Raw genomic sequence first — 140,586 nt, 5'->3', positions numbered from 1 at the left:
AATGGTGATGTTAAGTTGATTTACTGCAGGTCTGAAGATCAATTAGCAGATTTGTTTATTAAACCACTTCTAATAAGTAAATTTGAGTTTCTAAGATAAATGATAGGAGTCTATAGCTCTTAAAGCAAAGAGGAGTGTTGAAGTTTGCTTCAAGATTGCTTTTAAAAACTCTGTTTATTTCTGTTATAATTTTTTCTACAATAATAAAAGATTATAGTCTTTAGAAATTTGTTTATCTGTTAGTTTGTTAATAAATCATAGCATGATATATTATTATAAGTTAGCATTTCAGTTTGAATTTATTTCTATAAATATGTACAGAATGTTGTGAACGTGTAGCAATCCATTCCTTTCATTCTTAAAAAAAACATTTATACTCTCTTTCTTTACTTAAATACTCAAATACTTAAAACACTTTTAGTCAGACCCGGCCTCATGATGTCTAACTCGATTTATCCACGGTAGCTATAAAAGATAACCTTATTACTGAAACCAAAAGAAAAATATCTGTAAAAAATCAAATATATAGTACTTTTTTCAAAAAAGATATAATTATAAATGAAAAAGAATTGGTCGAAATGTAGGATATGTCTCAGGACAAAAGAAAATGAAACAACCAAATGATTGCAGGCCATGCAGTAGCTTTGCTTATGACCACTGCTTTTTGAAGATACAACAAAACAACGGGGGTCAAAAGTCTTCATATTTCATCCACTTTGTGGTCACAGATTACAATACTATTTGCACTAATATATGAGTTTTTTCAAAAATAACACCGTGGCTAAAAAAATTATATACAAAATAGCACAGCTAGAAACTTATTTTTTAAAATATTATAGTTTGTAGGGACAGGCATGAGTCACATGTGTTCAAACATGCATGAATGATTGTTAATCTATATGTTGGTATAATTCACTATATATAACAGGGAAGTACATAGAGACTCATTTAAGACCAGAAGTAGTCCTACTGTGTTCTCCAAGATAGATAGGAAGAGATGGGTTGTGGACCTTCTGGCGCATCAATGAAGATAGTTTCAGCTTTGATAAACTTGTTGTTAATGGTGGTTTTTCTGGGGTACATGATGATTTGGTTCATGAAGCCTACTAACACCTTTTACTTGAATTGGTTTCCTGATGTTGAGAAAAAAACCAGTTCCACTTATCTTGGAAAACAAGGTATGTTTTGTAAGGTTTTAGTTGTCAAATTGAAGAAAAGAAGAGAGTGTGTGTTTATGTTATGTTGTTGCTTTGATTTGTAGGTTCAACCATTCTGATTTGTGCATTTCCTATCCTCTTCATTGCTACCATTGCCTCCTTGTATCTTCATCTCGAAAAGAAGTATGATCATGATCACAACACCAGGTAAATAACTATATACAAGGTTAAGTATTGTTTGATTATGGAAAGGTTTTATTGAGGAAAGTTATTAACTAATGAACCAAATTTTTCTTGAAATAGCAAGTCGTTTTCTCGGATGATATTGTCGAAACGGCTGGCGATAACAAGAGGTCCACTTGGGATTGTTACCTGGACAGAGCTAACATTTATGGCCATGTTTGTTTCTTTATTGGTTTGGTCCTTGTATTCTTACATGCATGATATGTTTGCATTTGCTGCAGTAGAAGCTGCTCAAGAAAAATTTCAAGTGTAAGGCTTGTTTCTTTCTCAACTTGCAGAGCGATGTTTTTAAAGTCTTACAAAAAATTTGATTAATATTTGAAGGGTGGTTGATTTATTGAGATTTTTGGCAGGTGGGATGTTAAGTTGGAAACTGCAGGTTTGAGTCTAGGGCTTGTAGGAAACACCTGCCTGGCCTTTCTCTTCTTTCCAGTGGCTAGAGGATCTTCAGTTTTGCAGTATGTTGGCCTCACTTCAGAGGCAAGCATCAAGTACCATATATGGCTAGGCCATATTACCATGGCCATCTTCACTGCACATGGTTTATGTTACGTTACTTATTGGTCCCTTACACATCAGATATTGCAGGTAATATTCTATGGATTCTTCTAACTCTAAGTCACTGTGTATTGGTTAAGTGCTAGCTACTGAAACTATGGACCATGTTTATGCTGAATGTGGCAGATGCTCGAATGGGGCAAGTTCATGGTTTCCAATGTGGCTGGAGAAATAGCTTTGCTTGCTGGATTGGTCATGTGGGCAACGAGTTTCGGACGGATAAGGCGAAAGATCTTCGAGCTCTTCTACTATAGTCATCATCTCTACGTTGTGTTCGTTATCTTCTATGTGTTCCATGTTGGTTTTGCTGAATTTTGCCTCATCCTTCCTGGTTTCTACCTCTTCTTGATCGATCGATATTTGAGATTGTTACAATCTCAGCAAAAAATCCGTTCTGTCACAGCACGCATTTTACCATCTGAAACAGTAGAGTTGAATTTCTCCAAGAGTTCGGGTGAAGTCAAGATTTTGTAACTAGATGTTACTGAAAGCTTTTGCAATCAAATTTTTCACTTACTCGATATATTATTTGACATTCTTTATGTTCATCGTTGTGCCAGGATTGAGCTATGCACCAACAAGCATTGCATTCATAAACGTGCCTAGCATTTCCCGGATACAATGGCATCCCTTTACTGTTACCTCCAACAGCAATATGGATTCTGATAAGCTAAGCGTTGTCATCAAATGCGATGGAAGTTGGTCTCACAAGTTGTATCAGATTCTGTCCTCCGCTTCTCCTACTAACAGACTTGAGGTCTCTATTGAAGGACCATATGGCCCTCCTTCAACCAATTTTATGAGGTAATCAAATGTTAGCAGAATCTATATATCAAGATTGAAATTTTTGGGGCAGCTAAATTAACATAGAAAAAATTGTCCCAGGTATGAGAAGCTAGTGTTGGTGAGTGGTGGAAGTGGCGTAACTCCTTTCATCTCCATCATCCGCGAGATCATCTTTAAATCTAACACAACAGGCAGCAAGACTCCAGCGATTCACCTTATATGTGCATTCAAGAAATATGCCAATCTCGCCATGCTTGAACTTCTTCTCCCAGTTTCAGGGACCACTCTTGACCTCTCTCGATTGCAGCTGCAAATTGAAGCCTACATAACCCAAGAGACAGAGCCAAAAACAGTGGACCAGAGTTCTATTAGAACAATATTGTTCAAGCCTAATCCATCTGATGCACCAGTTTCTGCAGTATTAGGCCCTAACAGCTGGCTGTGGCTCAGCGTGATAATCTCCTCCTCTTTTATCATTTTCCTTCTGTTGACTGGCCTTCTCACACGATTCTACATATTCCCAATCGACCACAATACCAACATGAAGTATCCAATGCCAGCAAGTTCAGCTTTCGGCATGTTATTTGTGTGTGTAGCCATAACAATTGCTGCCTCTGCAGCTTTTCTATGGAACAAAAGAGAAAATGCTAAGGAACTAAATCAAATTCGGACCACAGATATGTCAACACCAGCTTCGTTGTTGTATGAAACAGAACTAGAAAGCCTTCCTCACCAATCTCTTCGTCAAGCCACCACAGTGCAGCTCGGGCGAAGGCCAAATCTGAAAAGTAAGCAGTTCTTGCCTCCCATGAGTGAATTTACAAACTTCTAACAAACAGATTTGTTTACATGTAAATCATGTTTCCTTTGGATATAAATTTTTGGATTCTTGCAGAAATATTATCAGAATTGAAGGAGGAAAATGTAGGAGTTTATGTTAGCGGACCGGGGACGATGAGGCAAGAAGTGGCGGCAGTCTGTTCATCTTTTTCAGCAGATAATCTTCATTTTGAGTCCATCAGCTTTAGCTGGTGATTTAGAACAGTTCTATTCGAGAAATTTGTAGATTATAAATCCTTGTCTCTTTTCGTCGCTAAACTATAAAAGTGAGTTTATCACACCGCACAATAGCTCTACGACTTTCAAAAGTTGTCTCAGTGTTTTGGTTAAATATCATCAACTCAAGAATTGACCTAAAGTTCCAGTCACGGGTCAAGAGGAATGATTCCTAGATCAGCAGGTCAACCCAACCTATATTTTTTTTAATCATGAAACTATCATTTTGTATTTTTAAGAAAAAAGTAAACATAAATTTACGATTTTAGATTTTTGAAAAAACCCAACCGATATCATTTTATTTTAAAAAATATCCAAGTTTTTCACTATCTCGGCCTGGTCCACGACTCACCTGCCAAGCTTATTCTTATAACACTAGGATCAAACTCTAATTATGGTTTGTAATTGAGTGGTAGCAAATTGAAGGATATTGAAAGAAAAAAAAAAAGGAAGGAAAGTTCATACCATTTTGAAGTCTGAGTGAACCCAATTTGCCCATTGGCCATGACTCATGTCTGAAGATAAACAGAAGCTCGAAAGCTTTGCTGCAACAGAAACATATGCAGTCTCTATAGCAAATCGACTCTTCTTCTTCTGGGATATTAATACAAGTTTGAAAGAGGAAGCACATGAGCATCAACTTAGCCATCAAGACACCAGATTAAATGGATTCCTTAGAATTGAAGGAAAAGGAAATATTTAAAGCATGAGAATTTCGAGGTGCCAAGTTGTCTTTCTCTGACTTTGAATTGAAGTTCTTTCTCTGACAAAACAAGCCACTGAAATCAAACATTGCGGCCTGTGCCTGTCCTTTTCCTAAACAGACGAGCCTCAAATCCAATTGTATCCCACTATTACTCGAGCAAAAGCAAGAACCATATGACTTCGAATTCAAGTTCTTTGAAACTGATCGAGACAGAACAAGTGCAGAAGATCAAACACTACTGCATGTGCATGTCCTTTTCCAAGATAGGAGCCTCAAATCCAACTGTATCCCACAATTCCTCTAGCAAAAGCAAGAAACAGTGGACTTCAGTCAACATCAAGCACTGCCTTCCCTCTCTCCCCAGTAAACGAAAGAGAACGAAAAGGGTTATTTTACTCTTAGCCTTGTACGTACTAAATAATCAGAAACAAAAGTTGGGCAGTGACTGCATGCTACGAGAGAGGCGAAAGATTCATGGTTACTGATCAGCAAAAGAAAACCAAAAACCATTTCTGAGTTCCATTGATCACTATATACCTTAATGACCTCAAAGCTGAGGTTACAACAGCCAGAGTTGGCTTGTGGACAAAAATTAGGTAAAGGATGAGAAAAAAAACATGGAAAGAGGAAAAAAAAATAACAAATGCATAGTCTAACCCCTAAGAAAAGGAAGAAGCAGAGTCTTGCCAGGGAAAATACAACTCGTGAGAGTGCTCCCTCACATGCACCACCAGTAGGGAAAAAAAGATGGAATTGAGATACTTCCTACCAAAACTTGAAATGTTTATACAATAAACGAAAGAAAAGGAAGGAAAAAACCCCCATCTTTTATCAGATAAACCCAAAGCAAAGTTTTCGCTCTTCTGGGTGATATCTCAAATAAACTACTCTTCACCATCCCTTCTAAGGACCTCTCCAGGCCTTCTGTCAGTAATTCTGTTGCCATCATCACAGTTAGGAGTAACATTATTAGCCACCAAGGAATCTTCTGCATTAACCCGGAATCGCCGCAGACCATCATCTGTATCATTTCGTCTCACTCGCTGAACAATCTCAAATTTGTTATTATGCTTTCTCCTACCATCATCACTGCTGTCAAATTCACCTCCCCTGCTAGCGCTCCCCATATCATTGAATTTTCTGGATCGTATAATATCTCTGAACTGATCCTCTGAATCCAATCTCTGGATGGTCCGCACTGAATCAAATCTTTGATCTGAACGGAACATATTCACAGGTGATTTTCTTCCCCTGAAACTATCTAAACCACCATTTCGATCATCTAACCATCTGGGATTATGCTGTGTAAAGTGATTTCTTCTTATGGGGATAAACCCCTCTTCAAAATCAGCTGGAATACGCTTCTGAAATGGCAACCTCACTCTATCCATCCTAGCATCAGTCCTAAAATCTGGAGACCTGCTACGAAGCCTTGAAGCCTCATTTCTGTCCCTAGTTAAATATGAAGGAGAGCGACTTCTGGATCTTGACCGAGATTTCTTGTGTGAGAAGGGGTAGCTTGGTTGTCCTCTGCATAGGGGTGAGATGCTTCTTTCTCTCCTAAGCATCCGCGGTGCATAACGATTAGAATATTCAATCTTGTCCTCGGGCGTTGGCCTGTGGTATTCCCCTCTCAAGCCTCCTGTAGCAGCCCCTCTTGGAAATCTTCTAAACCCACTCCTGACTGGGCTACCATCTCTCACAGGCTGCGTTCCTGTATGCATACGGTATAAATCATCTCTGCTGGCAGGTGATCTCCTCCTCGTGATCCGTTCATATGAACTGTTTGAAGAAGGATTAACAAATCGCCTGCGGGCACGACTGTCAGATCCTGCAAACCCTGCTCCTTCAGAGACTGCACGGTCTGAGGTTATTACATATCTGCGGCTATCAAAACCACCTCTAGTTCTAGAAGGGCCAGAAGTGTAATTGCCACGATAAGTACAAAAATGGCGCCTTTCTGAGTCACAGTAGCCTGGTGCATCATTGACAAAGCGATGGCCTCCAGGACTTCTGCCACGTGTTTGAGGAACAGCCCTGTCCCTTCCCATAAATTTATGGGATCCTGCATCCCTTTCATCTCGATGATATAAATTATAAAAACTGTTGGCTCTGAAATATCAGGATAAGCACAAATCAGCAGCTAGAACAAAGTAATTTATGATGAAAAAATCAGGCATGTAAAACTGATAAAGAATCAATAATTCACCTGCTCCTAAGTGTACGATGCTTCCTAAATATGGCATTGGACTCCTCAATGCTCGACAGGAAATCTCTATTGGGTGCCTTTGATCCAACCACCCCGGACAGGGAATCCTTGTCAATAGTGACATACGAAGTTCTTCTCTTTGGGCTAAGCAAGTCATCTCTCAGAGAATCTCCCAACCCACATTGTCCAATTTTTCTATTAACATAATCAGATCCCGAACTGGAACCTCTCTCAACCTTCATTTCCTTCTCATTATCCAAGACACAGAGTCTTTCTTCATCACATTCAGACCCATAGTCCACCTGCTCGACTTCACCATCCTCCCCATTTTCATCCCAGCAATACTGTGCATCAGATTCCCTCAACTCCCCATCCTCGAACGGAGAATCATAACCAGCCTGAAGTTCTAAACCGTTTATACCAACTATGTGAACCTTATCAGCTTGATAAACATCTGATTCAAAGCTGTCATCTTCCAGTTCTTCCATATTGACCTTAGCTGAGCCACTTGTAAAACCATTACCATGTGTTCCGCATGCATCTCCAGGAGTGACAGTAGAGTCTGCAGAAGACTTCTGCATCAATTCCTCAGACCCAGCTTGCACTGGAGAATGAGCTTCTGGTTTATTGGCAGCAGAAGCCTCATTGGTTCCATTGGCATCCACTTCCATCACAGGTTGGCCTTTCTCAGAAGACAAACAGGGCGCATACATATCACTTCTATTAGGCGAATACTGCCGGTCACCTGATTCCTCTTCTCGACCTCCAGATTCAACTCCAGGCCAGGCAGGTCCTATTGGTGGACAGTTTTCCAAGCTACTTGTATTTAACTTCCCATCTTCATGTGGGCAGGTTGCTATCTGAGAATTCTCTCCGTTATCATTTGAGATTGAAAGATCAATCTCACTAGGAACTCTCTCTAAGTTAGGTTGATGGTGAGGAGAAACATTACATGACTCAACCTGCACACTTTCATTAGACAAAACTTTTATAACTTGTTCATCTGATGAACACATTTCTGAACACTGCTTGAGAGTAAGGCTAGGAAGTGTATCGCACGATGGATGATCTAGGGATTCATCCCCATAAACAGCCTGACTTGAAGCTTCTGCATTGGCAACATCACAAATGGAGGGTTCCAGGGCATTACCAGATGGAGACAGAAAACATTCTTCGTGTTTTTCATCATGGAGGGAGCAAGCTTCAGATTCAGGTTCCTCTCTAATCGGTTCACATATCCCAAGAGAAAAGCCTATCAAATCAACGGATGTATTATCCCCAAGTAAATCTGACAAAACCACTCTGTCAGGAGGGTTTTGCTGTTCCAAGGCTTCAGGCTTAACCTCACAACTTTGTAAATCATTTTCACTGGAATCAAAGATCGAAGTATCACAAGGTTGCTCCCAGGTAACATTCAAGTCCAAATTCAACATTTCATCCCGTGACAATAGAGATCCTTCTCCTGTTCCGCTATCCTTGGTACCAGCAGAAGTATGCAAAACTGTAACTTCACTATTTTGAAAGGCATCTGGTCTATCTTCATCAGCCATATCTTTTGGGGATGCAACAGTTTCTTCGAACGGAACTGCAGAAGAAGATGAGCCCACTCCTTCTCGTGTTGATTCTTCCATTATTGAACTTTCTTCATCCCGAGCAGCGTCATAAATCATACCATTGTTGCAAGCAACAGCTGCGAGTATCTCAATGCCCGAGAAATCATCACTGTAATCAAACTTATCATGGACCTCTGATGTCTTCAAATTGAGCTTACTTGGCACAGCAGCATCAGTTACTCTACGTCGTCGTTTCCCACTTGAATTAAGTTCAACCACTTCAAAGCATGGAGATGTGGTACAAGAAGGTTGTGGAGGGCCCTGGGCTGTATGTCTTCGTTTTTTAATGGGTACATGCTCTTTTTTCTCATTTTTTCCACTGAAGCGGCGGCCAAGAACAGCCACACCATGCTGCCATGTAGAGAACCAATGTTAAAAACCCTCACACAGGATGGAGGCACATCAATCAAGAACAATTAGATACAAGTGCAAACAAAGTAGTGTAATATTTACCTTCTCATTATCTGAAACCGTCATGTCATCCATATTTCTGGTACTCTCATCTGATAGCTTTGGCTTCCCATTAAAGCTTCTAACAACTGGCTTACGCCTTGACGTACTCCTGTGGCCTTTTGTAAATGTCTTCCAAGTCAAATCAGGATCTATAAAATTCGTAAGTTCTAGACCTACTGCACTCATCATGCTAGCAGATCCTATGATTTCTAGGCCATCAACTGATGATCCACCACCCAAATTCTTGCAGGACGCCGTGGCTCCTTGCTTCCTACTGGTCACAGGAGTGGAAGAGGATTTAGCCTGTAAAAAAATACAAATCATCAGCCATATACATACTGGTATGATACGAATATCACACACACCCTACCAATTCCAAAAAGCAAGCCACATTAAACACCAATTTATAATGACAAGTCCCTGCTTATCATTACTGGTGTTCTTGCATTACCACCATCTAACATTCAACACATTAGTTTTAAATATGGATGTGGAAACATTGGAAAATCCCAGAACTTACCCTGATTCCCCCAATCTTGACAGAAAGAATTTCCTTCTGATAATCACTGAAAGATCCAAACCTCTAAAATGTTTCTGCCCTTCTTGCCTGCAAAACAAGGAAAACAACATCAGCAACTCAAATCAATACGGATTTCAGCAAGAACAGAACAGCTATTTCAACACACTGCCATGTAGTTCAAAGCTGATAACGAGACCTTCAGGCAGATCGTGTTAAACAGTTTTGAAGGATTGCAAAGACTCCCTCAGCTCAGATTCTATATAGCTTTGCTGCAGCTCTTCTTTGTATGTAATAAGATAATCAAGTAGAAGAAGTCACACAAACAGGACATGAGACAGTAGTATTTCATCCTTAATGTATCTAAAACATGTGACAACAAAACAAGACAATAAATCTACTTGCTAGAAACACTAATCAACTTGTGCCTGGTCCAAATAGCATCGAAAAAATGAAGAACCCATCTTCTAATCTCAACCAAAAACAACAGGGCTCACTTCTTCAGATCCTGTTGTTTGTCAGATTTAGACAAATAACTACCCTACAAGAACAAACCCGTATATCCTTTGCTCCTTCCAAAGCAGGATAACACTGGGATTGATTGATTTGCGAAAAACAAGGAGATTGGACAGATCCAATACCATAAAAAACAAGAGATAAGAAATCAACACGGACAGAAGAGCCCATCATCAGTAACTCTAGGAAACACACATCACAACAAAAAAAAAATCTCACTTTCTCCGGCAGATTCCAAAATCCAGCAAAAAAATCAGCCTTCGCCGGCAGATTCCAAAAATCCAGCGAGTTTACGCAATCATTCCAGGAAATACAAAACATCAATTCTTACTCATATCACTCCATAAATCACTGCAACAACAAAACAAACCCTAATTCGAGAACCCTTCTTTCCCGCAATCTTGCACTCTATACAGTAGATCTGCCTTCCCCACCTCCTGATCTAATCTCCTCTTTACTCAAATCCGTCTCGATCAAGACCAAAACCAGAGAAATTAATCTCCAGTAATAAAACAAGCAAATCGTAGAAATTAATCAAAATAATACCTTTTTTTCGTTTTATAAATAATCCTTTTGTTTTCCTTTAATAGTCATCAAAATATCCGCCGCCGCCTCCTACAACTCCTCAATTTTCTCGAAGCAAATGATAAATATAGTAATAGTAATATCCTGGTCGTCTCCTCCGATCAGCAAAATCTTCAAAGAGATTCTATTCTTCTTCTTCTTCTTCTTCTTGAAGTGTCTTCCGTAAAGATGGAATATAAGCCAATGCCGGAATCCGATCGACGACGGGGATTCAATCTCCGGCCAGTGAAGAAAATTCGGGTATTTTCTGAGAAGGAAGCCAAATTTTCTTGGCTTTAAGAAAAACTTTAGATGAACGCCACGGAAGCCCTATCTGTCTACCTCGACCCCATTTTATTCTCAACTTTATACTCAAACTGCCCTTGATTATTTTCGTGAAATGACTGTAATGCCCTCCTTCATTGGTAGCCATGGAATGCAGAGGAGGCTGGAGGCTTTTGGCCTTTTTGTGTTTGTATGGTTGGGATTTTGAGAATATTTTGTTGTTTATTAAGTGAGAAATCTTTGGATTTGTTGTAGGTTTTGTTTTTTATTTTAAATAGGATTTACTTCATAAATTTTTGTGTCAAGAATTAAATCTATTTATGAATTTAAGCATTAAGATCTAAATTCATGTTCAAAAGTAATTTTCTAAAATAAAAATTTTTATTTTAAATTAATTAATTTTTATTAATGTCATAAAAAATATATATTATTTTAATATATTTATTAAAAAAAAAAAACAATCATTATAACGTTACCAAACCATCTATCAATACTTTTAAAATTAAAAATATTTTTAAAAAAAAAATATCTAAAACTAGGAACAGAGAAGGTTGTGTCAAACTGTCTTTCATGCTTGATGACGATGTACAGGCAGAGTAATTAATGCAAAAAGTCAAGAGTCAAAATAGTGAGGGAGGGGACAAGGAGCAATTTTGACTTTTGGTGAGGGTGACGGGCACGGCATCTTCCAGTTTCTTTATTTGCGAAATTTCCTACTTCGCCTGATTCTTATCGAATATTCGTCTTAGATTTTTGTTTAAACAAATCAACGGTGATCGATGGGACATCAAGCCCAGTCACGGCCCATCATCTAAAGTTCAATTTGAAAGATCAAGGCCCAAACAAAAATATTAACAATTACGATTGTTGTTAAATACAGCTAGATGGATTAGTTGAAAATTTTAAGATTTAGAATATGATTTGGGTTAATTCTTTTAACTAATTAGATAAGATATTAACTTAGTCAAATTTATTCGACTCAACCGAGATTTTAATTATTCAATATCCTATAAAAAAATACAATAATTTTAATAAAAATAATTTATTTGAACTAATCTAATGTTTTATGATTTCATCAAAAGAGCTAAAGTTAACTTCTTTTAGTCTTAACGAGCTGGTTATCTTTGGCCAAATTTAATTTATTTAATATAAGTATTTTGTTAGGTGGATTTTAAACAAGTCTTATTACTATTTAGAATGATTCATTAACAAGAACTGTAGGCTGATTCAAGTTTTTCAAAACCTACAAATGACATAAAACACACACGACAAGTCGTGCACTTGCTTTGTTGGGAAGGAAAATGTTAATTAAAACATCAATTTAAAGTACCAACTACATGTCGTCAATCTTAATAATCTCTTCATCCAGGGAATTTCCTCACAATAAAGGACAAAGAGAAAATTAAAATTATTATTATTTCTGTTGTTGTTGGGCCAATAATAAGACGCATTATCAATCATCCCATCAACATCAAATTCAAACAAGGCTCCATTGTTTGAGCATTTTCTCTCCTTTTTTAAAAAACAAATTGCTAATATTTTATCGATAATACATGCTCTATAAGGAAAAAATACAAATAATATAAATAAATAAAAACATCATTATAATATATAAATGAACTTGGTAAATCAATTTAAAATCTAATTTAGATTGGTTTCATAAAAAAATAATCCAATGAGATATTTTAAAAAGATCGTGTTGACTTGCAATCTTGTTAATTTGGTAAAAACTCATTAGTTTTTTTTTTTAATAATTAAAACAACATTACTATAACTTTTTTTTATTTTTTATTTTTTTATTCGGTTGATACGTGATGTAATAAGAAAGGAAAAGTAGAAGGAGGGAAGAGGGTAGGAAGAAGAAAGAAAAGGAAAGTTCTTTGCGTCACCAAACTGCAATTTGCCGCCTTCATTAATTCGATACCTTCCTTTCTTCGTTTTTTTTCTTTTTAATTTTCCAATATATTTTCTTTCCAAATGGGACCCGCACGTTAAGACTTTTATTCCACGCCAAGAACCCCACCATAATTGAAAAGGTCAAGGTTCCTCTCCCTTCTTCTCCAACAAATTCAATCGCACCTGATCCTTCCACGTCATCAGATGGACTGCCTTGATTGCTATATTACCATCATGGACGGCCAAGATGGACCCATTTTTTTTCTATGGCACTCCAATCCTACCTACTCCTCTCCACATCGTATCTCCCCCTTTCAGCATTATGTCCAGACAAAACCCTTCTGCTTCGTCAACATAGATCAAGGATCATGTCCTTGATGTGTCTTGGCCCTTCCTCTGTCTCCTGTACTTTAGGTCTTGGCAAGTGGTTGAAAGGATTTATTTTTATTTTTTATATTTTGGGTTCAAACTTTATCATGCATGTCTGTCACCCTCATAATATCTTACATGCTTACTGGGTTTACAAGATGTTCAATGAGCCATGACATTAATCGTAATACATGCAAACTGGTCCGGACACCCATGTAAATCAAAAAAGAATCATGTCCTTCTTGAGTAACATCTTCACCATCGCTGCCAATCTGGCTGACTTATTTTGATCTTTGATACAACAGTACTTTCTGTTTTTTTTTTTTGTTAAATTAAAAAAAATTATCTAGTTAGTAAAATAATTATATAATTACATTTTAAATATTGATTTTATAGAAATAAAAATAAGATGTTTTTTCATTTATAAAAATCTAATTTTTTATTTATTTTACATGTAAGAATCTATCTCATAATAATTTTAACCAAATATTTATTTTTAAAAATCTATTTTAAAAAAAACAAGGAATAAATTTTTTTTCTTAAACTTAATTTTTAAAATCATAACCAAATAAACCACCACAATATCAAACACATACTACATATTTAAAGACAATAATTTCATTTGATCTAACCCAACAAATATTTTTCTCAGGTCTCAAATAATAGAAAAAAATAAAGAAAGAACTTTATCTTTACTTAATGTAAACATGGTTATTCAATTTTTAGATTTAAGAAATCTAACCCAAATTTTAAATTTAATTGAAAAACACATTAACATAATAAAATTCAAATGATTTTACTGAGTTTTGAGTAATTTGAATAATCTTACCAAAATCAATTGGACTAAATTAAAAATAATATAATATATTTTTTATTAAAATAAATAACCCAATTTAATTTAATTTGACTGTACGATATAATGATTCTTTATTTACCCGGTAAATTTTAGGAACAACTGCAGATTCAAGAAGGAAGTTGAGGTGGGCTTTATTTGCTCACTTACACCTTTAAATTAAAAGCAATGCTACACATCCAGACGGATACTGTAATATTTGGTTTTCTTTTTTATTAGCATATTAATTAAAAAAAAGTTGTAGAATAACATTTTTAAAATAAAAAAATTGGGTTAAATAACATATTTTTATATTATTGTGTTTGGAAAGCATGATTTTTACTAACTATTGCTATAGTTAAGTACGACAAATCAAACGTAATTTTTTAAAAAAAGATAGACTCACATACTCTCCTTTTTATTTATTAAAGGGCATGTTTGAGAGTGGTAAAATTTATGTTTCAAACTATTTTTTATTTGAAAAAAATATTAAAATAATATATTTTTTTATTTTTTTAAAATTAATTTTTTATATCAGTATATCAAAACGATATAAAAACATTAAAAAATTCATTTTAAGTAATGTCTCCTTTCAAATTTAGGCAAATTCAGTTTTGACTGCAATAACAAACACCCTTTAATTATGTTTAAGAAAACCACAATAAATTTTCTAAAATATCATGTCATGAAATGTTAGCTATTAAAATAATTTTTTTTAATCAATGGTTCTATTTGTTATAATTTTTTTTAATGTTCTAGATTTCTCATGTTGTGTGATAGCATTAAAACAACTTGACTTCAGATCCATCTTACAACAGGTGGCTGGATTAAAATAGCTTTCACAACAAGTTTAGATAAATTTATTTGAGTACAAATTGGATAAAAGCCAACAACTTCTACCAAACTCCATCTAAATAATCTAAACAACAATTAATTGATATCAATTAGTTATAGCACTATTTAATACATGTCATGATTCTAAATCATGACAAGTAAAAATATATTATTTTCTCAACAAAAAAAAAATTTCCGTGTTAATTCATTTATTTTTAAAATTTATATGCTAATTGCCCAAAATTATCGGTAATATTTTCATGTTGACTGCTGTGGTGAATGCTCTTTGGGCTAGTCCAATGGTGAGAAAGATGCCACCCTTCCCAAAATCTAGTGGTGGCGATGTTAAGACACCATGAGTGTTGTAGCACGCTTTTTAAGAGAGGATGGTGGGGGGGTGTTATCGTGTCCCACCTACTCCTTAGCACATAGGGTTTGACCAGACAAAGTCGTTATGCTTGTTGAAGATGATGATGATGATGATGATGATGGCCTTTGGTGACATCTTCTCAAGCTTATCCCTTCGTTCTGCCCATCTTGTTAGCCATCCAGACTGTTTCATCCATGTTTTTTTTTCTTTCTTTCCTTTTCGAAGTAGGTGCTTGGGATTTTTACAACTAACTTGAAAATATTTCACCAAATTCATAAATGTTCTCGACATTTTAGATCAGATATCACAATATACTCGGATATTATAATGTCCAATCCAAAACATTGAAAAAATCAACGTCCTTTTCAGGATTGGATGCATGGTTTCCAAATTAGCTGTAAAAATAGTAAGCACTCATTTGCAAGAGACCAGTTCAATTAGGATTCGACCACAAGAACAAGATTAGAAACCCTTGGTGGGGATATTAACACTCCTATGAGTGTTAATGGTGCTGGAGATGGGTTAGGGAGATATGCGGCCCGCTAGGAAAATAACGAGAACAATCGGCCGACACGATTGCCCGGATCTAAACCATTGTTGTCCATCACATGCCTTTGAACCAGACAGCATGTGATGAACTTCAGCTGTCCTGATCCGGGCAGAAATGCAGACGTGAATGCCCTAGGATTCCTCCAGCACAGTATTCTAACTGTTGACCCTCTCCACAAGAATGCTGCTATTAACAATTGATAAGAGTGCTAAGAACTCTAGCAAAAGTGATGAAACAATAATCCATCCAGTTGACATATCTACACCTCATGTGCATTACAGATCCAAGTTGCACACATGTAGTATATACACCAGGTCCATATGTGGCAGTCGCAACCTAAACCAGCACTTCACCATGTTATAAGTCAAAGCAAGTTGACATTTCCAAATAAATTTAATCAGATAGCTAATCTACTTGCAGAGGATACAGAAATGATATTTGAAGTCCAATTCTTCAACTTCTTCTGCTCTCTGATTGAGATGGAAACAGTTCACACAGGAAACCAAATCTTAAGGTTATCTGGGAGATCTGTCTATACCACCGAAAGCAAAATTTTTCCCCTTTCTCAAATCTCTTTCATATATGGTAAGAACATATGACAAGAAGACCTAGCTTTAACAGCTCAATATAATTGACATGACACATTGCTTTAGTCAATTTAATAATAAAAATCACTGAAACAAGGAAGAACAGTATGCCATGACAAAATTTACCATGGGTAAATGCTCTCCCAAGTGAGGCCATTTGAACGGGGACAATACTTAATAAGATTTTGCAAAAATTGCAACTTCTTCTGCTGGGCTGCCAGTCATCAAGCATGTTTTGGTCCCTTGAGGCTGTTCAAAGGGGAAACACCGAATTGTTGCCCCTGTTTCTTCTTTTACTCTTTGTTCATCCGCATCACTACAGTCAACAATTACAACATAATATTAGACATGCATGCAAGTCTGCCAGTATGCTACTTATGCACAGTGCTTCTTTATCCACTACTAGCAAAAGGATAACAAAATAATACCTAGCTGACCACGGACCCCTTGCCCATTTACCAAGGGTTATTGCTGCTTTGAGTTCATCATATGAGCTCACGTCCACAATGTTACTGCAAAAGAATGTCGGAATAATATCAGATGGTTTTGCGAGTACAGGAATCTGATGGACTTCAAAAATAGATGGCTTTCAATATTGGAATCAGTACACAACAACACAAGAAAAAAAAAAAAGCCCAATTGACTTGAACTCATGCGAGAGACACTATCAAAATTGCAAAATGATAAAATGCAATTCATCACTTCCTATTAACCATGCTGGCATTCTTTTTCTCTATGACAGGATGGTCTGTGTTGACGATTATGCATCACATGTTTGAAAATGTCAACTTATTTTCACATTATTTGACAACCTGTTTTCTCATCAGAAGTCCTATGGGTGCCATCACTGCCTTGATATCAAAGCAAAGTCCATAAAGAAAAGGACTTGAACAGCGAGCAAGGCATTAATATTTTTTTATTGTGGTGGGGGGTGCCAGGTTCATTGTTTATAAGCAAATTCTGTCACCAAAAGATAACTTGCATGTAAGTAATTGTGCAATAATGTCATAAGATTATGCTATAATTCTGAAAAGTAATAATAGATGACTACGTTGAAAAGCAGAGCTCACACATAATTAATAACTAAGCCTCCACTACACATAAATGTTAGAGCAAGAGATTGCACCTATCCCGAAATGATGTTGCCCTTCCCAGAAGAGATGACTGGATCTCATCCAACTTGTCCTTGACATAAGCTTCTAAAATTGAAGGCTCCATGGATATTCCAAACACTTTTCCTTGCTTTCCAGGAACGTCTCTCCTAGATATGACCACACTTGCACTTGAAACATCTCGAGGACCAATTTCAATCCTCATAGGGACTCCCTATTAAAACCAAGGTATTATATAGAATTACATGAAAAGATAAGGGTGCTGTTCCACACATTTCAAAGGGTCTCTTTTTATGATCAAAGATGTTTGAAACTATTTTTCTTATAAAACAAATGAGGATCAGGTCCAACATATTGCACAAGTCATACAATGGCATGCGCCTGTCATAAGGCACAAGAAGACATGGCCAATTCAGATTCTTTTTGACAGATTACCGTAAGCTTTAATGATTGAAACTCATTTGGTTACCTTTCATGCAAGTCATAATTAATTATGGATATAAATCATTAATTACTGATCACTTTTCTTCTTTTGTTCATATACTTAAAACAAAAATAAGGACAGACCTTCATCTCCCAGAAATTGAACTTCCATCCCGGGGTTCTCTGATCTGTGTCATCGAGCTTAACTTTGATACCAGCAGATTGCAAGACTTTTTTTACAGAAGATGCTGCATTGAGTACTCCAGTTTTTTCATCCTCTTTTTTCCAGATTGGCACAATCACCACCTGGAAGGATGCAGCGGAGATATGAAGAATAAATTGAAATGATAGTATAAATCAAAAAACAAGTTGTATGTTATCTATTAATGAGAAAATGGCAACTCGGAAACTCAAACTTTACTTTCATACAGGCACTCATCAGAAGACCAAAACCAAATAATTATGCATAGATTGTCTAGATGAAAGATTTTTCTCCAATAGACAAAAGATTGTTTGTCTAAGTACCTGAACACAGCAACCACACCCCTGGGTTGTGCTGATTTATTACAACCACAAAAGAGAGCAACAATAAACTTAACAGAATGAGACATCTCTACCTCTTAGATCAAGTGCATAAAATTGAAAGATTCCTGACAAGTACCAGAGTACCTTTGATTTGAATGCATATAAATTGACAACAACAATAACAAAAACATATACACTAACTCAAGAATCAATAATAGTAATACACAATTACCTGTATTGGTGCAATTTTCGGGGGTAGCATTAGACCAGAATCATCTCCATGGGTCATAATAATACCACCAATAAAGCGGGTGCTGACAGCCCATGATGTCTGCCACACATGTTGCCTCTCTCCATTTTCATCCATAAACTGTAAAGGAACATAATTTCAGTTAAGATAGTGGAGATAATTACCTGGAGGCTTAAAAAGAAAACATGAAAAAATATTGAAGAAAAAAATGAAATAGCCAATAACAAAGAACTGAAAATCAACAAAGTCCAGTATTCAATAATATCTAAGATAGAACAGCAGGGCAAAGCTGTCTAGACAGTCACCCAAAAAAAAATGAACTACACTTTAGTTGGTTAAACAAAGGAAAATTCCCAACCACTCAACCATGCATACAAAAGCAGATAGTCAAAGAATAAGCAGGAGTGCAGGGCATTAGATTTATTGGTAGCAAGGTGAGCATAAAAGAGTGACCAACCTTTAGTGATGTTTATGTATACTTCTTGAAGAATTTTGAGAGAAGTCTTTCTCTTTTCTTAATCTTAACAGCCGTATGTTTGTACAATAAATAGGAAAGAGAAGCTAACCTACTGACCCTCAAAACAAGAAATAAATCCTAGATAGGAAAGTATTCTACACTAAACTAGAAAGCAATAATCTAGAGAATCTGAATAGTTAATATCAGATTCTGTTTCCTAAACCATATATACTAAGATTTCTCTAAGATCCTAACTGATTTTGAGACTGATTTCCACACTCCCCCTCAAGCTGGGTTGTATATGTTATACATGCCCAGCTTGTGACTTAATTCTTCAAAATTAGTTCTTGGTAGAGCTTTGGTGAGGATGTCTGCAATCTGAGATTTTGTTGGAGTGTAAATAAGGTGAACAATGTTCTTCTCAATCTTTTCTGTGATGAAGTGTCGATCTATTTCAATGTGCTTTGTCCTGTCATGATGAACTGGATTCTTTGCTATGCTTATGGCTGCTTGATTATCACAATGCAGCTGTATAGGTGTCAATGATTCCATGCCAAGTTCCTTAAGTAATCTAAGTATCCACATCCCTTCACAAATACCAAAAGCTAGAGCTCTCAGTTCAGATTCTGCACTGCTTCTAGATACCACATGTTGTTTCTTGCTTCTCCAAGTTACTAGATTTCCCCAAACATAGGAGCAATATCCAGAAGTAGATCTCCTATCTATAATGTTTCCTGCCCAGTCTGCATCTGTGTAGATTTCAATATTTTTGTTGTCACATTTCTTGTATAGAAGGCCTCTACCAGGAGTCATTTTCAGGTACCTCAAGATTCTATTAACTGCTGCCATATGATCTTCTGTCGGGTTGTTCATGAATTGGCTTACAAAACTGACAGAAAAGCCAATATCAGGTCTGGTATGTGAGAGATAGATGAGTCGACCCACAAGTCTTTGATATCTCCCCCTATCCACTGGTATACTATCATTTTCTGCTCCTATCTTCTTTGTTGAATCCATTGGAGTGTCTGCAGGTTTGCATCCAAGCATTCCTGTTTCTTGTAGTAGATCCAAGACATATTTTCGTTGAGAAACATATATACCTTTCCTTGATCGTGCCACTTCCATGCCAAGGAAGTATTTGAGATACCCAAGGTCTTTCATCTCAAATTCCTTGGCTAACAGTTTCTTCAATCTCACCAGTTCTTCCTCATAATCCCCAGTTAAGATGATGTCATCCACATATACTATTAGGATTGCTATTTTCTTTTCTGGAGAGGTTTTTACAAACAGTGTGTGGTCTGCTTGGCATTGGGAATATCCATACTGTGCTACTGTCTTTGTAAACCTGTCAAACCATGCCCGAGGTGATTGCTTGAGTCCATATAGTGATTTTTTCAGTCTGCATACTCTGTTGAGGTTGGAGGATGTTTCTAGTCCTGGAGGAATATCCATGTATACTTCTTCTTCCAAGTCTCCATTAAGGAAAGCATTTTTGATGTCTAGTTGATGTAGTGGCCAGTCTTGGTTAGCTGCTAGGGACAGAAGTACTCTGATTGTATTAAGTTTGGCCACCGGAGCAAATGTTTCTTGATAGTCTATTCCATAGGACTGAGTATACCCTTTTGCAACCAGACGAGCTTTTAACCTTTCAATACTCCCATCAGCCTTATGTTTGATAGTAAATAACCATTTACACCCAACTGGTTTCTTTCCAGGTGGAAGTTCAGAAATTTCCCAAGTTCTATTCTTGTTTAAGGCACTGATTTCATCACTCACTGCCTTTTTCCACCCTGAATCTTTGAGAGCTTCTTCAATAGACTTAGGAATCTGTACACTGTCAATGGCTGAAACAAATGCATGATAGGTTGGTGATAACCCTTCATATGAAACAAATTTGCTGATGGGATGACTTGTGCATGATCTAACACCCTTTCTCAAAGCAATTGGAATATTTGAATCATCAATAACAGAGGCAGTATTCTCACAGTCAGAAGTTTCCATACCTGAGTATATTGGGGCAGAATCTGGACTTGGTTCTGAATCTTGGTCATGTGCAAGAGGTATTGTGTGCTCTATCTCCTTTCTAAGTTTTTTCCTTCTAGAGTAGGTAAGAAGCTCATGATTTGTTATCTGTTTTGGTGTAGGATGAATCTGGTCAGGAGATTGGACTGAGGCTGGTGGTGCTGGGACTGATTGGATTGAGACTGGAGGTGTAGTGTGAGGACTCAAAGTAGGAGAGCTCATTGTGGAATGACTTTGGACAAGACTCTGTTGGTTGTCTCCTAGGTTAATTACATGATCAGATTGTATATCCCAATTCTGATATTCTCTCATGGTTGCCCCCTGAAGATCAGACTTGGGATAGTATGCTTGGTGTTCAAAAAATGTGACATCCATAGAGGTATAGACCTTTTTGTAGGTAGGAGAATAACATTTATAACCCTTTTGGTGTGGAGAGTATCCTATAAAAATACATTTGAGAGATGTAGGGTCTAATTTTCCTCTATGGTGTATATGGACAAACACTGAGCAGCCAAATACTTTCGGGTCTAAGGAAGAGAGTAGTTTGGTATGTGGAAAGGCTTGTAGAAGGACTTGGCTAGGAGTTTTGAAGTTTAGAACTCTGGAAGGCATTCTGTTGATGAGATAGGTTGCTGTGAGTACAGCTTCTCCCCAGAATTGTTTTGGCACATGAGTAGAGAGCATAAGGGATCTAGCAACTTCCAACAGATGTCTATTCTTCCTTTCAGCTACTCCATTTTGTTGTGGGGTGTTAACACAAGAGCTTATATGGATAATGCCTTGATTTAGACAAAAGGTATTAAGGCTAGAATTGAAATATTCTTTGGCATTATCAGTTTTTAGGATTTGGATTTTAGTCTGGAATTGGGTTTGTATCATGGAATGGAAGTTTTTGGAAAATCTGACTGACTTCAGATTTTTCTTTCATAAGGAATAGCCAAGTCAATCTAGTGTGATCATCAACAAAGGAGACAAACCACCGAGTTCCAGTTATATTGTGCACTTTTGAGGGTCCCCATACATCACTATGAATCATTGCAAATGGATGTGATGGTTTATATGAAATGGTGGGATAACTACTGCGAACATGTTTAGAGAGTTGACATATTTCACATTTGAAGGATTGTGAGCTTTTATTGGAAAAGAAAGAGGGAAACAGCCTTTCAAGGTACATGAAGTTTGGATGACCAAGGCGATAGTGCCATAACAGAACATCACTATCTTTATTGACATGAAAATTTAAAGTTGACTGACCCTTGAATGATATATAGCTTCTGTTTTGAGTTTGCCTTCTTAGAGGAATCTCACTTTTGAGGAGATAGAGCCCAGAACACATCTTAGCACTGCCAATCTTCTTCCCCGTATCCAGATCCTGAAATATACACAAATGAGGAAAGAATTTAGCAACACAATTTAGATCACGAGTCAATTTGCTGATTGAGAGTAGGTTGCAGTCTAGGTTAGGGACATGGAGGATAGAGTTTAGGATCATGTCCCTTGAGAGTCTGCTCAGGCCTATTCCCTTAACTTGGGAGGAAGACCCATCAGCTATACGGACTGTAGAGTTATTAGTGCACTGATTGTATTCATTAAGAAGAGTGGCATCTCCTGTCATATGGTCTGACGCTCCAGAGTCGATGATCCAAGGGCTTGAGTGTTTCTTACTAACAGTAAGGGCTGTTGAAAAGTTATCTTTTTGTGCTAACAGTCCAGATCCAGAACCAGAGGCTGACATACTTGGTTGAGACAGTGAATTCTGACTGAAGAGTTGCTGTAAGATCTCAAGTTGTTCCTTGCTGAAAGGACTTGTTTCTGTTGGCAGAATGGTGTTCTTATCTCGGTTGTTGTCTGAATATACATTGTTGGCACGTCTGTCTTTGTCATTTATTGATTTTGATGGTTTCCAATCAGCAGGTTTGCCATGAATCTTCCAGCAGTTTTCCTTGACATGTCCTGGTTTGTTGCAGTGATCACACCAGGGTCTTCCTTTCCTCTGTCGATTATCATAGTTGCTGTTTGAATAGCCTCGAGCAGCAAGTGCAGATCCTTCCATTATATGAGCTGAGTTGTGAGGTCCCATCATTACTTTCTTTCTACTTTCTTCACGTCTAACCTCAGAGAATGCTTCTCTGAGATTTGGAAGAGGTTTGGTTCCCATTATTCTTCCTCTGACTTCATCAAGATTCTTGTTGAGCCCGAGAAGAAATTTGAAAGTTCTTTTCTGCTCTACAATTCTTCTATATAAGACTGTGTCTTCAGGGCAATTCCAGCTGTGAGTTTCAAACATATCTAGGTGCTGCCAATGACGGCAGAGAGTGTTGAAGAATTGAGTGATAGAAAGTTCTCCTTGGCGTAGATCATGTAACACTGCCTCAATCTCAAATAGTTCTGATGTATTTTCAGAACTTGAGTAGGTTTCTCTTGCTGCTTCCCAGATTTCCTTTGCTGTTCCATATAGCAGAAAGTTTTCGCCAATTTCATTGGTCATTGAATTGATCAGCCATGACATTACCATATGATTTTCAGTCTTCCATGTTCGAAACATGGGATCATTCCTTTCTGGTATGATGATATCCCCTGTGAGGTAGTCATCTCTGCCCTTTCCACAAATAAACATCATGACTGATGATGACCACTGAAGATAATTGTATCCATTGAGTTTGTGTCCTGTGATTTGGTGTGATGTGCCTTCAGTGCCTCCTGAAAGGCTAACAAATGAGGTTGTTCCTGGCTGTGAGGTCACCTCAGAGAGAGAGCTTTGTCCTGCTGCTGCCATGTCTTAGAGAAGCAGATTAGGGTTCAAGAGTAGGCTCTGATACCATGAAGAATTTTGAGAGAAGTCTTTCTCTTTTCTTAATCTTAACAGCCGTATGTTTGTACAATAAATAGGAAAGAGAAGCTAACCTACTGACCCTCAAAACAAGAAATAAATCCTAGATAGGAAAGTATTCTACACTAAACTAGAAAGCAATAATCTAGAGAATCTGAATAGTTAATATCAGATTCTGTTTCCTAAACCATATATACTAAGATTTCTCTAAGATCCTAACTGATTTTGAGACTGATTTCCACACTTCTTGAAGACAAATAGCATAGCAGGTAAACAACCTAAACAATCACACCTATGTTAAGAGTGCAAAATGCTGGTCCATATGAGGTGATCATTGTTGTGCTGCCCCTGAGTTTAGCTAAGACACTTGCCAGAGATGCTCATAAAGTCTAAAACTCAGAAAGCACCAAATGCCCACTTCACATAGGAGCATGCAATGGATGGTATATTTTAACATGTGACAGAATAAGCATGGATGCATGCAAAAGTCTAAATAAAATCTTGAGTTTGCAACATTTGTTTATCCCCTTTCCCATAGTTGTGCTCTGACAAAAAGCATTGCATGTGATGGTCTTGAAGCCACCAGGGGAATCTATTTTCAGTAGATTCATTCACAGAAATTAGCTGATAATTCACTAAAAAGGATTCAATGAAAGATTTCCAATATTAAACTGTTGGGTTTTCTATGTATTCACGTGGTATCTTGTAAGAAATGGAGCAACAAAACACTCAGCTGGTAGCAACTCGCAGAAAGTCTCTGAAATAATCTTATCTATTAACTTCGGAGTAAAATACCTGTGTTCCAAAAGCCCGAGAAAAGTTTTGCCCGAGGTTGTGGCTAGTTCCAGCCTGTAATGCCTTCCGATCACCCATCATAGCCTCTATTGTATATGTCCTATCAGCACCAGCAAAAGTTTCTGCTTTTGATTTTCTACCTGCAATAACAGGTATTGCAGCTTGCTCATAAGCAAATTTTGTATAGACGTCAATCATCTGCAATGCCTGCAATTCAGCAGCGAAAACCCATTTAACACTAATGTCAGTGTGAATAAGATGCGAAGAATCCTACAGTTCTATAAGATGCAAACCTCCTTTTCTGCCTCCTCTGGATCTGCATGAGCTGTGTGACCCTCCTGCCACAGAAATTCAAGAGTCCTCACAAACGGCTTCGTGCGCATCTCCCATCTTGTGACATTTGCCCACTGAAACGGGAAAAAAAATACTAAGAGGAGGAAATGAAAAAAAAAAAGAAACAAAAAAAAGAGGAACAGTTGTACATAACAAACCCTCCATGACTGGAAACTATTTGCAATGGGTAACCAAACTTTTACCTGGTTTACCATGAGAGGAAGATCACGATAACTATGAATCCACTGAGTAAACATGTGATTCACTATGGTTTCACTAGTGGGTCGAACCTGCCACAACCTCAACAAGTGCAACAATCAAAGCCAAAACTCAGGTCATGTTTTTTTCATGAAAATGAAGCAACACAAATTTTTCATCAACCATTAATTTTCCACGACTAAACAAAATCAAATGTTACCACAAGTTTTTCTTCAAGTTCCTTTCCTCCCCCAATAGTTACAAGAGCCAATTCTGGACTGAACCCCTCAACATGACTAGCTTCTTTCTCAATAAAGGAGAATGGTATAAACTGCAGCACACATTACCGTTGTAAGTATTAAGGACAAACTGAAACAAAAAACCCCATCCACAGAAAACACATCCAGTTGCAATTGTAAAAACAAACCATGCTACTACAGCACAGCTTGGATTTGTCACATTAAAACATCGTAAACAAACTCTTTTGTATGCAAAACAAACCGAATTAATCACATAATTCAAATTCAACATCATTCACAAACAAACTCAAATGATACAATACTCGGCTCAAAATGTCCATGACCACAAAATTTATGCTTTTAAGAGTTCATTTTAAAAATTCATATTAAAGCATACTGCTTTGCTGCATTTCTAATGAAACAAAAAAATACAAATGGATCCTGATATTCATTATCATGATATCTTGTTTATATTACCTTGATCATTTTGTGTCATAAAACCTCAACATTAACCTAAACATGTTCAAAAGGTGGACAAATCTACCTACAAAGTGACCTAAACAAACCAAACCCGCATATCATAACACTTCACTCAACTCAATCACAGCCCTACATTTGTAGCATTCAACAGTCCAATAAAGAGAAAAAGCTCCCACAAAACAAACCTGAGGAAAGTACATGTTGCTATGTCCAGTCTCCTTAAACTTCGCATTCAAATAATCCTGTACACTCAAAAGAAACACAAAAAGCTCAGGAATTTCAACATCCAATTGAAAACGAAAGCTCAAAAATTTCCTCCTTCAATCAAAAAGTTTGAATTTTAAAGGACCTGAATAGCTTCCCAGATGGCATAACCGTAGGGACGAATGACCATGGTGCCACGAACTGGACCATAATCAGCAAGTTCAGCATTAGCAATGATGTCAACATACCAAGCATTGAAGTCTTGAGACCGAGGAGTGATTACTTTTTGGTCTTGGTTAGTTTGTTTCTTGGGGTTTTCGGTTGTGGATGCTGATGTGGTTTGGGAGGAGAAGGCTGTGGTTAGTGGTGGAGGGAAGGAGAGTTTGTGGTGGTGGTGGGGACGGCGGAGTAAAGGAGGAGGGCGGCGGAGGTAGGGAGAGGAGAAGAGGGAGGTCAGTGAGGGGAGTCGAAGAGACGATACCATTTGTGTGGGTTCTTTGAGGGGTTTTGGAGTGTGGTTTTGGAGATTTTGTTATTGAAGGAGATGAGGTTTTTTGTTTCTTCATTTTTTGGATGCAGTGTACATTTTGGTCCCTGTAGTTTACAAAAAGACTCTTATAGCTCCTGAAAGTAAAATTCCTCAATCCCAATGAAAAACTTCCTGGTAAATTGACAGGAGGATGGCATCTCAAAATATTGGTGAGATGGTGAGAAGAGATTCATTCAGCCTATTGGCAATATATTTTTTTTCATTGATTTTCGTTGTATGGAAAACTTGCTTTGTTTTACTAGTTATAAAACATCATAAGCTTATGCTTGAAAATAAACATATGTATATAATGAAATCCTTCACTTTTGAGAGGATGGAAAAACATTATTCTTTGTTGGCAACTTGGCTTAGTTATAAAACTTAAAATAGAAGAATGAGGATCGGGTCATGGTCATGAGAGTCGGGTTTTGACTAAACAAGTCTCAAGTCCATCGGGTCACTAGCCATCTCAAATCTTTTATTGAATAAACCAATTTTTTTCTTATATTTTTTTTTAAAACTAGACCGATTCAGGCTTTGGATAAACCTGTCGGCCGAACTAGTTTTTATAACAATATTTGTTGGTTTCTACATTCTTATTCAATTGGGTTTAAAACAAAATTGGCACGTACATATATAATGTTTACGAGGTTGTTGGAAACTTATGCTATAAATGAGAATGTCTTTGAAAGCTAGCGAGGCCGAAAATTTATGAGAGTTGAGCTTACAAAGATTCACCCTGTCTTGGCCTTCATCCAATTCCTCAAACAAGAATGCCAAAATTGGCAGTGGCCATGCTTGAGAACTATGGCAGATGCAGCCATGGCCTCAGGAGTATGAGACTGTCAAGTCCAAATCACACTATTTTACAACATTCCATGATCTATTTTCGTGTTATTCCGTGATCATCCTCCCAGAAAAAGCAATGCAAATCATTGCCCATGGTCTCAGATAGACAGAGCTCGCCTCAAAATATGTCGAAGGAGACACTTTCTGGGCCAAAAGCTATCAGTGTTCGAGGCATTCATTCTACTCAATCAAGCAGCTTCACTCCCTCAACTCTTTACGTGAGTTCGGAGATTTACTTGTCCGTTTTCAACACCCCTCCGATGTAAATATGATCGAGTCCTTCAGGCTGGTTTTCTCGGTTGTCGGCTGTGAGGATGGGCTCCATGGAGGTGCCCCTCTTTTTTCAGCTTTGTTTTCTCTTGCACCGGCCTGGTGGCTAGGGTATCGACCTTGTATTCTGATTTTGGGCTTGGCCCATTTTTCATTCCCCCCCCCCCCCCAAGAAACTTGGGATCCCATCCTGCCTAAACTAGAAGTTGATAAAAAAAAAAAAAAAAAAAAAAGAGGAGGAATACTCAACATTTTGTATTGAATGTGAGGATTGGTTTCAACGGTTCGGTTTGGATAAAAAAATAATTATTAATTTTGGATTGGTTCTTACGAATAATTCGTTCATTTTCTATGTTTCATGGTTTGTCTTTCAATTAATTGAGAGAGTAAAATTGAGATTTGAGTTCATGTTCTTTCTCCTATAAATAGATTTCAATTGATTTACTTTCACTATTATGTCAAAACCATCAATGCCAACAAGAGCCGGATGACTCTCCTCCATGTTATGTCATTAAATGAAAAGGGATGTAGAGAAGATATGAAGTCCTCTCTCCTTTATGAAGTTCAAATAAAATTTAAATGTTAGGAGAAATAAAAAGACTTTTAAATTTAAATGTTTAAATAGATTAATCTCATATTTAAATAACATTGATTTTTAAAAAAAATTAAGATGGATCTACTCGAGACCCAATCAAAACCAAATTTCATTTTTAAAAAAATATTAAAATAACTTTATTTTAATTTTTTTTTAAAATTCATATTATTTTGATTTGTTTAGTTTACCAAACTCGTAATTCATAGCTTTAACCGTGTTTAACAACTCTATCACTAATCTATACTCTAATTTACTTCGCATTCCACACAATTGGTTGAGGTAATTAAATTAGATATCAATCACTTCTTCCTAACGATGAGTGTCATTATGTTCTTGCTTTTCCTCCCCAACTATTTTCAAAGCTTTGTTACAAAAAGCATTTGTTTCCTTTCCCAATTTTAGGTCACACATGGTAACTGTTTCGCCATTGCCATGGATGTGAAACCTTCCATGACATGATAACTTGAATTATTGTGCATTTATTAGGGTTTTTCTCTAGAGAGGTTTCCAACTTGTGCATCACGCGTTTTGCTAGCCTCAAGCAACATGGAGAGATTGACCTTTGAAGGGAAGTTAAAGTGTTCTAAAGAGACAATATTTAGTTCAAAATTAAATAAATTAAGCCTTAGCGTTCGTTCTTTTCTCTAATTATAGGAAACACGTGTCTACTCGAGACCCTTTTTTGGGCATGTCCTTGTAACGTTCACATGTAATTATTGACATATTTGTATGGAATAGTGTGCTTATTTTAGAAACCTACCTAATTCACTCGACCCACATGAATGTATTGGTTTATTGTTTCTTATAATTCTAATCTTGTTTTTTTTTTTTTTTCAAATAGTTTTTGCATATAGAAACTAAGCATGTTCATAATTTATGATAAATCATCATATTTATTAGACATTTTTTTATATAATATTATTTTGAATTCAAACTCAAAATGATTATGTGAAAATTAAATTTGCTTATCATTTTTAAAAAAATTATTATGAAAGATTAAAAATAAAAAAAACAAGGAATGGTGAAATTTACAGTTAACACGGTTTGATGATTCAGATCATGGATTTAAAAAGTTAATACGGGTTGATTTTTTTATTATTGTTGTTTTTTTTTTAATTTTATTGTTCGAGATTAGTTTTTTTTTAATTAGTTTTATGGTTTTTTTATTTTTTTTTTATTGAGTTATCTAGATCTCATGACATGAGGCTCGGGTTTGTAAGGTTAATCAGAGTTAGCTCATCTCTTATTACCTAGATTACATATTTATCATACTAACTTGGATTAACTTAGACTAGTTTTTTTTTTTTACTCAATTTTGTCCTTCCAAAGGTTTTTTTTTCATATTATTATTATGATTTTTTAATTAATCTTGGTTCATTTACTATAGCAAACTATTTTGTTTATCATCTAATTAAAACAAAACCAATAAATTTTTACATAATTGAGGCTATAACTCGAATAATAAATTATTTTAAACCCTAATGTGGAATCTAAATATTATTTTTTATTAAAAAATATACAACCCCACAACATAGCGCAGACCCACATTTATTTCAAACTAAAAAGAGTTGATACATGGAGGATAATAATATCTATTAAGCTGTAACTCCTTGGATTATTTTTTAAGAAAACAAAAAATTGGAATTGATTATTGATTGGCCTTCTTGTTTGCACATATGCATGAATTGAATCTAGTAACTCGAAAACATGAATTGTGACTTTAGAAACACTAAATTCCGGCTTGTGGTTGCAAAGCTCGGAAGCTACCCTCTCACTTGATTATGTCTTTTCATGTTAAAGTATGGATAGATGTTTCTGATCTTAGGTGCCAAAACAATGTAAAAAGAAAATTCCCTTGTCCTCCATCACCCTATTCACACACAATCTTGGTGAATTCTAAATAAAAACAACACAACCCATCAATCCCTCCTAAGTCCTAAATAAAAATCTCAAATCTTGTAAAAATTAGTATATACTATTGTTTTTAAACCTAAATCGGCTTTGTGAGTCCATCTAAAACCGGATTAAAATTTAAAATTTTTCTGCTATCTAATCAAAACCCAATAGAAAACACATTAATTTTTTTTTCCTGAAATTATTTTTAAAAAAAACAATTAGACTACTCATAGCTCGGAAATCCTCAAATTTGATTTAAAAATCTATGATATATACATGGATATGGATCATTATATAATATTCTTGATCCACTCCAAGAAGATTTGCTTTGGGAAGAAGAAATACACTTCCATTTCCAAGATTCACTAATGGATATTTGGTCGTGGTTAATCATAAATAATTCACATCTTACAATATATGAAAGCCCTATTTTCGTGAAATCTATCTCAGGTAAATTCCCTTAACAACACTCGGAAATTCTATCACTTGTATGATCTAGTCATTTGAGATACTCCAAGATTCTTATATATATATATATATATATATATATATATAGTGGCAATTCTCCTCCATTATAATATCAATGATTTACGATGGCATGCAAATCTAATCCACGAGTTAGCTAACATGACACCAAGCACAAAGATTCCATCACACACACAAAAAAAAACATACAAATCCAATTGAAAAATAATTATAAATGCAATTGGAGAGAATTTTCCTTCAAATCCAAACACTCCCTTTTATATTATTTAATTGGGTTGATTTTCTTTCCATTTTTATAAGCAAAAAAGTTAAAAATAAAAATAGTACTAAAATAAGTATATATATTTTTAAAAAAATAATAAAAATTACACTAAACAATTAATAATAATGATAATAATATCGAAGAAAGTGAAGTTAACGCCAAGCAGAAGCGACAGTGAGAGTTTTTCCCTTCCAACCAAAACATACCCCACCGTTCTCTTCTTTAACAGTAAATCCTGGGTTAACTCGGTTTGTTAAACTCAACCTCGCTTTCATTGACTCAGCAACGATTTGACTCATTGGCTTCAACTCGAACCCTGCCATTCCCATCCGGGCCCGCCATTTCCCAAAGACCTCGCATCTTTCAATCCGGTCCCTGCCTTCGCAAGCAACCGAGTTTACTATCGTCCGACCCAGTCCCTCCTCGACCCTTGCTCGCTCTGAGCTATCCCTTTCCATTGTTGAGTCGATTGAGTCGAATAGCGCTCCGTAATATGAACATGATTCGTTCACGCGCGCCATGAAGGGGGCGGTATTGGTATTCATTTCTTGCTCCACTATTGTCACAACGCGCGGCCCCAACCCCTTCACGCGCCTCAAAAGCTCATCCCTTGGATTCTCTGTGGACACGCTCTCATCGGGCATTCTATACAGCTTGAACGCAAAATTGACAGCCAAGGCCTCTTCCGGCTCGCACCCGAGGGACTCCCGAGACAACTCACTGAGTCTGCAACTCACAACGTTGAAACACAGACTTAGTCCTAATAGCTGGGCGAGTTGACTCAGCGTTTCACCAACTAGCCTCAACCTCTCCTTCGCCTCTCCACCATTGCTATCAGCAGCAACAGCTGTGATCTTGACAATGGCTGGCTTCAAATTTTGAAGCCCAGAAAGCGCGTGTAGAAGGTTCATGTATTGCCCTCCTTGACCGATATCAAAATCAACAACATGGAAGCCATTGCTGCAGCCATTCATCTCTCGGCCTTGCTCTCTTGTGGCCTCAATGATGGCAAGATTGGCAGCCATGAAACCAAGCTTGAAACAAGGTGACAAGTCATATAAGGACTGGGTTGCATCTACATGTTCCTTGTTGTACAACTCCCTTACAGAGGGTGTTTTTTCAGCAGAATTAACCCGATATTTTAAAGCCATCAACATGTATTCCATCAATCTCTGTCCAGAATTCCCTCGTGGGTTCGCAACCTGACAGATACGAGACAAGATCTCAGGGTAAACATCAGTTTTACCTTCGTAAATTGCTGATGCTGCTTCGATTATTGTCTGTTTCGAAACCGGCGTGGTGACTGTCGAAGATGAGGATGAGGATGATGAAGTGGGCGATGGAGAAATCGGATTATTACAAGAACTCATGAGATTCTGTATCGTCTCAGACCATTCACTGTTAGTGTTCGTTATAACACTTACATCGTCACCTTCTTGGTTGTCGTCATCGTCGTCTAAAAGCTGTTTTTCCAGTTCTTGAAGCTGATTCAGCATCTTTTTCTCCCGATCTTGGCCCATAAGTACTCCGTTTCCTCCTCCGTTTTGGTTCTGTAACATATTCACATACGGCATCATGTTGTTGTTATTGTTGTTGATGACACCGTTAGAACTCATAAGATTCATGGGGCGCTGCTGCTGCTGCTGGTTGGAGCGAAGTTGTTGAAGAAGAGGCAGACTATAACGTTGAGGCATTAAGCTAGGGAGTTGAGGAGACAGGTTGTTAACGGAGAAATCAATGGGAGAAAGTGTTGAAATCGGCGAAGTATTTTGTTGGAACAAATTGTTATTAATCCTCGGCTTTACAGACCGAAGGAGAAGATTATTTAGGGCCGCTTGGTTTAGCAAGCTTTGCTGCGGCGGTGATTGAAAATCGGCAAGCGAGCGCTTGCCGATTAACGTTGGCGTTGTGGTGGTGGCTGCGGTGGTTGCGTTCATATTTGTGGGCAAGATTGCTCTATGTTGAGCGATCTGTTGATAATTATGAGAAGACAAATTTTGGTCAAGAAAGATTTGGTTGGTTCTGTAAGGAGGCAATGATGATGGGTTATTTGAGAGGTTCATGGTGGGGAGAGATGATCTATTAGTGTAGAAATCTTGGAAACCACCACCGCCTCCTCCTCCTCCACTACCACCACCGCTTGAAAACCCAGATGCCATTGGGGAGTTAGTGCTGAATTCTTCCAAGAATCCCTTTCTAGGGTTACAAAGAGAAACGCATGGACAGGTTAGTTTATGAGAGAAATTGAAGAGAGTTTCTTCCTTTTTTTATCTTACGAGGTAGAAAGGATTCTTGATGAACAATATAAGGGAGAATGTTTACCGTTTGATTTGATCTATTTTAAGAAAATCAACGGTGATTAATTATGTTATTACATAACTCTTTGATGTTGTTGTTCATGTGAAGTTATAACTCTTTTGTACTTGCTTGATATGACATTCATTATCCACGCGTTGTTATAATGCGTGATCTTCACTTTCACTAGCGACGATTGTCCTATTTTGAATCGATATGGAATAAACATATTTTTTTCTCATTACGTGGATGTAAATGCATTATGCCTCTTCATATGACTAGAATTTTGTTTCACATGATCTTGATGATGGATGCAAAATTTGATAAAAAATTACTCTTTTTTAATTGAAAACAATAAAAGAAATTATATGTATTTTAAATAAACAAAATATAAAGATAATTATTCTCATTTATACTTTATATAATTATAATTATTAAACTTGATATGGTAATGAACTTGATTCAAGAATTAGGTTATATGCTCATCAAAGCAACTTATAAATAGACAAATAAACCTTAATATACCCTAAAACAAGGTTTATTTTAATGAAAGCAAACATGTTATTTTAGACTAGAAATTAAAAACAAATATTTTTAGACTTTGAAATAGTAATATGTTCATATAAATTTGGTTGAGTCGCAAATTGAACTTATCATGTTATTTGTATTTGATTGGATAAATTTTTAAATTGATTAATAAAAAAAATTGATTTTCATTAGATTTCAAACTAATAAATTATCCTAGTTGAGTTATTGAATTGATCTAGCATCACAGTTAAGTTTATAATTGTCTTACTTTAATTTTCTAGATATCAATTGTAAATCCTTTCCTTTTCCTTTTCCTTTTCTTTTAAATTCAAGTACTTGTAGATCTTTTTTTTTTCACATCAATTCCTTTCTAAGATTAACTTCCTCATCATTTGTTTTTCATAATTTTTTTCAATAATTCTAAAAAATAACAAGAGAAAACCACCTCTGACCATATACATGTGTAGGTGATGAACATTGATGTCTACAAAAAGTGATTTTCCAACTCAAAAATATCTAATTACTCTTTTATTTGAACACTTCATCCAGTATTTGACAAGCTTATGGGTTTTTGTAGAATTTGACCATCTAATCCAATAATAATTTGGACACGTGTCATGTCTAAAACTCCAAAGACCTAGAATATAAGGAGCGTGTACTCACGCTTTTAGCTAGGTACGTGAGGATAAACCTGAAACTTGTGTGGATGAGATGATCTTTTTTACACGAGAGGAGGCAGTGATCACCTGACACGACAGTTACGAACTATTCTGAAAAGCCAAAGACAATAACCCCAAGAAATGCAATCCAGAACGGCAAGCGACAAGGACTTATCGGACACGTGTAACAGCAAAGAAGAACTTTGAGCTAAGTTTCGGTACCTGGGCCGTTAGTTTCAAATTTTCTCCCTTTGGGCCCCCCTGATTCGAAATTCCAGTAGCTGTTTCGTCTTAAAACCGGTTGCTTACTTACAGGTGTCGGTTTACTAGTACTGAAAACATAAAAAGGCTGTCTGCAATGGCAAAGCCCTGACCATAAAATTAAAATATTTTAAGGTTACGATATATAAAAATATTGGAAACTTTATTAGTTTATGGTAAAAAGCTGTACATGGTACAAATTAGCAGTCCTTCGATACCTTTTTTTTTCTTCAAATTAAAGTGATTTCTCTTTTGTTCTATGTTCGAAGGAAATTTCAATGTTGCCATCAATTTTGAAATTTCAAGAGTGAATGAGTTTTATACAAATAAAACCCAATTTAAGGATCAAATTTGTCGGATTATGGGATCAATTCATGGTTTGGATCCGATTTATTTAGGTGAATAAAATTATTAAAAATCTATGTATAGATTAAATAGGTCAACACTTTCTCCAATTTAACTAAAAATCAATTCAAGTTAAGCTTTGAATTTTAAATTTTTCTTATTAAACCGTCAGTTTAATATATAGAATTAAATTAAACATTAAAATATATCAGTATATTTAAAATGATTTTAAAATACAAAAAATAAATTTAAAACAAGAATAAAAAATAAATCTTTTTGAATTTTTAATAAGAATACTTCTAAAACATATAAAACAATAATATTTATAAACTTAAAACGATCTCTACATCATGCTAAGATTAATTTTTTTCACTAGATAAAAGCATGCCCTCTCTCTAGGCTCTTGCCACAGTCTTTACTTGCAAGACAGAAACTAGGAGTAATCAACTGCTGTTGGCTTTATTTTTCTCTCTGGAGTAACAATAACGCCCCTAGCAGCTTCATGACAATAAATACAATATTAATTGATTGGCAAACAAGTAATTCAGTAGAGGAGATTAAAAGTTTGTTAAGAAGAGTGACAAAATATTTTTTAGCTCTCATGGCCCACTGCTTGCTTTTCAGGCCATCTTCAATGCCAAAAAAACAAAACCTCTTTAATGCTCAGAAAGTATTTATTTACTTCGATGGAAATGGGTGAAGACAATGAGTAATGTCGGTTTATTTTTGTATTTTAAAATATTAAAAAAAAATTAAATTTTTTTTATCCTTTTATTTTAAATTATGTTTTTATATATATTTTTTCAGACCATTTTAATGCGCTGATATTAAAATTAATTTTTAAAAATAAAAAAACATCATTTTAATGCATTTCTGAATAAAAAATATTTTAAAAAATAACCACAACTATATTCTCAAACATTCTTTAAATCGTTTATAAATGTGACATCTTATGTATTAACACCAATTATTTCCTTTTAAAGAGCCCATATAGAAATTAATTTAATCTATTTTTTTTATTATAGATATTTAAGTTAGTTTACAGTCACTTTGACTAATTCAACAAGTTTATGATCACTTTGACTAATTCAATAAGTTTTAAAGTTAATACTGATAATTATATAAAACTTTAATAACTCATCTTAAAAAAAATTCAAACTCAAGATAAAGATTCAATCAGTTAAAGTTATTTCTCAGAATTATTCAACTAATATTTTATTCCATTGAATCTATAGATTATGTGACGGCTAGGTGTTTTTCACGACAAATCCGTGAGTAAATTAAATTTTGACGGGAATATAAGTTAAAACATATTTCTTCGGTGATTATCAATTTCCCTTTTCAACCCACTATCTAGAACTTATTCGGTCAAATCTTACCGAGTCTTGAGCACTAAGAAATTTTTTTTTAGAACGAAGCAACTTCTTTTTGATAAAAATAAAATAAAAATAACTGGCCATAATTGTTTCGATGACCCACGAGCTAATTTAATTTCCATGCAAAATGTTAAATGGACAGCTTTTAATTGATTAACCAAGTAGTTAAACTAACATTGGGTAAATAACAATTCCATATATATGAAAAATGGTTTATCATTCAATAAAAAGTATATCAAAAAAATATTTAGATAATGTGATTATGGTTGTTTTTAAAAATATTTTTATATTAAAATATATTAAAATAATTTTTTTTTAAAATAAACACATCAAAATATATAAAAAAATTTAAATTTATTAAAAACACGAGTTGAACCCACAACTTCTACTCTAACATGGTAATTAGATGGCTTCTCCCTCTCCTGAGAATGACTAGTTTATTAAATGGAGGAATGAAGACACGCCCATCCTAGCTGTAGGGTGATCGATCACCTCTCGAAGTATTTAAGCTTAATTAAAATGGTGGTCCAAATTAAGGGGATCCCCACCACTTCTCTTTCAATATTTGGCTTCGAGATCAAGCCATTTCCATTTATTTTTTTTAAGAAAAGGACCGATCCATCTCTAAATAGCTTTATCTTTAGAATTAACAAATAAATCTGTTTTGGCATTGGCACGATTAATTTATGAATTCAATGTGTCCAAAGAGCCACTTGGTGTGGCAATTATACAGGGGTTAGGTTCTCCTCTAATTCAATAAACTTTTTTTTAACTTCAATTTCTTTGTCAATTTTAGATTTTTTTAATCGTGAGTGAATCCATGGTTAAGAAACAGTATTTACATAAATTATTATCATGGTTATTAAATTTGATTTAGTAAATTTAAATTCATGACTTGTATATTTTAATTGTCCAATCAAACCAAACCAAGATCCAACTGTATCAACTTAAATGATTTTTAAAAAAATTAAAATAAAACCATTTTGAACAAGAAATTTAACAACCAGCAAGTTAATTGAATAATTCAAATTTTAAATCAAACCCTACAGCCATGACTATTACTATTGATATTAATAATATTTTTCTTTTCTTAAAACTTACAAGTATTTGAAAGAAAGAAAAATCAAAATCTCGACAAAGGTTATATTCTTGTCAACTACTCGTGCATGTTACCATATTTCAACATTTTGCTACACCGAGTCATCTCGAACAAAAAAGTATAGACTCGGTCTTTGAATAACTCAAATTCTGAGTTGAATCTGATAATCACGATTATTGCTACCATTATTAATGAGATTTGAAAAAAAAAATCAAAATCTTGACAAAGGTTATGCTCTTGTCAATTACTCGTGCACGTACCATATTTCAACGTCTTGCTCGGCTGGGTCATTTAGTTGACCCATTTGACCCCGGAACCCTTCATGCTCGGAGGAGGTAAGGGTTAGGTCAACCATGGTCATAAAAAATGTGTATATTCTGAATTTTATTTTTGTTTTTGTCAAATCGTTGACTTTCTCAAGGCCTGCACTAAAACCAATTCAGCAGCCATTAAATCTTGACCTTTCATGACAGGTTGCGTGTGGGCAAACCCTTTTCTAAGAAATTGGTCGGCAAACTAAAGCATCCAAGAAATACGATCGCCTTTTTACCATTTTTTTTTTTCTTGAAAAAGAATCATACGCTTTGCAGCTTGTCCATACACTTTGCCTTGCCTAACTCACCTTCCTAGCACCATATATCTTGATCGCCAACTCATGGCTAGAGTCAAATGCAATGGGAACATGGCTGCATACATTACATTGTGCCATGAAAGTTGAGTATTCTATTGAATAAGAGCATGTAAACTATGGTTGTGATTTATTTCAAAGTATTTTTTTACTGAAATGCATTTAAAATAATATTTTTTTATTTTTTAAAAATTAATTTTGAAATTAACACGTATCAAAAACGATCCAAAACATACAAAATAAAATTAATTATTAACAAAAAAAAATGAAATTTTTGGAACTACGTTTCAAAATGGAGTCTAAATTTAACAAAAAAACCATGAAATAAATGTTTTTTTATTACAAAAAACAAGGCTTATATATATCAATCGAGACTAAATCTTATATTCTTATGATTTTTAGTAGTTTGATTATATTAACTAGATACGGCTCTCAAAATCCAAACCCATATATACATCTTTAATCATCAAACGAAACTTTTAGAAATATTGTGTTTCTTGATATGAATACATTCAGATTTATCACAAACAACAAGACTTATGTTTCGATTGAGATTAAATCTTTTATTGATACGATTTTAGGGATTGCCTCTTATAGCAATCTTGCAAGCCATCATCATGGCCCTTAAATCACGATAAATGGTTTTTCTTTTGTTTCGCCAATCATGGAGCCCTGATTAGACAATTTATATCCGAATCATTGATGTGTTATTATGAGAAAAAAAAAATCCCACAAAATTGTATTAAAAATCCCAATAAATTCACTTACCATGTAAACACGTAAAAGATCACGTAATTCGAAGCCAATGCTCGATCACATGATACCCTGTCGTTTACCAAGCTTTCAGAGGTGTCATGCATGACCACACATCTAGGTTAAAACCCTTTGTTCTTGACCTCCTGGTGGCTCCATAGAAAGATAGCATCCGCAAGATTACTTGACCTAACTACAACTTGCACAGTGCATTAATGCACAATATCGAAAACACTACCTCTCATGATTTGCGCCCCCCACCTCCACCTAATAAACAGCTAATCACATACACACAGAGGCCTATCGAGGCATCTCTACACACTCTACTTTAACTAGACACTGAAAGTTGGTGGAGACTGCCTAACAGAAATCGAATCACCCCTACCTCACGCTATTCGAAGAAAAAATCATCTTTTTATCGGTTTTAATTTCATTTTATCTTATCTTGACTTTTCAATAAAGATTAATTTCTGTTAAAATGACTCGGTGAAAAATATGTTTTCTTGCTAAAACAAAAGTAGAGTTTAAATGGAAATATGGATGGAAGACTTTGAAAACGATTAAAAGTTTTTAATTGATAGTTTTATGAAGCTTACGATGTAAAAAAATATATTTAATGACAAGGTTGAGACTGTGATTATATAATTGGACTGTGTTTTTAAGATTTACCCTGATTTTTGTACTTTCAAGGTTTGATTTCCATGACGAAAAATAAATTTGTTATTCATTTATGTTATTCCCATCTTGAATCAATGAATAAAATATTACAATTTCTTTTTTCATTAAACCTATTAAGGAAATGTTTTTGTGTTTTAAAATTGTTGATGTGAAAAATAAATTTTAAAAAATAAAAAAAAATAATTTTTTAATATATTAAAAAGTAATTTCTACCATATATTTTCAGACAAACCCTTACAAACAGGCAAAATAATATTTTTATTTAAATTTTGATAAGAAGAAATGTACATGTGATGAGTGAAAAATGGTTCGGAAAAAAAAAAAAAACTAACCGGATAAAACCAAGAAAAGGAACTTTTGTGGGGCCATTGATTGGTTACGGGAGGATTTGGGAGTTAACCGGGCATAACCGGTTCACAATTGGAATCCACCAACGCCGACAGGAAGTGATATTTTATTAACAAGGGATTTGAAGAGGAGGCCACGCGCTTCTCAAAATGCGGACGCGCACACGCAATCTATGCCACACGAAATCAACACTCCCATAAAACCTGCTTGCTCGCTTGTTTTTCTAGACTTTTTCGAGCCAGGGCGAGTTTCATGTTTTTTTTTTTTTTTTTTTAAAAAAAAAAAAAGGATTTTAGGGTTATTGACTATTCCTATCAGCATTTATTCTTCTTTGCTTAGTAGAAACAAAGAACAGTTTTTCTTTCTTGCTTGGAATACAAGCACATGATAAATTTCTTCCATATTTTTTTTAAGAGTTTTTTCATAGTTAGAAAGGGTAATGTGAAGAGCAAGATTACTTATTATTGCTAGAGTCAAACTTGTAATGCTAGCTGCAAAAGCAAGCAATTGCTCTTGCGAATATACATATTGATCAATAAACAGGATCTACTATTAATCAAAGAGGTTAGCTGAGAACTGATTTCTGTCTGCTAAGAGAGGAAATGGGGAGGGTTACGTTATTCAGTGTTGAAATCGTGTCTAGATATTTTGTGCAATTAAGAAGGATGCCTAGGGTTTGCATGCATGCATTCCAGAGTGTTGATGGTGACGAGCTAGGGTTGGTCCAAAACGTTTTCCCACTTGGCCAAATTGATCATCAAGGGCTAAGTATCCGTTTATGGCTGACTGAGGGAGAAGTCGTCTCCTTGTTTTCAGGATTAAATTAAGGTTTAGGGACCAAATTAAAATACATTCAATATGCAATATATAACGGAGAAGGTTTCAACTTTCAAGGGAACCCAGCTTGTAATGCAGAGATTCAACGTTTTCATCGTAATTGATTTTAATATTAATTAACATATGATAAGACGCTTAGAATAAATCTACATAGTATTGTATTGGATCTTAGGAATGAAATTATGGACTGGGATTCTTGGTGGTCTTTTTATTTATTTATAATATTTGAGTGTTTTCGTGGAAGCTCTTGTACACTTATTCATCATGATTTAATGATGAAGAAACAGTGTAGATGAAGTGTTAAAATGGAAAGTATTTATAGAATTAAGCTTTCTAGTGGTTGAATTATATATTAGTTAAGTTTCTTTTCAATGTTAAGGTCAATTTTTTTTAATAGTAAAATCAACAACTTTGTAGAGAGAAAGAGTGATAAATACACTTAAAAACTCTTAAATTTTAAGATTTAGATTGTTAATGTGTTAAATCTGTATCTTTTTAATGTAAAAAAAAATAAATGTCATTTACCTGATAATTTAAGAGATATTTTTATAACCCTTGAACTTTATCTTTTTCTTGGATAAATGGGTTGAAGATTAATTCTCAACATGACAACATTTACGAATAACACAATATTCTTCTCATCAACCTGGTATGAACAAAATATATTAATATGCATGATTGTGAATAATCTTTTTAACATCTAATAAAAAATAAATTATTTTTTTGTTTTTGAAGTTTATAGGAAAATAGTGTCTATTGAAAAAAATAAACGAATTGATAATAAATGGGTTAATTTGTTCAATGTCTTCATCGCATGACACCACATTCCCTTTACCTCTTTTATCTCTTTTCCTTGTAAAATAAAATAAATCTTATCATAGAATGTTTGTAATAGTAATTTCAGCAGACATAAATCTAATTCATATAATTTAGTGATTTACTCGATGTTATTGTAATTAAATACATGATATGTGTTCTCTCTTTAACACTATCAAATATAATTTATTTATAATTTTTTCTTGTAAGAAATTATTCACGTCCAAACTATGTAAAAAATATATGATCAAGAGTACATTACTAATAAATAAAATTAAGAAAAATGATATTTATGTATTTAGAGAATTAAAAAAATATATCAATAAAAAATTACGAAGAAATTCAAGATAATTCACATAAAAGATGATTTAAAATATATTGTTTTTAATTGATAATTAAGTATATTTTTTAATCATTATATATCAATTAAAAATTAATTTCTATAAGATTTTTATTTGATATACTCAAAATAATAATTTCTATAAGATTTTAGCAAATATCATTCATGCATGATAGCAACATGGAAAATATGGTATATAAAAATTATAAAAACTATTTTAAAAAATAAAAAATTCCAGGAGAAACACGTGGAGGCTGGAAAGTGAACAATTGGAATTCTGGGCACCATTTAGCTGTCATCTGATCATCAAATTCAGACGGTTTGCTGCCGTTACCCGTTCCATCACCAACCTTCTCTGCTCAAATCCAATCCAACACTCCAATTTTTATTTTATTTTATTTATTTTATTTTAATATAAAAAGCCAACAAAACTTTTCTTTTACTCTTGTCCGTACACGTTAAAAACGATGCCCTCGAAGCGTATAGCATGTGAAGACTGAAGAGAGAGAGTTCTGGCTTGCGTCTAGGCAATTGTTAAAAAACAGGAAAAAAAAAAAAGTAAAAAGAAGAGGTGACTTTTCTCACCAGACATATTTACTTTAATGGTGTTTTTGTCTTCTTTGATTTTTTTTTTTAATTTATAATTTTATTGTTTAATATTTTTTTTATTTTAAAAGATTGAGTTTTATAACTATTTTTAATTTATTTTTTACAATGGGTCATTTTAGTTTCATGATCTAAATTACAAGTTTGACCGGTTAGCTTTGAGTTTTTTTATAATTATTTTTTTTTTCAATTTTATTATTTGATAATGAGTTAATTGAGAATCAGACTTCATGATTTTTTATTTATTTGCATTCTATGAGATTATTCAATCTCATAGCTCGAGTCATAAGTTTAACATGTTAATTCAGGTTGACTCGAGTTGGTTTTGGAGAATAGACTTCATAATTTGTTTTAGTATATTTTTTATTGAGTTATCTTGATCTCATGACTTGAATCACGGATTTAAAAAATTAATCCAGGTGAACTTCATAACATTGAATTTATTGTAAAAATGGCTTCATAATTAATTTTGATTTTCTTTTTAGAGGGTTGTCATGGTCTCATTACCAAACATTTGGATTAATAGGTTAACTTGAGTTGATTTTAGTTGATTCAATATGTTATCTTTTAATATTTATATAAAAAAATCATTTTGAATATTTATTTTGATTCAAATTATGTTTTCCGAGCCATCTAAGTTGTTTTTAAATCCGTTAAGTTGACTACGTCACGTAAGATTAATCCTTACATAGTTAAATTCTTTTTTATACTGAAAGAACATTAACAATGCTCAAATATTTTTTATGTTACAAAAATAACTTGACCTACAGTGCGAGGCAATAACCTAATATTACATAAAAGATTTTAAAAATTAGTTGATTATAAGTTTAGATGAATCAATTTCTAATGTATTTTAAAGTGAACTTTATTTTTTTTTTAAGACAAGAAAGATAAAAGACATCCTTTTTATCTTGATTTTTTTTCAATTTTTTTTTATTTTAAGACAACAACGCAATGTTATCCTAGCTCATGAAACTATTGTGGTTTAAAGTATTTTTTTATTTAAAATTATATTAAAATGTTATTTTTTTATTTTTTGAAAATTAATTTTAAAATTAACATGTTCAAAATAATATATAAAAAAATTAATTTTTAGTAACACGGACACTTCAATTCTGCCCAGAATCCCACTTTAACTATTATGAAGGCTGACATTTCTAAATCTTGCTGTGTTTTGAATCTTAATAAGATGATTTCAAGCAATTCAACATTCTCGTGTTGAGAATATATCAAGAAAAAGATTGAATATATCTATGAATTAAAGCAATAGATATTGCATCAACCAATCAAATTATTCCAATTCTCATGGATAATTTAGTTCCATAAAATAAAACACTATAGAAGATCTTTATAAGAAAAGTGGTTTTACATTTGTTGACCGGTTGTTACTGGTGACAGTAAAACCTGATTTTTATATTTTAAAAGTATTTGTATAAAAAATTAATTTTTATTATTTTATTTTAAATTAATATTTTTAAATATTTTTAAATTATTTTAATATACTAAAATAAAAAAATAATTTTTAAAAAATAAAAAATATTACCTTTATAAATTTTTAAATAAAATACATTTAAAAAAATAAACATAACTACATTTCCAAACACATATCTTCCAGACTGTGGTGCGGTGCCGTGTCTTTTTACAAGAAACCAAAAGGACTTTTGGCCCTTTCTCCAAACTTGACGAGACGGGGGCCGTTAGCGGATCAGAACCGTTAGATTTGCCAAAAAGATTTGGTCAGGCACACGTGTGCACTGGTCACTGGCTGGTTTATTTATTTATAATATATAATAGTCAGGCCCACGTGAATCTTACATTGCTGGCTAAAAGCTGGAAACAATCTTGCTGCAGGTGAATAATGGGGGACTGGCCAAGAGATATGGGCATTTTTTCAACTTCAATAATAATTCCTTGCCAGAGCTTCCTCGACTCAACAACTTATTCAATAATTTCGATTATGTTGAATATTGATATCGTAAAACAGGATTAAATCCAGTGTCGGATGAATATTAAATGATTTTTTAAAAATAAAATAATTAACTCGATAAATTAATCTAATAATTCATTTTTTTAAATTAATTTTTATAAACCCTTTCTCGTTGAAGAATAAATATAAATAATATTTATCATTTTATCATTTAATACACATATAAATACTTTAAATATATTAACTATTTTATTTTTTATTGATTAATAAATGACAATAGATAATAAATACCCATTAAATATTCAAAACCCCATTAATAATTTATATATATTTAGATGTTTTTACCTAATAAAAACAAATCTGAACAGTAGACACCCATCAACATCCGTGGTTGTCATGCATGCCAGCCCTTCACCGAGGAAAGTAGCATTCAATGAAACTTCCTCTCAGCCGACAATGCAGGCTCACTTCTCTCCGGAGGGGATTTCCTTCCGAGGAAGATCTAGTCCAAATTGATTAATTTATTGCCCGTGTAAAGAGTCCAATTTTAAACTCCGGTCTTTAGCTAAGCATCCTTTTATGATCCTTTAACATGACTGCCACCAGCATGACCGGTTGAAGCGCAGCAGCTAGGTCCAAACCACGAGTCACGGTGGGTCACCATCTCAAGCGGCGGTCAATTTATCGCCGCTGCCGGGCGACCATTCTTTGAAGGGAATCAAGGGATCAATTCTTCATAATCTTTGAACATTCATTCGCAGTTTGATATTATTTACAAGAAATCCTGTTTTCGGAACCTTTCTTTAGATTTTAAACCCTAGACAAGAATCTGAAAGAACACATCTACTTACCATTGAGCCGAAGAAGCTTGAAGGGTCTTTACACGTTATGCTCTACACACATGAATGCATGATGAGTAGAAGTGCAAGACAGCTGAAATAAATGAGAAGAGTGATTAATCTTGCCATGCTTTCTGCATCTAAAACTTTTTTGGTCAAGCTCTCTATTTCACATACATGGAGCGTTGGGTTCCAGAATATTTTCCAAAAGATCTTCCATCAAAGCCAAATCATTGTAGGTTTGGCATGAAGAAAAAAATATTATTGAAAAGAGAATGGGATCTAAGCACTTCAAAATACACAAAGAACATCTGATCACGTAATGTAGTATATTTTGGTGTATTTATCAAATTTAACATGGCTGAACACATCGATCTAGAAATCTACCGACCCAGGCCATGGTTTGGGCTAGTTTTGATTTCGAACCGGTTTGAAAGTTGACTCAAGTGTCCGCATTACATGGACAAATCCAAGTAAGATCTGAGTTGATCTATTAACCCATGAGTTAACCCGTCCATCATGTGACTGTGACTCAAGCTTTGGATTATAACTATGCCAGATATTCAATCAAAATAGATTTTTTGAACGTGAACAAGAACATGAATTGAACAAGCCACTTCACAAACTCTAGATAATCTTGTAAAATGTAGAAGATGAAATTAACCAACGTCAGTAATTTACATTGCATATATGTTTGTGTATAACATAGAGGAAGCACAGACACCAAACTAGTTCATGAATTAACGATTTGATGCCAATTCTTTCACAACAAGCATTTTCACAGTACACAAAATATACTGCATTCAACGAATATGCCTGTGGGAGATGCGGATAGCCTCCAAATCCAAGCTTTTGCAGCTAGAGTTGCAGCTATCAAGCATCCATATTAAAACATTTCTAGTACTCCACACAGTTCGGTGTTGGTAAGGGATAAAATTAACTTTCCTTGGCCAGGTCAGCCACAGCTTCTGACTCTATTGAGTCGGAAGGGGAAACAAGTCGCTCAACAGGGATTTTTGCCACGTCGCGACGAACTCCGATATCAGAAACGAGCCGGCTGACACAATACATCCCATATCCCACAGCTGCCAGGCCGCTAAAGCTGGTTGTTAGAAATCGAAGTGGTGAAGAAACAAGAGCACTAGTAGCAGCTATGAAGGAAGCAGCCTGCCCACTTCGACCAACACTGAGGCTTGTCATCACGAGCAAGCCTGTCTTGCAGTAGATTGCAAAATCCTCACAGTTGTTCTTGAAAATGTGATATCCACCAAAACCATTTAGCAAGAGGAAAGAAGCACGGTGAAGGACATCTTCTGGCGGGTCGGGTTTGGCAAGGGTGCAGGTGCCACCTCGTGGTTTAGCAATGAAGAGAGCTGGAGAGACATCATACTCAAAGAGGTAGAGATAGCCACCTGATAGAAAACAATCGATGCAGGATGAGATCACACCATCAAGCCTTGATTGATCACCACATTTTGGGCACGGATTATCTGAAGGACGAGAAGGAGACAAGCTGAAAATAAGACGGTCTAACACAGTTCCTGTGCCAATTTCTTGGCCTGATCCCCGAGTGAAGTGTATCACCTTTTCATCACCAAAGTAAATGCCTAATTTCATTTGAGGATGTGATTAGAAAAGCATGTTGAAAATGCTAACATCATATCCAAAACTCAGAAATGCACATAAACACAAGCTTCATCTTGAGCATATAAACCAGAATTTGATGGCTCAGATTTCAACCAGGATAAATTGTGATACACAATAAGTATAGATGTATTGATGAGTTGAGGAGAGAACAGATGGAAAATGCAAGAAATATGATAGCCATCAATGAAGCAACTCTAGAACTGGAAAGTAATAATCTACATGAGTTCAACTTCAATTTTCACATGATCTCCTATAGAAAAGAGCCACTCCTAATATCTCCCTCCCCCTCTCACTGAACATAAACAATCACAGAGTCCTTTTTCACGTGAATTCATAAATGCAAGACTTAAAATCTAAAATTTAAAATTTAAGTGAAAAGATGAACAGAGAAGAAGATAAATGGAAAATATCCAACACTATAAATGAAAAAAGTGACAAATCTACAACATATTTTTAAAAAAACTACCATGTATGGACAACCCATAAAAGCTTTTGGGAGTTGTACCTTAATGAGAATCTGATGAAAGATAGGGTAGGACCTTTAGCGGTTACAAGATACTTATGGCGAATCAAAGGACCTCCTTGTGAGTTAAAACTCAATTTGACATGTAAGAGTTATTGGAGCAATATGATCAACATAATTCTAGGTCCAGTTATCTATTATATTATATTGGGGTCCTTTATATTACCTACAGAGCAACAACATTCCCCACGGATAGCATGGATCCATAGTACTTAAATTCAGTTCGTACTAAGCCAAATTTTGGATTTTATTTCTTCTAAGGCTTGATATTATAATGATTTTATTCTAGATGGTGTGGATTGGTAATATGATTTAAAGTAATAATAATTCACGAGCACTCAATGATGTGAAAACTGCACAACCTATAGAGTGGAGGAAATGTTACCAAATTTCAGGAATAGCCATATAATATTGTTGGCAATGACAAAAATGTATCCTGTCCTAAAGGAACATTGAATAAGACAGCAATGATATGGATGGTGAACAAGTTATTCTTGTAAAGACAAATTTTACAAGATAAATGCTACCAATGCCAGTAGAATTCCTAACAAAGGAGACAAGCCTATTCAAACTTTTAAAGGTCTTTCCTTGATGTAGTACCAAAAACAACTAAAACAACCTCACAAACAAGAAAACCGTTGGTTTTAGCAGGCAGAATTCATAAAATACACAAGAATCGTGCTATGCCGCACAGAGGTTTTCACACTAATCCAATCACTCCCTGTCCAGGATACAAAAAAAAAGAGACTCCATGGATAAAAGAAAGTTGAGAGAGCATCTCTTTCATGACTGACAAAACAGAGAATATACAAGAGCAAAAAGATTGTGCGGAGAAACAAACAATATTTCAGTGACTGAAAATGCTTCTTCTGCTATTAACCATCTCTCAACCCCCTTGTGCCTATTAACCATCATCTTACCACTCAAACTTAAAAGAATTCAGCCCAAAAGATTCTGAACTTTAAAAACATAGTGACATGCAGTAGATTAGCACCAAATCACCAATGTTTCTGAGAAAATAACTTAATTAAAACCCTACGTTTCCAATTCCATCCCATAATTCTAACCCTATAATTGTGTTTCCAAATTTTAAATCCAAAAGTTCTTATGCTACATCTTAACTACTTCGACAAATTCCCGAATTGTTTTCAATGAAACTCCATAAACAGCCGTCTAACCATGATTGATTAATGAATCTGTTCACCAAAAGATTCTGAACTTAAAACACAATACTCAGTACATTAGCACTTAACCAAAGCTCTGTTTTATTTCAATTCCATTCCATATTTCTATCCCTATAATTGTTTCACAAGTTTTAAATTCGGAAGTTCCTATGCCAGCAGATATTACAATCACTTCCAATGAAACTCCATAAATAGGTATCTAACTATGATTAATTAACAAATATTACAATCACTTCCTCTAACAGCCAGCAGTATAAAACTCCGACACCAAAAGCATCACTTAAAAGGTAAAAAAATAATGTTTGGTCAATTCAAAGATATAATCTCCACCCACCAATTCAGTTGCACCTAAAGGCCTAAATCCCCCCATTTTATGCCCACTACTCAATCAAAAAGTCCCAACCTCGCGTTCACAGGCCACTAATCCTGCTTTAAAAAGGTCAAAAACCAATGGCCATCCTAAAAACACACCAAAGCATCATCTTCGCAAATTTGAATCCATCCAAAACACTGCTCTCCAATATCAAAAAACAATGAGAAAAACCAAATGAAAAAACAAAAAAAAGCCAAGATATCAACTTGCCAAAAAAATTTAATCACACTAGGTACCCAGAACACCAATCACACAACATCAAAAACGAATAAAGAGAAAGAGAGACAGACCGTGATGGGCATATAAGTAAGCGTTTTTCCACGAGTAGATATGATCCCCTGGCCTTAACACATCTCTCTTGATACTATTCGAAAGAAGTCCCATTGCAATTTGCTTGCTTTTGCTCTGCTTCCTTAGCCTCTACGCTACGCAGTTCCCATGGGATATTTTGCTGTCTAACTTTCCAGTTCGAGTCTTGCTATGTTAATGAAAGTTAGTTTGGAATTTACCCTTTTAGTTTTGGGAAGAGTACAGCTTAGTACCCAAATTATATGCTCATAGCAGATCAGTCCCTAAACCTTTAAATATCTCTGGTTACTCCCTATGGAAATCAAATTATTTTTCCAATACATGATCAAAATACATCTGAAAATTATTATAACTACTCTAAGCTTCAAACCCGTCAACAATCACTATTTTTTTCAAGAAAGAATTCATTCTTAAAAATTGGCTTTGCAATTTTTTTAATAAACAATACTGTCTTATATAACAAGGATTCTATTATAATCATGAGAGAGCTCTCTTACATAATATGTACATTATTTAAAGAATTTATACAAAAAAAAAAGGGTTTAAAAACCAAATCAAATACACATAATCATTATTTTCAAGCTTATTGTTACCTATAAAACTAAAACTTGTGGGGGTGGACATTGTATAGCTAGCACTATTCACCTTTTTATAAAACACCATGGATGACATTGTAAATTTTTGTTCATTTTATTTTGGTTCTTAATATTTATTTTGTTCAATTTGATCCTAATTGAAAGCTAATTGGTTCCGAATACTTAGTCAATGGTGAAATTGAAAGAAGGAGGACTGAACTAAAACAAGCACCAAACAGGGGTGGAGTGCCAAAGATTGCATGAAAAATTCACTTAGGTCCTCGATCTTTAAAAATAAAACGGTATATGCAATCCAAGTTCCTTTAATTTTTCAAAAAATCAATTTATTGTGCCTAAGTTCATTTGTTTTATTTTTCAGAACCTGATTAGGGAGAGGAGAGAGAGAAAGGGTTGCTGGATTCCAGCGAAGAAAGAAAAATTCATTGTTAACTCTATTTTTGGCTACCAAAATGAGTTTTCTTGGTGTTTATAGGTTCCATGAGATGAAAGGAATTTCATGGTGGTTATTGTGATCCTTAATGTTGCATGAAAAATCATATCTGAGCTAAAAAGCCAAAACAAAATCAATTAGATTTTGAATTGCTTTTTTTTAGGTATTTGGAGTCGATATAATGGTTTGTGGGTGTTATGAGGGTGTTGGTGAAGTGTTTTGGAGTTGAAATAACTTGAGTTTTTTGTTTTTTAGGCAAAAGACAAGTTGTGTCGATTTTCCAACCAAAATCTGAGCTTGTAGACGACATATTGTCTTACTCGCTTTTTTTCTAGAAAAATAGAAGTGGACGATAAGTCGTCCACCCAATTTAAAAAATAAAAATAAGCCCAAGCTTGCAAACCTGCCAACGCTCCTCGGCTTTTTCTTTTAGTGGCCTAGGCATGCTGGGTTATGGACCTGCAAGTCCAGGTCTTTTGACTCTCTTTCTTTCTTTTCTGAATATAAATTTAAGGGAAAACAAATATTAAACCCAATTCAATTAATAATCTAGGTCACATGTTTAATGAATTAAGCCATAACAACTGAGCTATTATTTTTTTTTTATATAATATTGCTTTGTTTTACTAGTATCTTTTTTAAAAAATAATTTTAAAATTTATGTTTCAATTAATATCCCTTATCAGTGATTTTGTTTTTCTTATTTAATTTTTTTTAGATAGAAATTGTTTTTAGCCTTGCATAATATTTTTTTCATTGTTATTTTATTTAATAAATTTAACATGCCTGTCTGCTTTTAATATCATTTCATTGAATAGAAAATTAATAAACAAATTTAGTAAACACAACCGGGTAAATATTCTGTTTATAACACATTTGATTTTTCATTATATTTTTAGTTATCGTTAATACATTTTTTCATGTTTATTACCACACATTGTTCTCAATTTATTTGATTATATGTATCCATAAACTTTTCAATTTACACTTTAAATATATTTATGTACAAAAATGTATAAAAAAATCCTGAATGTACAAGTTTTTTGTACGAGGAAAAAAAAGTTGGCCTACAGACAAAGTGTTATTTGATTTTTCTTTCAAAAACATTAGAGCGAATGACATGCAACAAAAAAAATATAGCCAAGCGGATTTGCCAAGATAGGCCTGCGTGTGGACCTAAAGATATGGGCTAGGCAGGTTGGCATGACTTGCTAGGTCCACCAATACTTGACTTTTTTTTCTAATTTTTTTTTTATAGATTAATGCTTCTTTTTATATGTCTTTTTTATTTTTATTTTATTTATATGTAGATTAATACCATTCTCTCTTTTATTTTAATCATGTGTAGAAAATTTTTCGTATAGAAAAAAAACCTCACTCACGACTAAGTGGAAGTCAAATATATAGTGAAAATATAGAACACGTAATTATACTAATACTCATAGTTTATTTTATATTAATTATTCATATATACACACAATGAACTAACGACTTCTTTTTATCGAAATATATATTACATAGATATGAATTATTATTTTACTATGAATATGTTTATTCTACTCTATACATTTAAAGTAGCGGGGGTATAACTCACGCCCTTCTCTTTTTATAAGAATAATGGAGGTATTTTTTTTAATTTTTTTTAATATTTAATTTAATTTAATTTAATTTAATTTATTTAATTTTCAATTTTTGATTGCTTTTGAATTAATTTTTATAATTTATTTTGGTTTGTTTTCAATAAGATTATTCATAATTTTCTTATAATTTGGTTTGTGTTTGATTTTGTGAACACTTGTTTTTTTTTTTTTATCATATAATTAAGTAAAATAATAGTTATAAAAAGTTATTAAACTTAATGAAGTCCATAACTCAGGTTGCATATTTGACAGGTTAAGCTACAAAATCCAAGTCAATTTAATATATTATTATTTTAATATTAAAAAAAATATTATCTTGATTTTTTTAAAAAGTTAAACAATATTTTTATTAGTTTTTGAATTGTTTTTAAACTTGTCAAATCAATTAAAAATCTCAATAACTCTAATTTACATTATTATATGTCGAAAATTATTTTAATATTATATGTCCCATGTTTAAATAATCGAATAACTTAATAAATACTTTCTTATTATATAATTCACCGTTCCATTTTGACCATACATATACTGCCATGAAACAAAGGCAAGAAAAAAAGAACTTGTTTGAAAATTATGTACATGGATGAGCTACTGTGACGGTATCTTAAAGCTTTTAAAATGCTCTGGCTCGTGTTGCATGCAAGTCCTGCTGCTTTCCTAAATTTATTAATATAAATTGACAAGGTTGTCAGCCCTTGGGGTCTGTCATTGAATAACGAGTGGAATCAGTAGCTGCACAGGCAATTTTCTTCTCGGTGATTTGGATAGCAACTGGAAAGAAATCCTGTGGGAGCGTCTCAGTCTCTGTGAATAATTTGTCCAAAATTACAGTAAAATTTCTTCAGCTGGTAATTCGAAAGGGCAACCAGCGGCAACAATGCTTGTCTAACAAAAATGGAGATAGTCGTGAGAAACATAGAACTTCCTTGTATTGAACTGTTCTGATGTTGTAAAAGCTTCATGAACAGCTTTAACATCATGATTTGCCATTCAACTTTAACATATCCAGTCGAAGCTTGGGTTAATATCTATGGATTGCCATCGACTTGCAAGAAAGGGTGCATCAGTGACAAATGATGCAGATAATATTGACACAACCAAACTGATATGCATCTCCTAACAACATGGGATATAGACTCTGAATAATTTATAAGAACGACAGAATGTGCTCTCTTGATTTTTTGGAGAAAAAAGAACCCATTAAATCACCAGTATGTATTATGGTTCCCATCTCCATTGACCGACCAATCTCCAAATCTGGCTGTTTCATTCTGTATTCTTTTGCACGGTGAGTTTCCATCATTGTGGCTACATTGGTGACGACAAATTTCTAGTTGAAATCCACATGTTCAGGTAAGCTCAAACACATTGGCATCCAGATGCTAAAAAGATCTTAGGCTGTATACTTTACAGTCTGGGCTTCTCTTCTTGTTGACGAGGAAATAGAGATCAATGAGCACAAGAAGACATGATATCATCCACCAGAAGCAGAAGCAACAGTTGCATGCCATGCATACTGTATAATCTTTGCATAAAAGTCAAAGATCTCCGAGCCTTAGGAGGCATAATCCCATGCAAGGCTCAGTTAAACCTCAGTTATCCTCTGGCATCCTGTTATCCGCTGCTGAAGCCTCTAGTGCATCCTTTCAGAAATTCAGGGTAAAATGGGGAGCTCCACCCTCTTGAAGGAAAAGAAGCTGACACGCCCATGATCTACATGACATAACTTCAAAGGAATCCCACCACATTGTCTCTCAAGAACTTCACTTTTTGCTTTGGCAGGTGGACTTCCCCTGCAAGGTAAGGCAAGTTAAACAGTATCTATACAAATTAAAATGAGAAATAGATTGGCATTAAAATGGAAACAAACTAATGAGATGAGACGCATTAGGGCTTGATATGTTATGATCCTGGAATTCCTCTAATTAGCATCCAGATTGCAACATATATTTGAAGGACTTAGTCAGCCTTTTTCTTTTTAAAAGTCATCACTTATCATCAGTGTGCAACTTTTGCAAATGACAATGGACTTCTTGGATCTCATAAATTACAACAGACTTCAGAGGGAAGCTGTGTTTATTTGCAACCAAACAAATTTCCAACAGCAAAAAAATTTCTAGCATGGCAGTTAACAGCCTGCACAGCAAACCATGGACACAACTCTTATGAAGTTATCCACTAAAGTAAGAAAAGCCTAAATGATTTCCAAGGGTTCTTTTACATGAAAATAAAAGGTGGAAGATATGATGAGCACAAATAGAGTGATAGGATTTTCCTTAAAATGCAGTAATATGAGAGAAGGACAAACAAAAAGTGATCAAAGAACTTCAACAATCAATCACCTCTAAGGAAAAGGTTTTCAAATTATTCAGGTTTACTATCATGCTTACCGAACTAAACATAGCAGAAAGGCTGGATCACCAGGTGAAGACTTTCTAAACTTGCTATTTGGAAGATAAACGTCAAAATTTAGTCTCAGTTCATCAACTTGCAAATTACTGAGCATCTGCACAGCGCAAGTAATGCCGTTCTCTTCAGCACCTTCAACCCTGTTGTTTTGAATAGTCCCTTGAGAAGAACAAGGTTTGCTGTTATTCTTAACACCCTTAATACTCCAAGGAACCCCATGACGCCCAACAACGTAACCAAGAGACTTCAAGTGTTTATATACCTCAAAAAGCTCCCAGCTGCAACCATTCCTTTCTTCAGAAATCTTCTTGTATATGTCTTTCAATGCAAGACACTCATCATTGTCATCCATAACAAGCAATGCCCCTATTTCGGCCAAAAACCTATGACAGAAAAGGTTATTCACCAAAAAGATAATCTAAGAAAACTAAGACAATTTCTCAATTCTTGTGTTTTTGTCCTTATAAACCATACTTATAAACATACAACTTGTTTTGTTTCATTGACTGTTGCAAAAAAGGAACTAAACTTTCAAGCCTTCACTTAGCACATCCATCTATCTATATAATAATCCCTAAGAGAACAATCTTTACCAAAGATTCTTCCTTGGAATCACTTCTAAAAAAAACTCAACCATTGAATTAGTGATTTCAACCGGAAACTCCCACAAATCCTGCGGTTTTAACTTTTCAGGTACTGATTTTCAGTAAAATTAGCCATTTTCATCTTAAAATTAAGCTTAAAGGGTCTGCCTAACCAGGCTTTAAAAGCAGTAATATTTACAGTCAAATGGATTATACCCACTATATGACTATAAGAGGCACAAAAAAAACTTCAAAGATACTTTTTTTCCCATTCTTTAATCACTTACAATGTCTCCTCAATCAAGCAAAAAGTCTTGCCATTACGAACAATCCCAGTAGTAATCCACATTTTCCCTTTCTTTTCAATAACTTCAGCCATTCCCATCTCAACATTCCATTTAGCCTTTGAAACATCACTCCTAGTAACAAAAAAATAATAATCAATCTTTAGAACTTTAAAACAAAAACTCACTTCATTAAACTGCATAAACAATCAAGTTTTTCAATTTTTGTTAACAAAATCAGATTTTTTGTAGGTACTGGTATCTTACCTGAATTGCAGTTTGGATAGACAAGCAGACGTGGAGTAAAAGTCTTCATCGTTGAACTGGTCAGTGTCGGTCACTTCTCCTGAAGATGATTCCCAATCATCCTCCGCATCCATGGCGATGTTCTTGTGTGGCGGCGGCGCTACGCGGTATATTTCTGCTTTGTGGTGGAAGTAAGAAAATGTCAGCGTTTCAATAGGGCCTCGTGTCTCTTATCTGACTATCTGGGCCAGTTATGGCTTCTTCTTTTTTTCAATTAATTATTTTTATTCAAATAATTATTTCCCTTTTTTTTTTTATCAGAAGTTAATTCTCAAAAATGTTTTCCATAGTTTTTTTTTTTTTGGGAAACTTCATATGACCTTTGCTACTAACCCATTCATAAAAAAAAGAGAAAATTATTTCTCTTAAAAGAAGAATGCAATTTTTTTTTTTATTATAAATGATAAAAGGTAATAATTATATTGCATTCATTTACTAATTTAAAATAAAAACCATGATAACAAAGACAATAAAAATATTTTTACCTGTACCTTCTATCTTAAAAATAATAATTTATTTAAAAACCATCTAAAAAAATATGTTTATTTCATGTTTTTATTTTTATCACTTCAATCTAATATATTTTTAATATATATAATAATGTTGCTCATAATTAAAATAATTGAATTATTAATAGATGAGTATGGTAGCATTACAATTTTATTTATTTATTTTTCAAGTTAAAAGAAAGACAAAATATGATCAACTTCCCCCCCCTCCCCTCCCCTCCCCTCCCCTCCCCAACACACACACACACACACACACACACACACACACACACACACACACATATAAGAGATTATATTCTATATTCTTCCTTTTTTTTATTCCATGATAAAATAACAATTTAAAATTAATTCTTATATAATAAGATTAAATCCATCTTTTCTGAAAAAAAAATAATAGATACTAAAATTAAAGTATTTATAAAATATAATCTTTTCCGATCAAAATTTAAATAACTTATGATAGTTTAACTCATTTCACATATCCATCCACCTCCGCCAACTAATATTATTTTTTCTTTAACAATTTTTTTTTACAAGTACAACAATCTATAAGAGCATCTCCAATGAGAGATGCTATTTCAAAGATGTAAATTGATAAAATAGCATTTTCAATAGTATATATATAGTTTTTTTTTACCATGTGTATTCCAATAAAAAAAAGCCATTTGAAAAGCCAATTCTATTAAAATAGAATAAATAAGTGTTTTTTTTTTAATGATTTTGATGTTATTTTTTTTCCATATGGCTAGATTTAATTGGTTTATTCTTTTGTTGGCTCTACTTTGTTAATTTTAGCTCTTTTGAGAGATATGTAAAAATAACATTTGTGGAAAAAAAAACACATTTTAGCATTTCATTTGACTTTCTCTTGGAGTATGAAAAACAAGTAAAGAAAACTTTCTTATTTTTGGTTATTCATTTAGCAACTTCATTGGAAATGCTAAAATACATAAATTTCAAATTATGAACTCATTATCTACTGCCATCAAAACTATTAAATCAATCCCCACCAATAACTTAGTTCAAAGTTTGAAATAGAGTTAAACGAGTTAATTTAAACTGATTTAAATTATTTTAAAATTAAATTATATATTAATTACATTACTGGTTAATTTAAATTATTTTTTGAGTCACTTGAGTTTTATCGATTAATTATCATCTATTTTTTTTTTAAATTTAAATTTAAATTTAAATTATAGATTGATATGTTTAGTTAGATTTAATAACAATTTGTTAGCATTATCTTCTATTAAGAAGAGAATGAAAAAAAAGAAGAAAAGAAAAGGAAAGTTGATTTATTTCAAAACCGTTTTTCTCTCTCATTTATTATTTTTCTCTCCCTTCAAATAAATAACCCCCTTTGCCTGCTCTTTCTATATTTCCTTGTACTTCCCAACAAGAGCATAAAAAATCAACCAACTCTTCTCTCCTAGACTCTCTCTCTCTCTCTCTCTCTCTCTTCTCTTTCCTCCATGGCACCCTCGAGACTCCTTCTTGCCCTCTCAATCCTCCTCTGCTTCCTCTCCTTCTCTTCCTCAGCAAGACCCTGCAAAACCCTTTTCATCTCCTCTTATTCTGTCTCCTACAAACCCCTTAACCCTTACCCTAACGACCCTAACCCTAACAACCCATCTTCTGGGTTCTTGATCGTAACCGAGATCCAAGAGGCCTCACTCTCCGCCTCCTCCCTGGCGCTCATCAAACGCAGATTCATCCCGTTCGTTTCTAGCAATAATTATGAAAATACCAACAAGGAAGCCACTCGCCGCGACGAGGTGGGGTCGGTTTGGGATGGATTTGGGAGCTATGACTTGAGCTCGTTGCGCGATCGTACTAAGGATATTCTTAGCGTGGTTGTTGCTTTGCTTTTTGGTGTCGGTTGTGGTGCGCTTACAGCAGCTACAATGTATCTGGTTTGGTCTTTGTTTTCTCCATCGCAGCCGCGTTATGATGATTATTTTGATGGGGATTTTAGTGATGATGAGGAGGAGGATTTGAAGAAAATTGGGTATGTCAAGATTCCTGAGGCAGAGCAAGTTAAAGGCGGTTCGGTATGAGGGAGGTTGGTGATTTCTTGATTTGGCTCCGCGTATATAGTAATCAAGAAAGTAGTAAATTCGGTGTTTGTCAAGTGTTTAATTTTATCTATGATTATGTTTTTGATGTGGATTATTGTTATTGAAGAACAGATTATGATTGTGATGTCATTAAGGTGTGTGTTGCTGTTATTGCCGAAAGGCTGTGACTTTTATTATTATATAACACCAGTTGACTTTCGGGCGTTAACTCTGTGTTTTCTGTTGATGATTTGATGGAATGTGGCTTGGTTTTTAGGTTTGTAGAGGAGAATTTGATGAATTTTAGGCTCCTGCTGACATTGCTGTTTTGTATGATTTCTTCGGCTAATGTGTTTGCGCTAGTTGTTTAGTATGTAGCTTTCATGTTAATATGGAAATGGAATTGATAGGATTAGTTACTGACAGAATACAAGAAAACTTAATCTAGTAAACTACGTTGAGCATTGCAGGGTGGTGAAGTAGGCAATGTAGCTTTTGATCACCGCAAGGTCCCTGTACTGCTATTCCTGCTGAAGCTTTATGTAGTCAATGACTGAACCTTTAGATTTTTCATGTCCACTATCATATGCTTTCATCATCTGAAAGCTTAAAGATGGGAAATTGTTTTAGGTGTTACTGGTGGAGCTGGTCCCTTCTCGTTAGAGACACTACTGAAAAGTATGTAGCAGAGGAGTCCTGAGAGCTAGAGGCTGCAGCATATTCCTGTGTTAATTCAAAGATGTTTTGTGGGCAATGGTTTTGGTGCTTCATTTTCTTAGTTGACTTGCGTTTGGCTATGCCACTTTTCCATTGCACTCATTCATTTGGTTAAAGGTGCTGGATCATTCTAAGAGAGCCTATAAATTAGAGCTGCTATAGAAGTCTAGTCCTTGAAAAGCATCATAGTTATGACACAAGTTTGAAATCAAAGCTGCATTCTTTGAATGTCACTGAAATCCTGTAGATGTTTGTTGTTTTGAATCGTGGAGTTGAGCAAGTTAGCTAAGGAGTTGGCATGGTCTTATAAAGAGATTAAAGCTTTTGCCTAGTGGAAACATTATTATTTCTGTGGTTAAGAGATGGCCATCTCTTTTTGCTATCATTTGCAGCTATATGATCTGTTTATCTTCACACCATCTCCATAGTACAGTACCAATGCTCAATGGTACAGCCTGGAATTGGAATTTTTAAATAATCTGGATCACCTAAACTTAGCCCCCCATCTAGCAATGCCCTCCTTTACCAGTCAGATATATATTGCAGCTTCCCAAGCTGATGCGTTATATCAAGAGCATTAGTCTCACGGTTCTTTGCACTCAATGAAAAGCTTTTTAACACTTTGATAGTTTAGACTCATGTGGTGGCTTCGAGGCTTGAATGAGTAGAGTTCATATTGTGTCCATCGTCTTTTAAGTTAATTATTTTGTATTGGAACTCAATGAAGATCTTAGGATTTTGCAGTGTCCCCTCGCTTTCTCCCCTTTTAACCATTTGATTCGCTTTGTTTGAATAGATGTTAATAGCAAGATGTTCACTTACTGGGCTCTACCTATTTAGTAAATGGCCTGGATACATAGCGGATTTCAATTACAAGATGTCCACTGCCACGAAATATAGAACGGATAAAAACAAGGGTTCTAAAGCTCTAATATTAGATATCTAAGTGCTAGAGAAATTTAAAGAAAATTTTAGTATTTTATAAAATCTAAATATGAATAAAATAAACTAGATATTTTTATTTATACTATTTATACTTAAAATCCTCTATAAAAATGATTTTTAATTAAAACTAAAATCTTCATAAAAGGATTCTTAATTAAAACTTAACTATCTAATATAATCTATTTAGCATTAGAATTTTTAAATAATAAGATATTATTTAAATTAAAAGTCCAAAGTGAAATAGAAAAAAAGAATATAAATATAATTTTAAATAATAAAATACTATTTAAATTAAAAATCCTTAGCTAAATAGAAAAAAAGTGCCTCTATATTGCCAACTTTAAAATTTATACTACCAAATATATTTTAGTTGTTTAATTTTTCTTTCAAAATGCGAAAAGACCTACTTGTCTCCGAATAATATAATAATGATCATTAGATCTTATGGAAAGACCATACCGCCCCTAATAGACAATTTAATGTTTTTTTTTTTTTTAAGGAAGGGTAAAACCACCATTAAACTTTCCAGTGAACAATGATTCTAAATCTAGGTGAACAATCTTTTTCCAAAAACATTGCTAAATATAAATGCCAGTAGATGCTTATTCAAATGATTTAACATAATATGTGTTTATAATCTAATCTAGTAGTTAACTCAGTTTAAACCCAATTAACAATTTGGATGGATTAATTTATAAGTTGGTGAGTTGATCCAAGTTATAATTTTTTTTATATATAAAAATTTAAATTAATGTTGTTTTAGTAAGAAAAAAAAAATAAATTCAAAGTAAAACCTAGTTCAAGCTAAGCTCTGAATGATAGGTTATTGAATTGAGTTGTTGGGCCGGGCCGAATCGAGTTTTATAAGGTTGTTGTTAACTCATAATGAATTCCTACTTGCCATAACTTAATTTTTGAATAATAATAATAATAATAAAATAATAAAAAATAAATAAATAAATAAATAAATTGAAATTTGGGTCAAAACAATCTAAATTGAAAGTTTAGGGACTTAATTAAACTTTAGATTAGTTTCATTAATGAAATCAAGCGCTTAATTGAAGAATTGATAAATTTGGGGACTTAATTAAACTTAGAATTAGTTCAATTAATGAAATTAGGGGCTGATTTGGGTTACAATTGCAAGAAATTAAAGTCCAAGGGCCAATTTGTAAATGGAGTTAAAATAAAGGGGTCTAATTACAATTTATCCAGGGGCTTAATTACAAAATTGCAAAACTTCATTCAATGACCAAATCGAAAATAGCCATTTGAATTGTGAAAACGACGCTGTTTCAAAGAAGACTATTCATCTTCTTCATTTCACCAAACCAGGGGAAAGAAACGCCCCTGCCAGCTGCCCACGATGCAGCTCCAGCATTAACAACGGTCGGTCGCCTCATCATCTGGAGGCGACCACATGGCATTCTCTGGCTTTATAAAAGCCAGAGAAGGGCCATAAACGAAGGAGGGAGGAAAACAAAAAAAAAAACAGAGAGAACACGGACGGGAAAACCAGTAGAGAGAGAAGAAGACAAAAAAACTACACAGGGACAGGGGACGAACGAACAGAAGAGAGAAACAAAGGGTGAGACCGTTGCACTTCGTCTTCAGCAGCAACTCCAGAGCTCCATCTTCAGCAGTCACTGCACAAGAAACAGGGCATTCAAGGAGGAAGAACACAGAGACACGAGCAAAATACAGAGAGAGCAACGGAGAACACAGGACAAACACCGAACAAAAGAAAAAGAAAAAGAAGCGGAAACAGAGCGAAAGACAGACCTAGAGAGAAACAGAAAGAATAGGAGAGACGAGAGAGGCAGAAGAAAAACAAAAACACAGAAAGCAAAAAACAGGGAGAAGGAAGAACAGAGAAAGAACTGGAGGGGAGTAGCATCGACCCGCCAGCACACCATCGTCAGCTTCTTCCCCAGCAAACCAGGTAAGTTGCTTCTCTTCCCCTGCATGACAATCACACTGTTCACTATGAAATATATAATTACCTTCCTCCTGTAGCTAGAAAATCCAATCCCCTCTATTTTCCAATATAATTACCTTCCTAGGCATGAAAAATGTAAAACATAATTCCATCTTTTGAAATCCGAGTTAGAGTGACATGGAATTAAAAATCTAATTACAAGTAGAAAGGCCTAGAACCCTATATAGATACAAAGAAGAGCCCAATTCAAATAAATCCCTCAAACAGCATATCAATATACAAGAGCTAAGCCAATAGCAGTGACAATAAGCGTGGAGGGGACTCCAAACTTCAAATGGCTCCAAAAGGTGATAGTGTAACTGGGATGGGCACGAAGAGCCTGTTCACACATAATTAGGTTTGCGGCGGAACCTATTAGCGAGAGGTTCCCAGCAACTGTGCTAACCCATGCCAGGATAAGCCAAGCTTTCTTCTCTTCACCAGGAGATATTGCCGTGGCAGAAGCTACTACCTTTGCTCCAAGTAAAAGAACTTGTAAGCCAAAAAGTATAGATTAGGTTGTTTAGTTTATCATATATATATATATATATATGGAAAACATGTTATAAAAAAAGTTACAAAGATACTAACATGAATAGTAATTAAGTAATTTTTGTTTAGAATTATCAAGAAATTTAAAAGAAGATTGGTTGCGTATTGATGACTAATGAATGGACAAATCAAAAGAAAAGAACTTTAATTAATTTCTTAGTATATTGTTCTAAAAGAATTGTTTTTTTTTTTTTTATAAAAAAAATAGTAGATGCATCAGAGACCTCAAAGATGCTGTGTTGTTGTATAAGTTGTTTAGAGAGATTGTTTTATTTGTTGACCTGAAAATATCATGCATATGATGACTGATAATATTTCTAATTATGTTGCTGCTAGAAAGTTGTTGGTGGAAGAATTTCCTTTAATATTTTGATCTTCTTGTGCTGCTCACTACATCTACCTCATACTCCATGATATTGGTGCTCACTACATCTACTTCATACTCCATGATGTTGGTAAGCTACAGTCAGTTTGTTTTATTGTTGATCATGCTTTTAGTATTGCAAAGTATATTTATAATCATTGATATTCATTACATTTGATGTGGAAGTTTACTAGAGAAAAACAAATACTTTGGTCAGCTCCTACTTGTTTCGCTACTAATGTCATTACTTTGCAAACCATTTTAATACACAAAGATAATTTGAGGGCTATAGTAACATCTAGAGAATGGGTCTCCTTGCTTATGCTAAAGATAGGCCCCCATTAAATTGTTTAGTTTATCATCATAAAAACACACACACACACATATAAATATTTACAAAGATTCTAACATGAATAGTAATTAAGTAATTTTTGTTGAGAGTTATCAAGAAACTTGGAAGAAGATTGATTGCAGATTGATAGCTGATGATGGACAAATCAAAAGAACTATATTTAATTTCTTAGTATATTGTTCTAAAAGAATTGTTTTTTTTTTAAATAGTAGATGCATCAAAGACCTCAAAAATTACTGTATTGTTGTATAAGTTGTTTAAAGAGGTTGTTTTATTTGATGGACCTGAAAATATTATGTATATTATGACTGATAACACTTCTAATTATATTGTTGCTAGCAAGTTGTTGGTGGAAAAATTTCTTTTAATATTTTAATTTTTTTTTGCTGCTCATTGCATCAATCTTGTATTTTAAGATGTTGGTAATTTATAGTTAATTTGTTCTGTTGTTGATCATATTTCTAAGTATTACAAAGTATATTTATAATTATTGATATTCATTGCATTTGATGTAAAAGTTTACGGGAAAGAAATAAATACTTTGATCAGCTCCTAGTTGCTTGCTTTGCTATTAATTTTATTACTTTGCAAACCATTTTAGTACACAGAGATAATTCGAGGAAGAGAATCAGGGCATCAACTTACCGGTTGGTACATTCGAAGCAACATTTGAGAGAACAAGTATTACAATGGCCAGCACAGCAATCCCGCTAGCATGATCGATCCGTGCATGAGGCTCCATCAAGTTCCAGAAACTGCTAGGAATTCCTGTTCTATTGAAGCCATAAACCGTGATAAACATTCCACAAAAGAATACCAGAACAGAGTATGAAACCTGATCCAAGCAACTAAGGATAAGTAGATTTTTACTCAATCGAATACTGCATGTAAGTATTACAGTTGATGAAAAGACATTTAGGAGAAATAGAATTTTTGTGAAAGACCTGTTGATTTACCTTCTCTAGGCAAGGCCCTGCATCTTTGAAATCAAGAATCACAAAAATGAGGGCTGTTGTGAGTGCTGTCCAAGACATGTCCACACCCATTAGAAAAGCAACCAGCATTCCAACAGTACCGAGGTAAATACACAACTTCCATGACAATCTCTTCCATCTATTCAGCTGGCCTTTACTTTCTTCAGCGGACTGTTGCGGCCCGGACTCTGAATCTTCCTGAACAATCAATTCATCCAATGCATCTTCTTCTTCCTTAACATCAGATAACAACTTCCAAAACATGCATATAAGAATTAAAGCATTCACAAAGACACCCACAAGCACCGCGGGAAGAAGTCCCAATACGAATTCCCCAAAAGAGATGCCACTCTGAATAGCAATTATCAAGTTTTGAGGGTTGCCGATTGGAGTTGCAGAGGATCCAATATTCGAACTTGAAGCCAACCCAAGCAAGAAAGGTTCGGGTCGAATATTGTTTTCTCTAGCAATCTTTAATATGAACTCAGTGAGAAAGAAACATGCGGTGTCATTAGTGAACAGAGCACTTGAAATGGCAGAAACAATGCAGATCCGGCAGAGCATGTCCTTCGCACCCCAACTCTTCCATGAGAACAAGACTCCCAAGTGCTTGAACATGTCTGCTCTTTCAAGATAGATGCTTACAACCATGGTTCCAAAGAGAAGGCCCAGTACAGGGAGGTTGATGGCATCATATGCTTGCTTAGGGGTGATGACTTCGAAGATAACCATAAGAGTTGCCCCGAGGATGGAACCTGCTGTCCTTCCAATGGGTAAGAAAGGAACTGCTGGGAAAACTGCCAAAATCCAAAAGATTGCGAAGGCAACTGAACCTAAGACAACCTTCTTAAACGAACCCAGAGCCATTTCTGTAACTTACAAGATTATGCTTGTTTGTGAGCGACCACTTGGCACACCTCCACCTTTGCAACTTCAGATAAATTGCTGGCTCTGAAAGAAGAAGATATCACCCTGTAGCTCAACCCGTATTTGCAACCAACTGAGAAAAGAGTAAAACTACAAATTTTTTAAGAGCTAGAGATGGAAGTTATTAAAAAAAATTTTTAAAAAATTCCAAATAGGATTGTGGAACCAGAAAGATAAATGAGTTCATATGAATATTTCCAAGATACGTTTAAAAGACGCATCAGAATAGAGGCTAAGGAAATGTATTGAAGATGCTGGATATTCTCTCTTCTGAAGCAGTCAAAGCAGCCGAAGACGTTTCAAAGCAAGCAAACAATTTCCAACATTCCATGCTGAAAATCTAATAGTTTTTGAGCAAAAGGGAAATGCGTGGTCCTAGAGCACAGATCTTTTTGCTAGTTGATAAGGAGTTACGATCATTCAAAGCCAGCGGGAAGTATCCTACTGAGACATCATATAACAACGTAAGAAGTTTAGGACTTGTGTGTGCAGGTAAACCTACGGGGTAAATTATTTAGAAGTTCTATTTACCAAAAAACTGCCTAAGAGACTCTGCATACCTGATCCTTGTTTTGATCCTCGTAAATCACCAACACGTACATGGCTTTTCTTGGCTTGTAAGCTTCCAAGTTTTATGCTATGATATTTGTGTCACAGTTTTTGACATAGACGGGGCAAATGATAACCAGATTATTACAAGTCAAAACTCTCCATAATTATAGGGGAGCACCTAAAATATTCAATTTTTACTTGTCCAAGTCTTCATTTTTTTAAATGTATTAAATATATTTTATATATTTTTTAAAATTTATTTTTACATCAAATATGAAAAATAAACATAGGAATAAATAATTTTTTTAAAAAATTCAAAAACCTTTGAAAACAAAAATTAAAAAAATCATTACAATAATATCTAAATAATATCTGTTTTTTTAATAGTTGTGACTGCAAACATTCTTCGACCCATTCTTCTACACATATTATCATTTGTCTTTAAAAATTCATTAACTATGTTTTTAATTCTAACACAACTAACATTGAACCAACATGTTTGAAACAATGATCTATGTTATAAAAAATAGTATACTTTACTTTCAAACATTTTCTTTGAAATGTTTTTCTTTTAAATTTGAGTTGCTTAGGGGATAAAAAAACAAATATATCATTTTCACTTTAAAATCTTGTTAATGATAACTGTCTTGAATCAAAAACACTAAATTTTTTTTAACCATGTTTCAATGAATGATATCTCCAGAGTGCATGTTTTAACAAAAATGTTTTGTGGCAGAATGATTCATTAATTATGTTTTTTAATAATTTATGTGTTCGGGTTAGCTTATGTGTACCTTGACTAACCCCACGAGTTTTAACATGTAAGTCTCTAGTAATCATTTGAACTCGTGACAAGGTAAATCTAAGACTTGATTTATGGGTTAAGTGATAGATAAATTTAGTTATAATAATTTATAAATTCTAAATATGAATAAAACTAATACATATTTCTAATACTACTTAGCTATTAAGAAAGGGTTTTCTAATTGGCAAAACTAAAATCCTCAATGAAAGGATTCCTATATTAAAACTTAACTATCTAATATAATCTATTTAACATTAGGATTCTTAAATAATACAAAATTTTAAATAGAGGGAAAGAAGAAAAAAAGGTGAAATAAAAGAAAATCTACTAACAATTTTAAATAATAAAATGCCACTATCCTAAAAGAAAGAGAAAAAAGATTCTAAATACATGGTGAAAAAGGCACAATATTTTTGACTTAAAGCCTTTATGATCTTTGATTGCATGAAATTTTAACCTAATAGAAAATAGGATTTTCAGATTTGTTTCTTAAAATTTGTGCTCGATCCAACAGTTGAATTTTTATACTTGATTTACCAAACTACATCTTGAACTCCTTTTAAATTCTTTATATAAATCTTAATCACTAATGAAATAATGTAATAAACATTATTATATCAAGAATAAGAAAGAAATTTCCACACCAGTTTCTTTTACTTCTGAAAAACTTGTCCTGAGTTATCTATAAAAAACTGAACTCTTCCATTTTAAAGTAACAAAAATATAACATTATAGCCAATATATTCATGAAGTACCATGTCTTTGAACCGTGAACTCCAATATTTAATTTATAATGTGTGCATACTAAAATACAATTCATATTAATATTATACTTTATGTTTCTATGAAATTAACTTATAGCTCCTTCCACATTCTTTTGTTTCAAACTTGAGTTCATCCATGATCTCCAATACTTTAACCATTGTAAGTAAAGAAACTTCAAGATAATCTTATATAATAAGACCATTGACCATATATTTCATTTTTTTATTGAAAGATCTTCAGATACTACAAGATACTCCTATTTCTTCTTTATTATTAATTGACATTGACAAGTAGAGTATTATTAACAACATGTTTGTGTCATTGTTGTGATGTTGAAACTATCTGCTTTTAAGAAAAAACACCATTAAACTTTAGTGAAATAATAACAATCTAATTGCTTATTTACTCATATTTATAATCTATAAACTAAAATTAATGATTATTCTTGCCAAGCCGGAATTAAAGACATACCATACAAGTTCTAAAGTTTAGAAATTCTATTCTCTAGCATAATAAAGCTGTGTGACAACTATTGTCTATGGCTTGGATGACCTTGTTAAAATAAAGTTTGTGCGATAATTCACTTTTTGAGAAACCTTGTTAAAATAAAAGTAAACTTCCAATTCTATTAACCATTTAATAAATGCCTATCATGAAATGTTAATCCATCAAATTCAAGAATATGTATGGGGTTTGGCCTGTCTCAAGGTAAATTTCTAGGCAAGTTAACTTATTTAACGATCCTTGTTTATGAAACCCAATTAGCTGAGTTGGATTTGTTAATGGTTTAAGTAATCAAAACTTCCCAATTTTTTATGGTTTTTTTATATATAAAAATTTAAAATAATAATATATATATTTTTTTAAAAAAAAAAACTAATTCAAAGTAAAACCTAGTTCAAGCTAAGCTCTATATGACGGGTTATTGAGTTGAGTTGTCGGACCAGGCCAAGTTTACTTAGGGTGTTGTTAACTCATAATGAATTCCTACCCCGTTTGAAATTGTACTTTCAATCTTTTTGCCACCCACATTTAAGATGAGGTATGCAACTATCACTATATAGGATATGAAGGTCATACCTGCTTACATATAATGTTTAAAGACTATTAATTACTAATGATTTTTTAGTATGACACTGCTTACATTATAGGATTGTGAGTACTATCAATATCAAATTGTGACAACTTTTTTTGGGCTTTTATTGCTTAGTATACACAATTGTAGTGGAACATAGTATACAAATAGAAAATCATTTCTTTGACACCATCTGTTCTAAAGAGAAGTTCACTTCTTCCTAGGTAGGAAAAAAGGAAAACATAATTCTATTTTTGAAAATCTGAGTTAAAGTGTCATGTGCTTAAAAAACCTAATTACAAATATAAGGGTTTAGAACCCTATAAAGACCCAAAGCCTAAAGAAGAGCCCAATTTAAATAGGCCTCTCAAACATCATAGCAATATATAAGAGTTAAACCAATAACAGTGACAATAAGCGTGGATGGAACACCAAACTTCAAATGGCTCCAAAAGGTGATATTGTAACTAGGTTGGGCACGAAGAGCTTGTTCACACACAATTATGTTTGCGGCAGAACCCAATAGCGAAAGGTTTCCAGCAACTGTGCTAACCCATGCCAGGATGAACCAAGCTTTCTTCTTTTCACCAGGAGATATTGCAGTGACAGAAGCAACTACCTTTGCTCCAAGCAAAAGAACTTATAAGCCAAAAATAAGTAGAGATTAGATTGTTTAGTTTATCATTATAAAAACATATATATACAAAGACTATAACATGTATGCTATTTAGGCAATATACCTATGTTTAAATAAAAATATAATTATTTATTGAAACACTTTAAATAACAAAGCTTTTGTTATCATCAATAATGAATCATTCGTCCTTTAGACTTTATTGCTTTTCTCTTGGTGCAAAATTTATTACAATAAGCCTCTATAATTCAACATCATCTTATTTAGATGCATTTCTAAACGAAATCTTTGAAACAAAGTAGATGGACTCAATAATCTCTTATGAAAATAAACCTAAGCTCTAGATTTGGAAGGAATGTAGAAGTTTAAAAAATAAGGAGAAAAACCACTATGATTTGAGGAAAGGAAGAGTATCTAAAATTAGGAAAAAATGTTGTCTTGAACTCTTTCTTACCCCTATTTTATAATTAATTTTTGAAGCTAAAAATTTAAAGAATTAATTTTGCTTTTCTCCCCTCTAAAAACTTAGGTGCCATTTGAGCTCAATATTAACTCCTAACTACCTATTATATAAACACTATGAAAATTTTGTTTTTTTTGTAATATGAGATAAATGTTTTTTAAAAGATTTTGAGTTTCACCAAAACATGCAAACCAAAGGTTCTTTGAAATAATTTCTCATTCATCCATAATTTGTTTAAATTCATGTTAATATTCTATATTAAAGAGTATATGATGGAGATTAAATTCCAACAAATTTTTAATCCCAAAAGTAAGTGGATTCCATTTTTAATTTGGCCTTAAATGTGCCCATTAGCCATGTTCTTTAAATAAATTTTCAACAATCCCCACATTAATGAAAATTATCTTACTAGTTTTATTATCTTACTAGTTTTAAAATGACTTGAATATTTGCTGAGATATATTGATTCGATAGATCACTAAATTAAAATAAATAACTTTTGACTTTGAACCTTTCTTAATGAAATACTATCAAATTTACTCAGCCAAATAGTGAACATGATGTCTTAGACTATTTAGCCTTTTATGTAAACCAAAAAATATAGTACTCACATAGTTGTCTACCTAATGATTTTGTTTGGTTCTTAGTGTTGTGTTTATTTTGGCCTTGAACAACTCTTACAAACTTCTTTTTTTCTTGTCTACTAACAACAACTCTTTCAGGTTATTTCATGTAAATCTTTTCATCAACGTCATCATTTTAAAAAAATTATTTTAACATCCATTCAATGTATTTCAAGCTTGTTGATAACTGCAATGACTATTAATATTCTTATGGAAGTTATTATTGATACAAGTAAATATGTATTAAAATAATCCACACTTTCTTATTGTCTAAATCCTTTAACAATAAGCCTGGCTTTATATTTATTAATAGTATCATCAATTTTCATCTTCTTTTTGAAGATTCATTTATGGCCTAATAGTTTTACTTCCGGAAGAAAGATCCACTAGTTCTTATATATGATTATTCATAATGAATTCTATTTTACTATTGACCAATTCATTCCAATAAAAAGCTTTTAGATAGAACATTGCTCAAGAGTAGGTCCACAGTTCATTTTCCAACAAATATGTTAGAAAATCAGATCAAAGATTTTGGTCAGTTTTATCATTTTTACTCGAGTTAGATTCGATAATTTTCTTAAGTGAATTATTTTCTTATGTTTCTTTAAAGGGAAACACATATTGTCATGTCTTTAAATAATCCATTAACCATGTTTTTAATTCCAACACAACTAACATTGAACCAACATGTTTGAAGCAATGATCTATGTTATAATATGTGTTAAAAAATAGTATACTTTACTTTCAAACATTTTCTTTGGAATGTTTTCTTCAAAATTTAAGTGCTTAGGGGATAATATATATATATATATATATATATATATATATCTTTCACTCTAAAGTATTATGATGGTAACTAGTTTATTTGTTTTTTCCTAGAAGCTAAAATTCCACACCCAAAATTTTGTAATCACGTTTCAATGAGTGATATCTCTTCAAAAATAAGAAAAGAGTGCATGTTTAGGTTGAATAAAAATTGTTTTAAAATGTGGTTGGTTAGAATTTCAATATAAAAAAGATAAATATAAAAATGATAGACACATCGTCTGGATGAAAAAACAAAAAACAGAAATATAAAATAAATATATCTCTAGAAACAATTTTAGATTAATTTTTATCTTTTTAAAACAGAAAGTACAAGGAGACATGGTCTTTATGTCCTTGTTATCTCTGTCTTTTTTATTTTCGAGACAGTTACCAAACGTATCTTAAACTTGCTCCCTTGATCAAGATTTCTCCCTGGATTGTCTACCATGAAGTGATATGGTAACTGGAAATTACTATTGCCCTTCTATAAGACTCCAAAGCCGTAGTGCTGTAGTAAAATCAAAGGAAGAGAGATCAGGGCATCAACTTACCAGTTGGTACATTCGAAACAACATTTGAGAGAACAAGTATTCCAATGGCCAGCACAGCAATCCCGCTAGCATGATCGATCCCTGCATGAGGCTCCATCAAGTTCCAGACACTGCCAGGAATTCCTGTTCTATTGAAGCCATCAACCGTGATAAACATTCCACAAAAGAATACCAGAAGAGAGTATGAAACCTGATCCAAGCAACCACGGGTAAGTAGATTTTTACTCAATCGAATACTGCATGGAAGTATTACAGTTGATGGAAAGATATTTAGGAGAGGAGATAGAATCTTTGTGAAAGACCTGTTGATTTACCTTCTCTAGGCAAGGCCCTGCATCTTTGAAATCAAGAATCACAAAAATGAGGGCTGTTGCGAGTGCTGTCCAAGACATGTTCAAATCCATTAGAAAAGCAACCAGCATTCCAACAGTACCGAGGTAAATACACAACTTCCATGACAATCTATTCCATCTATTCAGCAGGCCTTTACTTTCTTCAGCGGACTGTTGCGGCCCGGACTCTAAATCAGTCATCATCTTCATGGTCCTCTGTACTCCACCCCTTGAAAATCTTTCCTCCATTTGCTCTACTAATTCGGAAAACATATTATCAGTTGCCTCCTTTTTTGGAAGGATTGGTTTCGTCAGCTCAATTTCACCACAGGAATCACTGCACATATCCAATTCACACAACCTCTGGGAGTTCACATGTTCTGCAATGGGATCATATTCGTGAGATTCCAAAGATTTGGGAGATGACATGGTAGCAAGCGAAATCTGATGGACAGCTGAATCTTCCTTAACAATCAATTCATCCAATTCATCTTCTTCTTCCATAACAATCAATTCAACTGCATCTTCTTCTTCCTTAACATCAGATAACAACCTCCAAAACATGCATATAAGAATTAAAGCATTCACAAAGACACCCACAAGCACCGCGGGAAGAAGTCCCAATACGAATTCCCCAAAAGAGATGCGACTTTGAATAGCAATTATCAAGTTTTGAGGGTTGCCGATTGGAGTTGCAGAGGATCCAATATTCGAACTTGAAGCCAACCCGAGCAAGAAAGGTTCGGGTCGAATATTGTTTTCTCTAGCAATCTTTAATATGAACTCAGTGAGAAAGACACATGCGGTGTCATTAGTGAACAGAGCACTTGAAATGGCAGAAACAATGCAGATCCGGCAGAGCATGTCCTTCGCACCCCAACTCTTCCATGAGAACAAGACTCCCAGGTGCTTGAACATGTCTGCTCTTTCAAGATAGATGCTTACAACCATGGTTCCAAAGAGAAGGCCCAGTACAGGGAGGTTGATGGCATCATATGCTTGCTCAGGGGTGATGACTTCGAAGATAACCATAAGAGTTGCCCCGAGGATGGAACCTGCTGTCCTTCCAATGGGTAAGAAAGGAACTGCTGGGAAAACTGCCAAAATCCAAAAGATTGCGAAGGCAACTGAACCTAAGACAACCTTCTTAGACGGACCCAGAGCCATTTCTGTAACGTACAAGATTAAGCTTGTTTGTGAGCGACCACTTGGCAGACCTCCACCTTTGCAACTTCAGATAAATTGCTGGCTCTGAAAGAAGAAGATATCACCCTGTAGCTCAACCCGTATTTGCAACCAACTGAGAAAAGAGTAAAACTACAAATTTTTAAGAGCTAGAGATGGAAGTTATTAAAAAAAATTTTAAAAAATTCCAAATAGGATTGTGGAACCAGAAAGATAAATGAGTTCATATGAATATTTCCATGATACGTTTAAAAGACGCATCAGAATGAGAGGCTAAGGAAATGTATTGAAGATGCTGGATATTCTCTCTTCTGAAGCAGTCAAAGCAGCCGAAGACGTTTCAAAGCAAGCATACAATTTCCAACATTCCATGCTGAAAATCTAATAGTTTTTGAGCAAAAGGGAAATGCGTGGTCCTAGAGCACAGATCTTTTTGCTAGTTGATAAGGAGTTACGATCATTCAAAGCCAGCGGGAAGTATCCTACTGAGACATCATATAACAACGTAAGAAGTTTAGGACTCGTGTGTGCAGGTGAACCTACGGGGTGGGACCGTTTTCAGATATTTAAACACTGTATCTGGAAATTAATAGCATGCAAGACAGAAGTGAAGTTGACATATTCTCCAGCTAAGAAATACTGCCTTAAGAGACTCTACATACCTGATCCTTGCATGAACGCACACTCTTGATCCTCGTTACATCACCAACACGAATACATGGCTGTAGGAAAATAGAGTCACCATATGAGCTTGGCTTGTTAAGCTTCCAACTTGTCGACAGGGAGTCTTAAAGCTGCTGCAGGTTCCCACTGAACAATCTCTTTGGAGCAATTATGTAAGCTCACAGTTACTCTGTCAACCTAATTGATCACTGGAGTTCTGTCTTGCTCCAAAGAAACTCAAAATGGAACGAAGTGAGATTAGCAAGCAAATTAAATCCTTGGATAAAAGATAGTGAGAGGTTGGGGATTTGCTCTCTACACTTCCAATGCCGGTAAGCCCAGTGCGGATTTATATACAGGGAAAAACAAGAGAGTAAATAAATTTATGTCATAAGAGGAAGACTATAAAACGAGAATACGCCAAGAAGAAACACATACAATACAGTTACTAAGACTAATTAGGTACTGTTTTTAAAATTGTTTTTTTATTTATTTATAAATAAGTAAAAATATTTTTTATATATTTTTCAAAATTTATTTTTGATATTGCGGCATTAAAAAAATTTAAAAAACACATAAAATAAATTAATTTAAAACAAAAAAATTTAAAAATCTTTATAAACAAATTAAATCATAAAAACAATCACTACAATAATATCTTAATAATATTTGTTTATTTTAATGATCGTGACTGGGTTTTATTCTTATACCCGTTCTCTACGCATATTATCATTTGTCTTTAAATGATTCATTAACTATGTTTTTAATTTCAACACAATTAACTAACATTTAACCTACATGTTTGAAGTAATGATCTATATTGTTAAAAAAAAGTATGGTTTACTTAACTAACTATGTTTTCTTTGAAATAATTTTTTTTTTTGGAGATAAAAAAACAAAAATATCTTTTTTACTATAAAAGTCTTGTGATGGTAACCAATTTATTTGTTTTATGTTTTAAAATGTGGTTGGTTAGTATTTTAAGATAAAATAAATTAATATATAGAAATAATAAATATGTACATGTTTGGATGAAGCAACGAAAATAAATATATTTCTAGAACTGTTTTGAAGTGAATTTTTACTTTTTTTTTTAAATAAAATGATAAAAATACATTCTTTTTTTTTTTACTATCCTTTTCTTTTCTATTTTTAAGACAATTACCATACAAATATACAATATTTTAAACTTGCTCCCTTGAACGAGATTTCTCCCCCCACCCCCAACCATACCCTCTCCCCTCCAAAAACAAACAGAGGTACCAGATGGAGACCTCAGTTGTCTACCATGAAGTGATATTAACTGGAAATTAATATTTCCATGAATACGTTTACAAAGACGCATCAGAATGAGAGGCTAAGAAATGGATTGAAGAAGCTGGATATTTTCTCTTCTGAAGCAGGTCAAAGCAGCTGATTTCAAAGCAAGCAAGAAATGAAAAGCTTCTGATGTAAAAGCAAAAAATATACATCTTTACCAGTCAGATGTAATTGCAGCTTCTGATGCATTATATCAAGAGCATTAGTCTCACGGTTCTTTGCATTCAATGAAAAGCTTTTTAACACTTTCATAGCTTAGCAGGCTCATGTGGTGGCTTCGAGGCTTGAATGAGTAGAGTTCATATTTTGTCCATCTTCTTTTAAGTTAATTATTTTGTATTAGAACTCAACGAAGATCTTAGGATTTTGCAGTGTCCCCTCGCGTTCTCCCCTTTTAACCTTTTGATTTGCTTTGTTTGAATAGATGTTAATAGCAAGATGTTCACTTACTGAAATTTTAACCCAGTAGAAAATAGGATTTTCAAATTTTTTTTGTTAAAATTTTAGCTCAATCCAACAATTAGATTAAAAATTATACTTAAATTACCAAACTAAATCTTGAACTCTTCTTAAGCTCTTTAAAATCTATACATCTTAATCACTAATGAAATAATGTAATAAACATTATTATGTCAAGAAAAATGAATACATTAGTTCCTTTTACTTCTGAAAAACTTGTTCTCAAATTATCTATCAAAAACTGAAATCTTCTATTCTAAAGGAACAAAAATATAACATTGTAACTAATATATTCATGAAGTAATACGTCTTTGACTTGTGAACTCCAAAATTTAATTTATAATGTGTGCATGCTAAAACATAATCCATATTAATATTATAATTTATATTTCTATGAAGTTCACTTATAGTTTCTTCCCATATTTTTTGCTTCAAACTTGAGTTCATTCATGATCTTCAACGCTTTAACCTTTGCATGTAAAGAAACTTCAAGATAATCTTTCATAATATATATCTTTAGAAGAATTGTTAGAAATTACCATGTACTCCATGTTTTTTTTTTTTGCAAGTTCTTCACAATCACTAGAAGATACTAATTTAGGAGCCTTCTTGTTTTCTTCTTTACCATTAATTGATGAAACATTAACAAGTAAAATAGTAGTTGTAGTAATATTGTTGTTGTCGTTGTTGTGATGTTTAAATATCTGCTTTGAAAAGAAGACACCTTTTCTATAATTTTCTTACTTGCTATTTTGGAAGGTTGAACAAAAAGCAAATAATAACTATCTAATTGCTTATTTACTCAATATAAAATCTCTTTATAATCATCTTGTATAAACTCCAAAATCAATGATTGTCTCAAATCTTGCCAAGTTAGAATTAAAGACATACCAATGCGAGTTTTAAAGTCTAGAAATTCAAACTACCATTCTCTAGCATCATAATAAAGTTTGTGTGCAACAAGCCCTACCTTTTAATGATATGGAACCTTTTTGAAATAAAAGTAAACTTATAATTCTATTAACCATTTAATAAATATTTTCTTCAAAAATCTCCTATCATAGAATGTATAAAGAACCTAAGCGACAAGTCCTAAATTTTATCATTCTGAGGCCTGGATATCCCTTAGAACGTGTATGATTAATCAACCCAGAATTCATTGGTGATTCCTAAGTGAGTTTTCTACCAACCTCACTTCTCTTTTCTTCTACGCTATTTATTTTCTACATATTCCTACATCTTATAATTCTTTCCATGCTGAAATTATGAGCCATACCCATGTTCAATAATTAAAACTTACCTAACTAATAAAATTCATATAACATTAGGGTTCCTAAATAATAAAATACTATTTAAATTAAAAGTCCTATGATAAATAGAAAAAAGAATCCAAATATAATAAGGTAAATAAAAATAATCCTGCACAATAACTTTCGAGTCTTATTTAAAGGTCTTTTTAGTTTTCAATTGTCATGAATTTTTAACTTAGCAGGAAACATAGGTTAACTTAGGTTGACTCGAGTTGTTGTTGTTGTTTTTTCTTTTTTTTTATCTTTTTTAATAATTATTTTTTTCAATTTCATCCTTCAACATTGAGTTGATTGAGAGTTGGACTACTGACCAGTTATTCAGTTGAGCTGTTGGGCTAAGTCGGTTTTATTAGGGCGTTGTTAACTCATAGTGAATTCCTACCCAGGCATGAAATTGTACTTTCAATCTTTTTGCCACCCACGTTTAAGATGAGGGATGCAACTGCCACCATATAAGATATGAAGGTCATACATGCTTATATTTAAGGTATTAAAGACTATTAATTATTGATGATTTCTTGATATGACATTGCTTACATTATAGGATTGCATAGTACTAACAATATCAAATTGCCTAGGATTCTTGCACACAATTGCAGTGGAATATGGTATACAAATGGAAGATCATTCCTTTGACACCATGTATTCTAAAGAGAAATTTGCTTCTTCCTAGGCAAGAAAAAAGGAAAACATAATTCCATTTTTGGAAATATGAGTTAAAGTGACATGTGCTTAAAAACCTAATTACAAGTAGATAGGCCTAGAACTCTATAAAAATCCAAAGCCTAAAGAAGAACCCAATTTAAATAGGCCCCTCAAACATCATAGCAATATATAATAGCTAAGCCAATAGTAGTAACAATAAGCGTGGATGGAACACCAAACTTCAAATGGCTCCAAAAGGTGATATTGTAACTAGGCTGGGCATGAAGAGCTTGTTCACACACAATTAGGTTTGCGGCAGAACCCAATAACGAAAGGTTTCCAGCAACTGTGCTAACCCATGCCAGGATGAGCCAAGCTTTCTTCTCTTTACTGGAAGATATTGCAACGGCAGAAGCAGCTACCTTTGCTCCAAGCAAAAGAACTTGGAAGCCAAAAATAATTACATATTAGATTGTTTAGTTTATCGTCAAACACAAACACACACATCATGGAAAACATGTTATAAAAAATATATATAGAAAGATTCCAACATGCATAGTAATTAAGTAATATATCTATGTTTAAATTAAAATAAAAAATATACTTACTTGTTAAAATACTTTAAATAATAAAGCTTTTATTATTGTTAATGATTAATTATTTGTCAATGAGACTTTATTGCTTATCCCTTGGTTGCGAAAATTGTTTGTAAAAAGTCTTCCAAGATTCAACACCATCTTAGTTTAGATACGCTTTTAAACGAAATCTATGAAACAAAGTATATGAACTCAATAATCTCTTGTCAAAATAAACACAAGCTCTATATTCAAGAAGAATATAGAAGTTTAAAAAAATAAGGAGAAAAACACTAAGATTTGAGGAAATGAAGAATATATAAAATCAGGAAAAACATTATTTTGAACTCTTTCTTCTACCTCCCCTTTTACAATTTATTTTGGAAGCTAAAAAGTTTTAAAAATTAATTTTAGTATTAACCATAATAAATTTCCGCATTATCAACTTTTTATTAACTACCATAAATCCATAATGAAACCTACACATTATGATCATAAAAAAAATATCTTTTGAGTTGAGAAAAAATTCCTTAGGTTTTGTTGAAAAAATACTCAAAAAATTAATTAGGTTCTTCCTTTCATGGGATGGACAAAACAACGGGCTCGGGCATAATTATTCTACAATGAATCCAAACCCAAGTCCATGCCAGAGGCCTAGGCATGAGCCGGGCCAGGCCGACACACAAGTTTAAGCCTAAAGTTCAATTTGCTTAGGTCTTCTCCTTTCTAATAATTTAGGTGCCTTTTAGGTCAAATCTTAATAGAGATACCATTTTATTTGGAATGTTTTCTTTAAAATTTGAGTGTGTATATATATATATATATATATATATATATTCACTCTAAAAATGGTAAGTAATTATTTGTTTTTCTCTCAAAGCTAAAACCCAAGTCCATGCCAGAGGCTTGGGTATGAGCCGAGCTGGTCCAACATACAAGTTTAAGCCTAAAGTTCAATTTGATGAGCCTGGTTGGGTCGACATACAAGTTTAAGCCTAAAGTTCAATTTGTTTAGGTCTTCTTCCTTTTAAAAATTTAGGTGACCTTTGAGCCCAATCTTAATAGAGGTACCATTATTTTTTTTGGATTTTTTTTTTAAAAAACAAATTTGAGCTACCCAGGGGATAAAAACAAATATATATATACACACACACACACACACTCTAAAGTCTCATAATGGTAACTAGTTTATTTGTTTTTCTCTCAAAGCTAAAACCTACACCTAAAATTTTTTATTCGCGTTTCAATGAATGATATCACCCCAAAAGAGAGTGCATATTTAAGTTGAATAAAAATTATTTTAAAATGTGATTGGTTAGTATTTCAAGATAAAATAGATAAATATAAAAATAACATACATGTGTTTGAATGAAAAAACAAAGACAAAGATATAAAATAAATATATCTTTAGAATAATTTTAAAGTGAAATTCTATCTTTTTAAAAACAGAAAAGACAAGAAAACATGTTCCTTTTGTCCCTGTTATTTTTGTCTTTTTTATTTTCGAGACAGTTACCAAACATTATCTTAAACATGCTCCCTTGAACAAGATCCCCCTCCAACCACAAACAGAGGTACCAGATGGAGACCTCAATTGTCTACCATGAAGTGATATTAACTGGAAATTACTATTGCCCTTCTATAAGACTTTAAAGCCGTAGTGCTGTAGTAAAATCAAAGGAAGAGAGATCAGGGCATCTACTTACCAGTTGGTACATTCGAAGCAACATTTGAGAGAAGAAGTATTACAATGGCCAGCACAGCAATCCCGCTAGCATGATCAATCCGTGCATGAGGCTCCATCAAGCTCCAGAGACTGCTAGGAATTCCTGTTTTATTGAAGCCATCAACCGTGATAAACATTCCACAAAAGAATACCAGAAGAGAGTATGAAACCTGATCCAAGCAACTACGGGTAAGTAGATTTTTACTCAATCGAATACTGCATGTAAGTAATACTTAGGAGAGGAGATAGAATCTTTGTGAAAGACCTGTTGATTTACCTTCTCTAGGCAAGGCCCTGCATCTTTGAAATCAAGAATCACAAAAATGAGGGCTGTTGTGAGTGCTGTCCAAGACATGTCCAAACCCATTAGAAAAGCAACCAGCATTCCAACAGTACCGAGGTAAATACACAACTTCCATGACAATCTCTTCCATCTATTCAGCAGGCCTTTACTTTCTTCAGCGGACTGTTGCGGCCCGGACTCTAAATCAGTCATCATCTCCATGGTCCTCTGTACTCCACCCCTTGAAAATCTTTCCTCCATTTGCTCTCCTATATTATCAGTTGCCTCCTTTGAAAGGACTGATTTCTTCAGCTCAATTTCACCACAAGAATCACTGCACACATCCAATTCACTCAACCTGTTTTTAAGATTCTTGGAATGACCTCCATCCCTGTTTATATCAGGGGAACTCTGGGAGCTCGCAGGTTCTGGAATGGCACATTCGTGAGATTCCAAAGATTTGGAAGACGACAAGTTAGCAAGCGATATCTGATGGACAGTTGAATATTCCTCAACCGAAGCATCTTTTTCTTCCTTAACATCAGATAACAACCTCCAAAACATGCATAAAAGAATTAAAGCATTCACAAAGACACCCACAAGCACCGCGGGAAGAAGTACCAATACGAATTCCCCAAAAGAGATGCCACTTTGAATAGCGATTATCAAGTTTTGAGGGTTGCCGATTGGAGTTGCAGAGGATCCAATATTCGAACTTGAAGCCAACCCAAGCAAGAAAGGTTCGGGTCGAATATTGTTTTCTCTAGCAATCTTTAATATGAACTCAGTGAGAATGACACAGGTGGTGTCATTAGTGAACAGAGCACTTGAAATGGCAGAAACAATGCAGATCCGGCAGAGCATGTCCCTCGCACCCCAACTCTTCCATGAGAGCAAGATTCCCAAGTGCTTGAACATGTCTGCTCTTTCAAGATAGATGCTTACAACCATGGTTCCAAAGAGAAGGCCCAGTACAGGGAGGTTGATGGCATCATATGCTTCCTCAGGGGTGATGACTTTGAAGATAACCATAAGCATTGCCCCGAGGATGGAACCTGCTGTCCTTCCAATGGGTAAGAAAGGAACTGCTGGGAAAACTGCCAAAATCCAAAAGACAGTGAAGGCAACTGAACCTAAGACAACCTTCTTAACCGGACCCAGAGCCATTTCTGTAACTTACAAGATTAAGCTTGTTTGTGAGCTACCACTTCGCAGACCTCCACCTTTGCAACTTCAGATAAATTGCTGGCTCTGAAAGAAGAAGATATCACCCTGTAGCTCAACCATTATATGCAACCAACTGAGAAAACAGTAGAACTAAAAATTTATTAAGAGCTAGTGAGATGGAAGTTATTAAAAGTTAAAAAAAAAAAAAAAATCCAAAAAGGATTGTGGAGCCAGAAAGATAAATGAGTTCATATGAATATTTCCATGTTACGTTTAAAAGACGCATCAGAATGAGAGGCTAAGGAAATGTATTGAAGATGCTTAATTGATATTTTCTCTACTAAAGTAGTAAAAGCAGCCGAAGACATTTCAAAGCTGAAATTCCATGTTGAAAATCTAGTAACTGCGTGGTCCTAGAGCACAGATATTTTTCCTAGTTGATATGGAGTTTTGATCGTTCAAAGCCAGCGGGAAGTGTCCTACTGGGACATCATATAACAACGTTAACAGTTCATGACTTGTGTGTGCAGGTAAACCTTCGGGGTGGGACCGTTTTCAGATATTTAAACATTGTATCTGGAAATTAATAGCATGCTAGACAGTAGTGAAGTTGACATATTCTCCAGCTCAGAAATACTGCCTCCAGAGCCTCTACATACCTGATCCTTGCATGAACGCACGCTCTTGAGCTTTCTCTTTGGAGCAATTATGTAAGCTCACAGTTACTCTGTCAACCTAATTGAACACTGGAGTTCTGTCTTGCTCCAAACAAACTCAAAATGGAACATCCTTGGATAAAAGATAGTGAGAGGTTTGGGATGTGCTCTCTACACTTCCAATGCCGGTAAGCACAGTGTGGATTTATATACAGGGAAAAGCAAGAGAGTAAATAAATTTATGTCATACAAGAATTTCTCGTTGTTTTATTGGTCGTGACTGCGTTTTGTTTCAGCCACATTCTTCTACCCATTAGGGTTCCTGCAATGTGCTGAGATCTTTTGTGGACGTGCAACAAACGACGGTCCAAATGAGAAAACTACTGCTGCAAATGCACTCCTAGTTTGCTAAAATAACATCCTTGGGTTCAGCAAAAACAATGTCCTTCTACGAGCAATCTTTGGCTTTTTAATTGTTTTATTTTCAACATTAATTTTTAACCAAATATTTATATACATGTTTTTATTTAAAAACAATAAGAGGTGTAAGAGAGAGATAGAGACGAGAAGAGAGAATATTCTCCTCGAAGAAAATAGACAAAAAGCTGTGTGGTACTTGTTTATGAAGATAATATATAATCAGGCATTAATGGAGCTGGCAAGAGTAAACGTGATGCACATGATTCTAATTGGATGGCTAAAAGCAGAGAAAGGCCAAAGTATATATTATAAAATAAACCTAGAAAGAAAACGTTATTTCATTGCTGGTTAATGCGCTTCCTCTCACAGTGCACTACGCCCTTTTTTTTTATTTTTACAAGATAATTATTTTTATTTTGAAATTTTATTTTCTTTGCACATTTTTTAGAATTCAAGGTATTTGAAAAGATTTTAAAGTTTAATTAGAAACCAATTTAATTAATGAAATAAGATTTCAATATATAATATAAAAAAAATTGAAAGAAGGGCCAAGATAAAAATAAAAAACGAGTCACTTTTTTTTTTTTTTGCTTAAAAAAATTGTTTCTCTATGTTGTTTATTAGTGATACTATTTTAAAAAATTTAAATGTTTTGTTGAAAATTTAAAATATAGTCATTATATAAAAGTACTAAAAAGTTTATAAGGGCAAAGAGTACATTACAGACATTTTTCCAGGATTTGTGAAGATAAAAAATTGAGAGACAGCTCCTTGTTGGTTAGACGGCCTAATAAAATGAAGTTTTAAAGAGGAAGAATCAAATTGTACTGGAGATGATGAATTGTATATTGTCTTTGAAGAACCGCCCTAAAAGTTTTTAGCACGAGTCAATGTGTAAATTTGTTTATTTGATTAATAGGTTTCTTATAATAAAGGTTGTTTGGGTTAACATGCCATTTAAATCTTATAGTAAAAGAAAGTTAACTATGAATTGGGTGTTCGGAAACATGGTTATATCCGCATTTAAATTTTTATTTTATTTTTTTATATATTTTGGATCATTTTAATGCATTAATTTTAAAAATAATTTTTTTAAAAAATATATTATTTTGATTTATTATAACAAAAAAATACTTTAAAAATAATTATAACCACAATTCCAAACAAATCTATAAAATTTAATAATAATTTTTATGCTCAAATACCAAAAAAGAAGAGATTTGAGCTAATATAAGACGAATAAAAAGAGTATGCTTATTGGCTATAACTCAGTACAAAATTGTAATTTTTCTTGAAATATAATTTTATATTATTGAATGATATAATAAAAGTTTGTAAGCTAGTATTATTTCACAACACATTAAAGTTGTGGTTTTTTTGTAATAATAGTTCAAAAATCCCCAAAAAGTTTCAAGCTCTTTTTTATCTATTCCAACGAGAAAACATAGGTCCTAATTTATGTCATTTGTCAAAAAAAAAAAAAAAACTTTTTGCAGGTAATCTGAGAAGTCAATCTATCTATCTCGTGTTAGAAAATGTTTTATAAACATAGTAGCCAAATTAAAAGTGAGGTTGATTTACGTTTAGGAATTGACAAGCACTTAAGAGTCTCTCAAGTTGGGATCTCATTATATAAATTTACTGGTCCAATTAACTATTCATCCTAAAGACTTGTCAAAGTTTTCATGTAACCGGGAGAGAAGAATAATAGTTTTATTAAAGAAAAGAAACCAAAGAGTTTCTGCATCAAGTTGCAAAGTCGCATTTTATGAATCAACTGGTCAACGTGCAGATAACACAGAGAAAGAAGCAGTGGCATTGGATGAGGAGGAGGCGGTAGAAGTTGACTTGTCTCCATGGAACCTTTCAACAGATTCAACAAAGGGAGGTCTAGTTGGTTGCGTGTGCTCCTGTGAACCCCTACTTTTGAACAAAACAACTAACTCGGACATTGTTGGCCTTAAAGTTGGTGATGATTGGGTACACATCAAGGCAATCTCTATGATTTTCTTTGCATGCTCCGCTTCATACTCACTGGGATCTAAGCTTTCGTCCACCAATTCAATGTGCTTGCCATCCTCATATAGCTTCCATGCCTGTTGAACATGATTCAGACAAAGATACAAGACTGAAATGACAGCATAATAAACGTTGTCTTCGTTCCGCGACTCACCTTTTTTAGGAGGTATTCAGCACCAGGATCAGCTATCATCTCACTGCTCTTATTGCCACTTACGATTTCAAGGACAACGATACCAAAGCTGTACGTGTCAACTTTTTCCGATAGCTGTCCATGGAGAGCATACTCAGGTGCTGTGTATCCCCTGAATTCATGGGCATTGATTCAAATTTTGATGTCAGATATAGAGGCATTTGAGAAGTATTTGTGTTCTTTAACAAGATTTGGTAGTATGAAAAAACAAACTGTTATGACTAAATGTGAAACACCTTAACTGATTCATGTTCCATTAGCATGGATTATAGTTATGTTCACATCCACCATCATGTTTGCTATATAGTTTCACCATACAAGGAAATACAACAGGAATCTAGTAGAAAAATGGTGGAAAGCTGTTATGAGACTTGAAACTCTTCTATATAGTGCTGCAACTGCATTCATCTTTCTGAAGGTAATGTTTCTTGTGCTTACAGATGAAAGTTTTACTTCCCGAGAACCGAAGAGATAGGAATATGTTTGGTTGAAGAGACATAGAAGAAGATATAAAATAAATTTGTATCACAACAATTGCATGGAACCTTCTAATTTCAACAGTTTATTGTAACTTACAATGTTCCGGCAAATTTTGTGCTGAGGTGGCTCTGATTTTCAGGTAGAAGCCTTGCCAGCCCAAAATCTGCTATCTTGGGTTGGAAATCGTCATCCAGGAGAATGTTGCTGGATTTTATATCTCTATGAATGATGCACACATGGAATTGCTCGTGCAGATAGGCCAGCCCTTGAGCCGTGCCGAGGATTATATCAAATCGCTGCTTCCATCTGAGGGATCCTCGTTTTTCACCTGCTCCCAGGTAAAGATTCAGCTGAAATTTCAGAATTAAAAAAAATTGGAACTATTTTGAAGTGGCATCATAGCCTATTTACGTTACCAAATAAGAATCTATCAAGGCTGCTGTTTGCCATGTATTCATATACAAGAAGTAGCTCTGGTCCTTTGTTACAACAGCCGAGTAGACGGATAAGATTCCGGTGATGAACATTGCTTATCAGTGTGACTTCACTTGCAAAATCTGCTTTGACCCTGTTGGACTGGCCTAGAGCTAGTTTCTTTACTGCAACTACTTTCCCATTCTTCAAAGTACCCTGTGAAATTGACAAGGGATTTATTAACAATAGAGCAGTGAGGCAGAGGGTAGAACTGATATGAGCGTTTTCCATAAAGGAAAAAAGCTTCCATGCTAGATGTGATGGCTATATGTTGCAGAATACTTGCAGTCTCTGCTATTTCACCTTGTATACATCACCAAAACCTCCTTCTCCTAGCTTGTTTTCTTCTTTAAAATTTTTTGTTGCCGATTTCAAGTCCTTGTAGTTGTATATGGTGGCGCCTCGCAGCTCGGTTGCATCTAATATATTACCTGCAACAATATTAGGAGTTAGGATTTCACTCTGCAATAGAACATGAAAAGTGAAGATTGTGACCATGCCGTTCACTTTACCTCTAGGGTCTGCCTTCCGCTTCTTAGATAGTTTAAACCAAACAAACAATCCAACAATAAGCAGAACAAGGGCTGCCCCTCCAGCTGAACCCCCGATAATCGTGCCTTTTTTGGAGCTTGATGAACTTTCTGCAAGAAAAACAGAATGTTTGATTAGCATACAGGACTGGACATAGCCAGTCAAAAGCGTCACTTTTTTGTTTCAGTATCATATGCTGGCTTCAGACGTCTATCTGCAACATAATTCCGTACATGGCACAGTTGCTTCAATTTGCAAATGTCCATAGCATTTTTCTAAATCACAGAAAACATAGCTTAATTGGCTCAAAGACCTCATGAAATAGACAAAAAAAACAGATGGAAACTTGGTGTTGGTAGAGAGGAAATCTCACTAGTTTTCAAGAAAGGCAGGAGATTGATAGTCTGGTTATCAGCAAAGAAGGGTTTGACCGAGTATCTCATAAAACATCCTGAATCAAGTGCCCTGCCATCCGCATTTGGAGGACACCTCTGTATGTTTTTATAGGCAACTTCCATACAAGCTTGGCAACCAGCCGAATCAATACTTTGCACACATTGTGCAATGCCATACACCGATACATTTGAACCTGCCACTTCCCTCTTGCTAGCAGCAAAGAAACCATCTATCCTGGGTGTCGCCACTTGAAGATCGCCTAAGAGGCCTGCCACAGTTGTGTTGAAAGTAGTATCTGGTGATGATGTAGTTTTGTTCCCGCAATACTCGCGATTGGCATCCCGAGTAGTCTCCCCATAGAATTCGCTCCTCTCATACCTCAACAGAGCAGAGAACATAAAGTTTAGTAACAGGTTAGCTAGTTGCCAGTTTTCCAGGGTGTCTCAACACCCTTGGTTCCTGAATTATTTGCTGGATTTTGAAGCAATAGAACCATAAACCAGCAGGTTATTGATGAGAAAAACTTTCCAGGAAAAACTGACAGTTCATGGCAAACTATTCGACCATCTAAACAGTTAGATGCTGTCCACTGACAGAAGGGATTGATTGGTAGTTTGATGCCATTTCTGGTCATAATCATGCTAGAATTTTTCACCTTAGGCAACAAGCATATGAACTCACAAGTAGGGTTTTTCTCTGTCAGAAAATGTTTTTCTTCCTTAAAACTGTCCTGAGATCGTTTTCAACATCAAGAACACGGGAAATTCTTAATATATGATTAGATGCTATAACCTGTTAAAACCTAAAAAAAAATTCATTTACCAAGTCTTAACTTAATTTACAGGGTCCAGGAAAATACCTGAGGAAACATCCATCATAGACAACACGAGCACCATTGGCCAGAGAGCAGTTGCGAATCTGCGTCGAAGCAGCAGAAAAACAAGCAATGCAATCAGCTGCAGACATATAATCTCTGCACTGAAACATGGCATAAACTGAGTCTGGACCACTCAAACTCTGCTCGGTTACAAATTTTTTGCTGCTGTTCATCAAGTCAGTCCTGACTAACCCGAAGGTTATGTTCAGGTTGCTGTTGAAATTCGACACGCTGCTAACATTATAACTGCTGCAACCTTGGCTTAGCATATTGATTCCTGGGTCTGATGCTCCAACTTTCAGCATAAAACACCATGTGATTACTACTACTGCATTAAACATGCAATTCCTGGCCTCCATCTTTGTGTTCATTATTTGACTGACAAAATCAATATCAAATAGGATACATAACATTGAATGACTGGAAACAATACCCGCCTAATAAGATATCTTTCAGTAGCTGTCCAATATTAATTAAGACGCGGAAGCCTAACCGACCCCATATGGAAGTGAGACACAGCGAGACCCCTTGTGAGACGTGTCAAACTGTTTGACTGTCAACAACAACCACACGAGTAGACTTGTCAAACTGTTTGACTCAAACAGCGTGTTTTAGAACATTTTTGTAACTACCACTTGTAGTTTTGTAGCCTAGGCTGTCTTAAAATAATTCATTGAGAGATTCTTTATATATATATATATATATATATATATATATATATATATATATAAATAGGGAGACCTTAACACATCACTAATTGACTTAAACACATCACCATCCACTTAACTAATTGTCGTGATATATAAAATTTCTTGTTCCTGTTTCTTTTTTTTTTTCTCTTAAGGTTCATAGTTTTCTCAGACGAACTTTGTGTGGAGACTAAATTCTATTCCAATTTGAAGTAAGACAAGTCATTCAATTCCAGAGAATTCTTATCTTATTACAATGAGTCTTGAGATTTGAATTTAAAAATATAACATGAAGAGTAAACTAATTGATATATGGTGATGAACACGTCAATGATGTCAGTGTGTATGTGCTGCAACCAATCGAGTGGTATCAAACAATATGTTTTAGAATATTTTTGTCACAACCACTAGCAGATGTGTAGCCTAGCCTTAAAATAATTCATTACTTTCTGTGGGCTTTAGAAACTCTCCTTCCTACTGCTCTTTCACAGGATATCTTCTAGAAAAATCAAAATAATTTTTTTTAATTCTTCACATCAGCATATAAATCATTAAAATATACTAAAAAATATTAATTTAAAAAAATTATAAGACAAACATCCTTCAACGCAGTTGAAAACACAATACCTAAGAGTCACTTAAATCCATCATTGTTTACTTAACTAATTGTTGTGACATGCCAATTTATTTTCGTTTTTTTTAAAAAAAAAAAGTTCATGGTTTCTTATCCTGTAATTATAATCCAGAGAGATATCTTTATTAGAATCACTTTTGAGATTTGAAATAAAAAAAATAATAATAATAACTTCTCAATTTGAAGGCCTTCCTATATAGAATTAGCCAAAAAGATTATTCTCACCGAATTTGAGAGTGATACAGCTATCAAATTGAAAGTTATGGGATGAACTCTTCTTGAACTAGCCTTGTTATATTGATCCATAGATGACTTGAATGTTCAAAGACAGGGAAAAGTAACTCAATATTGGTTTTCAGATGTGATCGATGACAGCACAATATCTGACTTGTAGAAATGACAAATTTCCCAAGAAAAGGGAGCTCAGCACAATGTTAACCCAGTAGGGGAGACATGAGGCACATTTTCTTCCTGAAGCATAAATGAGGTTGAAATGGAGGGACATTTTTTTCATGAATCGTAAATGGGAATGGAGGACTGCCTTATCTCCATCATTTTTTTTCTTTTTTCTTTTTTGCTGATGCCAATGCTTGAACTCTAGTCAAATGGTAGGAAACGTAAAACTACTAAGAGATTTGACTACTTATCCTAAGAAATTATAGTAAAATTCAATATTTATTGTGTGTGTCTGTGTGTATATTCGTCGATGGAGAATTTTTAAACTTGCTAAAAAAAAAAAACACTTTTCGCAACCCTTTTTGGCTACTTTGCAGTGGTTCTTAGCTCCCTATCTTTTCCTTCCAGCTGCATAATTTTGAAGATCAACACGACTGAAGAAGGTCGTATTAATTTAAGAAGACGGAGAAATTAATATATACAATGTCCACATGAATGATCTTGCAACAGCGACATATATGAAGAAGATTTCCACAGTCGTATTTTTTTAAGGTCAGAAAGCCGGCAGAAAAATGTTAGGTTACATTCTCTACAGGCAACTAGCTAGTTTAACAAAACAGAAGTGGATGGTGAGATTAGAACATGAAGAACAAAACAAGAAACTTGGCTTCGTTTTTCTTCTTCTTTTTTCATCTTCTATATATATATATATATATTGGGGGTTTTACATGAGGGGTGAAAGCAGGCCGAACACTAGAAATAAAAGTCTATCCATGGAAAGAAACTAAAACACCTCGTGTTTTAACTGTAGCTTTGTTATTGCAGGCGCAGACTTATCCGTATTTTGAATTGGAATAGTTACCGTTATAAACACGGCATAAATGGGGCGGTGGTACTATAATAGTTTTTTCTGTTGATTTTTCCACAATGAAATGACCCTTGGAGGCAAAAATTCTTATTTTTGACTTTTACATTATAAATCAACAATCAACTGTAAAATGAACACAAAGTCCTTGAATTAAAATTGTCTTTGCCTTGTATTAAGGTTTTTTTCTTTTCTTTTCCTCTTGATTTTTTTTTTGTAATTATCAAACCTAATAAACGAAATTTAATATTTAAAACTATAAAAATATTAATTAATTTTAAAAAGTAAGTTGTATGTGTTATTCACACATACGCTTATGAGTGCTCTGATACTTTTCGGACAACACATACGGGTCGTATGATTGGTCTCCTCTTGATGGGCTGTCAGATCTGGATATCTATGCTTTGAATGCGATTATTGGACCTGGGCTCTTCATGTAGGTGAACTTTTTAGTATTTCTTTAATGTGCTGTCTGACTAGTTTTTTCTTCTGTTTTTTTTTAATGGTTGATGTCTATTGCCTAGGCTAGTTTATATTAACTAAACCCTCAAAATCTTGAAATTAATAATTATAAATCTTTAATGAACCTGATATTTGAGAGTGGGGGAATTAATTAACATCATCGTCTTCAAATGATCAACTGGCATACAAGTTTAGAATCCACTTCCAGAACCACTGCTCTAAATCGATTGTCCAAGTGTGGCTGCCTACGTACAGCTCAGCTTTGATGGCATTGCACCACCCTACTCCAGCAACAACAACCAACCAAAAATCGGCCACAGTCATCATCCCAAATGGACGTACAAAGAACAATAAGATTCTGTATAATTAAGTCAATCTTGTGTTTCCATTGACAAAACCAGTTCATGTGTTCTTGAAGAGAAAAGGCAGACCATATGTCAATTGCAGCCTTACAACCTCTGAGCACATGTATAAGTGATTCAGACTGACCTAGGCATGTCACGGTAGTCGTCATCCTCTACAAGATGTCTCCTGTTTCTTACAGCATCAGTTAACAACCTTTCTATAACAGACAGCCACAAAAAATTTAAAAAAAAAAAACACTCTGATCCTCTCTGTTGTCCCTTTCATTTCCAGATTTTGTCCCAAGTAGAATCATGATTGTTCCATGTTTCTTCTGCAACATAATCATCATAAACAGCTGATATTGAGAACCTCCTTTTTCAGGCCCAAGGCCATATTGCTTTTTATCATCTCCATTGGAGGGGCTGGGAGGGCATATGCTAGCAAGGGTTTGCACAACATTATTTGGCAACCGTTCTCAAGCATGTCCCCCTTTCAAGTTCCTTTTTCATCTACCATTTCCACAACCTTTACATCTACATCTACTCTCACCCCGTTCGTAAATTCGACTCTAGACCCATTTTCAGCCAAACTTGAATCATTTCTATTAAAATAGTAGCATTTTGTTGCTTTTTTTACAAGACATTGAACCGACCGGATTTGAACCAGGATTGGTTTGGTTAAACGGATTTGGCCAAGTCAATGTATTGCATGATTCAACTAAAACCTTCTTGAGTTAGACCTCAAATCACAGATTTTTCAGATCAACATATATAGGGTCGGGTTTAAGACTATACCTCCGCTGCTGCTATTTATGACCTTTTGGATTCATGTTGGCATGTGCAGATTGGGAATACTTTTTGTGAGACTAAACACTGCAAATGTTTTGGATAACAAAGGAGCTCCCTTAGGCTCTAACTCTGCTGTTTGCATGAACCTCCTGATTGTATTGTACACTGCTTGTAGACAAATTTCATAGGGCCGAGGTTTGATAGTTTAGATATCACAGGTAGGCTTTTACTTGTTGTTCTGGGCTTGCTTAGGCCCTTCATGTATATATATATATAGTCTAGCAACAATAAGGTTGATCATCCCATCAACCAAAAAAATATATTTTAAAGACGAGAAAATAATAAGAAAAACAAAGCCATCTTCTATAAACAACGTGCAAGTTTCTTGTTTTGTTCTCCTTGTTGTGATCTCACCTTCCTCTTCTATTTTGTTAAACCAGTTGCAAAGAAAGTAACCTAGCATTCTCTGCATGATTTTTTTGGGTGCAAATTGGGGCTTAAATGCCTGAAAAAAATTAAATTAAACGAGGTAAAACAGACTTGATTGGGTTATAATACAAAATAGTATATAAACTCATAGGAAGGTCATTAACAATACATTAATCTTCCTTATTAAATAGGTTGCAAGATAAATCAAAGTTCATTAACCAGTCTGCTGTAAAGTTGATCTCTCAAAAAGTATGTTAAATCTTGACCTCCCAATCTCTAGTAAAAAGTGTACAAGCTCTAACAATAAAAGTATAGTTACTGTCGATTTTCTCACCTATTTTGTAACGAAATTCACTATCAGAAAAGAGTCGGAATCTAAAGTAAATAAGATAAATTTCAAGCTACCATACAAGTTCAAGATCAATGATAGTAGCCCATAACTCTGCTCTAATTAAACTACAAAAGCCCGTGTTTATTGCGAATTAGCCCTCCCTCACCTGCAAAACCTGCTATTTCTGTGTAACCTAGCATTCTCTGCCAGCTTGTTGACCTTGTAAAACATTAGATATTGTGCATTATTGTAAGTTGATTACGGACATGGTATTTCTGTGTCTTCTTAAATTGATTTGACCTTCTTCGAGGCATGTTGATCTTCAAAATCATGAACTTAGGAGGAAGATATAGGAGGGGTAAGAACCATATATCGCAACGTAGCCAAAAAGAAGTTAATTACAAAGGTTGCCGGATTTGACTTGAATTTTTGAATTTCTTTTATTTGTTAGGGTTTTTTCAATCCTGTCGAATTTGACTTGAATCTATTTTAACACTTAAAAAAATTTTCAAACCAGTCAGGTGATGACATATCAGAAAAAATATAATTTTTTGCGTGCATCTCATATTTATCAAGGTTTTTATAGGATTGGAGTAAGTTTAGAGATTCTACATCGATGAATATACACATACACAAAGTAAATTAGTTAAAAATCAATGTTCCGATAAGAAAATATTACATATAAATAATGAATTTTACTACAGTTTTGATGATACATAGTAAAGTCTAATACTGGGGGGGGGGGGTAAAATCTAAGTAATGGAAGCATATTCAACAACAGGTTTATCTTCAAAATTCAATTAATTAGCACCATGCATACAATGGAGTTCAGAGACTGCTTGAGATGGCGGAGGCTTGTCACTAGGGTGAACCAAAAAATTGAATAAACTGAAAAAATTAAAAAAAAAATTACTGAAAAAATCAAACCGTTAAAAAAACTCGATTAAACTGATTAAAATTAAAAAAAAAACCCTACCAATTTGGTATGGTTTTAGTTTTATAAGCTTAAAATTGAACCGAAACCAAACCGGAAAACAACATAGCCCAACTGAGGAAAAACCAAGCCAAAGCGAAAAAAATAAAGCTAAATTGAAAAAATTAAGCCAAACCTGTTTAAACCAATTTTTATCTTAAAAACTGAATTTAACTGAAACCAATCAATTTGAACTAGTTTCGCTTTTAAAAAAAAAATTATTTCAATTTAATTATTATTTTTTATAAAAACCATACCAAGCTAAAAATAATCACCCTACTTTTCACCGTGCAATCCCTTTAGCTGGGGAATTTGTCATTTGCACAGGCCAGAGATATGAGTTATTTTCACATTTCTTTGGAGGAGTACAAGCTGCTTCTAAGGATAGCTGTGCTATTATCTAATTAACATCTCTCAATTATTGTTTCTTTGAAAATATTATTGTGACGCGTGCAATTGTGTCACTGCCTTTATTTCTCAATTATTTCTAAGAATAACTCTAAGTTATTCCCGTTAACATGTTGTTGACCCTTCATTTCAAGAAAGAAAAAGTTTCATTTTATGACGTAAATGATAATAAGATTTGTTATAAGTTGAAATACTTAGACATTAAAAACATTGTAATTATGAGGGAGTCTTAAAATATTTGATTTTATTCATTTATATGTATTACCTGTCAAAAGCCTATTACAACCCTTCAAATAAAAAAAAAAAACTAAAAAAGCATAATAATAGAAATAGAAAAAAAAAAAAAAAAACGTTTTCTCATTAAAAAAAAAAAAAAAACTTTTTTTTAAACAATTACTTTGGTAGATATTGATGTTTTCAAGTCAGCTAATCAAGTTTCCCTAATTTCTATACAAAAAAAAAAAATTCCCTCAAAGAATTATTTTAAGACAGCCTAGGTTACAAATCTACTAGCTGTGGCGACGACAATGTTCTAAACCAGGCTGTTTGATCCACCCACAGGGTTCTCATTCCTGAACACACATATATAGGCTTCCACATGTTAATTAATAGTGGATAGATACTGAAAATTATAACAGAAAATTCTGTGTAGGTGGCTTTTGTTCCCGGTCATTTGATATTTAAGTATCTTATTTGATTTTAATTTTGTCCTGTAGAAAGACAATCAAATAATGAACACAAAGATGGAGGCCAGGAATTGCATGTTTAACGCAGTAGTAGTGATCACATGGTGTTTTATGCTGAAAGTTGGAGCATCAGACCCAGGAATCAATATGCTAAGCCAAGGTTGCAGCACTTATAATGTTAGCAGCGTGTCGAATTTCAACAGCAACCTGAACATAACCTTCGGGTTAGTCAGGACAGACTTGATGAACAGCAGCAAACACTTTGCAACCGAGCAAAGTTTGAGTGGTTCGGACCCGGTTTATGTCATGTTTCAATGCAGAGATTATATGTCTGAAGCTGAATGCATTGCTTGTTTTTCTGCTGCTTCGACGCAGATTCGCAACTGCTCTGTGGCCAATGGTGCTCGTGTTGTCTATGATGGATGTTTCCTCAGGTATTTTCCTGGACCCTGTAAATTAAGTTAAGACTTGGTTAATGAATTTTTGTTGAGGTTTTAACAGGTTATAGCATCTAATCATATATTAAGAATTTCCCGTGTTCTTGATGTTGAAAACGATCTCAGGACAGTTTTAAGGAAGAAAAACATTTTCTGACAGGGAAAAACCCTACTTGTGAGTTCACATGCTTGTTGCCTAAGGTGAAAAATTCTAGCATAATTATGACCAGAAATGGCATCAAACTACCAATCAATCCCTTCTGTCAGTGGACAGCATCTAACTGTTTAGATGGTCGAATAGTTTGCCATGAACTGTCAGTTTTTCCCGGAAAGTTTTTCTCATCAATAACCTGTTGGTTTATGGTTCTATTGCTTCAAAATCCAGCAAATAATTCAGGAACCAAGGCTGTTGAGACACCCTGGAAAACTGGCAACTAGCTAACCTGTTACTAAACTTTATGTTCTCTGCTTTGTTGAGGTATGAGAGGAGCGATTTCTATGGGGAGACCACTCGGGATGCCAATCGCGAGTATTGCGGGAATCAAACTACATCATCACCAGATACTACTTTTAACACAACTGTGGCAGGCCTCTTAAGCGATCTTCGAGTGGCGACACCAAGGATAGATGGTTTCTTTGCTGCTAGCAAGAGGGAAGTGGCAGGTTCAAATGTATCGGTGTATGGCATTGCACAATGTGTGCAAACTATTGATTCGGCTGGTTGCCAAGATTGTATGGAAGTTGCCTATAAAAACATACAGAGGTGTCCTCCAAATGCGGATGGTAGGGCACTTGATTCAGGATGTTTTATGAGATACTCGGACAAACCCTTCTTTGCTGATAACCAGACTATCAATCTCCTGCCTTTCTTGAAAACTAGTGAGATTTCCTCTCTACCAACACCAAGTCTCTATCTGTTTTTTTGTCTATTTCATGAGGTCTTTGAGCCAATTAACTTATGTTTTCTGTGATTTAGAAAAATGCTATGGACATTTGCAAATTGAAGCAACTGTGCCATCTACGGAATTATGTTGCAGATAGACGTCTGAAGCCAGCATATGATACTGAAACAAAAAAGGGATGCTTTTGACTGGCTATGTCCAGTCCTGTATGCTAATCAAACATTCTGTTTTTCTTGCAGAAAGTTCATCAAGCTCCAAAAAAGGCGCGATTATCAGTGGTGCAGCTGGAGGGCCAGCCCTTGTTCTGCCTATTGTTGGATTGTTTGTTTGGTTTAAACTATCTAAGAAGCGGAAGGCAGCTACTAGAGGTAAAGTGAACGGCAGGGTCACAATCTTCACTTTTCATGTTCTATTGCAGAGTGAAATCCTAACTCCTAATATTGTTGCAGGTAATATATTAGATGCAACCGAGCTGCGAGGCGCCACCATATACAACTACAAGGACTTGAAATCGGCAACAAAAAATTTTAAAGAAGAAAACAAGCTAGGAGAAGGAGGTTTTGGTGATGTATACAAGGTGAAATAGCAGAGACTGCAAGTATTCTGCAACATATAGCCATCACATCTAGCATGGAAGCTTTTTTCCTTTACGGATAACGCTCATATCAGTTCTACCCTCTGCCTCACTGTTCTATTGTTAATAAATCCCTTGTCAATTTCACAGGGTACTCTGAAGAATGGGAAAGTAGTTGCAGTAAAGAAACTAGCTCTAGGCCAGTCCAACAGGGTCAAAGCAGATTTTGCAAGTGAAGTCACACTGATAAGCAATGTTCATCACCGGAATCTTATCCGTCTGCTCGGCTGTTGTAACAAAGGACCAGAGCTACTTCTTGTATATGAATACATGGCAAACAGCAGCCTTGATAGATTCTTATTTGGTAACGTAAATAGGCTATGATGCCACTTCAAAATAGTTGCAATTTTTTTGAAGACTGAAATTTCAGCTGAATCTTTACCTGGGAGCAGGTGAAAAACGAGGATCCCTCAGATGGAAGCAACGATTTGATATACTCCTCGGCACGGCTCAAGGGCTGGCCTATCTGCACGAGCAATTCCATGTGTGCATCATTCATAGAGATATAAAATCCAGCAACATTCTCCTGGATGACGATTTCCAACCCAAGATAGCAGATTTTGGGTTGGCAAGGCTTCTACCTGAAAATCAGAGCCACCTGAGCACAAAATTTGCCGGAACATTGTAAGTTACAATAAACTGTTGAAATTAGAAGGGTCCATGCAATTGTTGTGATACAAATTTATTTTGTATCTTCTTCTATGTCTCTTCAACCAAACATATTTCTATCTCTTCGGTTCTCGGGAAGTAAAACTTTCATCTGTAAGCACAAGAAACATTACCTTCAGAAAGATGAATGCAGTTGCAGCACTATATAGAAGAGTTTTAAGTCTCGTAACAGCTTTCCACCATTTTTCTACTAGATTCCTGTTGTATTTCCTTGTATGGTGAAACTATATAGCAAACATGATGGTGGATGTGAACATAACTATAATCCATGCTAATGGAACATGAATCAGTTAGGTGTTTCACATTTAGTCATAACAGATTGGGTTTTCATACTACCAAATCTTGTTAAAGAGCACAAATACTTCTCAAATGCCTCTATATCTGACATCAAAATTTGAATCAATGCCCATGAATTCAGGGGATACACAGCACCTGAGTATGCTCTCCATGGACAGCTATCGGAAAAAGTTGACACGTACAGCTTTGGTATCGTTGTCCTTGAAATCGTAAGTGGCAAGAAGAGCAGTGAGATGATAGCTGATCCTGGTGCTGAATACCTCCTCAAAAAGGTGAGTCGCGGAAGGCTAGAACCTTAACGAAGACAATGTTTATTATGCTGTCATTTCAGTCTTGTATCTTTGTCTGCATCATGTTCAACAGGCATGGAAGCTATATGAGGATGGCAAGCACATTGAATTGGTGGACGAAAGCTTAGATCCCAGTGAGTATGTAGCGGAGCATGCAAAGAAAATCATAGAGATTGCCTTGATGTGTACCCAATCATCACCAACTTTAAGGCCAGCAATGTCCGAGGTAGTTGTTTTGTTCAAAAGTAGGGGTTCACTGGAGCACACGCAACCAACTAGACCTCCCTTTGTTGAATCTGTAGAAAGGGTCCGTGGAGACAGTTCCACTTCTACTGCTTCCTCCTCATCTAATGCCACTGCTTCTTTCTCTGTGGCGTCTGCTCGCTGACCCGTTGATTCATAAAATGTGACGTGCAACGTTGGCAACAAGCCTTGAAGATGAATAGTTAATAGGACCTGTGAATTTACATCATCGTGATCCCTCCATGAGAGATTGGCACATAAATAAGACCATTCAGAGGAAAACGAAATCTATTCCTGAACCTTTCACTTGACATCTGTTGTCAATAACAGGCAACTGATCTTAAGCTTGATTAGTCATTTTTGTGAATAAAAGACAATCATTTTAACAGCCACTAAAACCATGCGCACCCCACTTCAGCTATAGCGCTCTAACCAAAACCATCTAACTACCGAGTTCCAACATTCACAGGTAATTCACGAGGAACACAAAATACAAATTCTTAACTAAAGAAAAGGATAAAACTCCCCAATTTAACTGATATCATCGGACTATATTATGGAATATCTAAATATGGGATGAGCTGATTGTAATATTATCCTATTATGGAATGTGAATATTCTTAGGCATGTATTTAGGCATTAATTGTGGACATTTAGGGATTATAAAACCCTAATACAATACTCGCAGACCTTAAGCTTTTGGCTGCAACATACATTCTCTACTGTTGCATTGTTCCATTGTTTTATCATGGTATCAGAGCAATAAAACAATCGAAACACAATCAAATAGAATACATGGCAGAATCCATGTCCGGCAGCAGGAGTGTATCTGGTGAGAATCGAAAAACGATTTCGCCATACGATATTACATCTCTTGATAATCCTAGGTTTATGATTACTCAGGTCCAACTGAAGGGGAACAACTATGAAGAGTGGGCACGTTCGTTCCGAACGGCCCTGAGAGCCCGAAAGAAATTCGGGTTCATCGACGGGTCTATTGAACGACCCAGTGAAGAATCAGAAGATTGGGAAGACTGGTGGACCATCAACTCATTGTTGGTGTCCTGGATTCGAAACACTATCGAGTCCACACTCCGATCAACCATATCTCATGTAGAGATTGCACGGGATTTGTGGTTGGACATCAAAGACCGATTCAGCATCACCAATGGACCTCGGATTCAACAATTAAGGTCCCAATTGGCCGATTGCAAACAGAAAGGAATGACTATCATGGATTACTATGGAAAATTGAAACAATTATGGGATGAGCTGGGCAATTTTGAGCAATTGTCGGCGTGCAAGTGTGGAAAGTGCACATGCAATCTGGGTTCAGAATTGGAAAAGAGACGAGAGGAAGAGAAGGCGCACCTGTTTCTTATGGGTCTCGATGAGCAGCGGTTCGGGACAACCCGATCTAACATCTTGGCACAAGACCCATTACCGGGGTTGCACAAGGTATATTCCATCCTCACTCAAGAAGAACAGGTGAAGGGGATGACTCGAGGCAGAGAAGAACAAGGAGAATTTGTGGCTTTTGTTGCTCGCACCCGAACCGACGGACGACAGCAGGGCTTCATGACTCGAACCGACGGGCAAGAGAAGGGGATCTGCTCGCACTGCCATAAATCAGGGCATGGAGAAGATAATTGTTTTGCCCTAACGGGATACCCTGAATGGTGGGGTGACAGACCCAGGGGAGACGAAAGAAGAGAGGTTGGCCGTGGCAGAGGGCACTCCGGTGGTAGAGGAAGAGGCCGGGGTCACAGAGGAACCCACCGTGCTAACGCTGCTCTCACCAACATCGGGTCCAGTTCTGCCACTGTTGCAGACGCAGGAGGAAGCTCGTCGTTCCCAGGTTTGAGTGACGAGCAGTGGGCAAAATTAAAGGCTATCTTGGGAGAGCCGAACCAAATAACTGATAAAATGACCGGTAAGCTTAAAAATTTGTATGGGACAGTGACTGGTTCGGTGTGGATATTGGACACAGGGGCTTCTAACCACATGACAGGGTCCATTGAGGAACTTAATGATTTAAGAATAATCGATCAGTGTCCCGTTGGATTACCAGATGGAAGTAGTGCTTTGGCGGTCAAAGAGGGAACAACCGTTCTTGATGGAGATTTGTGCCTTGCAAATGTCCTTTATGTGCCAGGACTTACTTGCAATTTAATTTCTATGTCGCAATTAATTGATCAGTATGATTGTTTTGTACTATTCACTAAAAAAATTATGTGTTATACAGGGCCACACCTCGAGGATGCTGATTGGTGCGGGTGAGAGACGAGATGGACTCTATTATTTCAAAGGGATACCGCGGATTAATACAATGAAGATCAGTAATCAAGCGTCTCTTGATCTCTGGCATCAGCGACTGGGGCATCCTTCTCTACGAATAACAAAGTTAGTTCCCGAAGTTCATCCTAGTAACCAGGAAAACAGTTTGAATAAAAATTGTGATGTTTATCAAAGAGCAAAACAGCGGAGAGATAAATTTTGTGTTGGCGAAAATAAGACCTTGGGTATTTTTGAACTGATTCATTGTGATTTATGGGGACCATATAGAACAGTTTCTTCATGTGGTGCTTCGTATTTTTTAACTATTGTTGATGATTTCTCTCGTGCTGTATGGATTTATTTGCTTGTTGACAAGAAAGAGGTATCTAGTATGCTTAGACAATTTTTTGCCATGGTTGAGAGACAATTTGCTCGGAAAGTCAAAATTGTCCGAAGCGATAACGGGATAGAATTTACATGTCTGAAATCATATTTCTTTGATCAAGGAATTATTTTTCAGACTTCTTGTACAGGCACTCCACAACAAAATGGGCGTGTGGAGAGAAAACATCAACATATTTTGAATGTAGCCCGCGCTCTGCGATTTTAAGGTTCTCTTCCAATTAAATTTTGGGGTGAGTGTGTATTGAGTGCTGGGTACTTAATCAATCGGACTCCTTCCTTGATTTTGGATGGGAAAACACCATATCACGTTTTACATGGGGTGGAACCGTCTTATAATCACTTACGCGTTTTGGGGTCTTTGTGTTATGCACATGAAAAGACGGGGGATAAAATGGCAAGTAGAAGTCGTCGGTGTATTTTTGTTGGTTATCCCTATGGGAAGAAGGGATGGCGCCTGTATGATTTGGAAATACAATATTTTTTTGTCTCTCGGGATGTTGTGTTCTCCGAAGATGTTTTTCCTCTTGCTCAAACTACTGATGGGCCTTCCACTACCGATATGGCTCTCACCACTTCTGACGAGGCCCATGATCTTATACCCAAGGATATGCTGGAGTTCGCTCATTCATCTTCTGAGTCACTTCCAACTATTGCCCCATCGACTTCTCCTCATCTAGAAGAAGAGGTTAATCTATTGGGAAGAGGACATCGCCAGCGGTATCCCTCCATCCGACTCCATGATTATGTCACCAACACCATTCAACTGAGTCCATCTCGCTCGCCACTCGACCCACTGCATTCTTCAGGTACACCCTATCCTTTAGCACATTATGTGAATTGTGACAAATTTTCTATGCGACATAGACACTTTCTTGCAGTCATCACAGCTGAGCGGGAACCCGTGTCCTATTCGGAGGCAGTCTGAAACAAAGGTTGGAGAGATGCCATGCAGCGTGAAATTTCCGCACTCGAAAATAATGAGACCTGGGTTGTTCAAAGTCTACCGGCTGGGAAGAAAGCTTTGGGATGCAAGTGGGTGTACAAGATCAAATATAATTCTGATGGTACTATTGAGCGATTGAATGCTCGCCTAGTCATTTTGGGCAATCATCAGACTGAAGGCCTTGATTACACGGACACCTTTGCGCCTGTCGCAAAAATGGTTACTGTACGGGTATTTCTTGCTGTGGCCGCCGCGAAGAATTGGGTAGTACATCAGATGGATGTTCATAATGCATTTTTGCATGGTGACCTTCAGGAGGAAGTTTACATGAAATTTCCGCCTGGTTTTCGCATCGGGACAACTGGGGCAGTTTGCAAACTTCGAAAGTCGCTTTATGGGTTGAAACAGGCTCCTCGGTGCTGGTTTGCTAAACTCTCAACCGCCTTGACGAGCTATGGTTTCCAGCAATCTTATTCCGACTACTCCTTATTCACATATCTGCAGAGGGGAGTACAACTTAGTGTCCTTATGTATGTTGATGATCTTATCATCGCTGGCAATCGTCCGGGTGATATACAAACATTCAAAGATTATCTCAGTGCTTGCTTTCACATGAAAGATCTTGGCTGCCTAAAATATTTTTTGGGCATTGAAGTGGCGCGCAATCCTGCTGGTTTTGTTCTTTGTCAACGCAAATATGCACTTGACATTATTTCGGAGGCCGGGTTACTAGGGGCTCGACCAGCAGCTGTTCCTTTAGAACAAAATCATCGACTTGCTTTGTCCACTAGTACAACATTAGTCGATCCGGAAAAATATCGTCGCTTGGTAGGACGATTGATTTATCTTTGCTTCACTCGACCCGAACTCTCTTATAGTGTGCATATTCTATCCCAATTCATGCAATACCCACGGGAGGAACACTGGGAAGCTGCTTTGCAGGTGGTCCGGTATCTTAAGGGTAATCCGGGTCAAGGTGTATTTCTTCGTAGTGACAGTGATATGCGGCTACACGGGTGGTGTGATGCCGATTGGGCCGGTTGCCCCCTTACTCGACGATCACTTACTGGCTGGATAGTTTTTCTTGGTAATTCACCGGTATCTTGGAAAACCAAGAAACAACACATTGTCTCCCGCTCCTCCGCCGAAGCAGAATATCGATCTATGGCTATGACGACATGTGAGTTGACTTGGCTTAAAGCTTTACTGGAAAGTCTTGGCGTGTCTCATCCGACTCCTATGTCCCTTCATTGTGATAGTCAATCGGCCCTTCATATGTCACAGAATCCTGTGTTTCACGAACGCACTAAGCATATTGAGGTTGACTGTTACTTTATACGTGATGCCATTATGACTGGGAGTATTACGACTAAATTCGTTACGTCTTCATTACAACTTGCCGACATATTCACAAAAGCCTTGGGAAAGCAACAATATGAATTTTTATTGCGCAAGTTGGGCATCCGAGACCTTCATGCTCCAACTTGAGGGGGGGTATTATGGAATATCTAAATATGGGATGAGCTGATTGTAATATTATCCTATTATGGAATGTGAATATTCTTAGGCATGTATTTAGGCATTAATTGTGGACATTTAGGGATTATAAAACCCTAATACAATACACGTAGACCTTAAGCTTTTGGCTGCAACATATATTCTCTACTGTTGCATTGTTCCATTGTTTTATCAAACTACTGCAACATGGAAAAAAATGAAAGAAATTGGATGAATTGTTTTCAGAAAGCAAAACGATTTTACTTTTGGCAATTAAATAATTAGCAAACAAAAAGAAAATGACAATTTGTTTGAGAAACCTACACCTACAATGGAGCCAAACGTTATTACATCCACGTTTTTATTACAGGGTTTTTACAATGTTTCAACTGTGAAAGTGTTTGCTTTAAATTGCACCAGGCTGAGAAAAAACAATAAGCCAAATTAGTGGTTCATCAATGAGGAAAGAGGCTTTACTTTCTTAATGTATAATTGACATGAAATAATTATCATAGGAGTTTATGTACCAGAATTAAGCATGAAGTTACTTTTTTCCCTGTTTTAATTATTTTTCTAATTAATTTTGGATCTTAATTATTTGTTTCGTATATAATTTAAAATTTTTAATTTAATTAATTTTTTACTATTTAGAAATTATAATGTTAGATGAATTTTATTAATTAGATGAGTTTTAATTAGGAATTATTTCATATAAAGAAGTTTAGTATTTATATATATATATATATATATAGAGAGAGAGAGAGAGAGATGTCTAGTTTATTTTATAGAGATCAATACTAATATTATTTAGATTTAATAAAAATACCATAGAATTTTCTCTAGATTGCTCTACAATTTGTTATGTAACCTTAAAGCTTGAGAACTCTAGTAATTTTATATTTGCTATAAGCTGCATTTAGTGGTATCAGAGTGTGTCAACATTCAAATTAATGGTGAACAAAGAAGAGAATCGTGGAGCAATTGGTAACAACCATATATGTGACAGTGATCAGGGGATATATGTGGGATCAGTTAGATCACTATTCAATAGCGTTAATAGCTTTAGAAGAGTGAGTTAAAACTGGGTTTGATGACATCAACACTAAATTTGATGACCTTACAATCAGGCTTGAGACATTAGGGTTGTGTCAAACATAAACCAGGGAAGAAGAGAGGCACGCGTCGAGGATGACGCATGTGGCCAATCTGTCATTGAATTAGTTCATACAAACTATTATGGTCAATATAACTACAAGTATTCATCTGATAAAAAAGTTCTATTTTGACTAATGGGAGGCACAAACAAGAATCGCAAAGAGAAGAGGAACATGTTTGGAGACTTACCTTGATCTTATTCCTAAAATTTCATCTAGATAACCACTTGCCTATATAAAGGATGTTGGTGAAGATGAACTTGATGGAGGTAATGAGACCTTGTCAGATATAGACAAACAACCACAACTTAAAAAACAGAAATCAATCAATGTGATTGAATGTCAATATAAATAAGAACCTTTTGATGATGAAGATGTTCTATGCAAATTTGATGGAGATGATAAAGAAGATTTATATAATGATGAAGATCATGCAAGCAATGACATGGAGGACCGGTAACTTTTTACAAACCTTCTAAAGATATCACAAAAAGTTATTTTGGTGTTTATTTAGACGAGCTCAAGTTTAAAGTAGATAAATATGGGAAGAAACTTCAAGTGAACTTTATAGGAATAAAAAATATAACATTATATACAAAATTTTTCTTATTATATATACATCATAAATTAAAATTTGAAATTCACATGTTAGAAACATGCTACTTTGTGTATAATATATTTTAAGTATTTTTTTTTTATTTGGTGAAGAAGTTCAATTTCTAACATATAACTTGAGGATGAGTTTTTTTAAAGTGGGAAAGACTGACATAGAAAAATCATCTCAATAGTTTATGGACTAAATTGAAGCATGAAATTATTGTTTTTTATATTTTTAATTATTTTCCTAGCTAATTTTGGATTTTAATTATTTATTTTCCATTTAGTTTAGAATTTTTAATTTAATTATTATTTTTCTATGTAGTAATCATGATGCTTGATAGATTCTATTAATTATGTAGTTTTTTAATTAGAAACTATTTTCTATAAAAGATTTTAATATTAATATAAATAGGAACTTCTAGTTTATTTTATAAAAATAAATATTATTATTCAGATTCAATAAAAATACCAAAAACATTTCTATAAATTTCTAAACAGTTATTCAATCTATAATTAATCTTAAAACTTCAGAGCCCTAGTTTTATCCTCCCTATACACTGTGTGAATAACAATTACAGTACAGTTAAATGTGCACCCGCTAATGGCTATGAGAAAACTTGCTCCAAGGTTACACAATCATGATCATCATCGTCATCAAGAGAAAGAGACTTTAAGTGCTTGTCAATTCCAAACAGCAAGAGCATGATATCTTCTCTAAGCGCATGCACAGGACCTGTCCCAGCGATTGCAATACTGTTGATTGTGCAATGCACTCTTGGCTACGAGGGAACCTGTTCCATGGTTACGTTATAATGCTCGTCATCATCAGGAAAAAGAGACTTTAACTGCTTGTCAATTCCAAACAGCAAGAACATGATATCTTCCTCCAGTGCATAGGACCTATCTCCAGTGACAAATTCACAAACAGTACCATTCACTTCAATTGAACTACAACCTGGCAACTTTCTTATGTTTTTATCTTCCATCTTCTTCCTTACCTTTGAGACATCCTCCCATTTGTCAGCGGAGGCATACATGTTTGAAAGAAGAACATGTACACCACCATGGTCAAGACACCGCTGCGCCAAGCTATCAACCATTTCTTCACCCAACTGGACATCACCATGTACTCTACATGCATCTAGCAATGCACCCAAGGCATATGAATCTGGATGCAGTGGCATCTCTCTCACCACCTTCTTTGCTTCCTCTATCTTCCCAGCTCTCCCCAAAAGATCCACCAAACAGCCATAATGCTGGATTTGTGGCTCAATGGCATATCTATTACTCATGCTCTCGAATATTATCAACCCTTCATCCACCATTCCCATACGGCTACAAGCATTTAGGACACATACGAATGTGACCTCGTTCGGCAAAACTCCCTCATCCTGCATCCTGTTAAACAAATCAATGGCAGCTTCACTCTTATCATGATTAGCTAGACCCGAAATCAAACAAGTAAAAGCATAGACATCCCTATCATCCATCTCATCAAACACGCTACAAGCCATCTCGATACATCCACACTTTGCATACATATCAATTAGCGCAGTGCCAAGCATTCTATCCATTGACATATGATGCCTCTTAACATAAGCATGTATCCACCTTCCTTGATCCAAAGCCCCTAAGAAAGCACACGCCGTAAGAGCACCAACAATGCTAGCACGATTAAGCCTAAACCCAGAAACCTGCATTTCATAGAAAACCTCTAAAGCCTCCTTAAAAAACCCAATTCGCACATACCCTGCGATCACGGCACCCCACGAAACTGGATTCTTCTCAGGCATTCTATCAAACAACTCCCTAGCAATCAAGACTTGACCGGAATTTAAATACCCGCTAATCAAACAAGTCCAAGTAACAACATCCCTCTTTATACTCATATCAAACATGTTCCTAGCCAAGTCCATAAACCCGCAATTTGCATACAAATGAATCAATCCATTTTGCACAAAATCATGACTTTCCCATCCAAATTTAACAACTTGGCCATGAAAACATAAACCCATTTGCAAATTAAAAGCATCAATACAAGCCCTGATAACAAAAGAGAAAGTAAAGTTGTTAGGCAAGTAATTACTCTCTAGCATGTGCTTATATAGAGAAAAGGCTCTAATGGGCTCATTTTTTTCTACAAAAGCTTGCATCATGGTGTTCCAGATGAAGGTGGACTTGTTTTGAAGGCAAAGAAAGAGTCTTTCAGCATAAAAGAGAGAGCTTTTGGCATTGGAATGTGCATGGAGAGAGATAATTTTTGCTGCTGCATATGGATCTTTAAGGGTGGCTGTGACAGTGAGATGGGATTGAATTTGCTTCAACTGTGAGATGGTTAGGCCTTTTTGGTCTAAGAGGGAGATGGTTTTCTTGCTTGCTTTCAAATATTTGGAAGCTGACATATTACATGCAGCTGGGAATTAGGCCTAAATCTTTCATTGCTTCTATATATGTATGTGTTCCATAAGCATCACTTTTAAAGTGAATTTTGTTCTTTTAAAATAGAATATACAGACAACATGTCTCATCTGTCTTTATCGTCTTCATAAAAGTTGATCGTTATTCATCTCACACGGCCTAAACCTTTCATTGCTTCCGTAAACCAAGACACAACGAGACATGAACGACCTCTTATTTTAGTATTCGATGCTTCCTCTAATCTTCTCTTAAAAAATATTTCCTCCAGTTTTAAAATTCCATCAATAAATTTAAATAATCTAGTGATTAACTTCTAAGTGTTGTTTCCTATATATTTCAAGATATATCGAGTACTCAATGTATATAATAAATGAAAAAACATTGCCATAATCTACAACTTCCAACAACAATTACATAAACTGGATAATTAGATTTTATAATCTATGCGCCGATTGAACATTTTGAATGTGAATGGCTCCATCAAATGACTACAAAAAAATGAGAATCTCTTGATGAATTTATTTAGAATGGTTTGGTATTTTGTAGGTGGTTTTTTTTTTCTTTAACCATCATAGAGAAAAAAATTATTTGTTTAGGCAAATATTTTTTACTTTGTGCACGGAAATGCTTGTTTAGAAATTTATTAGAAATTATTTTTTAAAATTTTGTTTTGATTGAAAAATATATTAAAATATTTTTTTATTTTTTAAAATTTATCTTTGATATCTCTAAATTAAATAATTTAAAATATATAAAAAAATTATTTTAAAACTAAAAATATCAAAGATCTCAATACCAAACACTTACTAAACCTTGCACATAATTATGTTTTAAACCTTGATTTTATAGAAGTTAAAATAATATATTTTTTATCTTTTTATTTATTTTACATATAAAAATTATTTAGTTTTAATTAAATATATATTTTTTTAAAATTAAAAATAAAAATATTTTTAAACTATAATCATAAAAATTACAACAATATTAAACATTTATTAAAATAAAAATTAAATCGAAAAAAAAAAAAAAAGGAGAGCACAAGTAGATTTTTTACTTAAAAAAAAAAAAGTTGTGTTTGATCGTCTTAAAAAAAAGAAGAAAAGGGAAGGGTAATACAGGAATTATACCTTGGATTGCGTAAGGAAACCCTTGCCATCATGCTAACCCCAATCTCTCCTTCGGTTCTTTCATCATTTTAGCTCTGCTCGCTGCTGCTGCTGCTAACAGTTGCCTCTCTCTTTTATCTCTTCAAGAAATCTAATCTCACAAGTTACTACTCACTGTTAACTTCTAAGCTCATAGCAACTTTACTTCTGTCTTTCTTTCTGTTCTTTTGATGATAAACTAGGGTTTAATAGCAAATGATTTTAGGTTTTTTTCAAAGAGACTGACTTTGTAGTGAAATATATACAGATGAATAGAGAGAAGCTTATGAAGATGGCCGGTTCTGTTCGGACCGGTGGCAAGGGAACCATGAGAAGGTACTGTATTGCTGTAAAACTTCTAAAGATCCAAACTTTTTGTGCTTTTGAAGAATTGAAGTTTAGGTTTTTTGGTTGATTTGTGGTGGTGCTAGATTTTTGTTTGCATAAAGCTTTAATCTGTGTTTTAAAAATGTGGTGCTTCTTTATTTTTCAAAAAAAAAATCATGGATTTTTCTTCTTTTGCTTGTTTGTGTTAGTATTGGAGCATTATTTGCATAAAGGTGTTATCTTTTGTGGATTTTTTAAAGTCTGTTTTCTTTTTGTCTTGTTTGTGTAGAAAGAAGAAGGCCGTGCACAAGCCATCAACAACTGATGACAAGAAGCTGCAAAGTACTTTGAAGAGAATTGGGGTTAATACAATTCCAGCTATTGAAGAAGTGAACATCTTCAAGGATGATTTGGTTATTCAGTTTGTTAATCCTAAAGTTCAAGCCTCTATTCCTGCTAACACTTGGGTTATTTCTGGCACTCCCCAAACCAGAAGTAAGTTCTTATGCTATCTTTACGTGGAGGTGTATTTTTGTTTTTTGATTATTTCAACTGTATTGGTTTCTGTTTTGCAATAGTCCATGCGTTGCTTTGGTTGAGTAACAATTGTACTAGCTTATTTGTACTGGTGTTCTGATAAGAATTTGACACTGGTTTTAGTCAACCGAAATGTCATTGTTTCTTGTGATATTGTTGATATGAAGTGGGTGTTTAATTGTGACCTGCCTTTGCTACCGTCTTTTTCCAAACTTTAATTAAAAGTTTTTTATACATGTGTAAGCGAGTTAGTGAGACGGACAAGAACTAACACGAATTAAATTTGTTGTTGCTGCAGAACTGCAAGATATTCTTCCAGGAATCATCAACCAACTTGGTATGTAGATTTTACATATAGTCTCCATTTCACATGTCATGCTGTTCTTTTGCTTTTATATTTCAAAAATGGGAATCAAGAAGTTTCCGTTGTATAATACTTGTGTTTAAGTATGAGATTTTAGTTTTTCTTGCACAGTGATTGTGTTTACCTCCTGCACTTGTTCTCTGTGTACATAGCTTTTTCAAGCATCAGGCTCTTTAGCTTCAAACATTGCACACTAGTTCATTCTTGTCCAGTACATTTTTCATGTTTTCATATTTAAATGTGCAAAAATGTTTGGGTTAATAACTCAAATTGCTTTTCATTTTTGCTTGTATTGTTTTAATCTAGTTTTTTTCTATCTGTGTGCTTGCTGGTGTCATGTGTTTGGATTGATTGTGCCGAAAGCTAAAATGTTATCTTATACATGAATTGTTATGAAAACCTTTCAGATTCCCCTCAAGCTTTCTTTAAAATACCTTGAACTTAAATTTCCATGAATATCTCCCTGATGATGAAGTTTTCAACCTGACGCACAATGAAATAATTGTATAGAGTTGTCAAAACCTCGAGTTTAAAAGTAGAGTTTAGACATGCGAGGCATTTGATGTTCAAAATGTGTTATCTGAGCCCAAGTCCTCAGCTTGTTTTCTTAAAGCAGACACTGTTTAACTAATGTTGATTTAGTGCATTTCTTGAAAGCACTTCCTGCTTGCTATTGATAATCCTCTGGGGAGGATATATTCCTTTTGTAAATTTTTAATAATGCTAAACTGTCTCATGCTGTCTTGTCCACTAATTTCAGTTTTCACTCTACTAAATATTCATGGGCATGTAAGATAATAAAATCCTAACATTCTAAACTGCAATCTTCTGGAAATTTGGTCAATGGTAGTTAAAAAATTGTCTATTTGGTGACAAGGGCACATAAGCGCACATGTAGTGGTTTGTGCTAGTTCCTGTATACCATTTTCTTTCACTTGTTATGTGGTGTAGCTTGTTATCTGATTACTCTTCTACAAATCTATTTAATCAAAAGAAGGCATTTTCCCTAGTAATACTCGTAATGTAACTTCAATCAATTTTTCTGAAATGCTCTACCCATGCCTTGTGATCAATTCTGTAGTTTGCAAGATGTGTCATTGATATTTTGCTGCCGCAATTTTCAGGGCCAGATAACTTGGACAACCTTAGGAAGTTAGCAGAACAGTTTCAAAAGGAGATGCCAGCTGGTGAGGCAGGTGCTGCACAAGAAGATGATGATGTCCCAGATCTTGTGGCCGGTGAGACCTTTGAAGCTGTTGCTGAAGAGGGTCAGAAGTAGTCGGGCTCTAAGTGATCTGTTTTGGTTTTTTTTGTACTGGACCAACTTCTACCCAGGCTTCCCTTCTCTTTTATGGTCTTTTTACAGTTTTGTAGTGTTTCATGAACAGCTTGTGACAGGGAAAACAAATATGTTATGAAACCAGATGATGTTGATGTCAAAGATCTTGCCAAGAAGTTTTAAATCTTTGGTCCATGTTGTGCGTGCCCTTGTATTCGATTTTACAGGGATATCTGATATCTCAAGTTTCAAGAATAAATTGACCAAAGTATTGTTTCCTACTGACTATTCTCAGGAACATGATGATGTACGTGCACAAACTGATTCCATAAAACCTATAGCGTAGGTGATGTGGTGTAATTCATTTTCTATTCTAGCAATTCTATAGTCATGCATTTAATTTCGTTAGTGGGGTATACACTGAGAACACGTTACAGGGATCCTCACCCTATTTCATTTCCTCCTGTGAAACTCATTGCGATTGTGTTCAAGTGATGTTCATGATGTAGCATGGACGGTCCTTGTTGATTCCTGCACGTATGACAGCTGACTCTAAATGTCCTTGTAAGTCGGTTCCAAAATCATTTGGAGGCACGAACTTATTTTCTCATTAATGAGAATGATTCATCTTTGGAGTAAAAAGAATAGGCACACTTTTGACGATATTAGCATCTTGGGTTTGGACTTTGGAATGAAGAAGATCGTGAGAAGGATATTATCCATTTCAGAGCCGATTCCAGTATGAGGACATCTTTGATTCTTGAATCTTTTGACTATTAAAAGAGATCATTTTACTTCTACTTGAGATGGTATTGAACGAATTGCCATCTATCCATTGAATGGAATTTGGTAGTCATAGCTTCATAAGCTATACAAGTCGCCAGTAAATTCTTTATATATGAAGGGATCTTGTTCGTTTTGGGGAAGAGGAGTTAGATAGCTACCAGGACAATGAACATTCTATATGAACCAAATTACCATCTTATTGCCTGAGCTAATTGATGGAGAATCTGTTTTCCATGGAAGATGGATATCAGAAATGACCAATCCTAATAACCAAAAATCTAACTTGAAGGGATCTTGTGCAAGGAGATAAACTCGTTGAAGGAATAGGTCATGATTATTAGTCAACTAGATGGGTCAACGTTCCATTTATCAGTTTTTGTATCAGCTGAAACATCAATGATCAGTGAACCGGCGAATCCACCGGGTAACTAGTTTGAAAACATTTCTCAAAGATATTTCCTACAAACATATGCTTTCAGATAATCAGGTCACTAACTGAAAGCATGGTGTACCTTTGCATGTTCACATAAATTAACTAACTTGGACACTGTTTGTTTGTCACACTAGATTGAATAATAACCATTAAACAGCAAAAACAGTAAGATATTTTTAATAACATGAATGGCATGATTGCTCGTACAAGTTTACATACCTAGAATCATTCTGCCAGATTCTAATTCTTTAGGCTCACTAATGAACTTACAAGTATCTAATCCATGATAAAAGTCAATTCTTCAAATGAACTAGCTAGTCTAAGCAAAACATGTAGGAGTACTATATAATATAACTTGAGACATACAAAGAAACAGGGAGAGGTGCACTCGTTGGAGGAGATGGGATCCCGTGTAAGCTCATCTTTAACTCCAGGGTGTGAGGATTTGATGAACTCCGTGGAAGGAAGGAAGCCATATGGTTTACATCACTCAGTTTCGGCGAGCCAGTGGCCATTTCTCAAGCCACGCTGCCACTCATCCTTTGACAGCATTTGGGCCAGACGATTCAAAACCCTGCTCTCCCATTTTTAAAACATCCTCCGGAGAAAGTATCTTTATATACCAAACATTGTTCACAAATAACCTGCAGATGGGGACGACAAAAACTGTATTAGGCTGAAAGCTGGCTGAAATATGAGAGTTCTCAAAGAAGCTGGAAAAGGAGACTTGAGTACTTACTCCCAGGGATCATCTCCAAGGAGAAGTACATCATTCTCCCTGTCAACAAATACAAGCTGCCAGCCTGATCTATGAGGGTTTTCCAATTTCCCCTCAATTCCAAACATCTGAGCCAGTTCTTCTCGCAGCTCATGATAGCTGCTGAACCGGGATATGTCCAATGAGCGCCCAACCGATCCTGATTTGTAGACCTAAAACAAAAATAAGGATAAATTACTCATTCCTTGGAACAACCAGGAGTGGTGACAAGACAGAAGCAAATTACTGGTGGCTTGTACCTTGACAAATGTTCTACTTGGGGTTGGTGGGTCCATTTGTCCTGCATTTGGCAATAACTCAGAAGAGTCTTGCACACAACCATACAGAGAATTCTGGAACCCAGAATCCCCTAAAGGAATTGAGGAGACATCAGTATCAACTGTTGAAGTAGGGTATCTGGGCACCGTGGTAGGTAGCAGGAGTCCAAAGAATGTAGGATTCTGGGCATCAGGATTACAGTTTTCTGCTTCCACTGAAAGATCTTTCTCGGGGTACGTTCGTGGGAGAGACAATGAATTAGAAAAAGCATTGACATCATGATGTGCATACTTTGGGACCCAGGACTGTTGGGGTAACTGTTCAGTTAGTGTAGACTGACCAGCTCTGGTGAAGTCCAAAAGATTACCGCTCCCTTCAGTACACAGAGAACCTAGCATGTTTTGCATTGGGGTGGTAGATACTGTGAACTTTGGGCTTGAGTCCATGTATTCTGTTTTTGAAAATGATGGAGAAGGCAAATTTGCCTGTTGTCTCTGGAGCAGATCAGTTTGAATGTGCAGTCCATCATGATAGGCATGTTGGTGTTGCTGAGCCTGATCATCTGGCTGATTGTTGAGTTGCTGCTGTAGGAGGTGACGGGGCAAGCTGTCTGAGGAAATTTGGTTTTGTGGTTGTAGAATATTATGAGGGTTGGATTGTTGCATTGCTTGATGTTGCTGCTGCAGCTGCAACAGTGGATTAGGGCTGCTAGACTGTTGGGAATATTGAAAAGGCTGCTGAAGCTGCATAAATTGCTGCCTCAAGGGATCTCCACCTCCCAGGTTTTGCATACCAGCTGCCAACATGGCCTGGTACCGCTGATTATGATCATTTCCCAGCATCATTGGATCTAGTCTCTGCTGCATCCAGGGGAGCATATTAGCTTGAAAATTCAGAGATGGAAGACCTTGTTCTCCACTTCCACCCCTTAGCCATATTAAGCCATTACTTGCTTCATCTCTGCTATCTGAAAATGAAGAGGTTACCGCACACATGCGCGCATACGATTGAAAGAAAGAGAGGGAAGACAGAGACAGACAGACACAGACACATAGGTCAACTTTAGACCTACACAAGGGCAGAAAATTACAAGCTATCGATTTTAGACCCACACAAGACCTTGGAGTGAAGACTATGCTACACAAAAATTATCCAATATGAGCAGTTTCAGTTCTACCATTCCAATTACAGCTGTTTATACACATTGGCCGTGCAATCTATAACTTTAGACTAGCTACAGTGTAACATATGGAAAATTCAAGCTCAACAAAAGTGGGATATGCAGAAACGCATTCCTTGTCCTTGAGAATCAGCCTCAAAGTAAATTCATTTTTGACAATCATTGATTTTACCATTCTGAAAAGGATTTCTTGTAAATTTTTTCAAGTAGGCTATTAGAACTCCTAAGCAAAACTAGTACTCTCAAACAAGCATGCACATCACTTTTATAGTAAGAGGAATTGTTTTTCGAGAACTTCTAATGAGAGCATTGAACACATTGACAGAAGAATTGATACATAAGATTGTCATGAAACCTCTCCTCACAGAAGCAAAAGAACAGATTTTCAAATTTGAAAATACAGACAGTACACTTCTGATCTGGGATGGTGAAAGCACCACAGTTACACAGGCATAACCTGGGATCCTTCTTTTATTCCTTTATCTCCTTCAAACCACACCTTCTACCACATGTGGCACGACTGCTACATATTGGCTATCCAGATCATACACTCGTGCATCCCAAAAATCCACCTATTGAGAATAATATTCAATTTATCAACCCTCTCCTGGGTAGTTCCTCCGTGAAGCAGAAGCTGTTCATTTAGCTCTCCTTACTACTTTCAGTTTTATTATTTAGTTTAGCAATCCTTGTGTTATTTGGATTCCCTATTAGTCATGTAACTTTTAAACCTAAATCACTTGTTCCACCTTTCCTTCAAATATTAGCCATTATATTAATATTTTCTTGTTTTGCTGTTTTATTCTTACAGCCCCCCAGTCACTCTAACTGCTCAACTATTGTGCATAAGACAACCACTACAACTCCCAGCTCCAACTATTGCAAGCCACAGTTTGGCCAGCACATGTAGATTCATTATCAGCAATTACTTCAGAAGGCCATTTAATAATAACTTTGATGGAGATGAGGGAAAGTAAGCTATTCATTTTTTTCCCTTGCATCTAAAGCTTTTCCAAATATTCTCTAACCTACGAGAATAGTCAATCTTCTTCCCCTGTTATTCAATTATCAATTCACATCCCTAAAAAGAAGACTTTGTTAAGTTCAGGTCCTTGATATAAACTAAAATCCTACTAGCTTTATTAAGGAAAGGCATCAAACATGTCCTTAAATAAAGAGAATGTACCAAGCAAAGATGAGGGCCCAGGATGCCAAGGCCGTTTCAGTCGGAGGGGAAATAGTGATGGATACATGGGGAAACTGGTTAAAGGTTCAATCTCCCATAAAGACACCCTTGGCTGCCTCTCACCTGCTGTGGACTCATCCCAACCAACCTGCATGAAAAGGTTAAGGACAAAGTTAGAGGAATACAAATAATAAATAAAAAGGTGCTTCAAAAGTTTTAGGTAAAACAGACAGAAGCTATGCCTTAAGCTATCTGGTAGGCAAAGTAGAATCCCTCGGCCATCAAAGAGGCACATTGTATACATGCAGGCGCACGTATACATATACATAAGAAGGAGAGGGAATTCTCACCACAAAACTTTTGACAGGAGGATGTTAGTCTTGCTCAAAGTAAGCAAGCTTTTTTTTCTTTAGATAATGATAGTTGTACATATATAAAAATAGTCTACATCAGGACTTCCAACAGGACTGATCAGTATTAAAAGCTATTTTAAACCATAAAAGACAACCTATTTCATTTGAAAGGTGTCAACATGCACCACCTGCAGAGACCAAGTGAAGTTTTCACCCTAATGTCAGGCACAAGCTAAATACTTAACGGGAAAATAAACAACATTGCAATATGTGTGCAGCGCCAACTACATAAGAACATGAAAGAATTGGTTATTTAAATTCAGTTCAAAAAGAAAATAAAGATGGATAAATGAGCTCTCTCTCTAACAACACTGCACTGTGTGTGTGCGCGCACGCAAAAACACGAGAAATCAAATACCTGTCCAACTGAAAATGAAGCGATGCATTGAGTGACTACATAGCATAGCATGAGATATAATGGTACAAACATGCCTGGTATTATGGATCCAGAGTCTACACATTAAATCAATTACCTTGACAGATCGCCAATGTGAATTAGGCCAGCGAACAGGATCTAGATCACTTGTGCCAGTTATCGTTCCCATGTACCTGGACAAGACAAGCCTTCCACATAAACATAGCTGCACACACGTACATGGCAGTTTGACAAAATAAAATGAGTGATGTAGAGGCAGCAGCTCCTTGGCATCATCATAATGTTGAGGGATACATGGCATGCATTATGACTGCTTTCAGTGGCCTGCTATCAGAACCAATAACTTACTCATCAGCCCAAATCACACACAAGGCCCATAATTTTGTGATGAATTTGCATTTCTTACAACACCAACCTAGCAAACAGTAATTTGTAGATTGATACTCTTATATTTGTGGTTGTAATACCTTAAGATCCAAGTTGAGTCCTCAAAAGGATGATACTCGTGCATGCCATCTAACCCTCAGCATCATGACACGAGAATGCACCTCTACATCAAGAATATTTTTTGCTTCCATGAGGTCTAAGTTCATCTGCAGCTAACTAACAAATTGAAAAGCAATAGAATATGACAGTTATGTAACTTAATGCCATGCATTGCTGAAGAATACATCAATCCTGAGAGACACTTCACAGAATATAAACAATTATGTAAGTTGAAAGACCCAAGCGGTAGAATATAAATGACACTAAATTATCAACTGCTATAATACCTACGGACACTTGATTCTTCAGTCTCAAAAAGCATCCGGAAGCGCATTCCAACTGAAACACGTATGTGAAAAACTGCCTTAACATATTTGGATAGAGGTATAACAAACTCAGATGGACTAGCCCTGCAAAAAATATACATGTCAGATGAAAAACTAAAGAAAAAGCAAAGAACTTACAAACATGTTTACCACCTAGGGTTATAGAACACTGTGAAACAGCTATTAGTCGCAGCAGCATGAGCAGCAGCAGCAAGGAGTCCAATGTGCATGCTATCACTAGATAACACAGATGATGGCATTACAGTTTGCGGTCGAGTGGCACGGCGAATTCCCAAAAGAAGCTGGTTTTTCTCATTCCTAATAGAAGGAAGCAACAAGCTTAGCTGTATTAATTGAAGATTTTTGGCAAGGAAGTAAGATGATTACGTACCAGATAAAAAGAACAGAATCTCCAGCAATAAGTCTTTTGGCACTTACAAACACACTCCAACCTGTCGTAAGTAGATGCCGTTTGGGCTGTCCTGCAAGATGAGGAAGGAAAAAAAAAGGTAAGCCAGCACAAAAATCAGCAATGACATGATAGAAGAACATCCCATTATGCACTACAACATTAACTCATTGGCAGTTATTATACGAAGACAAAGCAAGTGCAAATGCTAACAACAGGGAAATGTGGCCTTCTTAGCATTATTATAACTACCTTGGGGTGCCTTGGCACACCTACAAAAAAGAAAAATACCACCAATTGGGGAAAAGTATCACTCAGATGAATGCTTTGCTCCAATTAGAGGTACCTTACACCATAGCAGTAGTGGCTTATAAGCCACTGCACAACCAAGCACATACTTGGTCCCATTAACACTGGTAGGTTTCATAATACTTACTTCCCTTGTGCTGGGTTTATAATCCACACAAACAGTCTGCGGGTCATGAAGAATAAAGTCCAGTCTCCCATATTATACAATGGAAATTAACCAAGTATTTTTTCCAGCATAGTCAATCACTTTTTTTCTGCTGTGACTCATTTAGTAGGTATTCAGATAAAACTTTAGATTTTCCATGTTTCTTTTATTAGCATGATACATGATGTACAAGGAGAACAGTTTTCAATGTCCCATATAGTTGAGTTGCCCAAAATTGTCTGGTGGCAAGCATCTTTTGATAAGCCAAATGGTGATTAATAGAGTCAATGAGTCGTGAAAACAAATGATGCATTTGACTTGTCCTGCATAAACAGATGTGTATTTAAGTAATTTGTCTTGTTTTGCATCAAGGCAGGTGGTAAACACAGCTAGTGTTAGGAGAAGCAATTCCAAATAAGTTCAGCATCCAGGCACTGGGTTCATTGAAGCTTAGGGTGTGAGTTACACCAATAAAAAGTAGAGCCCAAGATACACAGAGACACACGCAGGTGTGCGCAAAAGTAACTTCATTGATGCATAAGAAATGATAGGAGAGCCATATTATAGGCAGGATAAACCGACTCATGTAGTTGATAAGTAGCTGGTACATGGCTGTAATTATGACAGCTCATTTTGTACATATTTACTTAATTAAAAAGAGTTACACTTAATGTATACTGCAAACACAACTGGAATTGGATTTGCTTCATTACCATGTAAGCTTTTAAGAAATGCTACTTCGTATTCACTTGTTTTTACTAGTTTCAAAACATGGTAATGATTATTAACCACCACGTACTTGGTGCCTAATTGCGGAGTAACTTTTCAATAAAAGTAATCTGCACTGCAAATGACTATCAAGTTCCCTATTAATGAAGGAATTTGACTTCTACATGCACAAATTTCTTCTTGGTTAAGTTACTTCATAACCCATAATATATGTATAAAGCCTGTTTGCGTGGTAAAATTACAATACAAATGGAGGATAAATTATTACTAAAGAATTAGAAATATGAACTATGAGCAAGAATTATAGCTAAAATTGATCTTTTCGAGTCATGGCATCAAAATGCAGTGTAAGACACTGTCATTCAACAAAGCTATTATAATTAAGACACTAGCTGCCATTACACAAAGTTATTGTAATGGAAGAACGCAGGCGGCCGTTTTCCTCCAGTAGGGTTACAGGTTAAAGCAATGGCATCGTTTTTGAGAATCCTAGGAGGCACCAAGTAATAACCATGGAGCATCATTATCCTGATATTCAACCTTAAATACATCCTCATTCAATAAGAAACCTGTCCAATTAATGGACAATAATTCCATTACTTACCTCGGAAAATATGCCGAAACTTCCATTCAACGTCATGGAGATCCCTAGCAATAAGTTCCTGAGCTGGAGGCTGCTGGGTGAAATCCTACATGACAAAGAAATAGACACAACCAAAGAAAAATCATTAGCGATGCCTAAATATTTGAGGCAATACAAGCCACTTAAAGAGATTACCAGCGGAGGAAAGACTTTCTCAGCAGCACGACGAGGAACAGAAAATCCTCCATGTGTGCTAGTATCACTTGCAGTCAATGTCTTGCAAAAATAATTTGTGGGCTGCTTGCTTGGAATTCCCAAGTCCAAGGGAAGAAAGGTTTCCTTTTGCTCTTGCTACATGTTCATTGATAACAAAAGGTGATTAGACAACATCTAAATATATACAACCAACAAATATTCTTTTGCTAAAGAGCAATTTAATAAACAATTGAACTCGAGATTTGAATTTTAATCAGTTATTACCGGTGTCAAAGGCTGTAATGTCATCTGGGCATAAACTTCGTCTGTTTCAACATCTGCCTGAAATTTCAAACACACTTATTGCTTAGCATTTCCAGATGGCCTTAGCATAATCATAAGTGAATATTTAGAAGAACAAAACAAGCGCTCTTGGGGGTAGGGAAAATGAAGGAACTTTTATTGATTAAATTAAGCAAACAGAACCCACATGCATAGTGACATTGTGGAGCTGGCATATCAACTGAGGCGGCAAGCTGGGATAATTTGGTATGTGTGCATCAACTTCTTTGTTAGTAGTTGCAGCTACCTACAAAAAGTTATTTCTTTTTCAATCTCCCCCACATTGTGCACATATAACAAGCAACAAATAGAAAAGCATTACTTTTGGAACTAGAATTCAGAATCATGATAAAGATAGATAATGAGAATAAGAAGAACACCTGTTCACTATGACCCTGAGGGAAGTAGACCACTCTGCTCCCCACAGTTGGTAAGGACACCAGTGGTCCAGCACAAGCATGCCACAACTCTGAATTCAAACATTTCTTCTCCCCTATCATCACAATCATCATAACGATTACACACACAATTTAGTAAGCAAATCGATCCCTTTAAAATTCAATCATAAGTTTTCAAGGATAAATGTGAAGACATTTAAAACTCAAAGAAACCAAACAAGAACCTGAAATGACACAAATACTAATAATATGAAGTAGAATGAAGGTTAATAAGATAAATACCTTCTTGACCCGCTTGCTGACCACCCAACCCTGATGTTGAAAGCTTCATATCACACCTTTTTTTTATTATTATTAAAATAAATACACTTGTTTATAACAAAATATAGTAATTAATACTGCTAAATACAGATAGTCCGACTAATTAATTACTATATAAAACCCTCACTAACAGCTGCCATACTAATAATAATAATCATCTTCTAATCCTCCAAAAACACACCACTGCCTCTCTTCTCACTCTCACTAACCCCGCCTTTCATCCTCTCATTTCCTCCCCTCCAAAACCCTAACCACAAATACTTCAAAAAAAGATTACAAAGTTGAGAACCAAACCAACCCCAAATCCATTTAGATCTTCTCCTTCACTTTCTTGAAGAAAAGATCAAAACTTTCGTAGTGTTTCAGCAACTTCATGACACAAATCAAGAACCCAGAAAAGAATGAAACTTTCCCTTTCACCTAAGTTCCAGGAAATTGAAAATGACCTTACCAGAGTGGATTTTGGCTTTAAAGCTCAAATCTTTCACTCGAGCTATTTAACTTACAGTACTGTTTACAGGGAGAAAAGTAGAGAAAATGCAGGGAGTGAGGTCAGTGTCATTTGCCTTATAAGAGGACCCGACAAAGCTGGACTTGAGGACAGTAGAGAGAGAAGGATAGAGATACTTGTAAGCATAGTTATTAAACCCGGCCCGGCCCGGCGGGTCAACCCGGGACCCGGTCGACCCGGTGGCTGGACCGGTTCGGGTTTAATAAAAGACCGGCTGTGGCAAACCGGGCGACCTGGTGGTCGACCCGGGACCCGGGTGACCCGGACAAGACCCGGACAAGACCGGGTTTTTTTTTTTTTTTTAAATATGGGATAAAAAAAATTGGTTTAAATATTTCAACTTAAAATGATAACATAGTATCTTTTCAAAGTGGGGTTTAAAGCCTTTTCATATATATACTCTATGTTTACATGAAAAAATCATGTTTTTTCAATGTGGGATTTGAAACCCATTAGTATATATACTCTATGTTCCCAAGGAAAAAATCATGTTTTTTCAATGTGGGATAAAAAACCTTTTGGTTTAAATACTTCAACTTAAAGGGATAACATAGTATCTTTTCAATGTGGGATTTGAAGCCCTTTCATATATATACTCTATGTTCCTATGAAAAAAGTTATGTTTTTTCAATGTGGGATTTGAAACCCATTAGTATATATACTCTATGTTCCCAAAGAAAAAATCATGTTTTTTCAATGTGGGATAAAAAACCTTTTGGTTTAAATACTTCCACTTCAAGGGATAACATAGTATCTTTTCAAAGTGGGGTTTAAAGCCCTTTCATATATATACTCTATGTTTACATGAAAAAAATCATGTTTTTTCAATGTGGGATTTGAAACTCATTGGTATATATCTTCTATGTTCCCATGAAAAAAGTTATGTTTTTTCAATGTGGGATAAAAAACATAGAGTATATATATGAAAGGGCTTCAAATCCCACATTGAAAAGATAATATGTTATCCTTTTAAGTTGAAGTATTTAAACCAAAAGGTTTTTTATCCCACATTGAAAAAACATGATTTTTTCCTTGGGAACATAGAGTATATATACCAATGGGTTTCAAATCCCACATTGAAAAAACATGATTTTTTTCATGTAAACATAGAGTATATATATGAAAGGGCTTTAAACCCCACTTTGAAAAGATACTATGTTATCTCTTTAAGTTGGAGTATTTAAACCAAAAGGTTTTTTATCCCACATTGAAAAAACATGATTTTTTCCTTGGGAACATAGAGTATATATACTAATGGGTTTGAAATCCCACATTGAAAAAACATGATTTTTTCATGTAAACATAGAGTATATATATGAAAGGGCTTTAAACCCCACTTTGAAAAGATATTATGTTATCATTTTAAGTTGAAATATTTAAACCAATTTTTTTATCCCATATTTTACATGGATTTTTTCATATAAAATATTAATTTTTTTTAATCAACCCGGATAATTCGGGTTGACCCGGGTTAACCCGGGTTGACCCATGAAACCCGAGACCCGGCCCCTTGGCCGGGTCAACCTCCGGGCCGGGTTTAATAACTATGCTTGTAAGAGAAAGAGAGAGTGAGTTAGATCTTGACCGTAAATGTTTCCGTACAAGGAAGATCTAGGCCATTGATATATTGTGAATGATATGTCAGCAGGCATGTGCCCCCATCCTTCAATGGTCGGTAGTATTAAGTTTTACTTATTAATATATTTTTAATTTTTACTAACACGTCTAGCAGGTGGCCAAATATACTCTGGTACAGATTATGTTTAAAAGGAGAAAGTTTTCTTTAAAAAAATTTTTCAAAAGAAATTGGATATTAAATAATACATCATCATATTTAAATCTAGTTTATTTTTATGTTTTAAAAATATTTTTGAAAAAAATATATTTTTTATTTTATTTTAAATAAATTTTTAATATTTTAAAATGTTTATGTTGATATTAAAAATAAAAAAATATATTATTTTTATATGTTTTTAAATAATAAATATTTTAAAAAATAAATTTAAAGAGCGGTGTAGATTTGGGGAGAGGGACCCGTCTCATGCAATAATTCATTTTTCTTGGTAGTTTTTGGGTCAATGATTTTTACTTTCTCGACTTTATACTATGACGAGAGAAATGTTGTGCACGGGTTATACTTGTGGTAACATCACTTTTTTTTTTTTTGTGCTTGGTGATGCGCATGGTACAATCGTTACCATGCCTATATCATGAAATTTATAATGAATTAACTTGATGGTTTATGAAATGGATCAAAATCAAAAAGATATCAAGCATGTATAGCATATTATAAATTTTGTAAAAGATGCATTCTGGTTCTTAAAGTTTAAAAAACATATAAATTATATAATTTCAGTATCTCAATATTTTTTTCATATCAATTTTTATACAGAAATCTATTTTTGTTAATTTTCAGTCGAGAGGAGAAAAAAAAATGTCATCAGATCTTGGAGGTAAAGAGAGAAAAGTATTGTTGACACTTATTTAGACTAAAACTAATGGATTATATTTGTGTCAAATAGTTATATTTGACGAGAGAAGTTTACATTAGACGTTGTATATTTTTAAAGTTCATGAAAAAAAAAATTTGAGCTCAAATTGATTTTTGGATTAGGGTTGATTTTGATTTTTAGAGTGATTTTTTAAGATCATGGATAGGTTTGTCATTATTGCTACGATATTCTTACATGTGTTTTGAATTAAAAAAAAATAGGTTGAAAAACTAGTTTTTGAAAAGAAAAATTTAAGTTTTGATTTTCCAACCACTATGATGTCCGAAAATCCTAGCAAATTAGACAACAGGTCAATTTTTTTCAAAAACATTGGAGGCTCATCCAGCCCAATTACAAACAAAAAACACATTAAAGGCCTAAAAGCGCGATTCTTGATAAAATGATTTTTTCATATTTTTAAAAAATTAATGATTTTTTTATGGATTTTCTCTCACTATTTTAATTTATATTTAAATTAGCACCTCTTTTCTCTTTCATTTTATTTGAAAATTCTCTTTTAAATAATAATTATTTATTTAGTTATGCATTTAACTTTGAAGAGTTTTTTTAATTCGTTTATATTTATCTTCTGTATAGAGAAATTATATTTTTGAAGAACAAAAATATTTTTAATATGCTCAACCTTGCATGATGTTATTTTTTATTTTATTTTATTTAATTAATTTAATTTATATCTTTATTTCTACTATAAGTTTTTTAAATAAACAAATTTAGTAATACATAACTGGGTAAATATCCTATTTTTTAAGATTAAATATTTTAATCTATACATGTCTTTTTGATTTTTCAAGTTTTATTTTTAGGTTTTGTTAATGATTTTTTATTTTTTTATTTTCACATATAATTCCAAAATTATATAATTATATGTATATATAAGATTTTTTTATTTAAATTAGATTTTTTAAATTACAGAAACGTATTGAAAAAATCTAAATATATAATTCTTTTATAAAAAGATAAAATATATGATCATGGTATATACAACGTGTTACATAACATAACCAGTATCCTTCTATGTCGATGTCTTGTCGATTTGATTTTTTTAATACAAATACACTGGCTTCTGACAAAAATAATTGGAATTCAAAGCATTTATTGTAGGTCGAGAAATATAAAAGCCACAACTGACCAAAGCTATTCTACACGGCTACACCTCCTTTTTCTTTACAAGAAAGTCATAAAAAGCCACAATTAATGCCCCGTGTCTTGTCCATCCTGAACTTGACTTGGATGGTTTTTTAAATTAAACATTGAAAAATATTATTTTTATTTAAAAATTTAAAATAAATATTTTAATACGATAAAATTTAAATACATGACTACTCGATTAATAAAGTTTTAATACAATATTAAAGAATATCTTAGCTTAAAAGCTTAAATTTTTTTAAAAAAATTTAAAATATAAATTATATAATTCTTTAACAAATATAATTAGTTAACATTCAATTTAGTTAATTTAATCAAAACAAAATTTGATTTTTTAAAAGTGACATCCTTTATTTTTTTAAAAAAATTCTTAAAATAAGTTATGAATTAAGCAATTAGGATGAGTACGTATGTGAATTAATTGAATTGGACTTCTACCATTACAAGCAATGTCCAGAATATAGAATTATCAATTATCTAGAGATAGCTTAGTGATAAGTACTTAGAATTAAGAGATTTTTTTTTTTTTTGTGATCTCAAATTCAAAATATGTAATTATTTATATAATGGTCACTTAAAAATTTATATAATTATTAATTTTAAAGGACACGTGAAATTAGTCGAGATGCGCGTAAACAGGTCTAGAAATTCATATTAATAATAAAAAAAAAAAAAAAAAGAACATAGATTCGTCCTGTTTTCATGGTGCATGGAACATTAAATCATTTTCCTTTTCAATTAACATAATAATAAGTTGTTGGTGTTCGTGTAAGAGGGAGCATAGATGTGGCAATGGCGATCTCTGGTGTGGTTTTATTACAGGCTTTAGGGCACAACTTGCCCTTTATTGCAATCATTGCTGGTTGGATGCTTGAATTTGGTTCACTGTAAGTATAGATAGACTGTTTAAATAACCTTAAACCTGTACCAAGACATCCATGGAGGGATCTTGTAAACAGCCATGATTATGGGATGCCAAAGCTTGATCCACAACAGTTATATGAACCCTAACAGGCCGGCAAACGAGTAATTAAAACATTGACCATGTAAATTTCGATAACTTTAATAGTCTCACGTTCAAAGTTCAACCTTTCGGGGAAAATAAAGTTTCCGGCTACCCGCCAAGTTTTTGGCGGTGTTACTTGTGGTGGGGCAGTCATTATGCTTTTTGAAACAGTAGGTGTGATTGGTTGAAAACACGTTGCCAACAGAAAAAAAAAAAAATAAAAAATCCCATGGATATTGAGGTGGGCTATGTATAAAAATAAGATGAAAAAAAAAAATAGTTGTTATCTTGATTTATAATAATAAATAATCCTAACTATAGTTTTTCAAAGTATTTTTAAAGTAAGAAGTGATTATATAATAGAAAAAATAGTAATTATCCTATGCATCCTATTTAAAATAAGTTATTTTGTATTTATTTTTTAATGATAAAAATATCTAAATGTGTTTATATGTTAAGAATTTATCTAAATTAAAAATGTGTTTATTTATTACTAAAGATAAAATGTTATTAGGTCCACTATGGCGATATGAAACCTAAAAATAATAATAAAATCAAATCTTTATTTTTGAAAAAACAACATTCACCTGCATAGATAATAGATAACAAGAAAACAATAATTATTAATATGTTCAAGATTATACTAATTGAAATGGATTGGAGGCCACCGCTTACCTATATGAAACCATATATATCTAGTTTAATCTCAATCATGTTGTTATATGGTATGCACAAGAAATAAAAATACAATTACACATCAATATGATAATAAAAATTTAAATAAAATTAGAAATGAATATTTGCTAGCAAAAATAAATGTTAAGGTTGTTTACGAATATTTACATGATATTTATATATTTTTTTAAAAAAAATTATATTGGCATAAAGTGAAAAAAAGGGGGGGATTAAAGAAGAGGGCCTACAATAATTGACTCTGGCATTTCATTCCTTGTAGCTCCACCAATCAATACAAGTTTCTCCACGCGTCATGTTCAAAGTTGCTTTTCAATCTTGAATCTCCGATGCTATTTCTAACACTATGAGCTTAAATTTGGAATTCTCAATTAAAGTAGTCAAGTTCATTTTTTTATTTTCAACACTTTGAACTTAAATTTGGAATTTCATTTAAAGCATTCAAGTTCATTTATTTGATATGTATTTTGGATAAGAATATCTTCTTCAACGCATGCTCAATTCAATCTTTATACTTGTTTAATGTATATATGAAAAATAATAACACTAAATTGCGAGTTAATAATATCCAAATATTCTTTTTATCATCAAAATTACCATCACAAATGTTATAGACAATTAAAACTAGTCAATTCTAAATGCATTTCAATTGATTTGGTACTAAATTTACTCCTCAACGATCATAAGTTCAAGTTTTTTCAGTAAAATATTAAAAGCTTACATGATTATTAGTTTTAAAATTTATAAAATTAATTAAAATACGTGAAACTTGATATAAAATATTTATATTAATTTTTAAAAAAAAAAACTACTAGAACTAGTACCCCTAAAGCTTGAAGGGCGTGAAGGAAACCAGAGATGGCATGGATGAATAGACATTCATCCATGAATTCATAGGTCTAAGTTGATTGCTTACCTCGATATCACATTTCCCACTGCAATTATCAATTTACACGTGGTTAATAAATTCATTTTGTTACAGGAAAATTAATGAAAATTTATTCATGTCCCACTGAATTTTTATGTTATTAATTAAATTTTCTTTTCATAGAGTAGTTAAAAACAATATCTAGGGCTTAACCTTTGAGGAGGCTAGCTATAACTACCTATATATATAGTCAAGATAAAGAATAATAAAGTAAATCAAATTGTATCAATACGAGAACTAGCTAGGTTATGAGAAAACCCTAGCAAACAAAAAGGTTTTAATGGATGAAAGCCATGATTATGGGATGCCAAAGCTTGATCCACAACAGTTATATGGAGCCCTAACAGGCCGGCAAACGAGTAATTAAAACATTGACCGTATAAATTCCAATTAAACATTCAATTACAAGAGTCTCACAGTCAAAACTTTTGAGAAAAAAAAAGTTTTAGGCTTTCTGCCAAGTTTTAGGTGGTGTGTTTTATGGTCGGGCAGCAATTATGCTCTTAAAACAATATGCAGTGATTGGTTGCCAACCAACAAAAATAAAAATGCCATGGATAACTTTTAAAAGAATTTAGCTTAACTGGTTATGTTTTGTGAGTGCTTTTTAAATATTATTAGTTTGAGTTACATAAATTTTAAAGTTATTGGAGGTTTATATGGTCGTTAACTTTAAAAATTATAAATTAATTGAGATATGTACAAACTAATCCGAACAATCACACTAATAATAAAAAAAACAGCTAAGGACATTGAGACGGAGGTAAAAAATATTTTTCAAAACTCTAGTTATTGAATTACTTGAAATTATATCAAGAGATATTTGTAGTTTTCGAGGGACATAAAATATATTAAAATATAATTACTTTTTTTAAATATATATATATGAAAAAATGCTATATTTACATTATTTTAAAAACTATATTATCAATTTAATTCTTCTAAATAGCTTTTACTCTTGAAAATGCTCTCAGAAAGGGGATGGTGTATCCTATAATCAAATGCTTTTTAATTTTTAATTTAGTCTTTTCTCCTGCATTTAAATTTCAATTTAATTCCTGTTTATTTTTGTATTTAAAAAATATTTTTTTAAAAAATTAAATTTATTTTATTTTTTCTCTTGCTTCAATGTATTTTTTTTATTTTCAGATTATTTTAATATTGATATTAAAAATAATTTTTAAAAAATTTTAAAAATATTATTTTAATACATTTTCAAATAAAAAACACTTTAAAAAAAAAAATAACACAACCATACTCCTGAACACATACTTCACCATAAATCTCCAACTCACAACTGACCAAGGAAGTTTTAAGTCAGCCAAGAAACCGCCATTAAAACCCTGCATCAATAAAAACCACCACCATCATCACTTTTTACAAAGCACATAGCAAATCCAAATTACAGAAAAAATAATTGGTGGTGCCAATGGATTTGAACTGGCTACCACCACCAACTCCAAATAAGTTTTTGTTATGGTATTATTAAATAATTTTCCACATAAGAGGGACTAATTAGTTAGTTTCAATCAATCAATCGTAGTAACTCATGAGTAATTTAAATTGAACCGAAAAATAATTTAAACTGATAAAAACTAACGTACATGATTTTTCAGTAAAAAGAATTGATTTAAATGAATCCAATGACACGAGATATTTTCCAAATGAATCTCTGGGTTGACAAGTATGACCAAAGGAGACTTGTTTGATTGATTTAGCACAGCTGTTCGAGGACCCTCCAGCATTGTCTGATTTCCATGAAAGAAAGTTGAGCACCAATGGCAGTATCATTCTATATCTAACTAATTTGATCCAATGTAATCATTCTTGCTTTGACAAAAACAAAACGTGTTGGAAAATGTTATTGCTAGTTGATATATAGATATATAATTGCCATATTTGACTGAGACAAATTAAGGGTTCATTTTCCTTTCAACATAAAGACATTTATTGGAAGAAAATTTTAATTTAATGAATTATTTAAAATAAATAAATATAAATTAAATTTGAAAAAAAAAATGAAAGGTTGCTTTGAAAATATACAGGGAAAAGTTCTGATATCAAAAAAAAAAAAAAAAAAGGAAAAAAGGAAGAAGAAAAAAATCATTGATACAAAACCTAATATATTTTAGCCAAACACATTATTTATAAATGGAAGAGATACCGTGTAAATTAATATGTCATTGCTGATTTTCATCTATAATCCACTTTTAAAAATTAAATAATATTTTATATATATTAAAATACTAAATTATTTTTTATTAAACTCGATAATAACACAAAAAAAAAACCATATTGAAAAGCAAAAAAAAAAATCCCTTTACCCCAAGTTGAAGACAATTTGACTTTAAATTCATTATGGTTATTTTACTGTGCACTCAAAATCGAAAAACTAAAAATACCTCTGCCCACCAGTTCATTAATATTTATTTAAAAGGGTATATTAATTATTTTACTGTATATATAAAAAAGCAAAGAGTCAATTATACCCTCACATCCAAGGATAAATGTGTTTTGTCGATAAAAGTAACCAATAAATAAAAAAGGTTATCCTTTTAGTTTCTTTTGATCCTAGCAACTTGACCCACAGAAGAACATCCACTAGCCAACTGGGGACAATCTTTAATCAAAGCTTGGCGGGACTTGAAGAAGAAATCTAGCTATGGAACCCCATTATATGCAGAAAGCCATTCTCTACCATTCATAAACCACCTGCTATTCACCAGCTCGACGCGCACAATGGGTGATAACTTTTCTCCAATTTGCAGCACATAAATTCTAACACCATTAGCTTAATCTTCGGGACTTGACAAGGAACTTGGCCAGGGATGGAATTTGGCTGGCATACTAGCTTCCTAAACCACCCAGGTGATGAAACAGAAGAGGATAAATGATGAAATTCGCAAAATTATGAGGAACAAGCAATTGAAGATGACATTGATGCCATCCTGCAGATAAAAGATGGTCACAAAATGATCTGGATCTTTAATTTCTTTCTATAGCCAAGTGTGAAACAACTTTGAAGGCTCGAATGTCTGAACTACATTGATTCCCTTTCTTAAAGATGACTTGCTCGGATAAAGAAAGCCAACACAGCCTTGTATCGTCTAGCAGAGTAATATGGAAAAAAAAGCAGCCCACCGAGAGATCAACATGGTTGCAGGATATAGGATGGAAAAGGCCCAGCCAAACTTTTCTTAAATATATATATATAGGTACAGAATAATAGATTTTTAATCGACAAAAACTGGAGTTACGTATCGCATCAAGTAACAACAGCTTAAACTTCCTTGGATCTAAGATATAAAACAACATTGTCTAAATCAACAAACAAAATCAGACACTGCGCAAAAAGTTACGGATCGTTGGAGCTCAGGATCGCTCCTTGGACTTCTTAGTTCCCCTGCAAACAAACAACAAAGGGAGCAGTTAACATATTGTGTTAAAACAAGAATATTTAAGTCACAGTATATACTATTGTAACATGTATACTCACTCTGTTGCTTGAGAAGTAGCAGGAGGAGCAGCTACTGGTTTTTCGGTCACAGGGCCCTGTAAGAAATCACAATGAACAACATGAACATCCCATTTTATACGAAACTACCTGGTATCTATGCTAAACTTTGGCTAAACGCAGACTTGGTCCAATCTCATATGACACAGAGTACCATTAAAGCCCTGTTCTGTGGCTGTAAGGACATCCAGGCACCAAACTGACGTGGTTCGAAGGGCAAGGACAGAAGGTCTAAAGTTTCATCTTACACAATTTACAACGTGGGAGAGTTGCCAATGCTAATCTCTATTTTGCAGCCTGAGCCTTATTCCATGTCAATCTCCGAAATGAGTTGACAACTATGACCAAAGGTCCTTGATTGTTTTAGCACCTATACCAGGACCTTCCAGTATTTTCTGATTTCCACCTAAGAAAGTCTAGCACCAATGCCATTATCATTCTATATCTAACTATTGGATTCAATGTAAACTTGCTTTGACAAAAACAAATTGTGTTGGGAAACGTTATTGCTAGTTGAGATATATAATTGCCATCTCTGACAGAGACAAATCAAGGGTTCATTTTCCTTTCAACATAAAGGCATTGCCTTGTATGTCTTTGGAAAAATCCCATGCCACCAAATGAACAGCGGTGGTGGTGACTCTTGTGATCATATTTTTTGAACATCCGGTTGGAGGCCATGAGAGATGTTCTATTGGTGCCTCTGAATTGGAAGGAATTCAAAGACAAAGGAGAAATGATCTCAGAAGAATATCACCTCAATATTCAAAGAAAGTACAGCTTGTTAAACACAAAACATAAACACACTAAAGATGGATGAACATGGAAAATTAAGGAAAGCAAAACCACAAGATAAGTAAATAACAGACAAGGACTTTCCTCGAAGAAGACTGATTCCGAATGAAATTGTGCACCCCATAAGCCCTATCAAAGGCAAGAGCCCATATTTCCTGCACATAAAAAGGGAAATCATTACCATTACAGTGTTGCGGCCTGACACTAATTTAATCCTACACATGGGGAGGTCTAGAGTGTCAGCATCGTCCCAAAGCCGATGCTGGTTAGATCATTGGTTAAAAGGTATCACCAACGTCAAATCCAATGCTGTTAAAGGCATGATGCAGGCAACGTAGCAATCCCATATATGTGACATGTTGGTATAAAATTCATCAGAATATGCGCACGTGCATTGATGGACTGAAATTGATCGGTTAATAACTTATGCGAATCTTGAATGTGACCTACCGATGCGATTTTCACATATTTATGCTTAGGAGTTAGGCACATATGACTGGAATTGATTAAAAAAATTTATACTTTTATCTAAATTTTCGATCAAGAAAGAACAAGTAATCGCTGAGAGCAAGAGAGAAAGGGAACAAACCCAATAGTGAGACGCTTTTTAGGGTCCCCAGTGGCATAGCCAGTGAAATAGAAAAACCGAGTGACAGTATAAATGGATCCAAGAGCAACACAAGCACAAGGATGCCTTATCCCTCCTAACACCATCAGCAAAAAGAACACTGGCATCAGTTCCAGGGAATTCTGATGTCCTCTCTGCACCACAGAACCAAAAAAAGAAAAGAAGAGAGGTTAAAATCCAAATTTCAGGAAACAGAAACAAGAAAAGAAAAGTAAGGGCAAGAGGACCTGAACACAGTTGAAGAGTTTGGCATCTTTGTTTTCTGATTCGATAGCATAGAGGGTTGGATAAGGGACGTTGTATTTCTTGCGAGCTTTGCCAACCTGGAATCCCATCCAAAAATTGAGAAAGCAATAAGCAACAAGAACAAAAGCTACATTGCCAAATCCTCTAGGGAACATTTCTACTCCTGCCATGATGTCTGGTTTTGGAACTGAAAGAAACGGAACCCACTTCTCTTATACTCTAGTTCTGAGCTGTCGAGGTTGACTTTTTGAGGTTGTGTTTGTGCCTTCGCGGGTTTTTCTGAACTGTTCCTGCCCTTTTCTTCTAGGGAAGCCCACAAGAATAAGCCACGCCATCATAATCTTTTTGAATAATTTATCAAAACAGTTAACAGGCCAGTTCTGTCCTGGTTTCGAAGCTGTCAAACCCCTTTTGTCAAGCACATTGTTTTAAATCCCAAGTGTTTTCACTTTTTATATAATTTTTTTAATCCGAGGTTTGTTTCTTTCTCGAATTTTGCATGTTTATCTAGAACTTTGTTTTAGAAAAAAAATCACAGTAACCTTCTCTTTCATCCCTTTCTAATTTAAAACCAGGTGGTATTTTCACCAAATCGTAAACTAAACTCACCTTCCAATGGATTAAAGGCAGATAATTCATAGAATTCGTAAAAGATGGTATTCTAAAGACTTGATCCTAGCAACTTGACCCACAGAGAACATCCACTAGCCAACAGGGACATCGTCAAGGACTAATCAATCAAAGCTTGGCGGCACTCTACAGTACGATCGTTACTGATATGTTTTAAAAATATGTTCTAGTATACAAAAGCATTAAATATTAAATAAATATATTTTTTTAGACTTGTCACTTGACGTTAAAAATAAAGAAAGTTGAAAAAAAATTATATTAACATATTTTAAAGCAAAAATAACTCTTGCACCCACTGTACAAATAATGCAGGAAGTCTGCCTAAGGAACCCCGTTACATACAAAAGCCGTTAGAAAACAGCATGCTGTCCACCAGCTCGCCGTAGGATGGCTGATAACTTTTCTCCAAGTGGAAGTGCAAATTTTAACATCATTAGTGTAATTTTCAAGACATGACACGAAACTTGGCCAGAAATGAAATTGACCTACATACGAGCTTTCTGAACCGTCTAGGTCATGAACCCAAAGAGGAGAAAGGATGAACCTGGCAAAACCATTAGGAACAAGCAATTGCAGATAATATTGATGCCATCTGATAGACAGAAGACCGTAACAAAAATAATCTGGATACTATTCTTAGTCCGTTTATTTGCGTGGTTATTTCTGTGCTTGAAACAATCATAACAAAATAAATATTTGATTATATTAAAAACATAATTTATTTTTGATGGGGTCTAGTACAAATCACGTTTAAAATATAGGATTTGCCGAAGCAGCTCCAAGCTACTTTTTTTTCTCATTGTTCAGTGTTTTAGTGAACAGTAAAAATTTACTCACACTGTTCACGTGAATAGTGCAAATGATTGCCATGTTCACTTTAAACAATGAACAGTGCAAAAATAAAATTTAATTTCCTTGCACTGTTCACATGAACAATTTTTTTTAGTGAACAATATTTTTTTTTTCAAAAAAACTAATTTAGAGTGAGTTAAATTCACTCACACTGTAATATCAATTTTATTCATGATAATATTTTATCTAATTTTATTGCAAACTCAAAAAATTATAGAAACTTATACCGTAATGAAATTATAGATTGTTTAATGAAATTATATATATATATATAATTTCATTACGATATATATATAAACACATACACATTTATTTTATAACCTCAATTTAAAAACATTATTAACCAAATATATTTAACTATTTTTTTTCAATCTTAATTTTAACCAAACATATATAAATATTAAATCAGTATGTTTAATAAAATATTTTTTTTCAAATCACAACTACAAAAACTATCACAATACCAAACACACTCTTAAAACAATATCAAATACCCTCTTAAGGCGATCGTAATTTATTTCTATAACCAGGTGCGAAACTGCGATGACTCAAAAATCTAATCTACACTAATACATTTTCTCAAAGATCGATGAGCACACAACCTCCTCGGAGCGAGAAAGCCAAAGAATGTATGCTCATCGAGTAAACTTAGTTTGAAGAAAGAAACATAAAAAATAAAATCCATACTCCTAGAAACAGCCACACCTAGAATTTTTATGTATCTCGTTCTTCAAAGAAAAGCTCTAAGAAATAACGACTAACATTAACTACTCTTTTGGCATCATAAAATTACTCAAGAGCCAACACAGCCTTGTATCATCTACGAAGATAAAAAGGATAAAAAATACACGCCACAGAGAGCTCAACATGGTTGCAGGATATAGGATTTTAATGGCTCTTGAAAGACAAAAAAATATTGATAGGAAGAGGCTCAGCAGAAATAACAAACATCAAAACCGTGGTAAGAACAAAATAATAGATTTTTAATCGACAAAAACAGGAGTTACATATCGCATCAAGTACCAACAGCTTAAACTTCCTTCGATCTAAGATATAAAACAACATTGTCTAAAGCAACAAACAAAATCAGACACTAAGCAAAAAGTTACAAATCGCTGGAGCTCAGGATCACTTCTTGGACTTCTTAGTTCCCCTGCAAACAAAACAACATATGGAACAGTTAACATATTGGATTAAAACAAGAATATTTAATCAAAGACTCAGAAGTATATACTATTGTAATATATATACTCACTCTGTTGGTTGAGAAGCAGCAGGTGGTGCAGCTACTGGTTTTTCAGCCCCGGGTCCCTGTAAATAATTACAATGAACAACATCAGCATCCCATTTTATACAAAATTTCCTGACATCTATGTTAAACTCTGGCTAAAAGCATACTTAGACCAATCTAATATAACACAGTATTATTAAAGTCCTGTTCTGTGACTGTAAGGACATCCACGTGCCACACCAAGCTTGAGGCACACGCCAAATTGACATGGACATGAAAGACAAGGACAGAAGGTCAAAAGTTTATACACAATTTGCAACACCTACTAGGTAATTTATAGTTTTAGATGCCGGTTGATAGTTGATAATAATTGCTTTTCATTGTGTTTTTTTTCTTGAAAATACATCAAAATAATGTTTTTTTTTTTGAAAAAAAAATTCATTTTTGATACAAGAACATCAAAACAATCTGAAAATACAATTTTTTTTTTCAAAAAACAATTTAAAACACAGAGCTCATCATTACTGAAACATGATTGATGAGCCGAGCAATTCCACATCATCAACCAACAACAATCAGCTTTTCAAATAAATAATTCAACAATGAAGTGTTCATTAGCAGCAAGCGACGACAAATCTTACCATGGCCAAACGTTCTTCCCTCCTGGCAAATTTCCTCTCCCTGCTAGCCTTGTTCTTTGCCCTCTTGGCCTCAAATTGGTCAGCCAGGGTCTTTTCCCTAGCTTTCTCAGCCTTTGATTTGTGGATGCTCTCCATTAGAACCCTCTTGTTCTTGAACACATTACCCTTCACCTTCATGTACATGTCATGGTACATATGCCTGTCAATCTTTTTAGACTCACGATACTTGCGGAGCAGACGCCTTAGAACACGCATCCTCCTCATCCAGAGAACCTTTGTTGGCAGCCTAGCTTCCCTGGTACCCTTGCGCTTACCTAGAGTGGTTCAAACAGCTTGAAATTTAACGCATTCTAGGACATAAGCAAAATTACATGGAATTAACAACCAGTTCATCCAATTACTCTTGCAAACACAAAAACAAAAGTGCCCGAGCACAAGTAAACTTGAAAATCGTTCATTCGTAAAATATAGTAATATACCATAGCCAGAGTGTCGTCCCTTCCTCTTTGCTTCATTCATTCGTCGAGCACGAGACCGAGAGTGAATCTTGGTTGGCTTCCTGATAATGAAGCCATCCTTGACAAGCTTCCTTATGTTCTGGCCTGTATTATTGCAAATAACATCAACACAAAATAAATCACTACAACAAAAAAATCAGTTCCTAACAAATTTTCGACAAATATTTTCTTTCTAACAAAATTCCATTTCATAAGAACATCAAAACAGAACTTAACAGAAACACAAAACTAATTATCAAAACTTAAACTTCAATACCTTCATTTACTATAACTAAAATAAACCAGGACAATTGATATATACTTCAACTTCCATAAGAAAATAGCTTGGAACTATTTTTGTTTTTGTTTTTTTGCATAAAAGGGTCCTCAAACACACAAACAACTGACAGCCTTGCATTTCAATTTCATAAAAAAATTTAATAAAACCCCCCAAAAGAATTTGCTAAGTTTATATTAAATTTACAACTCATTTTAACATATCATGAAAAAAAAAAAAACACAAACCCACTAAAAACTAAGCAAAATCCAGCAAGAAAAGAACAGAAAAACAAGACGAAATGATAACAGAGAGAAAGGTTATTGTTTTGATTACGTGAATTTGCCATGGAGATCTCATTGCCTTCATTAGGGTCAAGCCAAACTTTGCCTTTGCCACACTTTAGGACACTAGCAGCAAGCCGCTTTTGGAGTTTGAGGGAAACCATCTCCGCGTCTTCTTCGAGAGCTGTTGAAGCTGTGGCAGAGCGGATGAGGGCAGCGCGTGTTTATGTCAGTATTTATACCATGGGAGTTTCTGCTTCTAGGGTTTGCGGGTTGGGCTTTCGGGCTATGCTGGGTTATGGGCTGTGTGTTTGCTGAGACCATAATCATTAAACCGGTTCCAGTTAAAAAAAAAAAATCAACCCAAAATCAACTTAATTCATTAAACAACATCGACTTGGTAGGTTAATTTCAATTAAAATGTGATTTGATTTAATTTTTTTAAAATAATATTATTTTAAATTGACCTACATTAATTAATCTGCGTTAAATAGTTTAATCCATGACATATGACTTTAGCATAGCTGAGTTTAAGACAATAATAAATGTTTTTAATAGTATAATATTTTATTAAATTTCAGAATCAAGTGTAGTATTTTTTTTCTAGCATATTAATTTTGTTTTGTGTAAAATAACTTGTTTTTGAGAGATGCTTTACATGTAATATATTACTTTTCTAAAATATTTTATTAAATAACTTGTTAAAAGAATGCTTAAAATAAATTATTTGGGGTTTGATATATAGAAAAACAAGTGTTAGAAAAGTAATATTTATATTCATCAAATTTCTCAAATAAATAAATAAATCAGACATAAAATATCAAAGAGATTATTTTACAAAAATCATTGTTTATATAAAACAAACAAACACAAATAATCATTGAATGGAATGGATAAATTGTGTTTATATTGAAAACATAAAATGAATGATTTGGTCTTTAGTTATATATCAAACTTATCCACCAAGTACTTTAATCTTATCTTAATATATACCACAGCACAATTCTATTTTTCTTTTTTCTTTTTTACTTTTTAATGAGGAAGACTGCAAAATCAAAATGAAACAAGAAAGAAAGAAAGAAAGAAAAAAGTGGAAATAAAGATGGTTAATTTGTGAAAACTGGAAAATGGTTTGGACACTCTACTTCCTCTTCTCATCCATGTGGGTTCAAAATTCACACTTTTTTTTTTTTTTGATTAACGTGGGTGTCCGGGCTAGCTTGCGCACACCACAACTAATCCCACGGCTCACTGAACATCCTGCAAGCCTAGTGAGCAGGTAAGACACCGCGGGGGTGACATGCATACCGCATAGGGAGGACCCAATAGAGACAGGAAGGGAACAAACTCTCCAACCCCACTCCCTCTGGGACTCGAATCAAAGTTCGAAGGAAGGAGAGCTGCCCCAACAACCACTGAGCCACAACCTGTTGGTGGTTCAGAATTCACACTTGAAATTACAGCTTAAGGTTATTTCGGGTGCATGGGATTTTCTCGAGGAAATTGTGTACCTGGGGATGGGACAGTAAATTAAAGAATCATCGTAATGTATGCAAGCATTCCTGCCCTTTCCTCTCCTTCGGTATGTCACAATAAAGGAAAATACGTTTTTATTATGAATATTTTCAGTAGAGTGTGGTTTTCATTGCAGTTGTTTTTTAAAATATTTTTTATTTATAAATGTATTAAAAATAATATATTTTTTTAAAAAATTAATTTTAATATTAATGTATTAAAATGATCTAAAAACATCAAAAAAATATTAATTTGAAGTAAAAAAAAATAAAAAATTTAATTTTTTTCATAAACGCTTTTGAAATACAAAAACAAGCAAGATCTTTATCTTGCTATTTACAACCAGGAAAAGCACGTTGGCCTTCTCGTATGAAAGCTCCCTCTCCAATTGCCTTATGCTATAAATTTACCATCCGACGAAAACGGGGACTAGTTGAAGTAATGAGCCCGGAGGCGCGCTCATTACTTTAATTAAGATAATGAAAAACCATTTCATCTTGTTAGTTGTAACTTTAGGCGATTCTAGAAAAAAGATAGCGAAAAAAATTATTCCTAGAGTCGATGCTAAGAGGAATGTATAAACTAATGCTTCCATAGATTTGTTTGTGGTTTACAGTTATAACTTCCATATCTGTTTATTTAGAGCGTTCCCAAATTAAAAAAGAGCAAGAGTCAGACAAAGAAAATGCGGCGATTCAAATTAAGATGTCCCCCGTACCCTATGTCGAATTACAAAAAGAAAATAGAGATGAAAAATCAAAGATTAATGTTGTATCAAACTACTTGTCTTCTTGTAGTTGGATCTCCAAGTTTTTGGAATGCTCCAAATTCCACCTGAGCGCCTAAATCTAGATCAATACCAACAAAAACATCTTTGAACAAGGTTCGAAAGCCATGCCAAATGTGTCCAAAAAAGAAGAGCAGGGCAAACGAAGCATGTTCAAAAGTAAACCAACCCCTTGGACCACTACGAAAAACACCATCGGATTTCAAAGTAGCACGGTCTAATTCAAAAATTTCACCCAATTGTGCGCGTCTAGCATATTTTTTCATATTAGCAAGATCACTATAACTGACTCCATTTAGTTTACCACCATAGAACTCAATAGTTACACCTACTTATTCAACACTATACCTCGATTTTTAGTTTGAGATTAAAAAACAGTAGGAATTTCACACAAATTGTGATTTGAGATTTTAGTTTTTTACTGAGGTTTCATATTATATTAATTTGAATTTTATAATTTTAATAAAATATTAAAATAGAATATGAATATAGAAAGAATTCATAATCATCTAGTTATGATCGATCTAAACCAGCCAATTATGCATACGATTCAACATGCTAACTATTAAACAACTTATTAGAAACACAAGACAACCAATCAGAAATATCACCAAATCCTTCGCTCTCGGGGGATGCCCTCAGCGCCGAGGGACATGTACTAGGGTGTATGCACGACTCGTTCAGATTTCAGATTGTGGGTTGGGACAAAATAAAGAATTTTTTCACTATCCGTGATCAGTACTGATAAATAGGATAGAATGAAAGACTCCCCCCTTTACTATCTAAAATAATAATAAAAAGAGATCTAGAATATACTTCTATTGTGTATCAAATTTATGGTTTCTACTGGTGCAAATTCAATTACCTCAATTTTCAATTGAAAATGCAAAAGAATTCCCCGTTGATAGCAAATGATTATCTGTTAAGTAGGGAAAATCTTATTTAAATTAAAAAGCCGAAAATGGATGCCTTTACTCTTGCAAGAACAGACTAACAAGGTCAACTAATTAGCTAATCCACATAATTAAATACCGTTACTGTAAAAACGGACGTTGTTGTGAAAGACCTACTACTAGGGAATTCACGGGTAGAGCCAAAAAGTGTAAACTATAAAAGTTAACAATAACATTGATTCGATAAAGTAAGGGCTCCGGTGTATAGAAAGGACCTCGCCGTTTAAGAATTAACCATGGAAACGATGGAACCCATTATTTATTTATCAATTTCTATTTACTACTTAATTACTACTTATTTTTATTTACTATATTTTTGTTATTTTTGTTTTGATACCCGGTACCAATAAAATTTCTTATTTCAAGGCGATATGCTTATAACAAAAAAGAAAAAATAGTGGTTAGGAAGGTTAGAGTAGGCAAAAGCAGTTGGAATTATTATTTTATACATTGAAAGAATCCGTTTTGTTATTCTAGAAAAGGGAAAAATAATTACTGAAAAAAAGGAAATCAATTAGTTATTTATCAAAGTTTCGTTCATTCAATGACTAGAATTAGATGAGGATATATAGCTTGGAGATGTAGAACAAAAATTCATTTATTCACATCAAGCTTTTGTGGGGCTCATTGAAGACTTACTTGAACTATTATTCAATAAAAAATAAAAGCTTTGTTTTTGGCCTACCAGAATAGAGATAGGCACAAAAAGAAATTTTTCGGTGTTTATGGTTCACTCGAATAAATGTAGTAATTCGCGAGAATGCAATATCCTGTAGTCATAGTATATTAATAAATAATTTATACAAAAGACAGTTTCTTCTTAATAGTAAAATACTTGCACAACTAGCTATATTAAATAGGTATTGCCTTTATTGATTTCCAATGATATAATAAAAATAAGAAGATTGAAATGAATCCTTTGAAATATCTGACTTTGATATGGAATTACTTGGAAAAAGAATACCCGGAAGATATAATATAAATAAGTATGATAAAATAATATTATCTAGTAGTGAAACTGA

General features: G+C 34.4%; 17 protein-coding genes and 1 long non-coding RNA gene across 25 annotated transcripts; 5 read left to right on the top strand and 13 right to left on the bottom strand.

Annotated features, from left to right (window-relative positions):
• The first annotated feature begins 930 nt into the window (after positions 1 to 930).
• LOC118037153 (ferric reduction oxidase 2) lies at positions 931 to 3,862 on the top strand. The gene is made up of 8 exons (XM_035043059.2): positions 931 to 1,178; positions 1,262 to 1,364; positions 1,461 to 1,649; positions 1,754 to 1,988; positions 2,085 to 2,412; positions 2,519 to 2,762; positions 2,844 to 3,532; positions 3,640 to 3,862. The coding sequence occupies exons 1-8, from the start codon at positions 998 to 1,000 to the stop codon at positions 3,777 to 3,779; spliced, it is 2,109 nt and encodes a 702-aa protein (XP_034898950.1). The 5' UTR covers positions 931 to 997; the 3' UTR covers positions 3,780 to 3,862.
• Positions 3,863 to 5,000: 1,138 nt separating this feature from the next.
• On the bottom strand, positions 5,001 to 10,794 carry LOC118037151 (uncharacterized). 3 transcript variants are annotated; one of them, XM_035043056.2, is made up of 5 exons: positions 10,034 to 10,794; positions 9,302 to 9,388; positions 8,782 to 9,084; positions 6,716 to 8,679; positions 5,001 to 6,618 (listed from the first exon to the last, which is right to left on the bottom strand). In XM_035043056.2, exons 3-5 carry the CDS (start codon positions 8,968 to 8,970, stop codon positions 5,391 to 5,393), a joined length of 3,381 nt encoding a protein of 1,126 aa, XP_034898947.1. In that variant the 5' UTR covers positions 8,971 to 9,084; positions 9,302 to 9,388; positions 10,034 to 10,794; the 3' UTR covers positions 5,001 to 5,390. The 3 variants fall into 3 exon arrangements, with proteins under 3 accessions (XP_034898947.1, XP_034898946.1, XP_034898949.1); XM_035043055.2 differs by having other exon boundaries at positions 10,361 to 10,794; XM_035043058.2 differs by lacking the exon at positions 10,034 to 10,794 and adding an exon at positions 9,498 to 9,587.
• A 5,077-nt stretch (positions 10,795 to 15,871) lies between these two features.
• Positions 15,872 to 26,513, bottom strand: LOC118037155 (proline--tRNA ligase, chloroplastic/mitochondrial). The gene is made up of 11 exons (XM_035043062.2): positions 26,115 to 26,513; positions 25,951 to 26,007; positions 25,267 to 25,377; positions 25,052 to 25,138; positions 24,809 to 24,922; positions 24,516 to 24,722; positions 18,394 to 18,531; positions 17,781 to 17,942; positions 17,228 to 17,427; positions 16,530 to 16,613; positions 15,872 to 16,417 (listed from the first exon to the last, which is right to left on the bottom strand). Exons 1-11 carry the CDS (start codon positions 26,451 to 26,453, stop codon positions 16,276 to 16,278), a joined length of 1,641 nt encoding a protein of 546 aa, XP_034898953.1. The 5' UTR covers positions 26,454 to 26,513; the 3' UTR covers positions 15,872 to 16,275.
• Positions 26,514 to 30,915: 4,402 nt separating this feature from the next.
• On the bottom strand, positions 30,916 to 33,187 carry LOC118037157 (scarecrow-like protein 8). The gene has a single exon (XM_035043064.2). The coding sequence runs from the start codon at positions 33,013 to 33,015 to the stop codon at positions 31,009 to 31,011; it is 2,007 nt and encodes a 668-aa protein (XP_034898955.1). The 5' UTR covers positions 33,016 to 33,187; the 3' UTR covers positions 30,916 to 31,008.
• A 12,608-nt stretch (positions 33,188 to 45,795) lies between these two features.
• Positions 45,796 to 49,393, bottom strand: LOC118037158 (protein LEAD-SENSITIVE 1). Its single transcript, XM_035043066.2, has 2 exons — positions 49,209 to 49,393; positions 45,796 to 46,798 (listed from the first exon to the last, which is right to left on the bottom strand). Exons 1-2 carry the CDS (start codon positions 49,300 to 49,302, stop codon positions 46,128 to 46,130), a joined length of 765 nt encoding a protein of 254 aa, XP_034898957.1. The 5' UTR covers positions 49,303 to 49,393; the 3' UTR covers positions 45,796 to 46,127.
• A 3,407-nt stretch (positions 49,394 to 52,800) lies between these two features.
• On the bottom strand, positions 52,801 to 55,654 carry LOC118037159 (uncharacterized). Its single transcript, XM_035043067.2, has 4 exons — positions 55,438 to 55,654; positions 55,174 to 55,305; positions 54,284 to 54,685; positions 52,801 to 53,686 (listed from the first exon to the last, which is right to left on the bottom strand). Exons 1-4 carry the CDS (start codon positions 55,548 to 55,550, stop codon positions 53,548 to 53,550), a joined length of 786 nt encoding a protein of 261 aa, XP_034898958.1. The 5' UTR covers positions 55,551 to 55,654; the 3' UTR covers positions 52,801 to 53,547.
• Positions 55,655 to 57,373: 1,719 nt separating this feature from the next.
• LOC118037160 (uncharacterized) lies at positions 57,374 to 58,271 on the top strand. Its single transcript, XM_035043068.2, has one exon. It carries the CDS (start codon positions 57,458 to 57,460, stop codon positions 58,040 to 58,042), a length of 585 nt encoding a protein of 194 aa, XP_034898959.1. The 5' UTR covers positions 57,374 to 57,457; the 3' UTR covers positions 58,043 to 58,271.
• Positions 58,272 to 60,854: 2,583 nt separating this feature from the next.
• On the bottom strand, positions 60,855 to 65,137 carry LOC118037161 (silicon efflux transporter LSI3-like). Of its 4 annotated transcripts, none has more exons than XM_035043070.2 (3): positions 63,907 to 65,136; positions 63,596 to 63,785; positions 60,855 to 61,350 (listed from the first exon to the last, which is right to left on the bottom strand). In XM_035043070.2, the coding sequence occupies exons 1-3, from the start codon at positions 64,789 to 64,791 to the stop codon at positions 61,085 to 61,087; spliced, it is 1,341 nt and encodes a 446-aa protein (XP_034898961.1). In that variant the 5' UTR covers positions 64,792 to 65,136; the 3' UTR covers positions 60,855 to 61,084. The 4 variants fall into 4 exon arrangements, with proteins under 4 accessions (XP_034898961.1, XP_034898963.1, XP_034898962.1 ...); XM_035043072.2 differs by lacking the exon at positions 60,855 to 61,350 and adding an exon at positions 61,487 to 61,665 and having other exon boundaries at positions 63,907 to 65,137; XM_035043071.2 differs by lacking the exon at positions 60,855 to 61,350 and adding an exon at positions 61,718 to 62,174 and having other exon boundaries at positions 63,907 to 65,134.
• A 2,903-nt stretch (positions 65,138 to 68,040) lies between these two features.
• On the bottom strand, positions 68,041 to 73,994 carry LOC118037162 (silicon efflux transporter LSI2-like). 2 transcript variants are annotated; one of them, XM_073405773.1, is made up of 4 exons: positions 73,309 to 73,994; positions 71,444 to 72,761; positions 71,130 to 71,319; positions 68,041 to 68,687 (listed from the first exon to the last, which is right to left on the bottom strand). In XM_073405773.1, the coding sequence occupies exons 2-4, from the start codon at positions 72,626 to 72,628 to the stop codon at positions 68,416 to 68,418; spliced, it is 1,647 nt and encodes a 548-aa protein (XP_073261874.1). In that variant the 5' UTR covers positions 72,629 to 72,761; positions 73,309 to 73,994; the 3' UTR covers positions 68,041 to 68,415. The 2 variants fall into 2 exon arrangements, with proteins under 2 accessions (XP_073261874.1, XP_073261873.1); XM_073405772.1 differs by lacking the exon at positions 73,309 to 73,994 and having other exon boundaries at positions 71,444 to 72,975.
• A 2,961-nt stretch (positions 73,995 to 76,955) lies between these two features.
• LOC118037163 (silicon efflux transporter LSI2-like) lies at positions 76,956 to 81,632 on the bottom strand. The gene is made up of 4 exons (XM_035043076.2): positions 81,454 to 81,632; positions 79,622 to 80,878; positions 79,325 to 79,514; positions 76,956 to 77,485 (listed from the first exon to the last, which is right to left on the bottom strand). The coding sequence occupies exons 2-4, from the start codon at positions 80,792 to 80,794 to the stop codon at positions 77,214 to 77,216; spliced, it is 1,635 nt and encodes a 544-aa protein (XP_034898967.1). The 5' UTR covers positions 80,795 to 80,878; positions 81,454 to 81,632; the 3' UTR covers positions 76,956 to 77,213.
• Positions 81,633 to 83,567: 1,935 nt separating this feature from the next.
• Positions 83,568 to 87,236, bottom strand: LOC118037164 (cysteine-rich receptor-like protein kinase 42). Its single transcript, XM_035043077.2, has 8 exons — positions 86,823 to 87,236; positions 85,941 to 86,341; positions 85,549 to 85,677; positions 85,340 to 85,467; positions 84,979 to 85,192; positions 84,659 to 84,890; positions 84,044 to 84,194; positions 83,568 to 83,966 (listed from the first exon to the last, which is right to left on the bottom strand). Exons 1-8 carry the CDS (start codon positions 87,209 to 87,211, stop codon positions 83,652 to 83,654), a joined length of 1,959 nt encoding a protein of 652 aa, XP_034898968.2. The 5' UTR covers positions 87,212 to 87,236; the 3' UTR covers positions 83,568 to 83,651.
• On the top strand, positions 84,041 to 86,937 carry LOC118037165 (uncharacterized). 2 transcript variants are annotated; one of them, XR_012168495.1, is made up of 3 exons: positions 84,041 to 84,180; positions 84,523 to 84,900; positions 86,808 to 86,937. It is a non-coding gene; the product is annotated as an uncharacterized lncRNA (long non-coding RNA). The 2 variants fall into 2 exon arrangements; XR_004685538.2 differs by having other exon boundaries at positions 84,175 to 84,500; positions 84,702 to 84,900; positions 86,808 to 86,935.
• Positions 87,237 to 93,810: 6,574 nt separating the features above from the next.
• LOC118037210 (cold-responsive protein kinase 1) lies at positions 93,811 to 97,478 on the top strand. The gene is made up of 8 exons (XM_035043128.2): positions 93,811 to 94,280; positions 94,762 to 95,162; positions 95,425 to 95,553; positions 95,635 to 95,762; positions 95,910 to 96,123; positions 96,212 to 96,443; positions 96,907 to 97,057; positions 97,149 to 97,478. The coding sequence occupies exons 1-8, from the start codon at positions 93,892 to 93,894 to the stop codon at positions 97,461 to 97,463; spliced, it is 1,959 nt and encodes a 652-aa protein (XP_034899019.1). The 5' UTR covers positions 93,811 to 93,891; the 3' UTR covers positions 97,464 to 97,478.
• Positions 97,479 to 104,670: 7,192 nt separating this feature from the next.
• On the bottom strand, positions 104,671 to 106,854 carry LOC118037166 (pentatricopeptide repeat-containing protein At5g66520). Its single transcript, XM_035043079.2, has one exon. The coding sequence runs from the start codon at positions 106,594 to 106,596 to the stop codon at positions 104,974 to 104,976; it is 1,623 nt and encodes a 540-aa protein (XP_034898970.1). The 5' UTR covers positions 106,597 to 106,854; the 3' UTR covers positions 104,671 to 104,973.
• A 967-nt stretch (positions 106,855 to 107,821) lies between these two features.
• On the top strand, positions 107,822 to 110,459 carry LOC118037168 (nascent polypeptide-associated complex subunit beta). The gene is made up of 5 exons (XM_073405814.1): positions 107,822 to 107,882; positions 108,026 to 108,093; positions 108,374 to 108,579; positions 108,920 to 108,958; positions 110,110 to 110,459. The coding sequence occupies exons 2-5, from the start codon at positions 108,026 to 108,028 to the stop codon at positions 110,262 to 110,264; spliced, it is 468 nt and encodes a 155-aa protein (XP_073261915.1). The 5' UTR covers positions 107,822 to 107,882; the 3' UTR covers positions 110,265 to 110,459.
• Positions 110,460 to 111,632: 1,173 nt separating this feature from the next.
• On the bottom strand, positions 111,633 to 120,500 carry LOC118037167 (auxin response factor 8). The gene is made up of 14 exons (XM_035043080.2): positions 119,879 to 120,500; positions 119,579 to 119,691; positions 119,347 to 119,445; positions 119,142 to 119,198; positions 118,857 to 119,012; positions 118,683 to 118,767; positions 116,878 to 116,968; positions 116,640 to 116,804; positions 116,448 to 116,570; positions 115,772 to 115,847; positions 114,886 to 115,033; positions 112,501 to 113,486; positions 112,223 to 112,413; positions 111,633 to 112,127 (listed from the first exon to the last, which is right to left on the bottom strand). Exons 1-14 carry the CDS (start codon positions 119,925 to 119,927, stop codon positions 112,019 to 112,021), a joined length of 2,448 nt encoding a protein of 815 aa, XP_034898971.1. The 5' UTR covers positions 119,928 to 120,500; the 3' UTR covers positions 111,633 to 112,018.
• Positions 120,501 to 129,881: 9,381 nt separating this feature from the next.
• Positions 129,882 to 132,084, bottom strand: LOC118037169 (uncharacterized). Its single transcript, XM_073405706.1, has 5 exons — positions 131,879 to 132,084; positions 131,613 to 131,785; positions 131,110 to 131,178; positions 130,211 to 130,268; positions 129,882 to 130,117 (listed from the first exon to the last, which is right to left on the bottom strand). The coding sequence occupies exons 1-5, from the start codon at positions 132,065 to 132,067 to the stop codon at positions 130,109 to 130,111; spliced, it is 498 nt and encodes a 165-aa protein (XP_073261807.1). The 5' UTR covers positions 132,068 to 132,084; the 3' UTR covers positions 129,882 to 130,108.
• Positions 132,085 to 134,341: 2,257 nt separating this feature from the next.
• On the bottom strand, positions 134,342 to 136,527 carry LOC118037170 (large ribosomal subunit protein eL19y). Its single transcript, XM_035043083.2, has 5 exons — positions 136,362 to 136,527; positions 135,731 to 135,853; positions 135,252 to 135,565; positions 134,635 to 134,690; positions 134,342 to 134,532 (listed from the first exon to the last, which is right to left on the bottom strand). Exons 1-5 carry the CDS (start codon positions 136,471 to 136,473, stop codon positions 134,508 to 134,510), a joined length of 630 nt encoding a protein of 209 aa, XP_034898974.1. The 5' UTR covers positions 136,474 to 136,527; the 3' UTR covers positions 134,342 to 134,507.
• Positions 136,528 to 140,586: the final 4,059 nt, after the last annotated feature.

This window comes from Populus alba, chromosome 17 (assembly GCF_005239225.2).
Source record: "Populus alba chromosome 17, ASM523922v2, whole genome shotgun sequence".
NCBI lineage: Eukaryota > Viridiplantae > Streptophyta > Magnoliopsida > Malpighiales > Salicaceae > Populus > Populus alba.
This window is presented reverse-complemented; position numbering and strand designations above follow the sequence as displayed.

Coding starts and splice junctions, on each gene's coding strand:
- LOC118037153 (XM_035043059.2), top strand. CDS start 998: ATGGGTTGTGGACCTTCTGGCGCATCAATGAAGATAGTTTCAGCTTTG. Junction 1,179..1,261: donor CACTTATCTTGGAAAACAAG/GTATGTTTTGTA, acceptor TTTGATTTGTAG/GTTCAACCATTCTGATTTGT. Junction 1,650..1,753: donor GCTCAAGAAAAATTTCAAGT/GTAAGGCTTGTT, acceptor GATTTTTGGCAG/GTGGGATGTTAAGTTGGAAA.
- LOC118037151 (XM_035043056.2), bottom strand. CDS start 8,970: ATGATGAGTGCAGTAGGTCTAGAACTTACGAATTTTATAGATCCTGAT. Junction 8,680..8,781: donor CGGTTTCAGATAATGAGAAG/GTAAATATTACA, acceptor TCTACATGGCAG/CATGGTGTGGCTGTTCTTGG. Junction 6,619..6,715: donor CATCGTACACTTAGGAGCAG/GTGAATTATTGA, acceptor CTGATATTTCAG/AGCCAACAGTTTTTATAATT.
- LOC118037155 (XM_035043062.2), bottom strand. CDS start 26,453: ATGGTATCGTCTCTTCGACTCCCCTCACTGACCTCCCTCTTCTCCTCT. Junction 24,923..25,051: donor TTCCTCTCATGGTAAACCAG/GTAAAAGTTTGG, acceptor TTCCCGTTTCAG/TGGGCAAATGTCACAAGATG. Junction 16,614..17,227: donor GCAACATCATTTCGGGATAG/GTGCAATCTCTT, acceptor ATTCTTTTGCAG/TAACATTGTGGACGTGAGCT.
- LOC118037157 (XM_035043064.2), bottom strand. CDS start 33,015: ATGGCATCTGGGTTTTCAAGCGGTGGTGGTAGTGGAGGAGGAGGAGGC.
- LOC118037158 (XM_035043066.2), bottom strand. CDS start 49,302: ATGGGACTTCTTTCGAATAGTATCAAGAGAGATGTGTTAAGGCCAGGG. Junction 46,799..49,208: donor TTACTTATATGCCCATCACG/GTCTGTCTCTCT, acceptor AAATGAAATTAG/GCATTTACTTTGGTGATGAA.
- LOC118037159 (XM_035043067.2), bottom strand. CDS start 55,550: ATGGATGCGGAGGATGATTGGGAATCATCTTCAGGAGAAGTGACCGAC. Junction 54,686..55,173: donor TGCTTGATTGAGGAGACATT/GTAAGTGATTAA, acceptor TTTCTGTCATAG/GTTTTTGGCCGAAATAGGGG. Junction 53,687..54,283: donor TTTCTGCTATGTTTAGTTCG/GTAAGCATGATA, acceptor CTTACCTTGCAG/GGGAAGTCCACCTGCCAAAG.
- LOC118037160 (XM_035043068.2), top strand. CDS start 57,458: ATGGCACCCTCGAGACTCCTTCTTGCCCTCTCAATCCTCCTCTGCTTC.
- LOC118037161 (XM_035043070.2), bottom strand. CDS start 64,791: ATGGCTCTGGGTTCGTTTAAGAAGGTTGTCTTAGGTTCAGTTGCCTTC. Junction 63,786..63,906: donor CAGGGCCTTGCCTAGAGAAG/GTAAATCAACAG, acceptor TGCTTGGATCAG/GTTTCATACTCTGTTCTGGT. Junction 61,351..63,595: donor TGCTTCGAATGTACCAACCG/GTAAGTTGATGC, acceptor TTTCTTGTGCAG/TGACTGCTGAAGATGGAGCT.
- LOC118037162 (XM_073405773.1), bottom strand. CDS start 72,628: ATGGCTCTGGGTCCGTCTAAGAAGGTTGTCTTAGGTTCAGTTGCCTTC. Junction 71,320..71,443: donor CAGGGCCTTGCCTAGAGAAG/GTAAATCAACAG, acceptor TGCTTGGATCAG/GTTTCATACTCTCTTCTGGT. Junction 68,688..71,129: donor TGTTTCGAATGTACCAACTG/GTAAGTTGATGC, acceptor TTGGCTTATAAG/TTCTTTTGCTTGGAGCAAAG.
- LOC118037163 (XM_035043076.2), bottom strand. CDS start 80,794: ATGGCTCTGGGTCCGGTTAAGAAGGTTGTCTTAGGTTCAGTTGCCTTC. Junction 79,515..79,621: donor CAGGGCCTTGCCTAGAGAAG/GTAAATCAACAG, acceptor TGCTTGGATCAG/GTTTCATACTCTCTTCTGGT. Junction 77,486..79,324: donor TGCTTCGAATGTACCAACTG/GTAAGTAGATGC, acceptor TTGGCTTCCAAG/TTCTTTTGCTTGGAGCAAAG.
- LOC118037164 (XM_035043077.2), bottom strand. CDS start 87,211: ATGAACACAAAGATGGAGGCCAGGAATTGCATGTTTAATGCAGTAGTA. Junction 84,891..84,978: donor CCTTGATAGATTCTTATTTG/GTAACGTAAATA, acceptor ACCTGGGAGCAG/GTGAAAAACGAGGATCCCTC. Junction 83,967..84,043: donor CTGAATACCTCCTAAAAAAG/GTGAGTCGCGGA, acceptor CATGTTCAACAG/GCATGGAAGCTATATGAGGA.
- LOC118037210 (XM_035043128.2), top strand. CDS start 93,892: ATGAACACAAAGATGGAGGCCAGGAATTGCATGTTTAACGCAGTAGTA. Junction 95,163..95,424: donor CCTGCCTTTCTTGAAAACTA/GTGAGATTTCCT, acceptor TTTTTCTTGCAG/AAAGTTCATCAAGCTCCAAA. Junction 95,763..95,909: donor GTTTTGGTGATGTATACAAG/GTGAAATAGCAG, acceptor TCAATTTCACAG/GGTACTCTGAAGAATGGGAA.
- LOC118037166 (XM_035043079.2), bottom strand. CDS start 106,596: ATGTCAGCTTCCAAATATTTGAAAGCAAGCAAGAAAACCATCTCCCTC.
- LOC118037168 (XM_073405814.1), top strand. CDS start 108,026: ATGAATAGAGAGAAGCTTATGAAGATGGCCGGTTCTGTTCGGACCGGT. Junction 108,094..108,373: donor GGCAAGGGAACCATGAGAAG/GTACTGTATTGC, acceptor TTGTTTGTGTAG/AAAGAAGAAGGCCGTGCACA. Junction 108,959..110,109: donor AGGAATCATCAACCAACTTG/GTATGTAGATTT, acceptor CGCAATTTTCAG/GGCCAGATAACTTGGACAAC.
- LOC118037167 (XM_035043080.2), bottom strand. CDS start 119,927: ATGAAGCTTTCAACATCAGGGTTGGGTGGTCAGCAAGCGGGTCAAGAA. Junction 116,571..116,639: donor ACAGTGTTCTATAACCCTAG/GTGGTAAACATG, acceptor TATTTTTTGCAG/GGCTAGTCCATCTGAGTTTG. Junction 115,848..116,447: donor GAAGAATCAAGTGTCCGTAG/GTATTATAGCAG, acceptor TGTCTTGTCCAG/GTACATGGGAACGATAACTG.
- LOC118037169 (XM_073405706.1), bottom strand. CDS start 132,067: ATGGCAGGAGTAGAAATGTTCCCTAGAGGATTTGGCAATGTAGCTTTT. Junction 131,786..131,878: donor AACTCTTCAACTGTGTTCAG/GTCCTCTTGCCC, acceptor TCTGTGGTGCAG/AGAGGACATCAGAATTCCCT. Junction 130,269..131,109: donor TTCGGAATCAGTCTTCTTCG/AGGAAAGTCCTT, acceptor GTGATTTCTTAC/AGGGCCCTGTGACCGAAAAA.
- LOC118037170 (XM_035043083.2), bottom strand. CDS start 136,473: ATGGTTTCCCTCAAACTCCAAAAGCGGCTTGCTGCTAGTGTCCTAAAG. Junction 135,854..136,361: donor GATCTCCATGGCAAATTCAC/GTAATCAAAACA, acceptor GCAATAATACAG/GCCAGAACATAAGGAAGCTT. Junction 134,691..135,251: donor GGGAAGAACGTTTGGCCATG/GTAAGATTTGTC, acceptor AATTATTTACAG/GGACCCGGGGCTGAAAAACC.